Source organism: Mya arenaria, chromosome 8, assembly GCF_026914265.1.
Source record: "Mya arenaria isolate MELC-2E11 chromosome 8, ASM2691426v1".
Lineage (NCBI taxonomy): Eukaryota > Metazoa > Mollusca > Bivalvia > Myida > Myidae > Mya > Mya arenaria.
Genome location: NC_069129.1, coordinates 24,919,253 through 25,063,431, shown reverse-complemented (window position 1 = coordinate 25,063,431; position 144,179 = coordinate 24,919,253). Strand labels below are relative to the sequence as shown.

Sequence of the window (144,179 nt, the reverse complement as noted above, 5' to 3'; positions counted from 1 at the left end):
GCTCACTTTTTCTTTAAAATCACACTTACATTCCGAACCAAAGTTGATCCTTACCTCACTAAATGCACATAATTACTTAATTTTACTGTGATATGACCCCAGTATAAGTGATGTGTCTGTTTCGTGACTCCCGTATGACTATCACTAATAAAGAAGCTGTATACAAAATTTCACTCTCATCTCTCGACATCTTCTTGAATTAATTTCTTAGAAAATACCTGTCCAGTAGATTTCTTTACAATTAGGAAGAACTTCATTGGTAAGCATTTCTTTTTTACATCAATCTCTTACAAGCAAATCATTTTTCAAGTTCTAGGTTATCAAGGTCTTGTATTTCTTTGGGTCAACAGGATTCTCTACTTTCAGAGTCTGATTAAAAGCTGGAACACTTTGTTCCTTGTCACCTAGATTTCCAACTCCATGTGATTGATTTGTGTAATGAATATATATTTTCGTACGTCGGTCATTGACCAACTTAGAAAGTGTAGTGATTATTATGGAACACCGGCGTTGTCTTTTATAGTCATGACAACCTATGATTATGTTTGGGTTTTTTTTACATTATGTACCAATTTGTTACATTTTGTGCCAAGGTAAAATGATATTTGCAAAATCGTCATATAATAGGCCTTTTTAATTATATTTAGACTTTTCCGGTGGGGATTTTTGTAGATACATTTTAATATAATGTAGACATATGCACGCTTTTTTTTGTTGGCTCGAACTGGATGAAAATGAGCGAATTGTTCTATTAAATGTAAGCATGACACCTTGGCTCGAAAATCCCTGAAACTTGAGGTATGTTCACTGGTCCCTTGGAGTGAGACCCGACGGGGTTCGACTGTAGTTTTATAACTGCAAAACGGTACGGTCAGAATATCATCTTAGCCCATTAAACAATTTATCATGTAAAAAAGCATAGTTAATTCACTTAGAAATATTTTCAAAATATACTTGGTAATTGGTAATGCCAAAAAACATCTGCTTATCAGCTTGCTCATCAGCCCTCTTCATTAAATGGGTCAATCCCTTCCGGGAAAATTACACCCATTCGGAAGTTATACTCAGTGCTTTTTCTTCCTCTTTTATAAATACATGACAGTGAATCATAGCATGGTTATACCATATCAGACCATTGGCTAATTTCCATCTTTGTAGGTTTCAAGCTGGTTTGTGGTTTAAAATACAACTCGCTGAACATGCTGGATGTATTTCATCTGGTTTCTTGTGTTTACACTTTGACCACATTGTTGTACTCCTACGCTGGATCGTGCAACTGTATCGATGCAACAGTTGTTACGTTCGATCACTTTTATTTTCTTATAAGAATTTTTTCTTATTTCTATTGTTGTTTAATGTTTAGGACAAAGAAGCATCTTTCATCCTACATAGTGTTTGGGTCGTGAAACACTAGAAATAAGTGTAATTTCACGCGCAAATTATTCAATTCGCTATAGAATTTAAAGGAAATGTGATCTATAACCTTTCTGCAGGCTTGTACAAAAAGTCCCTAGCTTTAAAAATATATATACTGAACTTATATTACGGTAAATAACCGCATCGTTAAAGATCGTTCATGATTTTACATTTTTAGAATCGTATTACCTCATAAATTATGTTGTTTTATTGACTAGTCAATTATTAAAATAAAAAACGTTTTAGAGCACGATATTTACTCGAAAGAGGTGTTTAGTTAAGTGTGTGTGCATATTATATGACCTAGTTATGATAATACAAAGAAAAGTTTGGTTAAAGGGCAGAAATAATTCCCTGTATTTTCACATTATACACAGGATTTAAATAATGTACTCAGTTGAGTTAAAAGATAAAAGTTGTATGGAAACTAAGGCTAGTCTTTTAATTTATGCATACAAAATATCAAAGACTACAAATATTTTATAGCAATGTGTCTACATCCCATTGGGATTGGCCGAGTACGCCCTATGTCTTATCAGTCTAGATATATACACCGGATTCTTCTGCTAATTCCGTGTACATGCCAACTTGGACAGGCTAAAAGAGTTGATAGATCCGGCCTTATCTTTTAACTTGCGATAAAATACATTGATTAGGTCAGGCTTAAACGGTTTTGGCAAAATATATGATAAAACACGCTTAGAGTGAAATTGTGTTTCTTTGTTGTTTTTACCATCCTGTAAACTTCGATCTGGCGGCAGAGCTAAATTCAACACCTGCAGTTCTGTAAAGTAATCTTAACATCTACTAGATCATCTATTTGTCAAAATATCATAATGGGATGGTTTTGTAGAAATAAACGTATTTTGCTTTGCACATTTTTTTATTTATTGATTTTTTAAATTTGAAAACTTAAATATTTAAATAAAGTTTTATTGATCAAATCAAAGACTGTATTAAAAATAATCGTCATATTGATATATTCCTGAGAGCCTTATGACCTACTTTGACGTCATCCTGTCGTTTAAAAACAGATAAATATAACCGACCGGAAAAAAAGAGACTTAAAGCGTTGAAAAATCTTTTTGAGTTGGATCGCGCATTTGAACCACACATTAGGCTTTTTTGTAAGATATTCTTCGAGTCTCAAAGTTGGTATCAGGCGACAATGGTGTTGTTCGCAACAATGTCCAAAAATGATCAGTTTTTGGTTCCGTATGATAAAATGAACCTTGTCCCCATGAGAATAATAGTGCATCTATTCAACCCTCGGCAAACACTGTCGCTCTCGGTCAAATCAATATTTATAAATCATTTTGTAGTTCAAGTTTGTGACGTTTTCTGTTTGTGCCTATATAATGTTAGTGTGTGTTCGAGCGATCACAAACTTATTCAAATCTAGTGTCTCGCGTTTAGAGATTGTTTGACCAGGGTGGTATTCAAAATACAACTTAAGTAAATGTTACGGACAAACATCATTGACGGCATTCACTCTATTGGTATTATTATTAATAACAGGTAATCCGATTAGCTACACCGTTCTTAAGACCGATCTTGAATACCAGTCCTTGACTCGTGTGCCTTTAAACAAGAGTTGTTTTACATTCTAGACTACGAGGTATGTTCCCATAGTTCTTGAAGTTTCCTTTGTTTTATCAACACCAGTATAAAAGGTAATTCCTGCATGCAACAACACAAGTCGTGAACTATAATGTGGTTATTTATAACAGGACACAGCCTAGCTCTTGAATTAAGAAAATCATTAGCAACTCATTTTCCCTTCTCTCTTTCACCTGTATATCTAACGAGTTTTTGTCACACAATCATCCTTCTCATGAATAAAGGAAGAAAAATGAAACCAACCTTAGTAAAAATGTTAGTTACTTTTATTTCTCGAGAGCATTATTTTCGCAACTGTCTGATATCGCCGGAACTCAATTTTCCCCTCTCCGTTATGTGTTAAAACGGTGCATCGTTATAGAAATGCGATCGTATTTTCGCATGCCACTTATATTGCATGGTTATAAGAATGTATCTTCGAGTTCAACTACTATCACATAATTATAACATGTATTTTCGAGTTCCGCTTACATCACATAGTAATAAGGATGCAATCATTGTCTTCGAGTATCGCTTATATCACTATATGGATGTGGTCGAATCATTGAATTCTACTAATTTCGCATTATCATATGAATGCCCTCGTATATTCGCTTTCTGCTTATATCACATAGTTATAAGAATGCGGTCGTATCTTTTAATTCTCCTTATATCTCATAGTGATAATGAGCGCCATTTTCTTTGTGTTCCGCTGCTATGACATAATTATAAGAATGCTCTCGTATCTAAGTGTTCTGTTAATGTTATATAGTTATAAGAACACGGTCGTATCTTCATGTTCCACCACTATCACAACGTGTTTTATCTCTGTTTACTTAGTTTTCTTAAAAGCGATACTTTATCAAATATTCCAAGCTTTACGTACTTTGCAAGTAACCTGGAACATCTTATTAACAAAGTTTCGTTTTGGGAAAATGTGAACCTGGGGTACCAACGATTTATTGTAATATCTTTATGCGTAATGTTGACAAGTCCTAAACGTAGCAAATTTAGAACTCGACTTATTTATCTGTGAATACCCCAACCTTGTTAAAGGCAACATTTCAAATCTTCATTTTACCTTCCCTAAAACCGTTTGTAACATATAAACACTAACAGAAATGCGAAAATATGACCTCGCGAATTGGAAACAATCTCTAATAATTTCTGTAAGCCCTGGCAGATGGGGTGCTGACAGAAGCTGAGAAAGTTAAATGAAATATTGAAAAGGTAATTCATCACTCCATGATAACACTACGACGATGAAAATAATAGAGAAAAGAAAAGGGGTTAATACACTGAAGGTTTTTATAATTGAATGGATGTTCTTAGTAACAATGTGTAGGTGGATTGAAGATGAGAAATAGGCATAGTTCAATTCTTAATCGTATTCATTAGAAAACCCTTCAAACAATTCCGATATCATATCATTACTACTGACATATCACTTTTTTTTTAAAAGGATGGTACTATGAGAAAATTCATATAATATCGTTAAATAGCCACAAGTGATTTCATATTTGCTAGCGTCATCATAGTTCTCCTAATATTCATATTTGTCCGTGTCTTCTCGTCCGTCCGTTTCTCCAAATTCGTCCGTGCGTTCATATTTGTCCGTGTCCTCATGTTTGTCCGTGTCTTGCCGTCTGTCCCGTTTCTTCGTATTTGTTGGTATTCGTTGGTGAGTTCATGTTTTACCGTGTCTTCATATTTGTCCGTGTCTATGCAACTGTCCGTTTCCTCATATGCGTCCGTGTATTCATGTTTGTCCATGTCTTCATGTGTGTCTGTTTCTTCACATTCGTCCGTATATTCGTGGTTTTCCGTGTCTTTATAAGTCCATGTCTTCATATTTGTCCTTGCCTTCATGTTTGCCGATTTCTTCTCGTGCAGATTAGCTAAAGAGGAATTTTTCTCAAATGATAACTGTTCATAACAAAAAGGTAAATTTAAATAACGTTACATATTAATAAATTTATTCCCTATCACATCTGCAAAATAGCTCAGTGCTTATTCCAATGTTTCCATTTATTTACTTGTTTGAAACGCACTAAAGATCTATTTACGGTGTGGTTTTTTTGGACAAATGCCCATAGTAGTACAATCGCTGTTTTTTTCCCCTGAAAGTTATGTCATGGTAACAAAACCCAGGTAGCTCGGGGATTGGAAAAGTCGTCAAAACCTCACAAAAAGTGTGCGTAAATAGCTTTATGAATAAAAACATTGTGGATGATTACCGGTATTTATGACTTAGCGGGATAAGACATAGTTCTGGAATGACATCGTGTTTTCCTTATCCTAAGATCAAAGTCTTCGAGGCCAATGTACCATGTAAGACCCGTCTCAAGATAACAATGTCATAATATCATCAATCAAAACACATAAATAAACACTGTGCCGCGAGAAGCTTGGTTAAACGTTACATTACACATATTTTCCGATTCGTGGTAAAAATCACAGAAAGCAGTCGTTCTATAAGACTGTGTTAGTAAAGAAGTGGTTATGTTCTTAATGGTTTATGTTATTTTTTCACCTTTATTTTAATTCCAATTATTACCATCTTTACTAATAATAAGAGACAGAAAATGGATCTTAAATATTAAAAGTAATGACCTGAAATATGTAAGTTGCATTGCCTCTTAAGCAGCAATTTATTTGGCGCCGATGACCAACTTAGTTGGAAATAAATACCCGATTAATACAGTGGGTGGGGAAGGCGTAAACTAAACATTTTTAACGTAACCTGATTTCATACGTTGCAGTTTGTGTTTCAAAAGGATCGAAACAATTTCGATCAGAGACTTCAATTTTATACTAAGATTGTAATTTGTGTTTCCTAAAGATCTCTCTCTCTCTCTCTCTCTCTCTCTCTCTCTCTCTATTTTTTGCCTACTGAATAGAAGTGTTCAATTATTGTAGCCATACTAACTGTACTAAACTGAGTTGAATTTATTTTATTATCATGATGAAAAATTAGTGCATTAATAAACAGGTATTTGAGTTAAATTATCAGGTCCTTTCATCTTCAAATGTTGGCATCTGTTCACACATGTTTAATATTTTCGTCGGTACATTCATATACATCAACTGACTCTTTACATTCCAATACATGCACAAGATAAATGATTTGAATCCTGTTTTATGCCGAATACAAATGAGTTTTGATAAACATTCAGGCCTGCCCATTTTGGCTTGCAGGCAGTTTTTATATGGTGTGTTAAAATTGCTCTTTTAGTAAAATTATCATGTAAAGCAGATGATTTTTTAGTGTAAAAGTCAATTGTTATATTTTTCAAACAAACACGAACTACCATTTGATTAAAAAAAAATCGAAAGCTTTAGCTGTTTTTCTCCTTTGTCTAAGTTCGAAAGAATATGTCAATGTCTAGGAAAGTATGTAACAAGTTCTAAATTCCCTTTGTTTGGTTTTTACCCATAGGAGGACTATGGTACCAAATAAGTCATTGACATCTAAATTAACGCGCCAGGGGCAAACACAAACAAGCCGAAACATAAGACAACAAGTAATAAAGAAACAAAAAGATTGAAAAAGATTTTCATACACGATAGCACTATAAGTTCACACCAATATAATAAGTAATGAACACATGTTAGGTTCATCATCTTGAAACGGTCTACAGCGAACCAACTTGATATCCGATTTTTTGAAGTGATATGTCTGAAAATACAAAAACAAAAACATTGTCAAATACCTTAAATAATTTCAAGTGGTACGCGGATACGAATGTATTTGGGAGCCAGCGTTTGAACTTAATTCGGCCTAAGACACTGCGCATTGAACCAACTGTGTTAATGTTTTTTGGAGAATAATTTGAGAGTTGTGATTTTTTTTTTCAACGCTCAGTCTATGAGAACAGTATACCATCCTTTCTTCATGATGTAAGGCCTTACCATCATACATTTGAACACACCCATGATATCGGTCACACTTCAAGAATACGATCTCAAGGGCTGCACATGAAAAGAGAATAAAACGTGCGTGTTCTGTTGCAAAAGTGTTCAATTTCGCCCATTTACCTTGATTTAGGAAGCGGACCCAACAGGGTTGTCGGCGGGAAGTTTCCTATCATCCATTCATCTTGTTCGGTGCAGGTGCAATTGCCGTCATGTGAAGAGTCATCGCAAAAGATTAAGCCAGAGTTTCATTCATACTATCTGTTACAGTGTGATTATATTAAACTGGTTGAATGTGGATTTTAAACATTTATAATACAATTTCTTTCTCCTACAAAAAGTGCCGTTGGCAAACACCTGGCTCAAAAATGAAGCCTACGCCGATGTGAGTCAGCTACACTTTATTGATAGCAGTTTATAAAGTTCTAGACCGTAGGACCAAAATCATACGTCATTGTAATTGTACGTGATTAAAAAGGGAAAAAAATAACAATTTTGTTCGCCGCAAAAAAGTATTTTTAATCATATTTTTATCAGCAGTAGTTACTCCGACAATCTTTTAAAATGCCATCACGTACAACAACAACAATAACCACATCAATATAATGTTCTAAACCGACGGACCGAGTACATCGGACACTGCAGTTGACCGCTTTAAGAAGAAAGAAAAATGACAAATTTGTACGCCGCTATTAATGATATCTTCATAATATTTTACCAGCATCAATTACCACGACTACCTTTTTAAACGCCATCTTGAACGACAACAACAGCAACGACAACAACAATTACAACACCGAAATCGCATGCTTCACAGCAATTTTTATAACCTATATTAATTATTTTAAGTCATTTATCGTACCAGTATTTGTTACCACGATCAACTTTTCAAACGTTGTCATGAACAACAACAACATCGGTATTTGCAACACCATTATCGTCAGCATCACATCCATTATATCCGTATCGTATTTTCATCACAAACGCTTTCATCCACAATGCAATTTTGATTGTCATCATCGACATCATCTTTAAATGCACACATTTTCTCTATGTGTCTATAACTCCCAGGTGTTGCTCGTTTTTTTACCATCCCATATCGCATCAAGACCCGGCCCTGACAGTTTTATCTCAATAAAACATTTATGTATACGTATATCTATGTTATGATCTAGCTGCTTAATGCTTAGTGCTTAATGGTTACAAAAAGCTCATTTACTTTTTTTGTGCATTGCGTCCTTTTGTATCTACTGCATCAATTGTGATAACTTCTTCTCTTTTCTATGAGTCAGCCTGATTTATGGTTTTTCAGATCATCGTATAGCCTTGACTTCTTCAAAATTGTCTCAGATCCCCGTTGAACAGTATAGGTTTTAACACTGTCTTGGAAAGAGCTTTATATGTGTTCAGTACAATGCTGACAACATCTATATCATAACACACAAATCAAATAAAATTTGGAAGAAAAATATACAGACCAGATACTGCTAAATTATAAAGGTTGGATTGAAAGGGTAACAAAAAGACGTTCTAGATTACAAGACTAATCGTCTTTTGACCGTTAGTGTTTTGAAAAAAAGAAGTCTCCTGAAATACAAGTTAATAACTGTTTTAAAGCTGCATTCTGAGAATGTGACAGATTTTACTGTCTTTAAATGTTTTGTCTCATAATCAGCTGATTTCGACGCAAATGCCTTAAATTCAGTCATATAAGATTACTCACAGTAGAACGCATCTCAATTTTTAAATATTTCCATGAAACCGCACTTTGCTAAAAATGCTATGAGGGCTTTGAGTCATGAAATATCATTTTTTTCTGACGTATATATGAAAAACTGCGATCTTATTCTGTGTCAGTAGTCTTATATCACTGGTTTCCAGACATTATGCAGCATTGGCTCATTGCAAGTCAAAAATAAAAACAGTTGTCAAAACGGTATATCTGTGAGAGTTTATCTTTAAGCCTTGTAGCAATTGAATATATGCAAAGCTTAAGTGAAAGACCGACCATACCTTTGGAATGGCAGCGATGCCTAAATCCAAGACATTTGGAGCGGATATCATTAAACAGCTAATGCGTATGATATTAATTGATTCACCTTTCAGTTAAACCTAAATTCTAACCGTTATCTCTGGTAAAAAAGGCTGGTGTTGATTTCAAGAGCATATGTTTTACATGTGTATTATTGATAATATGGTCTGTAGTCGCCTTTCAATTCAGATTTTGAGGTGAACCTTTTGGCTTGGACTGAAAGCCAAGGGATAATCTACATTCTTAGTTTAATCAATATTAATATTCACCAGATGACTCCCCTGCGCCCACCTTAATTAGGTACGGACCCAACTAATCTGCGAGTATACTGTGGCAGTATCGATGGGGCAGTTTCAGTTCATCACCCTCTTAATTTTTAAACACATGTACCTACTATGCGAAGAAGTGTTTGAAAGTAAAAATCAAAGACTATGTAACATCTGTAATTAAAGAATGATACAAAGTGAATATCACTTATTATTGATAGGCTCAAATTTTCTGAATTAAGAACCAAATATAAAAAATATAATATTACACGTTGCGAACAATGCGTGAATTGGTCAATCTATTCCCCGAAAATTCGAGAAAGTCTCTAATTACCATGTCAAAGTTTATATACAATGCAAACATCTTAATAATCCAGTTCTTTCCCCTTTTGTATTCGTATGATTGTTTTGCTCTTCTGTTAAAACAATTTGTTGACTAAATTCATGTATTTGCTATGAACATGTATATGCACACATATGTTTAATGCATTTAAAAGTGTTGAGTTGAATTGAGTTGAAAATTACACTGTTACACTGATCCATACTGTGTATCGTCCCGTTTGTTTCTACAATTCAACCTGTATCAAGTGGCCACCTTTGGGAAAAGGCCACAGTGGCTGCTAAAGACAGGTGACCACTTAATTCAGGTGGAAATTTCTAGCCGCTTAAGCTTTCTCTAACTTGTACACTTCTCTAATATTTCGGCTGGATAAAGATTTTTGACTATGCAAAGTTTGTAGGTCATCTCAATTTGCAGAAGAAAACACGAATGCCGGACAGACAACGGCCCGATATTGCAGAGCTTCGTTCAAGTTAACAACATGATTAACGACAAATGTTGTACGTTTAAAAGTTAACAATGATGTCGTTAAAAACGTTGTTAACCATAACAAAGTTCTGAACTCTCGGCCCAATGTAACACTGTTCGATATTATTTATGCTATGTTATCATCCGTCACCAAAAGTATTGCGTTTTATGCCAGCACGTGTTTAACAGTAATCGACAGCTGAAAATTCGTATATAACTTTATAAAAGCTATATATATTCGGATTTAATAACAATTAACGAGCATGCAGGGAGGAGATTCACACGTGCATAATGATTGAAATAAAAAAAGACGGAATGTTTAGAAACCTGATTTCATCAGTACACTTAAAACGCAATAAAATGTAGTTGAGGATAAAAAAAAATATCATACGAATATTTCCGAAGTATTTACATATTTAAAGTATGTATATATTTCATTTAAGGTTCCTGACCACGTTCTCCGAAAAACATGACTATCGGCCGATGTTTATGAAACCTGGTACAATCTATTGGCGATGACTGTTTGTAAACATTTTGTAAAAAATGTTTCAATTATGGCGTTATTTGTCGATTTACGGCGCTCCCTTACGGATATGTGCGTTTTGGGCGAATACTTGATAAAACAACGCTCTCTTTTTCATTTAAAATATTAGCATGCATATTATGAAAATTAGACACAAACAAGTCAAATTTTGTAAGCAATAATAACTTTCTTTTTAAATAAAATATATTTTAAAATCTTTCTAATCGGTAGGTCTTCATTTTATCAATTAAAATGATGTGCCATGTATTTTAAATTTTGTTCAAAATTACTAACTTTCTGCTCTATAAATCAAATGATTAATGATAACATTGAATTATGTGCCGGCATGTTATCATTTGGCTGAGGTGCACATTTTAATGTTTGTATTGGTTCAAAAAGCAGTAGATAAATATTTACCAATAAATAAATATCATCAGTATTAGCAAACTTCATCCATGCCAAGTAATTAAGAAGTTATACAACAGAGAGCAGCGTTCTTGCAACGAATTATGTTTATACGAAACTGGATGTGCAAATATTTACACTTGCAGCCAAGAATGGTTGCTCCACCTCCATTTAAATGCAAGGTTCAATTATTCCGTTTAACCAGTGGACATGGTAACTACTGATTGATCATTCCCATCCTTCGGGTGGTCCATAACGTTTAAATTAAAGGCCGTTTTAGAATGATGCTTTAATGAGCTTGAATGTCTGTTCACCTATTGTTTGGCACATGCATCTCTTCACATTAATTAAACCGGATAGAAATGAGAGACTTAAACTCTCTTTCAAGGCCATGTCTTTGACCTTGGGAACAGATCGCCACTTGTGCACCTCCAGTAATTGACCTTCGCCATACCCTGTATAATAATCACCGACCTTTATTGTTCTTTCCCTGAGGTATTTAAAATCTGTCTTCAAATGGGTAATATATTTTCTAATTATTTCCAATGAGAATGGAGTTTGGGTATCTATATTGTTCTATTTCGTAGATTAGGTTCATTAAACTATCAAATAATCAAATAGTGTCGATAACAACACCTTCCAACTGTGACTTTATGGCTATTGCGAGAAAGAAATATTAAAGTCAGTATTACTCTGCTCAATGTACTTTGGTGCCATAAAATTGATATTTGATTATCTTGTTCGTGTTCATATATCAAACCTCACGTCACAAATACATGACAAAAAGGTATATGAGATTTTTTAAAAGTAAAAGTATGTGTTGCTCTTCGAAACATACACTTTGCTAAAACATTATATTTACAGTGGAACAAATAAGTACTATTTGAGGAATACACATATGACGTTTTTCAATCTAAATAATTTTCTAATACCAATCAACAGTTCTAAATCCTTTTTGATGAGTTTTATTGAACCTGGCCTTGTTTATTTTTGACAATTTTTCGCTGTAGTAAAAAAGGTAAGGCCACCCTCAGCATTTCTATAACGCTAGCGGTCCTTATTTTTATAGGTTCAGACCAGCCAAAATACTATGAACCACTGACGACATATAACTGAATTTATATAAAAATGAATTGATATTCGGACCGATCGACTTTATAAATGCAAAGAAGGGACACATCTATGTAAGGTATAATATTGTTCTATTTGCGTTGTTTATTTTGGACAAATGCTTATAGCAGTATTGTCGTTTGCATTATCTCCTGAATGTTATGCATGGAAACATAACCCAGGTATATTGGGGATAAGAAATGTCGTCAAAACAAAAAAAAGTGTTCGTAAATAGCTTTATGAATAAAACACATTGTGGATGACTACCGATATTTATAATTTATCGGGATAATATATATTTCTGGAATGACATCGTGTTTCCTTTATTGCTAGATCGAAGTCTGCGAAGCCGATGTACCATGTCAGACCCGTCTCAAGATGACAAGGTCAAAATATCATCAATCAAAACATATAAATTAACACTGTGCCGCGAGTAGCTTGGTTAAATGTTACATGGTACATATTTTTAGATTCGTTTATTATTTGGAATTAAAACAAGTTGTAAAACATCAAAAAAATATAAAAAGCAGTCGATTATAATTGATTGTGTTCGTATACAAGTGGTTATGTTTTTAAGGGTTTATGTTATTTTTTCACCTATATTTAAATTCCGATTACTAGCATATTAACAGATGATAAGAGACAGTAAATGGATCTTAATTTGAAAAGGTATTGAACTTTATTATGTAATATGCATAAACTCTTAAGCAGCAGTTCATTCTGCGCAGATGACCAACTTATTTTGAAATAAATACACGATTTATATAGTGGGTTGGGAATTCCGAAATTAAAAACGTTTTCAACATTATCTTTTTCGTTCCCAAGTTTTTGTTTGTGTTTCAAAGGGTTTGAAACAGTTTCGATCAGAGACTACAATTTTATACTAAGATTGCGAAATGTGTTTCATAAAGATCTCTCTCCATTTGATTTGCCTACTGAAAAGAAGTGTTCAATTATTGTAGCCATTCTAACTGCACTAACCTGAGTTGAATTTATTTTATTATCTTATCTTGATGAAAAATATGTGCAATTATAAACAGGTCTTTGAGTTAAATTATCAGGTTCTTTCATCTTCAAATGTTGGCATCTGTTCACACATACTTAATGTTTTCGTTAGTACATATATACATCAACTGTCTCTTAACATTCAAATACAAGTACAAGATACATGATTTGAATCCTGTTTTTGCCGAATACAAATGGGTTTTGATTAAGATTCAGGCCTGCTCATTTAGGCTTTCATGCATTTTCTTTGAAATGGCGTGTTTAAATTGCTATTTTAGTGAAGTAATCAAGTATTTCAAGAAGTTTTAGAGTGTTAAAGTCAATGGCTATATTTTGCAAGCAAACAGGAACTAAAAAGTTAAGTACAAGTTCGGGACAAGAACAGAGCATACCCTGTCATGGATACAGTTGAAGAAAATGTTAGTGTCTAGGAAATAATGTAACTAGTAATCAATGTGGCAAGCCATTGATATCTAATAAACGTTCCAGGGATGAAAAAAAATCCAAAATCATGAGATAACACATAATGCAGAAACTGAATAATTAAGACAGACATACCAACAAAACCACACAAGCTAGCCCTGTTGAACCGTAATATTCAATAAGTAATGAACACATGTTAGGGGTACTATCTTGGGACGGTCTGCAGCGAACTATAATAGTATCCGATTTTTTTTTAAAGTCATATGTCTGAAAATACAAAAATACATATTGCAAATAACTTAAACAATGCTTCCTGTAGACGAATGTACAACATATTTAGCCATATTTGTAATCCATCATTTGATCTTCAATCGGCCTAAGACACTGAACATTGAACAAAAAAATGTGTTTGTTTTTGGAGAAAATATGGGACTTTTTTGTTATTTCAAGGTTGTCTGTGCAAACAATATACTATCCTCTCTTTATAAACTACGACCTTACCATCATAAATTTGAACAAATTCCGTGATTTTGGTCACCCTTGAAGAATACGATCTTAAGAGCTGAACATATAAATGAAATAAAACGTGCGTCTTTAGTTGCAAAAGTGTTTAATATCGCCCATTTACCTTGATTTAGGAAGCGGACCCAACAGGGCTGTCGGCGGGAATTTTCCTCTTTATTATCAATTCATCTGGTTCGGTGCAGGTGCATCCGCCATCAGGTGTAGAGTCATCGCAAAACACGAAACCAGAGTTTCATTCATACTATCAGTAACATGATTGTGATTACATTTCATGTTTGAATGTGGATTTTAAACATTTATAATACAGATTCTTTCTTCTACGAAAAGTGCCGTTGGCAAACACTTGGTACATTAGTGAGGCTTACATTGATGTGAGTCAGCTACTTTATATTCAAATCAGATTATAATGTTCTAAACCGAAGGACCTAGTACATCGGTCATTGCAGTTGACTGCTTTAAGAATAAAGAAAAATAATAAATTTATATGTGGCTAATAATGATATCTTTATCACATTTTACCAGCATTAAATACCACGAACAACTTTTCAAACTCCATCTTAAACGACAACAACAACAACAATTGCAACACCGATATCGCAAGCATCACGGCATTTTTATCACCATTATTAATTATTTTTAATCATATATCGTACCAGTATTAATTGCCACGACCAACTTTTCAAACGTTGTCATGAACAACAACAACAACGACACTAATAACAATTGCACCGCCAGGTGTTGCTTATTTTTACCATCCCATATGGCATCAAGACCCGGCCCTGACAGTTTTATCTCAATAAAACATTTATGTATACGTATATCTATGTTATGATCTAGCTGCTTTATGCTTAGTGCTTATTGGTTACAAAAAAAATCTCATTTACTTTTTCTGCATTGTGTGCATTTGTATCTACTTCATCTACTGTGATAATTTCTTCTCTTTTCCATGAGTCAGCTTGATTCATGGTTTTTCAGATCATCGTATAGCCATGACTTCTTCAAAATTGTCTCAGATCCACGATGAACTGTATAGATTTTAACACTGTCTTGGAAAGAGCTTTACATTTGTTCAGTACAATGCTGACAACATCATCATCGTAACACACAAAACAAATTAAATTTGGAAGAAAAGTATACAGACAAGATACTGATCAATTATAAAGGTTGAATTGGAAGGTAAACAAAAAGAGACGTTCTAGATTACAAGACTAATAGGCTTGTAACCGTTATTGTTTCTTTCAAAACGCCATCTTAAACGACAACAACAACAATTGCAACACCGATATTGCAAGCATCACGGCATTTTTTCACCTATATTAATTATTTTTAATCATATATCGTACCAGTATTAATTACCACGACCAACTTTTCGAACGTTATTATGAACAACAACAACAACAGCAACACTAATATCAATTGCACCATTAGTATCGTCAGCATCACATTGATTTCATCATTATCATATTTTCATCACGAACCCTGTCATCCCCAATTAAATGCAATTATGATTGTCATCATCGCCATCATCTTCAAATGCACACGTTCTTACTACTAAGTGTCTGAATTTCCCAGGTGTTGCTTATTTTTACCATCCCATATGGCATCAAGACCCGGCCCTGACAGTTTTATCTCAATAAAACATTTATGTATACGTATATCTATGTTATGATCTAGCTGATTTATGCTTAGTGCTTATTGGTTACAAAAAAAAATCTCATTTACTTTAACTTTTTACTATATCAACCGTTATTGTTTCTTTCAAAACGAAAAAGAAGCCTTCTGAATTACAAGTTAATAATTGTTTTAAAGCTGCTCTCTCAGAAAGTGACAGATTTTACACTCTTTTAATTTTTGTGTCAGAATCAGCTGATTTCGGCATCAATACTTTCATTTCAGTCACAATAGAACACATCTCAATTATTTGAAATACTGCCAAAAAAACAACACTTTTCTAAAAATGCTATTAGCGGCTTTTAGTCATAAAACATCATTTATCGGACGTAAATATGAAAAACTGCCATCTTATTCTGTGTGAGTAGACTTATATCACTGGTTTTCAGACATTAACGCAACATGGCGTGAGACCACAATTATTTTTACTATATGTTTCATATAGACACTAACCTGGCTTTTGACTTTATACACACCCCAATTGAAAAACAAGGACATGGCATCTCTAGAACAATTCAAGACACAAAATATAATCACAAGAAAACACCATGTTGACCATTGACCCGACTGTCAAAATTGAGTTCAAATACATAACCCTTCCGCCAGGGAGTCAATCGGCTACAAACAACTAATTTTCAGACTTCCACAAGCTATGATTTTTCCAATATTTACATTGAAAACTATCAATTTCTGCAATAGAGTGTCAAATTCAGTCAAGTTCTCTCCAAAAAGAACATTTTTTGCTTCTTTTTCATTCAATTATAATAAAATATTGATACTTGAACACAAGCACTCTTTTTTTCTGTATTCACATCCGGATCTTGGTCAACGGGGGGCAGATAACTGTGGTCTTGAGCCACATTGGCTCATTGCAAGACAAAAAATAAAAACAGTTGTCAAAACGGTTAATCTCTTAGAGTTTATCTTTAAGCCTTGTAGCACTTGAATATATGCAAAGCTGAAGTGAAAGACCGACCATACCTTTGGAATGGCAGCGATGCCTTAATCCAAAACATTTGGAGCGGATATCATTAAACATCTAATGCGTATGATATTAATTGATTCACCTTTCAGTAAAACCTAAATTCTAACCGCAATCTCTGGTAATAACGGCTGGTGTTGATTTCAAGAGCATATGTTTTACATGTGTTTATTGATAATGTAGTCTGAAGTGGCCTTTCAATTAAGATTTTGAGGTAAACCTTTTGGCTTGAACTCGAAATACATTAATGTGTCCTTGAATGACTGTGACTTACTGTTATCTATATTTTAACTCTAATAAATATCAATAATTACCATATGACACCCCTGCGTTTGACCTCACCCAAATCATTACGAGTAGTCTGCGGCAGTACCGGTCGGGCAGTTTCAGTTGATCACTCTTTTTATTTTTAAACACGTGTACATACAATGCAAAGAAGTGATTGAAAGAAAATAAAAGAATATGTAACAACCGTTCAGAATAAAGAACAAAATATAAAAAAGATTATTATAACTTACCTTTAGTTAACATTGAAGTATTTATCCCGTATTCATTCATTCATGGTGTCTGCATTTCTAGACTTGTCTTTGCTGATTTTGACATGCATCCTTAAAGTGACATTGCACATACTTGTGCATAAAGCACTGTACATTGCAAGGAAGCATGTCTTTTCGTCTTAATTTCGTAAATCGTTTGCCAAAACGTCAAATGTTTTACCTTCGTCGTCCATTTTGTCGGTGTAAAGTATCATAATAGCCGTAAAATCCACCAACGGGTTAAATACAACTGTAATATCAAACCGTACAAAGTGGTTCAATCATTCAATAGGTTCAAGTATTCCAAATAGGTTTATACAAAGCACAACATTTTCAAAACAGTCGGAAAAAAGAAAACAAAATGGCTAACTTTAAAAATAATTTCCAGCATATTTCTCATATTAGGCGAGTTTCGACAGACGATAAAAATGGCCCATTTCTCAAATCCTATTTTATGTTAGTTTTGTAGCCAATCAAAACGGAGGAAACTCATAAAAGCCGAGTTTTGTTGATATTGGCCGAGTTTGGTCGATATCAAGCGAGTTCTCGCATATAATTGTCTTCAATTGTTTGGTATTGGTACCGCAATTGTCTATGTATCTCGTCAAATAAATAATAGTTAATTAATAATTGAATATATTAACACATTATAAAATGATCATGTAAACAACGTTGACGTTAATCACGTTGTTAACTTTAACAAAGTTCTAAACAATCGGCCCAACGTTACAAAGTCCAATGCTACTTCTGCTATGCTATCCTGTGTCAGCAAAATCGTTGCTTGTTTTACCAGCACGTGTTCACCAGATCCTAATTGCAAGCTTAATTATACATATAGGCAGAAACACGGTAATTTGCTAAGCGATAATAAATCGACAGCTGAGACTCGTATATAACTTTATAAAAGCTATATATATTCGGATTTAATTACAATAAATGAGCATCAGGGAGGGGATTCACACGTGCATAATGATGAAAATGAAATAAAACGGAATAATCGTCAAGTTACCTGATTTTAGTCCACTTAATACGCATTTAATTGTAGTAGCAGTTAAATATTTTGATCATAGAAGGTATCCGAAGTATTTTTATAATGATATAAGTATCGTTTTTATTTGAGGTACCTGACCACGTCCCTCCGAAAAACATGACTAACGGCCGATGTTCATGAAACTTGGTACAAACAAACGCCAATGATGTGCTATGTATTTCATATGTTTGTTCAAAAGTACTACATTTCTACTCTATAAATCAAACGTTTAATGTAAAACATTGAATTATGTGTCTGCATGTTATCTTTTTGGCTGATGTGCACATTTGAATCATCGGAAAAGTTTAATTGGCTCAACAAGCAGTTAGATAAATATTTAGAAATAAATAAACATCATCAGTTTTAACAAACTTTATCCATGCCAAGTAATTACGAAGTTATACAACATAATGCAGCGTTTTTCAACGAATTATGTTAATGCGAAACTGGATGTGCAAATATTACACTTCCAGCCAAGAATAGTTGATCCACCTCCAATTTAATGTAAGGTTCAGTTATTCCGTTTAACCAGTGGACATGTTAACTACTCATTGAACATTCCCGTCCTTCGGGTGGTCCATAACGTTTAAGGCCTTCTTAGAATAATGTTTTAATGAACCTGTATGTCTGTTCATCTATTGTTTGGCACATGCATCTCTTCACATTAATTAAACCAGATAAAAATGAGAGGCATACACTCGCTATCAAGGCCATGTCTTTGACCCTCAAAACAGATCGTCACTTGTGGACCTCCAGTAACTGACCTTCGAAATAACCTGTATAATAATCACCGACCTTTATTGTTCTTTCACGGGCCTATTTGAAATCTGTCTTCACTTGGGTAATATATTTTCTAATTATTTCCAATGAAAAAGGATTTCGGGTATCTATATTGTTCTATTTCGTAGATTAGGTTCATTAACCAATCAAATAATCGATAGTGTCGATAACAACACCACCCAACGGTGAGTTTATGGCATTTGCGAGAAAGAATCACGAAAGTCAGTATTACCCTGCTCAATGTGCTTTTTTGCTTTTGGTGTCATTAAATGAATATTTGAATATCAGTTTCGTGTTTATAAATCTAAACTCATGTCACAAATACATGACAAAAAGTGAATGGTAAATTTCTATAGTAAAAGAATGTGTTGCTCTCCGATTTTTATATACGACACCTTACTAAAATATAAAATTTACAGTCAACAAATAAGTAATAACAGAGGAATGCAGTTTTTACATTTTTCAACCTAAATAATTTCCTTATACAAATCAGTATTTCTATATCTCTTTTAATGAGTTAAATGGAACCTGGCCATGTTTATTTGTTGCAATTTTTCACATTGTGAAAATCGCAATGCCGCTCTCAGCAGTTTTATGACGCTAGCGGTCCATATGATTTTAGATAGGTCCATCCCAGCCAAAAATACTTTTTGCGCATCTGACGTCATATGACTGGATTTATATTAAAAAAATTCGTACCGATCGACTTTATAAATGCAATGAAAGGACATATCTATGTAAGGTATAATATTGATCTATTTACGGTATTTATTTTGGACATATGCCAATAGCAGTATATTCGCTAGCTTTATCTCCTGAAAGTTATGTAATGGTAACAAAACCCAGGTAGCTCGGGGATTGGAAAAGTCGTCATAAACTCACAAAAAGTGTGCGTAGATAGCTTTATGAATAAAAAGACATTGTGGATGATTACCGGTATTTATGATTTACCGGGATAAGACATATTTCTGGAATGACATCGTGTTTCCTTTATCCCAAGATCAAAGTCTCCGAAGCCAATGTACCATGTAAGACCCGTCTCCGGATAACAATGTCAAAATATCATCAATCAAAAACATATATAAACACTGTGCCGCGAGTAGCTTGGTTAAACTTTACATGATACACGTTTTCCAAATCATTAACTATTTGGAATTGAAACAAGTTGTAAAACAATAAAAAAAATAGAAAGGTGTCGATTCGAATAGATTGTTTTCTTGTTTACAAGCAAAATGCAATGTTCCATATGTCCATTGGTATTTTTATACTATCAAAGTTTTCCCATTTTACAGGTAATAAGAGACATCTTTAACAAAAAAAAGAATTGACCTTTTATATACAAATTGTATTACCTCTGAAGTAGTTGTTCATTTTGCGCCGATGACCAACTTAGTTGGAAAAAACATATCCGATTAATACAGTGGGTGGTCAATGCTGAAAATTAAAACGTTTTAACATTTTTTTTTCATACTCCGGTTGGTGTTTGCGTTTCAAAAGGAATGAAACAGTTTCGATCAGAGACTGCAATTTTATACTAAGATTGTGATTTGTGTTTCCAAAAGATTTCTTTTCATTGTTTTTCCTACTGAATACAGATGTTCAAGTATTCTAGCCATATTAACTGCACTAAACTGAGTTGTATTTATTTTATTATCATGATGAAAAATTAGTGCATTAATGAACAGGTCTTTTGAGTTAAATTATCAGGTTCTTTCATCTTCAAATGTTGGCATCTGTTCACACATGCTTGATGTTTTCGTTAGTACATTCATATACATCAACTGTTTCTTAGCATTCAAATACAAGCAAAGATAAATGATTTGAATCCTGCTTTTTTCCGAATACAAATGAGTTTTGATTAAGATTCAGGCCTGCTCATTTAGGCTTTTATGCAATTTCTGTGAAATGGCGTGTTAAAATTTAGTGAAATTATCAAGTAATTCAAGAATTTTGATGAGTGTTAAAGTCAATTGCTATATTTCTCAAGCAAACAGAAACTAGAAAGTTTCAAAATCATTAAAAGCTATAGCTGTTTGTAATATGAAGTACAAGTTCGGGACAAGAACTGAGCGTACTTTGTGATGGATACAGTTGAAGAAAATGTCAATGTCTAGGAAAGTATGTAACTAATCCTAAATGTTACAAGCCACTGATAATAAACGTTCCAGGAACAAAAAAAAATCCAAATCATGAGATAACACATAATGCAGAAACTGAATAATTAAGACAGACATACAAACAAAACCACACAAGCTAGCAATGTTGAACCGCAATTTTCAATAAGTAATGAGCACATGCTAAGTTCACTTCCTTGGAACGGTCTGCAGTGAACTATATTACTATCCGATTTGTTATGTTATATGTCTGAAAATGCAAAACTACATATTGCAAATAACTTTAACAATGCTTCGTTTAGACGCATGTACAACATATTTAGCCATATTTGTAATCCATCATTTGATCTTCAATCGGCCTAAGGAACTGAACATTGAACAAAAAATGTTTTTGTTTTTTTGAGAATATATGGGATTTTTTTGTTATTTCAAGGTTGTCTGTGCAAACAATATACCATCCTCTCTTTATAAACTACGACCTTACCATCATAAATTTGAACAAATACCGTGATTTCGGTCACCCTTGAAGAATACGATCTCAAGAGCTGCACATATAAATAAAATAAAACGTGCGTGTTTAGTTGCAAAAGAGTTCAATATCGCCCATTTACCTTGATTTAGGAAGTGGAACCAACAGGGCTGTCGGCGGGAAGTTTCCTCTTTATTATCCATTCGGTGCAGGTGCAACCGCCATCAGGTGTAGTGTCATCGCAAAACACGAAACCAGAGTTGCATTCATACTATCAGTAACATGATTGTGATTACATTTAACTGTTTGAATGTGGATTTTAAACATTTATAATACAGTTTCTTTCTTCTACGAAAAGTGCCGTTGGCAAACACCTGGTACATGATTGAGGCTTACATTGATGTGAGTCAGCTACACTTTATATTCAAATCAGATTATAATGTTCTAAACCGAAGGACCTAGTACATCGGTCATTGCAGTTGACTGCTTTAAGAATAAAGAAAAATAATAAATTTATATGTGGCTAATAATGATATCTTTATCACATTTTACCAGCATTAAATACCACGAACAACTTTTCAAACTCCATCTTAAACGACAACAACAACAACAATTGCAACACCGATATCGCAAGCATCACGGCATTTTTTATGACCTATATTAATTATTTTTAATCATATATTGTACCAGTATTAATTACCACGATCAACTTTTCGAACGTTATCATGAACAACAACAACAACACCAACAACAGCAACACTAATATCAATTGCACCACCAGTATCGTCAGCATCACATCGATTTTATCATTATCATATTTTCATCATGAACCCTGTCATCCCTAATTAAATGCAATTATGATTGTCATCATCGCCATCATCTTCAAATGCACACGTTCTTACTACTAAGTGTCTGAATTTCCCAGGTGTTGCTTGTTTTTACCATCCCATATCACATCAAGACCCGTCCCTGACAGTTTTATCTCTATAAAACATGTATGTATACGTATATCTATATTATGATCTAGCTGCTTTATGCTTAGTGCTTAATGGTTACAAAAGATCTCATTTACTTTTTCTGCATTGCGTCCATTTGTATATACTGCATCTATTGTGATATACTGCATCTATTGCATCTATTTCTTCTCTTTTCCATGAGTCAGCTTGATTCATGGTTTTTCAGATCATCTTATAGCCTTGACTTCTTCAAAATTGTCTCAGATCCACGGTGAACTGTATCGATTTTAACACTGTCTTGGAAAGAGCTTTACATTTGTTCAGTATAATGCTGACAACATCATTATCGTAACACACAAATCAATTTAAATTTGGAAGAAAAGTATACAGACCAGATACTGATCAATTATAAAGTTTCAATTGGAAGAGAAACAAAAAGAGGCGTTCTAGATTACAAGACTAATCGTATTTTAACCGTTATTGTTTCTTTCAAAACGAAAAAGATGCCTTCTGAATTACAAGTTGATAACGTTTAAAAGCCGTTTAAGAATGATGCTTTAATGAGCCTTATTGTCTGTTTAGCTATTGTTTGACACATGCATCTCTTCACATTAATTAAACCAGAAGGATATAGATAGGCCTAAACTCTATATCAAGGCCATGTCTTTGACCCTCCAAACAGATCGTCACTTGTGGACCTCCAGTAATTGACTTTTGAAATAACCTGTATAATAATTATCGACCTATATTGTTCTTTCACTGGGCTATTTGAAATCTGTCTTCACTGGAGTAATATATGTTCTAATTATTTCCAATGAGAAAGGAGTTCGGCTGTCTATATCGTTCTATTTTGTAGATAAGGTTCATTAACTAATCAAATAATAAGATAGTGTCGATAACAACACCTTCCAATCAGGGGCGTAGCTGGGCCTATTATGAAGTATGGGCCCACTTGGTAGGGGGGTTTGGGGGACCTCCCCCGAGATTTTTTTAAACTATAGATCCGATATGGTGCGATTTGGCGTGTATCTGGAGCCGTTTTAGTCATCAAAAATAGCATCATAATGCACTTGACTAAAATTTATTTTTGTTTTACGTATGATGTACAGTAACAGAACTGAAATACAAAGCTTTGATACCAATTTGTCAAACAAGCTTCAAAATGAAAATATGTAATGGTTAAACAAGCGTGTCCAGTTAATTTTATTTACGATGATATATCGAGGGTCTTCTAAAGAAATCCAAGTTCCCGCATTTGACTGAAGCAAAAGTGTTTATGATTTTATTTATGTCTATCTCAACATCGCGATGAATATGGAGGGCGCCAAGTGAGAATAGCCTCTCGCCGGTCATTGTAGAACGAAGGTATGTCTCGATACACCTCATGGAACTGAGGGAGCGCTCACATGAGGCGGATGTGGCAGGCATGGTCAGCAGTATCTGCAGTATAATGTATATGCAGGGTTAAGCTGCCTCCGATGTCTTGTTGAGTGTCGCCAGCAGTGTCGAAGGCAACATTCACCTGCTATCGCAGAATCCACCTCCTTCCTTCATCGCTGAACTCTGGTTATGTCTGGTTCTTAGGCCTCGTAGATCCTGTCCACATTGGCCGGCTGGAAACCTTCAAATTTGGTCGATATTAACCATTGAGCCTGGAAGAGCTCTTCATTCTTCAGGACACGGGTATCCATTTCTTGAAGCAGGTGGTCAACAAAAACATAGAAGAAGGAAACCTTCCAATACCGACTCGGGTCCTGTACACCATAGTTCGCCCTGTTCCTCTGTCTGGCTGCTTGTCGTGGCACTGTTGGGTAAATCTAGGTAAAACAAAAATATAACATTCGATCGTATATCGTTAATGGCCGAATCGATTAAACCATTCGGTAAAAGAATGCAAAATACCTAATAGAAGTCTACCGCGTATATCTGAATACGGATCTCATTAAATGTTTATCGAAATATCAAAGCAGCTAGCACATTTTTTTTTAAATTATCAGTCTGCAGTCTGGCAAAACACGATGCATTTCGAACTGTTACAAATACGTTTTTTTTATCATTTGTGTTCCGTTGAATTGTTAATTATTGCGTTAAGAAGCTTTGCTATATGCACCAATGGATCAATACATATATTTATCGGCAACCACATGCAATCAACATGCAAATACAGGTAGTATGTACCTGGTACTCGTCAGCTAAGGTCACAGCTTCCTGATAAAGGGCATGGAAGACAACGCGGTAGGCATTCTTGAATGTACGAAGCGCATCTGCCCTGCTCGTCCACCTTGTTTCACACAAGGTCTTCAACATTTGTCGGCCTTCCATCGCTTGCTTTGTAACAACGTCTTCTGCTAGTTCATCTGCAAATGCTGTGAGGCGTTTTGCAGAATAGTCAAACGCAAATGCACTGCACTGTAGACATCATGGTTCTGACGCATTGAAGTTTGGAGCTATGGGCCAATGACAGGTTTAGGCAATGCGACTTACAATGGGTGTAGTTAGCGAGTGGTTATCCGGATGAGTGCTTGAAGACAATAGCACTTGCCCACCATGTTTCTGCGCCATCATAACAATGGCCCCGAATGTTCAAAATATCTAAGCCAGTGCCTTGCAGTTATTCGAGTATGCATTGTGCCAAATATACTCCCTTTATTGCCAAGTGCAAGTAACAAACCCTTAAAACTGTTCACGAACGACATGCTTCTCTTCTACCTTTGAAACAAAACGAAATCAAACAGAAAGTTGTTTCTTTGTTGAACCGTCAGTTGCCTCATCAGCCAAAATAGAGAAGAAACCAGATAGTTTACAGTCAGATATGATTGTACTGACAACTTGATCGGCGCAGATACCCAACAGTGCGTTTTGAACATCCGACGAAGTGTAATTTGCGTTTGATTGAGCATTTGCAAGATGATTTGCCAGAATTTCGTCATTCCTCCAAGCCTGTTTTAAGTATTTATCCAAAAATACGATATTTATTAAGCGCTCTCTGACGTCACTCCTTTCCCATAATTCTCTGATAGGTGGCACTGTTTTAGCGCTCAAATCATTGTTAAGCGCGCCTCCTGCCGAGCGGTCATTGTTAAGATATTAAATTTGAAGATATAAGATATTAAATTTGAAAAATGGCGTCTGGTGGTGCGAGATTGAAGAACGCGGTGGATGTTGAGGGTTCCATCCGTGACCTAGAGGAAAAGGGTGAGCTATTACCTCGTGAATTGCTTGAACTTACTCCAAGAGCAAAATCGACAAAGAAATCGAACGAATTTGACTTCGACGAACTGCTGAAAGAGAGGGACATTTTACGACGACAAGTTGAAGCAAAAAGGGCCCATGGAGATGAGAAGCGTCTTTATAGCGAGATAGATGCGTTGAAACAGCAGCTGGCTGGATGGAGTAAAGACGGACTGTTGGGTAGATTGGTTTGCGTACGGGTGGATGGAAGAGGGGATGGAGGGAGGAATGAAATCACGACAGGAACGGAGAGATGGGCGGAAGGACAATTGGATGGATATACTAATGGGTCGATGGAAGGATGAACGGGCGGATTGTGTTAGGACGGTCGTTCTTACGAGACGAGACATATATTCTGGGTTCTTGTATTTTTATCTTTTTAATCCCACAATATTTTTAACCCCACTATCCAGTTGTATGGTTTTATCCAACAATGACAGACTGAACAATTAAATGAAACCCTCAAAACCTATCCCTGACCATAGCCCAAACCACAAAATATAGCTTTTTGTATTTACGACTGTACAGACGTATGCATAGATGGATACATGGGTGAACGAACGGACGATCTGGCGGACGAACGGAAGGACAAAGTAACAGTAAAACATAGTACTGAGCAGTATATATTTATACATTTTTCTTGACGGATGAAAAGGTGAATAGGCCATTGTGATTAAAGGAAAGGAGGGATTGATTATTAATGAACTGTAGAACTGTAGTGTAGCGTTATTGTTTACATTAATGGATGTAAATTTATTTAACTAAAAAGTATCTACGAACATAATAATTATTATTATATCCATACAGCATGAAAATGCAAAATATAAAATATTAAGGTTATAATGTAATTCCTTGCTTCCATTTGTTCTATGATAAACTAAGATAATAATAATTTATTTTTGTCCGAAATTTCCGAAACTTTTCCGATTAAACATTTGTCACCCACGCGTACCTCGATGGAAATTTGAAATCACTGACCAACTTCCACTTCTGTGATAAAGGTCTGAGTTTGAAGTCATCATTCCACGATCCATCGGAATCTCCAGGGTCGGAGTAAGGGGAATACATGTTGAATGACATTCAAAATATACTCCCGCTTCGCAACTTATATTCTTAAACAAAACCGAGTTAAACACACGCTCATTGAAATCATGCGATTGCCGGTTGCTGTAAAAATATTATCGAATCGATTTGTTAAACGGTTCGACTGTCTTCAAAAAATAGGCACTTAACTTTTTGCAAAAAACAAACTTAGTCAACCTCGAGTGTAAACTTGAATGTCAAGTAGGCATAAGCTGTCACCCCCTTACCTTTCAGTTTTTATAGCAGATTTGGACGTTTTGTATTTTTCATTTTTGGAAACGATGTGTAGGCCTGGGCCTACCGTGCCTATTGGAGCTACGCCGATGCCAATGGTGAGTTTATGGCATTTGAGGGCAGAGAAAGAAACACGAAAGTCAGTAATACCGTGCTCAATGTACTTTTGTGCTTTTGGTGTCATTAAATGAATATTTGATTATCAGTTTCGTGTTTATAAATCTAAACTCATGTCACAAATACACGACAAAAAGTGTATGGGAAATTTCTACAGTAAAAGAATGTGTTGCTCTTCGATTATTATATACGACACCTTACTAAAATATAAAATTTACAGTCAACAAATAAGTGATAATAGAGGAATGCAGTTTTTACATTTTTCAACCTAAATAAATTCCTAATACCAATCAATATTTCTAAATCCCTTGTAATTACTTTTATTAAAACTGGTCATGTTTATTTGTTGTGAAAATCGCAAAGCCGCTCACAGCAGTTTTTTGACGCTAGCGGTCCATATAAGACAGGTCCATCCCAGCCAAAAATACTTTTTGCGCATCTGACGTCATATGACTTGATTTATAATAAAAAGAAAGTTTGTACCGATCGACTTTATAAATGCAAAGAAAGGACATATCTATGTAAGGTATGATATTGATCAATTTACGGTATTTATTTTCGACAAATGCCAATACTAGTATAATCGCTAGCTTTATCTCCTGAAAGTTATGTAATGATAACAAAACCCAGGTAGCTCGGGGATTGGAAAAGTCGTCATAACCTTAAAAAGAGTGTGCGTAGATAGCTTTATGAATAAAAAACATTGTGGATGGTTACCGGTATTTATGATTTACCGGGATAAGACATATTTCTGGAATGACATCGTGTTTCCTTTATCCCAAGATCAAAGTCTGCGAGGCCAATGTACCATGTAAGACCCGTCTCCGGATAACAATGTCAAAATATCATCAATCAAAACACATAAATGAACACTGTGCCGCGAGTAGCTTGGTTAAACGTTACATAATACACATTTTCCAAATCATTAACTATTTGGAATTGAAACAAGTTGTAAAACAATCAAAAAACATAGAAAGGTGTTGATTCGAATAGACTGTTTTCTTGTTTTACAAGCAAAATGCAATGTTCAATATGTCCATTGGTATTTTTATACTATCAAAGTTTTACCATTTTACATGTAATAAGAGACATCTTTAACAAAAATAAGAATTGACCTATAATATACAAATTGTGTTTCCTCTTAAGCAGTAGTTCATTTTGCGCCGATGACCTACTTAGTTGGAATAAACATAAACATATCGGATTAATACAGTGGGTGGTGAATGCTGAAAATAAAACGTTTTAACATTATCTTTTTTCATACTCAGGTTGGTGTTTGCGTTTCAAAAGGATTGAAACAGTTTTGATCAGAGACTGCAATTTTATACTAAGATTGTGATTTGTGTTTCCAAAAGATCTCTCTCTATTGTTTTGCCTACTGAATACAGATGGTCAAGTATTGTAGCCATACTAACTGCACTAAACTGAGTTGAATTTATTTTATTATCATGATGTAAATTTAGTGCATTAATAAACAGGTCTTTGAGTTAAATTATCAGGTTCTCTCATCTTCAAATGTTGGCATCTGTTCACACATGTTTAATGTTTTCGTTAGTACATTCATATACATCAACTGACTCTTAACATTCAAATACAAGCACAAGATAAATGATTTGAATCCTGTTTTTTGCCTAATACAAATGAGTTTCGCTTTAGATTCAGGCCTGCTCATTTAGGCTTTTATGCAATTTCCTTGAAATGGCGTGTTAAAATTGCCCTTTGAGTGGAATTATCAAGTAATTCAAGAATTTTGATGAGTGTTAAAGTCAATTGCTATATTTTTCAAGCAAACAGAAACTAAAAAGTTTCAAAATCATTGAAAGCTATAGCCGTTTGTAATATGAAGTACAAGTTCGGGACAAAAACTGGGCGTACTTTGTGATGGATACAGTTGAAGAAAATGTCAATGTCTAGGAAATAATGTAACTAATCCTAAATGTTATAAGCCACTGATAATAAACTTTCCAGGGACAAAAAAATCCAAATCATGAGATAACACATAATGCAGAAACTGAATAATTAAGACAGACATACAAACAAAACCACACAAGCTAGCAATGTTGAACCGCAATTTTCAATAAGTAATGAGCACATGCTAGGTTCAATACCTTGGAACGGTCTGCAGTGAACTATATTACTATCCGAATTGTTATGTTATATGTCTGAAAATGCAAAACTACATATTGCAAATAACTTTAACAATGCTTCGTTTAGACGCATGTACAACATATTTAGCCATATTTGTAATCCATCATTTGATCTTCAATCGGCCTAAGAAACTGAACATTGAACAAAAAATGTTTGTTTTTTTGAGAATATATGGGATTTTTTTGTTATTTCAAGGTTGTCTGTGCAAACAATATACCATCCTCTCTTTATAAACTACGACCTTATCATCATAAATTTGAACAAATACCGTGATTTCGGTCACCCTTGAAGAATACGATCTCAAGAGCTGCACATATAAATAAAATAAAACGTGCGTGTTTAGTTGCAAAAGAGTTCAATATCGCCCATTTACCTTGATTTAGGAAGTGGAACCAACAGGGCTGTCGGCGGGAAGTTTCCTCTTTATTATCCATTCGGTGCAGGTGCAACCGCCATCAGGTGTAGTGTCATCGCAAAACACGAAACCAGAGTTGCATTCATACTATCAGTAACATGATTGTGATTACATTTAACTGTTTGAATGTGGATTTTAAACATTTATAATACAGTTTCTTTCTTCTACGAAAAGTGCCGTTGGCAAACACCTGGTACATGAGTGAGGCTTACATTGATGTGAGTCAGCTACACTTTATATTCAAATCAGATTATAATGTTCTAAACCGAAGGACCTAGTACATCGGTCATTGCAGTTGACTGCTTTAAGAATAAAGAAAAATAATAAATTTATATGTGGCTAATAATGATATCTTTATCACATTTTACCAGCATTAAATACCACGAACAACTTTTCAAACTCCATCTTAAACGACAACAACAACAACAATTGCAACACCGATATCGCAAGCATCACGGCATTTTTATGACCTATATTAATTATTTTTAATCATATATCGTACCAGTATTAATTACCACGATCAACTTTTCAAACTGTATCATGAACAACAACACCAACAACAACGACACTAATAACAATTGCACCACCAGTATCGTCAGCATCACATCGATTTTATCATTATCATATTTCCATCACAAACGCTTTCATCCCCAATTAAATGCAATGATTGTCATCATCGCCATCATCTAAGTGTCTGAATTTTCCAAGTGTCGCTTATTTTTACCATCCCATATCGCATCAAGACTCGGCCCTGACAGTTTACTTTTTTTACTTTTTACTCTATCAACCGTTATTGTTTCTTTCAAAACGAAAAAGAAGCCATCTGAATTACAAGTTAATAATTGTTTTAAAGCTCTCTCTCAGAAAGTGACAGATTTTACTCTCTTTTAATTTTTGTGTCAGAATCAGCTGATTTCGGCATCAATACTTTCATTTCAGTCACAATAGAACACATCTCAATTATTTGAAATACTGCCAAAAAAACAACACTTTTCTAAAAATGCTATTAGCGGCTTTTAGTCATAAAACATCATTTATCGGACGTAAATATGAAAAACTGCCATCTTATTCTGTGTGAGTAGTCTTATATCACTGGTTTACAGACATTAACGCAACATGGCGTGAGACCACAGTTATTTTTACTATATGTTTCATATAGACACTAACCTGGCTTTTGACTTTATACACACCCCAATTGAAAAACAAGGACATGGCATCTCTAGAACGATTCAAGACACAAAATATAATCACAAGAAAACACCATGTTGACCATTGACCCGACTGTCAAAATTGAGTTCAAATACATAACCCTTCAGCCAGGGAGTAAATCGGCTACAAACAACTAATTTTTAGACTTCCACAAGCTATGATTTTTCCAATATTTACATTGAAAACTATCAAGTTCTGCAATAGAGTGTCAAATTCAGTCAAGTTCTCTCCAAAAAGAACATTTTTTGCTTCTTTTTCATTCAATTATAATAAAATATTGATACTTTAACACAAGCACTCTTTTTTCTGTATTCACATCCGGATCTTGGTCAACGGGGGGCAGATAACTGTGGTCTTGAGCCACATTGGCTCATTGCAAGACAAAAAATAAAAACAGTTGTCAAAACGGTTAATCTCTTAGAGTTTATCTTTAAGCCTTGTAGCACTTGAATATATGCAAAGCTGATGTGAAAGACCGACCATACCTTTGGAATGGCAGCGATGCCTTAATCCAAGACATTTGGAGCGGATATCATTAAACAGCTAATGCATCTGATATTAATTGATTCACCTTTCAGTAAAACCTAAATTCTAACCGCAATCTCTGGTAATAATGGCTGGTGTTGATTTCATGAGCATATGTTTTACATGTGTTTTATTGATTATGTAGTCTGAAGTGGCCTTTCAATTAAGATTTTGAGGTAAACCTTTTGGCTTGAACTCGAAGTACATTAATGTGTCCTTGAATGACTGTGACTTAGTAGTTATCTATATTTTAACTCTAATAAATATCAATAATTACCAAATGACACCCTTGCGTTTGACCTAACCCAAATCATTACGAGTAGTCTGCGGCAGTTCCGGTCGGGCAGTTTCAGTTGATCACTCTTTTTATTTTTAAACACGTGTACATACAATGCAAAGAAGTGATTGAAAGAAAATAAAAGAATATGTAACAACTGTTCAGAATAAAGAACAAAATATAAAAAAGATTATTATAACTTACCTTTAGTTAACATTGAAGTATTTATCCCGTATTCATTCATTCATGGTGTCTGCATTTCTAGACTTGTCTTTGCTGATTTTGACATGCATCCTTAAAGTGACATTGCACATACTTGTGCATAAAGCACTGTACATTGCAAGGAAGCATGTCTTTTCGTCTTAATTTCGTAAATCGTTTGCCAAAACGTCAAATGTTTTACCTTCGTCGTCCATTTTGTCGGTGTAAAGTATCATAATAGCCGTAAAATCCACCAACGGGTTAAATACAACTGTAATATCAAACCGTACAAAGTGATTCAATCATTCAATAGGTTCAAGTATTACAAATAGGTTTATACAAAGCACAACATTTTCAAAACAGTCGGAAAAAAGAAAAACAAATGGCTAACTTAAAAAATAATTTCCAGCATATTTCTCATATTAGGCGAGTTTCGACAGACGATAAAAATGGCCCATTTCTCAAATCCTATTTTAGGTTAGTTTTGTAGCCAATCAAAACGGAGGAAACTCATAAAAGCCGAGTTTTGTTGATATTGGCCGAGTTTGGTCGATATCAAGCGAGTTCTCGCATATAATTGTCTTCAATTGTTTGGTATTGGTACCGCAATTTTCTATGTATCTCGTCAAATAAATAATAGTTAATTAATAATTGAATATATTAACACATTATAAAATGATCATGTTAACAACGTTGACGTTAATCACGTTGTTAACTTTAACAAAGTTCTAAACAATCGGCCCAACGTTACAAAGTCCAATGCTACTTCTGCTATGCTATCCTGTGTCAGCAAAATCGTTGCTTGTTTTACCAGCACGTGTTCACCAGATCCTAATTGCAAGCTTAATTATACATATAGGCAGAAACACGGTAATTTGCTAAGCGATAATAAATCGACAGCTGAGACTCGTATATAACTTTATAAAAGCTATATATATTCGGATTTAATTACAATAAATGAGCATCAGGGAGGGGATTCACACGTGCATAATGATGAAAATGAAATAAGACGGAATAATCGTCAAGTTACCTGATTTTAGTCCACTTAATACGCATTTAATTGTAGTAGCAGTTAAATATTTTGATCATAGAAGGTATCCGAAGTATTTTTATAATGATATAAGTATCGTTTTTATTTGAGGTAGCTGACCACGTCCCTCCGAAAAACATGACTAACGGCCGATGTTCATGACACTTGGTACAAACAAACGCCAATGATGTGCTATGTATTTCATATGTTTGTTCAAAAGTACTACATTTCTACTCTATAAATTAAACGTTTAATGTAAAACATTGAATTATGTGTCTGCATGTTATCTTTTTGGCTGATGTGCACATTTGAATCATCGGAAAAGTTTAATTGGCTCAACAAGCAGTTAGATAAATATTTAGAAATAAATAAACATCATCAGTTTTAGCAAACTTTATCCATGCCAAGTAATTACGAAGTTATACAACATAATGCAGCGTTTTTCAACGAATTATGTTTATGCGAAACTGGATGTGAAAATATTACACTTCCAGCCAAGAATAGTTGATCCACCTCCAATTTAATGTAAGGTTCAGTTATTCCGTTTAACCAGTGGACATGTTAACTACTCATTGAACATTCCCGTCCTTCGGGTGGTCCATAACGTTTAGGGCCTTCTTAGAATAATGTTTTAATGAACCTGTATGTCTGTTCATCTATTGTTTGGCACATGCATCTCTTCACATTAATTAAACCGGATAAAAATGAGAGGCATACACTCGCTATCAAGGTCATGTCTTTGACCCTCAAAACAGATCGTCACTTGTGGACCTCCAGTAACTGACCTTCGAAATAACCTGTATAATAATCACCGACCTTTATTGTTGTTTCACGGGCCTATTTGAAATCTGTCTTCACTTGGGTAATATATTTTCTAATTATTTCCAATGAAAAAGGATTTCGGGTATCTATATTGTTCTATTTCGTAGATTAGGTTCATTAACCAATCAAATAATCGATAGTGTCGATAACAACACCACCCAACGGTGAGTTTATGGCATTTGCGAGAAAGAATCACGAAAGTCAGTATTACCCTGCTCAATGTGCTTTTTTGCTTTTGGTGTCATTAAATGAATATTTGATTATCAGTTTCGTGTTTATAAATCTAAACTCATGTCACAAATACATGACAAAAAGTGAATGGAAAATTTCTACAGTAAAAGAATGTGTTGCTCTTCGATTATTATATACGACACCTTACTAAAATATAAAATGTACAGTCCACTATTAAGTAATAATAGAGGAATGCAGTTTTTTACATTTTTCAACCTTAATAATTTCCTTATACCAATCAGTATTTCTATATCTCTTTTAATGAGTTAAATGGAACCTGGCCATGTTTTTTTCATTGTAATTTTTCACGTTGTGAAAATCACAATGCCGCTCTCAGCAGTTTTATGACGCTAGCGGTCCATATGATTTTAGATAGGTCCATCCCAGCCAAAAATACTTTTTGCGCATCTGACGTCATATGACTGGATTTATATTAAAAAAAATTCGTACCGATCGACTTTATAAATGCAAAGAAAGGACATATCTATGTAAGGTATAATATTGATCTATTTACGGTATTTATTTTGGACATATGCCAATAGCAGTATATTCGCTAGCTTTATCTCCTGAAAGTTATATAATGGTAACAAAACCCAGGTAGCTCGGGGATTGGAAAAGTCGTCATAAAGTCACAAAAAGTGTGCGTAGATAGCTTTATGAATAAAAAAAAACTTTGTGGATGATTACCGGTATTTATGATTTACCGGGATAAGACATATTTCTGGAATGACATCGTGTTTCCTTTATCCCAAGATCAAAGTCTCCGAAGCCAATGTACCATGTAAGACCCGTCTCCGGATAACAATGTCAAAATATCATCAATCAAAACACATATATAAACACTGTGCCGCGAGTAGCTTGGTTAAACGTTACATGATACACATTTTCCAAATCATTAACTATTTGGAATTGAAACAAGTTGTAAAACAATAAAAAACATATAAGGTGTCGATTCGAATAGATTGTTTTCTTGTTTACAAGCAAAGTGCAATGTTCCATATGTCCATTGGTATTTTTATACTATCAAAGTTTTACCATTTTACAGGTAATAAGAGACATCTTTAACAAAAAAAGAATTGACCTTTTATATACAAATTGTATTACCTCTAAAGTAGTTGTTCATTTTGCGCCGATGACCTACTTAGTTGGAAAAAACATATCCGATTAATACAGTGGGTGGTGAATGCTGAAATTAAAACGTTTTAACATTATCTTTTTTCATACTCCGGTTGGTGTTTGCGTTTCAAAAGGATTGAAACAGTTTCGATCAGAGACTGCAATTTTATACTAAGATTGTGATTTGTGTTTCCAAAAGATCTCTTTCAATTGTTTTGCCTACTGAATACAGATGTTTAAGTATGGTAGTCATACTAACTGCACTGAACTGAGTTGAATTTATTTTATTATCATGATGAAAAATTAGTGCATTAATAAACAGGTCTTTGAGTTAAATTATCAGGTTCTTTCATCTTCAAATGTTGGTATCTGATCACACATGTTTAATGTTTTCGTTAGTACATTCATATACATCAACTGTTTCTTAGCATTCAAATACAAGCACAAGATAAATGATTTGAATCCTGTTTTTTTCCGAATACAAATGAGTTTTGATTAAGATTCAGGCCCGCTCATTTAGGCTTTTATGCAATTTCTTTGAAATGGCGTGTTAAAATTGCCCTTTGAGTGAAATTATCAAGTAATTCAAGAATTTTGATGAGTGTTAAAGTAAATTGCTATATTTTTCAAGCAAACAGAAACTAAAAGTTTCAAAATCATTGAAAGCTATAGCTGTTTATAATATGAAGTACAAGTTCGGGACAAGAACTGAGCGTACTTTGTGATGGATACAGTTGAAGAAAATGTCAATGTCTAGGAAAGTATGTAACTAATCCTAAATGTTACAAGCCACTGATAATAAACTTTCCAGGAACAAAAAAAAATCCAAATCATGAGATAACACATAATGCAGAAACTGAATAATTAAGACAGACATACAAACAAAACCACACAAGCTAGCAATGTTGAACCGCAATTTTCAATAAGAAATGAACACATGCTAGGGTCACTTTCTTGGATTGGTCCGCAGGGAACTATATTACTATCCGATCTGTTATGTTATATGTCTGAAAATGCAAAATTACATATTGCAAATAACTTTAACAATGCTTCCTGTAGACGAATGTACAATATCTTTAGCCATATTTGTAATCCATCATTTGATCATCAATCGGCCTAAGACACTGAACATTGAACAAAAAATGTGTTTGTTTTTGGAGAATATATGGGATTTTATTTGTTACTTCAAGGTTGTCTGTGCAAACAATATACCATACTCTCTTTATAAACTACGACCTTACTATCATAAATTTGAACACACCCCGTGATTACGGTCTCACTTGAAGAATACGATCTCAAGATCTGCACATGAAAAGAGAATAAAACGTGCGTGTTTAGTTGCAAAAGTGTTCAATATTGCCCGTTTACCTTGATTTAGGACGCGGACCCAACAGGACTGTCGGTGGGAAGTTTTCTCTTTATTATCCATTTATCTCGTTCGGTGCAGGTGCAATCGCCTTCAGGTGTAGAGTCATCGCAAAAAGATTAAACCAGAGTTTCATTCATACTATCTGTTACAATATGTGTATATTATACTGGTTGAATGTGGATTTTAAACATTTATAATACATTTCTTTCTTCTACGGAAAGTGCCGTTGGCAAACCCCTGCTTTTCGAATAAAGCTTACATTGATGTGAGTCAGCTACTTAGTACTAAAATCAGATTATAATGTTCTAGACCAAAATACCGAGTACATCGGTCATTGCAGTTGATTGCTTTAAGAATAAAGAAAAATAACAAATTTGAACGCCGCTATTTATCATATCCTCATCATATTATACCAGCATTAATTACCACGACCAACTTTTCAAACGCCATCATGAACGACAAGAACAACATCAACAACGTCAACATTAACAGCAATTGCAACACCGATAGCGTCAGCATTACCGCAATTTGTATGACCTATATTAATTTTTTTTTAATCATATTTCGTACCAGTATTAATTACCATGACCAACTTTTCAAACGTTATCATGAACAACAACAACAACAACAACACTAACTGCAATACCGATGCACTCAGCATCGCAGTCATTTTCTCATATTTTCATCTCGAAATCATCTTCAAATACGCACCTTCTTTCTAAGTTTCTGCATTTCCCAGGTGTAGCTTGTTTTTGCCATCCCATACCACATCAAGACCCGGCCCTGACAGTTTTATCTCAATAAAACATTTATGTATACGTTTATCTATGTTATGATCTAGCTGCTTAATGCTTAGTGCTTAATGGTTACAAAAAGCTCATTTAATTTTTCTGCAAAATGTCCTTTTGTATCTACTGCATCTTTTTTGATGATTTCTTCTCCTTTCCATGGGTCAGCCTGATTTATGGTTTTTCAGATCATCGTTTAGTCTTGACCTCTTCAAAATTGTCTCAGATCCCCGTTGAATTGTATAGATATTAACACTGTCTTGGAAAGAGCTTTACATTTGTTCATTACAATGCTGACAACATCTATATCATAACACACAAATCAAATTAAATTTGGAAGAAAAATATACAGACCAGATACTGATAAATTATAAAGGTTGAATTGGAAGGGAAACAAAAAGAGACGTTCTAGATTACAAGACTAATCGTCTTTTAACCGTTAGTGTATCTTTCAAAACGACAAAGAGGCCTTCTGAATTACGAGTTAATTATTGTTTTAAAGCTGCACTCTCAGACAGTGACAGATTTTACTCTCTTTTATTTTTTGTCTCGGAACCAGCTGATTTCGGCGTAAACGTCAATTCAGTCATATATGATTTCTCACAATATAACACATATCAATTGTTTGAACTACTGCCAAAAAACCTCACTTTTCTAAAAATGCTATAAGCGACCTTTAGCCATACAACATCATTTTTCGGACGTAAATATGAAAAACTGTGATCTTATTCTGTGTGAGTAGACTTATATCACTGGGTTTCAGACATTAACGCAACATTGGCTCATTGCAAGACAAAAAATAAAAACAGTTGTCAAAACGGTTAATCTGTGAGAGTTTATCTTTAAGCCTTGTAGCAATTGAATATATGCAAAGCTGAGGCGAAACACCGAACATGCCTTTGGAATGGCAGCGATGCCTTAATCCAAAACATTTGGAGCGGATATCATTAAACAGGTTATTCGTCTGATATTAATTGATTCACCTTTCAGTAAAACCTAAATTCTAACCGCAATCTCTGGTAATAACAGCTGGTGTTGATTTCATGAGCATATGTTTTACATGTGTTTTATTGATAATGTGGTCTGAAGTGGCCTTTCAATTAAGACTATGAGGTGAACCTTTTGGCTTGGACTAGAAGAACGTTAAGGTGTTATTGAATGACTGCTTAGTGATAATCTATATTCTAAGTTCAATAAATATTAATAAAAACTAGATGACACCATTGTGTTCAGCTAAACCAAAATATTTGCAAGTATACTATGGCAATATCAGTCGGGCAGTTTTATTTGTTAACCATATTTATTTTTAAACACGTGTACATACTATGAAAAGAAGTGATTGAAAGTAAATCAAAGATTATGTAACAACTGTAGTCAAAGAATGATTGAAAATATATATATATATATATATATTAATTGCTTTTCTAATATATCCTCCGGATATTTTTTGACAATATAAAGTTTATATGTCATTTCAACATGGAAAACAAACACAATGGCCAGACAGACAATGGCCCGATAGTTCAGGGCTTTGTTCAAGTTAAGAACGTAATTAACGACACCAATTGTTAACTAGCAAAGTTCTTAACAAAAGACCCTAAGTTAGAAAGTCCGATGTTACTTGTGCTATGTTTTCCTGTGTCAGCAAAATCGTTGCTTTTTTCTGTTTTATACCAGCACATGTTCACCAGTTCCTAATTGCAAGCTTAATTATACATAGGCAGAAACACGGTTATTTGCTTAGCGATAATAAATCGAAAGCTGATAACTCGTATATAACTTTATAAGAGCTATAATTATTCGGTTTTAATAACAATAAATGAACATCAGGGAGGGGATTCACACGTGCATAATGATGGAAATGAAACAAGACGTAATAATCGTTTAGAAAGAAATCTGATTTCAGTACACTTAATACGCACTTAAATATAGTAGTGGTTTAACTTTTCTTATCATAGAAGGTATCCGAAATATCTTTATAGTCATATAAGTATTTATATTTAAGGTACTTAACCACATTCCTCCGAAAACATGACTATCGGCCGATGTCTATGAAACTTCGTACAAATAATCGCCAATGATTGTTTGTAAACATTTTTTTTAAATGTTCCAATGATGGCGTTATTTTTCCAGGTACGGCGCTCCCTAGCGGATATGTGCGTTTTGGCGCAAACTTTGATAAAACCACTCTGTTTTGTTTTTAAAAATGATCATATATTGACCATTTAACACAAACACGCTCCAAATTAGTGTAAGCAATACATTTTTTTAAATTAATTATATTTCAAAACTTTTTTAATTGGTAGGTCTGCATTTTACAAATTTAAATGATGTTACATGTATTTTATATTTTTGTTCAAAAGTACTACATTTCTTCTCTTTAAATAAAATGATTAATGTATAACATTGAATTGTGTGTCTGCATGTTATCTTTTGGCTGATGTGCACATTTTAATGGTTTTATTGGTTCAACAAGCAGTTAGATAAATATTTAGAAATAAAATAAACATCATCAGTTAGAGCATACTTTATCCATGCCAAGTAATTAACAATTTATACAACATAGTGCAGCGATCTCAATAAATAATGTTTATGCAAAACTGGCTATGGAAATATTTACACTTCCAGCCAAAAATTGTTGCTCCATCTCTATTTTAATGTAAGGTTCAATTATTCCGTTTAACCGGTGGACATGTTTATTACTAATTGAACATTGCCGTCCTTAGGGTGGACCATAACGTTTAAATACCTTCTTAGAATGATGTTTTAATGAACCTATATGTCTGTTCATCTATTGTTTGGCACATGCATCTCTTCACATTAATTAAACCGGATGGAAATGGGAGGCATAAACTCTCATCAAGGCCATGTCTTTGACCCTCCAAACAGATCGCCACTTGTGGACCTGTAGTAATTGACCTTCGAAATACCCTGTATAATAATCAACGACCTTTATTGTTCTTTCACGGGGCTATTTGAAATCTGTCTTTACCTAGGTAATATATATTTTCTAATTATTCCCAATGAGAAAGGATTTCGGCTATCTATATTGTTCTATTTCGTAGATTAGGTTCATTAACCAATCAAGTAATCGATAGTGTCGATAACATCACCTTTCAACGGTGAGTTTATGACGTATGAAAGCAGAGAAAGAAACAAGAAAGTCTTTATTACCCTGCTCCATGTGCCTTGGTGCTTTTGATGCCATTAAATATTTGATCAACGGTTTCATGTTTATAAACCTAAACTCATATCACAAATACATGACAAAATGTGTATGAGAAATTTCTAAAGTAATAGTATATGTTGCTCTTCGATTATACCATACAACACCTTATTAAAATATAATATTTACAGTCAACAATTAAGTCATAATAGAGGAATACAGTTATTACATTGTTCAATCTAAATAGTTTTCTAATACTAATCAATACTTCTAAATCCCTTTTGATGAGTTTAATTGAACCTGGCCTTGTTTATTTGTGACCGTTTTTCGCTGTTGTGAAAATTGCAAAGCACTCAGCAGTTTTATGACACTAGCGATCCATATGATTTTAGACAGGACCAGCTAAAAATACTTTATGCGCGCTGACGTTATATGACTGGATTTATATTAAAATGAACTGATATTCGGACCGATCGACTTTATAAATGCAAAGAAAGGAGATATCTATGTAAGGTAAAATATTGATCAATTTACGATATTTATTTTGGACAAATGGCCATAGTAGTATAATCGCTGGCTTTATCTCCTAAAAGTTATGCCATGGTAACAAAACCCAGGTAGCTCAAAACCTCAAAAAAGTGTGCGTATATAGCTTTATGAATAAACAACATTGTGGATGATTACCGGTATTTATGATTTACAGGGATAAGACATAGTTCTGAAATGACATCGTGTTTCCTTTATTGCAAGATCAAAGTCTGCGAGGCCAATGTACCATGTAAGACCCGTCTCAAGATAACAATGTCAAAATATCATCAATCAAAACACATAAATAAACACTGTGCCGCGAGTAGCTTGGTTAAACGCCACATTATACATATTTTCCGATTCGTTCATTATTTGGATTTAAAACCAGTGGTAAAATATCAAAGAACATAGAAAGCAGTCAATTCTTATAAATTGTGTTCGTATACAAGTGCTCATGCTCTTAATGCTTAATGTTCATTTTTTCCACCTATTTTTTAATTAATATTATTACCATACTTACAGATAATAAGACACAGAAAGTGGATCTTTAATATTGAAAGTGTTGACCTTAAATATGTAAGTTGGGTTACCTCTTAAGCAGCAGTTCACTTTGCGCCGAAGACTTACTTAGTTGGAAATAAATACATGATTAATACAGTGGGTAGGGAATGCTGAAATTAAAACGTTTTTAACATTTTTTTTTTCATTCTCAGGTTGTTTCTGTTTCAAAAACAGATTCGATCAAGGACTGCAATTTTATACTAAGATTGTGATTTGTGTTTCCTAAAGATCTCTCTCCATTTGTTTTGCCTACTGAAAAGAAGTGTTCAATTATTGTATCCATTCTAACTGCACTAAACTGATTAGAATTTATTTTATTATCATGCTGAAAAATTAGTGCAATTTTAAACAGGTCTTTGAGTTAAATTATCAGGTTCTTTCATCTTCAAATGTTGGCATCTGTTCACACATGCTTAATGTTTTGTTGGTACATATACATCAACTGACTCTTAACATTCAAATACAAGTACAAGATACATGATTTGAATCCTGTTTATTGCCGAATACAGATGAGTTTTGATTAAGATTCAGGCCTGCTCATTTAGGCGTTCATATATTTTCTTTGAAATGGCGTGTTAAAATTGCTCTTTTAGTGAAGTAATCAAGAATTTCAAGAATTTTGTTGAGTGGTTAAGTTAATTGCTATATTTTTCAAGCAAACAGGAACTAAAAAGTTTAGTACAAGTTCTGGACAAGAACAGAGCATACCCTGTCATGGATACAGTTGAAGACAAAGTCAATTTCTAGGAAATAATGTAACTAGTCATCAATGTGGCAAGCCATTGATATCTAAATAAACGTTCCAGGGATAAAAAAAATCCAAAATCATGAGATAACACATTATGCAGAAACGGAATAATTAAGACAGACTTACAAACAAAACCACACAAGCTAACCCTGCTGAACCGTAATTTTCAATAACTAATGAACACATGTTAGGTTCATTATCTTGAGACGGTCTACAGCGAACTATAATACTATCCGATTTTTTTAAAGTTATATGTCTGAAAATACAAAAATACATATTGCAAATAACTTTAACAATGCTTCCTGTAGACGAATGTACAACATATTTAGCCATATTTGTAATACATCATTTGATCTTCAATGGGCCTAAGACACTGAACATTGAACAAAAAATGTGTTTGTTTTTTGGAGAAAATATGGGATTTTTTTGTTATTTCAAGGTTGTCTGTGCAAACAATATACCTTCCTTTCTTTATAAACTACGACCTTACCATCATAAATTTGAACACACCCCGTGATTTCGGTCACACTTAAAGAATACGATCTCAAGAGCTGCAAATATAAATAGAATAAAACGTGCGTCTTGAGTCGCAAAAGTGTTCAATATCGCCCATTTACCTTAATTTAGGAAGCGGACCCAACAGGGCTGTCGGCGGGAAGTTTTCCAATTCATCTCGTTCGCTGCAGGTGCAACCGCCATCAGGTGTAGAGTCAAAACATGAAACCAGAGTTTCATTCATACTATCAGTAACATGATTGTGATTACATTAAACTGTTTGAATGTGGATTTTAAACATTTATAATACAGATTCTTTCTTCTACGAAAAGTGCCGTCAGCAAACACCTGGATCACGAATGAAGCTTACATTGGTGTGAGTCAGCTACTTTATATTCAAATTAGATTATACTATTCTAAACCGAAGGACCGAGTACATCGGACATTGCAGTTGACTGCTTTACGAAGAAAGAAAAATAACAAATTTATACGCCGCTATTAATGATATCTTCATAATTTTTTACCAGCATTCATTACAACGACCAACTTTTCAAACACCATCATGAACGACGACGACAACAACAATAACAACAACACCAACAGCAAGAACAACACCGATATCGCAAGCATCACAGCAATTTTTATAACCTATATTAATTATTTTAAATCATATATCGCACCAGTATTAATTACAACGACCAACGTTTCAAACGTTGTCATGAACAACAACAACAACAGTAATTTGCAACACCATTATAGTCAGCATCACATCCATAATATCATTATCGTTTTTCATCACGAACGCTTTCATCCACAATACAATTATGATTCCAGACATTAACGCAACATTGGCTCATTGCAAGACAAAAAATAAAAATAAACAGTTGTAAAAACGGTTAATCTGTGAGAGTTTATCTTTAAGCCTTGTAGCACTTGAATATATGCAAAGCTGTAGCGAAACACCGAACATGCATTTGGAATGGCAGCGATGCCTTAATCCAAGACATTTTGAGCGGATATCATTAAACATCTAATGCGTATAATATTAATTGATTCACCTTTCAGTAAAACCTAAATTCTAACCGCAATCTCTGGTAATAACGGCTGGTGTTGATTTCATGAGCATATGTTTTACATGTGTTTTATTGAGTATGTGGTCTGAAGTGGCCTTTCAATTGAGATTTTGAGGTGAACCTTGGCTTGGACTAGAAGTACATTAAGGTGTACTTGAATGATTGCTAAGTGATAATCTACAATCTTAATTTAATAAAAATTAATAATTTCCATGACACCCCTTCATCCAACTTAATTAGGTACGAGCCCAACTAATTTGCGAGTATACTCTGGCGGTATCACTCGGGCAGTTTCAGTTGATCACCCCTTTATTTTTAAAAAACGTGTACATACTATGCGAAGAAGTGTTTGAAAGTAAAAATCAAAGATTATGTAACATCAGTAATTAGAGAATGATCGAAAGTGAAAAATACTTTTTATTGTTAGCCTCAAATTTTCAGAATTAAGAACCAAATATATAAATAATATATTATTAGACGTGGCGAACAAAGCGTGAATTTGTCTATTATCTGAAAATTCGAGAAAACCTCTAATTACCATGGCAATGCTTATATATAATGCAAACGTCTTAACAAACTGTTTTTTTCCCCTTTTTGATCTGTATGATTGTTTTGCTCTTCTGTAAAAGCAATGTGTTGCCTAAATTCATGTCTTTGCATGTGTTGTAATTGCTATGAACATGTATATATGTTTAACGCTATAAACAATGTTAAGTTGAATTGACTTGAGAATTACACTGTTACACTTCTACCATACTGCGTACCGTTCCATTTGTTACTACAGTTAAACCTGTATTAAGCGGCCACCTTTTGGAAAAGGTCAAAGTGGCTGCTTTAGACAGGTGACCACTTAATCCAGGTGGGGATATTCCAACGCATAAGCTTTCTTCAACTTGTACTAACTACGCTTCTCAAATATATCTGCTGGATACAGATGTTTGACAATGCAGTGTATGTATGTCATTTCAACTTCCAAAAAGCCACTAAGGCCAAACAAACAATAGCCCGATTGTTCAAACTTAAAAACTTGAGAAATTTTGTGATCAATAATATGATCTAGTCTATATAGAAATATATCACATTAGCCTCCCAAATCCATATTATCCTGGTATTGCATATTTTTTTAACATTTAATTTAGATGTTTACCATTTGTATAAAAAAACAATATTATGTTTTATCTGTGTTTATTTTTTCTCTCTTTTCCTTCTTATATTGCCATGTATCATTGTGACCATCATAATTATTATTCGACATATCATGTTTTGTCAAGAAACTGTTATTTACATGTTTACGACAATAAACAACTCTGTCTGTCTGTTTTAAAACTGTAAACTTTAAAAATGTGATCAACGACATGTTAAGTTTTAAAGCGTAACTGTTTACAGCTCTGAAAGTTTATTGGATACACTTATGATTTGCAGTGTTCCTAAGAAGTTTTAATTCGAATGTATTAACATATCATAAAAATATTTCACGTTTAAAATGACCGATGTCGTTAATCACGTTTTTAACTTAAAAAGTTCTGAACATTCGGCCCAATGTAACACAGTTCGATATTACTTTTACAATGCTACCCTTTGTCAGCAAAATCGTAGCTTTTTCTGTTTTATATAGCACGTGTTCACCAGCTTCTAACTGCAAGCTTAACTATAAATATAGGCAGAAACACGGCAATTTGCTGAGCGATAATAAATCGACAGCTGAGAACTCGTATTTAACTTTATAAAAGCCATATATATTCGGTTTTAATTTCAATAATGAGCATCAGGGAGGGGATTCACACGTGCATAATGATGGAAATGAAATAAGACGGAATAATCGTTAAGAAACCTGATTTCAGTACGCTTAATACGCAATATAATGTAGTTGAGGTTATACTTTTTATCATACGAAAATTCCCGAATTATTACATATATAAGGTTTATATATATTTATTTAAGGAATCTGACCAGTTTGCTCCAAAAACATGGCGGCCGATGTTTATAAAACTTGGTACAAACAATTGCCTCTGACTGTTTGTAAACGTTTTGTAAAAAGTGTCCCGTTATTTGTCGAGTTACGGCGCTCCTTAGCGGGTATGTGCGTTTTGGCGCATACTTTGATAAAACCACTGTTTGTTTTATTTAAAAAAAAAATAACATACGTATCATGAAAATTAGAGATAAACATGTTCCAAATTATTGAAATCATTACAAACTTTTGTTAAATTGAATATATTTCAAAACCTTTTTTAATCGGTTGGTCTGCATTTTACATATTAAAATGATGTGACATGCTTTTTTTATTTTTGTTCAAAAGTACTACATTTCTTCTCTTTAAATCAAATGATTAATGTATAACATTGAATTGTGTGTCTGCATGCTATCTTTTGGCTGATGTGCACATTTTCATGTTTGTATTGGTTCAACAAGCAGTAGATAAATATTTACCAATAAATAAATATCATCAGTATAAGCAAACTTTATCCATGCCAAGTAATTAAGAAGTTATATAACAGAGTGCAGCGTTCTTCAACGAATTATCTTTATGCAAAACTGGCTGTGCAAATATTTACACTTGCAGCCAAGAATAACTGCTCCACCTCCATTTTAATGTAAGGTTCAATTCCGTTTAACCGGTGGACATGTTAACTACTCATTGAACATTCCCATCCTTCGGGTGGTCCATAACGTTTAAAAGCCGTTTTAGAGTGATGCTTTAATGAGCTTGAATGTCTGTTCACCTATTGTTTGGCACATGCATCTCTTCACATTAATTTAACCGGATGGAAATGGGAGACGTAAACTCTCTATCAAGGCCATGTCTTTGACCTTCCGAACAGATCACCATTTGTGGACCTCCAGTAATCGACCTTCGACATACCCTGTATAATAATCACCGACCTTTATTGTTGTTTCACTGGGCTATTTGAAATCTGTCTTCACTTGGGTAATATATTTTCTAATTATTTCCAATAAGAATGGAGTTCGGGTATCTCTATTGTTCTTTTTGTAGATTGGATTCATTAACCAATCAAATTATCAGATATTGACGATAACAACACCTTCCAACGGTGAGTTAATGACATTTGAAGGCAGAGATAGAAACAAGAAAGTCAGTATTACTCTGCTCAATGTACTTTGGTGCTTTTAGTGTCATAAAATGAATATTTGATTATCAGTTTCGTGTTTATAAATCTAAACTCACGTCACAAATACATGACAAAAAAGTGTATGAGATTTGTTTTTAAAGTAAAAGTATGTGTTGCTCTTCGAGACATACAACACCTTACTAAAGCATTATATTTACAGTGAAACAATTAAGTACTATTTGAGGAATACAGATAATTTCTAAATACCAATATCAATATTTCTAAGACCTTTTTGATGAGCTTAATTGAACCTGGCCTTGTTTTTTAGTTACAGTTTCTCGCTGTAGTGAAATTCGCAAAACCACGCTCATCAGTTCTATAACGCTAGCGGTCCATATGTTTTAAGATAGGTCCAGACCCGCTAAAATACTATGGACCGCTAGCGTCATTTAACTGGATTTTTGTGAAAATATATTGATATTCGGACCGATCGACTTTATAAATGCAAAGGATGGACACATCTATGTAAGGTATAATATTGTTCTATTTGCGTTGTTTATTTTGGACAAATGGTATAGTAGTGGTGTCGTTAGCATTACCTCCTGAACGTTATGCATGGTAACAAAACCCAGGTAGGTATTGGATAAGAAAAGTCGTCAAAACCTCACAAAAAGTGTGCGTAAATAGCTTTATGAATAAAAACATTGTGGATGATTACCGGTATTTATGACTTAGCGGGATAAGACATAGTTCTGGAATGACATCGTGTTTTCCTTATCCTAAGATCAAAGTCTTCGAGGCCAATGTACCATGTAAGACCCGTCTCAAGATAACAATGTCATAATATCATCAATCAAAACACATAAATAAACACTGTGCCGCGAGAAGCTTGGTTAAACGCTACATTATACATATTTTCCGATTCGCTAATTATTTGAATTTGAAACAAGTGGTAAATAATCAAAGAACATAGAAAGCAGTCAATTCCAATAGATTGTGTTCGTATACAAGTGTTCATGCTCTTAATGCTTAATGTTCATTTTTTCCACTTATATTTTAATTCATATTATTACCATACTTACAGATAATAAGAGACAGAAAGTGGATCTTTAATATAGAAAGTATTGACCTTAATTATGTAAGTTGGGTTACCTCTTAAGCAGCAGTTCATTTTGCGCAGATGGCCAACTTAGTTTGAAATAAATACACGATTAATACAGTGGGTGGGGAATGCTGAAATTAAAACGTTTTCAACATTATCTTTTTCATTCTCAGGTTGTTTGTGTTTCAAAAACAGTTTCGATCAGTGACTGCAATTTTATACTAAGATTGGGATTTGTGTTTCCTAAAGATATCTCTCCATTTGTTTTGCCTACTGAAAAGAAGTGTTCAATTATTGTAGCCATTGTAACTGCACTAAACTGAGTAGAATTTATTTTATTATCATGCTGAAAAATTAGTGCAATTATAAACAGGTCTTTGAGTTAAATTATCAGGTTCTTTCATCTTCAAATGTTGGCATCTGTTCACACATGCTTAATGTTTTCGTTGGTACATATACATCAACTGACTCTTAACATTCAAAGTCAATTGCTATATTTTTCAAGCAAACAGGAACTAAAAAGTTAAGTACAAGTTCGGGACAAGAACAGAGCATACCCTGTCATGGATACAGTTGAAGAAAATGTCAATTTCTAGGAAAAAATGTAACTAGTCATCATTGTGACAAGCCATTGATAACACATAATGCAGAAACTGAATAATTAAGACGGACATACAAACAAAACCATGCAAGCTAGCCCTGTTGAACCGTAAATTTCAATAAGTAACATGATTGTTAGGTTCACTATCTTGGAACGGTCTGCAGTGAAATATATTACTATCCGATTTGTTATGTTATATGTCTGAAAATACACAAATACATATTGCAAATAACTTTAACAATGCTTCCTGCAGACGAATGTACAACATTTTTAGCCATATTTGTAATCCATCATTTGATCTTCAATCGGCCCAAGACACTGAACATTGAACAAAAAATGTGTTTGTTTTTTTAGAATATATGTTTTTTTTTGTAATTTCAAGGTTGTCAGTGCAAACAATATACCATCCTCTCTTTATAAACTACGAGCTTACCATCATAAATTTGAACACACCCATGATTTCGGTCACACTTGAAGAATACGATCTCAAGAGCTGCATATATAAATAAATTAAAACGTGCGTGTTTAGTTGCAAAAGTGTTCAATATCGCACATTTACCTTGATTAAGGAAGCGGACCCAACAGGGCTGTCGGCGGGAAGTTTCTTCTTTATTATCCATTCATCTGGTTCGGTGCAGGTGCAACCGCCATCAGGTGTAGAGTAATCGCAAAACACGAATCTAGAGTGTCATTCATACTGTCAGTTACATGATTGTAATTACATTAATCTGTTTGAATGTGGATTTTAAACATTTATAATACAATTTCTTCTACGAAAAGTGCCGTTGGCAAACACCAGGTACACGAACGAATCTTACATTGGTGTGAGTCAGCTACTTTATATTCAAATCAGATTATAATGTTCTAAACCGAAGGACCGAGTACATCGGTCATTGCAGTTGACTGCTTTAAGAATAAAGAAAAATAATAAATTTATATGCCGCTATTAATGATATCTTCATCATATTGTACCAGCATTAAATACTACGAACACCTTTTCAAAAGCCATCTTAAACGACAACAACAACAGCAATTGCAACACCGATATCGCAAGCATCACGGAATTTTTTATGGCCTATATTAATCATTTTTAATCATATATCGTACCAGTATTAATTACCACGACCAACTTTTCGAACGTTAACATGAACAACAACAACAACAACAACAATACTAATAACAATTGCACCACCAGTATCGTCAGCATCACATCGATTTTATCATTATCATATTTTCATCATGAACCCTGTCATCCCTAATTAAATGCAATTATGATTGTCATCATCGCCATCATCTTCAAATGCACACGTTCTTACTACTAAGTGTCTGAATTTCCCAGGTGTTGCTTATTTTTACCATCCCATATCGCATCAAGACTCGGCCCTGACAGTTTTATCTCAATAAAACATTTATGTATACGTATATCTATGTTATGATCTAGCTGCTTAATGCTTAGTGCTTAATGGTTACAAAAAGCTCATTTACTTTTTCTGCATTGCGTTCTGTTGTATCTTTTGTGATTATTTCCTTTCTTATCCATGAGTCAGCTTGATTCATGGTTTTTCAGATCATCGTTTAGCCTTGACCTCTTCAAAATTGTGTCAGATCCCCGTTCAACTGTATAGATTGTAACACTGTCTTGGAAAGAGCTTTATATTTGTTCAGTACAATGCTGACAACATCTATATCATAACACACAAATCAAATAAAATTTGGAAGAAAAATATACAGACCAGATACTGATAAATTATAAAGGTTGAATTGGAAGGGAAACAAAAAGAGACGTTCTAGATTACAAGACTAATCGTCTTTTAACCGTTAGTGTATCTTTCAGAACGAAAAAGAGGCCTTCTGAATTACAAGTTAATTATTGTTTTAAAGCTGCACTCTCAGAAAGTGACAGATTTTACTCTCTTTTATTTTTTCTCTCGTAAACGTCAATTCAGTCATATATGATTTTTCACAATAGAACACATATCAATTGTTTGAACTACTGCCAAAAAACTTCACTTTTCTAAAAATGCTATAAGCGACTTTTAGCCATACAACATCATTTTTCGGACGTATATATGAAAAAACTGTGTTCTTATTCTGTGTCAGCAGTCTTATATCATAGGTTCCCAGACATGAACGCAACATTGGCTCATTACAAGACAAAAAATAAAAACAGTTGTCAAAACGGTTAATCTGTGAGAGTTTATCTTTAAGCCTTGTAGCACTTGAATATATGCAAAGCTGTAGCGAAACACCGAACATGCATTTGGAATGGCAGCGATGCCTTAATCCAAGACATTTGGAGCGGATATCATTAAACATCTAATGCGTATGATATTAATTGATTCACCTTTCAGTAAAACCTAAATTCTAACCGCAATCTCTGGTAATAACGGCTGGTGTTGATTTCATGAGCATATGTTTTACATGTGTTTTATTGAGTATGTGGTCTCAAGTGGCCTTTCAATTAAGACTATGAGGTGAACCTTTTGGCTTGGACTAAAAGTATACTGTGCCAGTTTGGTCCGGCAGTTTCAGATGATCACCCTTTTTATTTTTAAACACGTATACATCTTATGCAAAGAGGTGTCTGAATGGAAATTCAAAAATATGTAACAGCTGTAATCAAAGAATGATTGAAAGTGAATATAACTTTTAAATAATAGACCCAAAATATTTAGAATTAAGAACCAAATATACAAAAGACATAATTATACGTGGCGAACAAAGAATGTATTAGTCAAAAGATTGTATACATTGAAGAAAATAGTTTTTCTCTTTTCTATCCTTTTTAGTCATTTGATCTTCTGTTTAAACAGTCTCTTGCCTAAATTTTTGTCTGTGCATATGTTGTAATTATATATATATATCAAATGCAATAAAAAATGTTGAGTTGAGTGGAGTTGAGAATTACTCTGATACACTGATCCTGTGTACCGTTTCATTTGGTATAGCTTACTAACGCTTCTCCTTTATATCTGCTGGAAAAAGATTTTTAACAATGTAAATATTGTATGTCATTTCAACATTTAAAACACACAAGGCCAGACAGACAATAGCCCGATAGTTCAGAGTTTCGTTAAAGTGAACAACGTGATTATCGTCAAATATCTCACGTTTAAAAGTTAACAATGGTGTCGATAAAAATGTTGTGAACTTTATCGAAGTTCCGAACAATCGGCCCAAAGTTAGAGGTCCAATATTACTTCTGCTATGTTATCCTGTGTCAGCAAACGCGTAGCTTTTTTCTGTTTTATATAGCACGTGTTCACCAGCTCCTAATTGTAAGCTTAATTATAATATAGGCAGAAACACGGTTACAAATTTGCTAAGCGATAAAAAATCGACAGCTGAGAACTCGTTTATAACTTTATAAAAGCTAAATATTTTCGGTTATAATTACCATAAATGGGGATCGAGTGGGGGATTCAAACGTGCATAATGATGGAAATGAAATAAGACGGAATCATGAAATCATAGAAGGTATCCGTAATATTTTCATAGTCATATGAGTATTTTTTATGAGGTACCTGACCACGTACCTCCGAAAAACGTGACTATCGGCCAATGTCTATGAAACTTGGTACAAACAATCGCCAATGACTGTTTATAAACATTTTATAAAAGAAATGTTCCAATGATTGCGTTATTTGTCGAGTTACGGCGCTCCCTAGCGGATATGTGCGTTTTGGCGCATACTTTGATAAAACCACTCTGTTTTGTTTCTAAAAATTATCACATATTGAAAATTTAATACAAACACGCTCCAAATTAGTTTTAGCAATATTTTTTTTTAAATGAAATATATTTCAAAACTTTTTTAATCGGTAGGTCTGCATTTTACAAATATAAATGATGTTACATGTATTTTATACTTTTGTTCAAAAGTACTACATTTCTTCTTTTTAAATCAAATGATTAATGTATAACATTGAATTGTGTGTCTGCATGTTATCTTTTTGCTGATGTGCACATTTTAATGGTTTTATTGGTTCAACAAGCAGTTAGATAAATATTTAGAAATAAAATAAACATCATCAGTTAGAGCAAACTTGCTCCATGCCAAGTAATTAACAATTTATACAACATAGTGCAGCGATCTCAATAAATTATGTTTTATGCAAAACTGGCTATAGACATATTTACACTTCCAGCCAAGAATTGTTGCTCCACCTCCATTTTAATGTAAGGTTCAATTATTCCGTTTAACAAGCGGACATATTTACTACTAATTGAACATTCCCGTCCTTAGGGTGGTCCATAACGTTTAAATACCTTCTTAGAATGATGTTTTAATGAACCTGTATGTCTGTTCATCCATTGTTTGGCACATGCATCTCTTCACATTAATTAAACCGGATGGAAATGGGAGGCATAAACTCTCTATCAAGGCCATGTCTTTGACCTTCCAAACAGATCGCCATTTGTGGACCTCCAGTAATTGACCTTCGAAATAAGCTGTAAAATAATCACCGACCTTTATTGTTCTTTCACGGGGCTATTTGAAATCTGTCTTCACTTGGGTAATATATTTTCTAATTATTTCCAATGAGAAAGGATTTTGGGTATGTATAGTGTTCTATTTCGTAGATTAGGTTCATTAACCAATCAAATTATCAGATAGTGTCGATACCAACACCTTCCAACGGTGTGTTTATGGCATTTGAGGGCAAAGAAAGAAACAAGAACGTCAGTAATACTCTACCGATTGTGTGTTGGTGCTTTAAGTGGATTATTTGATAATCAGGGCCCAAAATCACAAATATAATGAATTTTACTCTCAATCTCAGTCTCAACTCAATTAACCACATGTCACCAAAGTAATTTAATAATGGATATGTTTCTACTGTTTTTAAAAGCTCATTTTAACATAGAATATATTGATACACGCCTTTGGTCGAAATTTCTTGTGAAAAATATTTTACAGCAAAAAATGTTTTTGTGTTCATTTTTTTTCTTAAACTGTTCATTTTTTTTCTAAAACAATTACCCAAGTATATTTTTTTCTAGAATAAGTTTTCTTTGAAAGTTTGAAATATTGACAAAACAACATGATATTGAATCATACTATGCTTTTATAAGATAAATTTATTTGACTCATCTCACAATAGATGACAGAACGTGTAGGAGAACAATAATGTGTACATATTGAGGCAACTTTACACATACTAAGATAAACATAATTAAGTTCACATTTGAGGGTGGTATGTAAGCGCCCAACCAAACATGCATCAAGTAAACACATTAACAAAACTAAATTAAACATATATAAAATTATGCAGGTACAAAATATGTTTCAAAAAAGATGAAAGTCACATATCTAAACTGAAGTCACGATATGTCACAAGAATGTTCACAATGAGTCAACTTTGGCTTTTTTTAAGTAATTGAAAAATGTTCATCTGTTTAACTAATAATCTAACACAGTATTATGAAGTGGGGAACAAATATAAAATATAAAAGTACACTATTTCATATGAAAGTTGAGTGGAATGAGGGTTTGTTTGAAACTGTATGAATCTGGGTCACTAAATTCAATGAAGAAAGTTACAAAACAAACAGTAATTTATAAGTATGTACAAAAAGCGATGAATATCATCAGCTCGCAGGACGATGGCTGACGGTCCAAGCTGTCAGGCCTTTCTCGTACAACCCTCAACCTGAACGCAGGAAAAACACACAATGGCACACGAGCAACCACGGTATAGAATGATTGTGTCCATTTACAATACTAGAAGATGAGCCATCGTTATATAAAACACCCACTAAAAGATATTTTATCAAATCCGAGGGATTCTAAAACTGAAAACATATATGGCCATGATACTGTATCAAAATCCTTTTCTTGATCTAAATTTATAAAACAAGCAGTATTGTCTTTTTATTAGAGCGACCTTAAATCGAACATGTCTGGCTTATTCTGTTTATACAAGGAAAGTAACTTCTGTTTGTAATAATTTTTGACAATAGTTTCCTAACTATATTCAATAAAGAAATAGGCCTATAATTTGTCATTGCTGATGCCTTTTTTATCTTTACATAATAATTTTATATACGACTACTTTGAGATTCTGATATAGAACCAAGTTCTTTTTTAAAGTTTCTCGAAAATTGGACTTAATATATCAATAAATTTAGAATAAAACAAAGACGCTAAACCATCGCTACCTGGCGAGTTGTTATGGTCCATTTGTTTGAGAGCGTATACGATTTCATAAATTGTGATTAGCTTTGTCAAATCTCTATTTTCATCCGTAGAAACATCAAGAAGAACATCTAAAAACATATTGTTTAAAGGGCTATCAACATTTTCAGCTGTGTACAAAGTTTTATAAAAAAATCCTTAAGGAGTCCAATATTTCTAAAAATGATTTTATCACTATTTTATTATTATCTATTTCATATACAATTCTATCTTTACATTTAGAAGACTCAACATCATGAAAACAACTCGAAATATTTTTATTCTGGTTAATTAGATTAGCTTTACTTCGAATAAAGGCACCCCTTTCCTTCTCCTTATAAAGCTCATTTATTTTAGATTCAATACAAATCTTCTCCGCAACAGAAGGTGTGTTTTGGTATTGTTTAATTAAATTCCTCGGCTCTTTATGATACTCAGTACCTTTGCATTTACTATAATCTATACAACATTCCTTAATTAATAGTTTCATATTATCCCACCACTCAAGGGTAATTTTGTCTAGTTTACTTTTTTTAATTTTCCAATAAAACCTTAACACACGACACCTAACTAAAACATAATACATATATTATATGCAGTCAAACAATTAAATAATAATGGAGGAATACACCTTATTACATTTCCCAACCTAGACCTGCATCCTCTCTTTTGCCTGGTTGGGCCTTCTTCCCATTTTCGAACTATACCCTACACACTGTTGGGTATCTTTATTTCCATAAACGTGTACATAAATTGAGAAAAAATAGCTACCGTTTGTATACTAGTATAATGTATCGAATAACAACAGCATAAGAAACCCACAATAAATGGTTATCGAACGTGATAAAGTGACAGTGATATAAATATGCATTCTGATAAATAATTTGTAATTAATTATGTTACCAACGGTTCTTTAGATGACTGAGTATTACTCGGCAATCACAATGTACATAACATAAAATGTATTATTTGAGAAACCAAAATTAAAGTTTGAATTAAAATTTACAAAATTTACCCTATTGCATATACAAATGTATTATATTATAAGTATCTATCAAGTGTTTCCGGTACGGAGAGAAAAATCCGACCAAAGGCACGCGCGTAAACCGGTAACAAGGGTTGCCTAGTTACCGGTCACGCAGCGTGCCCGAGGGTCGAATTTGTCGATCCGGACCGGAAAAACATGATTGATATTTTTTCTTCCATACCTAAAATTATGAATTTGTGTAAAACTTGACGTAGAAAACGCACTTTTGTACATTTCACCAAAAAGCGCGTGCGACGTTGTGTACTGACGTCATAAAGCGCAGTAATTTTAAATATTTATCGACGTCAAATTGTCCCTTTAAAAATCGCGCTTTTGGGATTATTTATTTTCAATTTTAATTAAAAGTATTGTATACTTATATTTTTGATTGCGCTTTATTGAAATTGCATAATATACTTTTCATAAACCATACATAAAATAATTAGAAATGGCGCGTTGTTGCGCGTGACTCATCTTACATGGGGGGGTGTAAGATGAGTTTTTCCAGCACCGGTCATATGACCGGAAACACACGTCCGGTATGCAAGAAAAAAAAGTTGTTCAAAAATAGTTCATGAAAATGTTTCATTGATAAATCCAAAAAATATAAACATATCAGGGTTCAAATTTGTTGTACTAGTTTTCCCATGACAATCTTTTGCCAAACTCTCATATTTCGGCATATTTGGCAGCGGTGGTAAAACTGTACAATTTTAAAGTTTTTCAGTATCTTTATGTTGTAATTCTGAAACATAATCTATGAACGAACATTCGCTCAAGTAGTATTGATAACATCGAAATGCAAAAATGAGCAGAACAAGGCCTTAACAACGGGATCCAATAAATAAAATCACTGGAATTACTTGTCTTCCCTCTATCTCACATCAAACACATTATCTAGACCTCAAAATTGGGAAGTTGTTATCCAAAACATAAGCTAATCAAACATTTACGAAAACAAACACAAGTTATGAAAGAAATGATAAGATATTGGCACCAATTTCCTGACACGGCAAGAGGTTATGATAACGAGATCCTCTTTTAATTTGTGAAGCCGACCAAGAGGATATCGAAATTGAATTGCAACGTCTTTCGCGTCAAAGACGAATAGCAACTGTCAGCGTTTTGACCCGTTATAACGATAAAGAAAATAGTAACATAGTTTAAAGTTCCAAATGCTATTGGCTAAAACGGCATGAATAGGACTTTGAAATGCATGTACAGCTAATATAAATAATGAAGATTACTTCTAGAGAAAATAACAACAACAACAACAACAACACAAAAAACAGGTCTATAATAGAAACACACGAGTTCACTGTTTTATATGGTTTCTTTTATTGCCGTGCCAAATCCTATTGGCAAAGGGGCATGAATACGACTTTGGAATGCATTTACAAATATTATAAATAAACATGATTTTTTAGTAAAAAAACAAGTACACAAAAAGACAGATTGTGTATGGTTCCTTTTATTGCCTTTAAACTGCATGAACAAGTTCACACAATAAACTACATTGTTTTTTTGGAAAAAACAGCACAAAAAAGACATTTATGATAGAAGCATACGAATTAACTTGATGTGTAATGGTTATAGCGTTTACAATAAAACAATGAAATAAATAGGGCCACGCCCAGCAGCTGAACCATCAACTGTCTTGTTTCAAGGAACTCGTTAATAAACATACTCGATTTGTGGGAATTTTGTGAAATATGGTCTTGAAATGATGGTAAAGTACAATTACAAATGTTCAAATTATAGCTCCATTGTTAACAGAAATTAAAAAGAAAATGCGACATAAAATTCTCTTTTTGCCGGAAAGCGTTAGTAACATTATAGAGAATTAAAATTTATAAGCCCTAAAATTCACATAATTCTGTTTAAACGAATAACTCTTAGATGCTGGTTTGTATTTTTCAATAAATGTAGGTACAATCTTCTTTTACCTGTTTTAGCCTTGTACTTGTATAACAATAATTTTAACTCATTGTTGGTTGCCATTGTTGACATTCTAAAAACAAATACTTTGCTCGGATCAGTCATATCTTAGTGTAAACGTAATCGTTTGTTGTTGTTTTTGTTGCTGCTGTTGTTGTTGTTCTCCTCGCACTTTTGTTAATGTTGTCAACAGAATCCGCAACTATTAAATACGCAGACGTTCGACGGAAAACCAAATTAGTATTGATTTTCAGAAAAAAGTGTTACGAACAGCAAGCATGGTTCACTTGACGACTTTAAAGATATAGCTATAACAGAACATTTGGCATTGCCTTGGACTTGAGTTTCCCTCACAGCGCATGCGCAAATCCTCAACATAAACTTAGCATCGGTTTGGCTCTTCAGAATTAAGGCAGTTGAGTAATTTTCACGTTTTACTCTCAATAGCTGGAAACGCTTGTTTGAAGTGGACCCACTTTGTTTAATTACTGCATTTAGTGGCGTGTTGCTGGAGATGGTCGAAAGTAATGTATAGTTCTATAAGACATATGGACCTTTCTTCGAATAATGTGTTTTATGAACGTATTAATTTGTTGTGTTCGGCTGTTAATAGCCGTTTTATAACCACACTTGAATAATTTGTAATCACTGATAATTATCTGATGTTTATGACATCCTTGACATAATGAATTCCGGAGTTGTCTTTGATGCCAGGAAAAGTGTTGACGAGGCGATTTTATAAAGATGTGAATGTTAAGAGACTTGCTTTCTTCTTTGATGATCATAACGCGAGGCGTTTTATTCCTCATTTATTCATAATACAATTGAGTTACTCATCTCCATACAGCATTTTTCTGGCAAAAAGAATCTCAAGTAGCATAGAGCACATTTTGTGCACATTTTGTTTGAGTTTTTATTTTGTTAATTTCGTGCTTTATCATCAACTGTAAATGATATAGTTCGTCACCTTAATGTACGAACTCAATATATGTTTTTTTATAGATGCAATTGTTCAGTTTTTGAACAAGTGTACTAGTGTGACGTATAATGTTTTTTTCATGCTGTCGCTGTTGTTTGTTGCTGTTGTTGTTAGTGTTGTCGTCGTCGCCGTCGTCGTCGGCGTCGGCCATTTATCAACATGATAATGATGATGGTGATTATGGTGATGATGATGATGATGATGATGATGATGATGTTGCTGCTCTTGTTGAAATTGTTGTTTAATATTTCTGTTGTTGTTGTTGTAAAGTAAACACTGTCCATGAAGCTTTTCTTACAGTCTTTTAATACCCAACCCGGAAAATCAACCCGGTAAAGTAGGCGATTTTTTCCGATCACGTTGCCTTTGTTGGATATTGGGTCTATTATTCAGGACATCTTTAAAGTTAACTACGTTGTTGGCGTTTTTGTCAACTTTCAAATCTGTTTTGCTCTTGAATATTCATGGACTCATTTTATTAGCGGAGTATTGTCAACTGTTACAGCTGTATGTGTTTATTCAAATATACATCATATAATTATTCACCTTTTAAAGTTAACACCGATGCTGTTAACAACTTTGTTAACTTTAACGAAGTCTTAACAACCGGCTCATTGTTTGAAAAAACACACGAGATACAAGGAGGGAGGTAATCACAATAACGCCAAACGAGATCTTCACTGCACGCACCAAATGGCATTGTAGGGTTTTAGCCAGGATTTAAAAAGGACAGACTGCTGCAGAAAAGGGACATGGTGCTGCAGAAAAGGGACAGGGTGCTGCAGAAAAGGGACATGGTGCTGCAGAAAAGGGACAGGGTGCTGCAGAAAAGGGACATGGTGCTGCAGAAAAGGGACAGGGTGCTGCAGAAAAGGGACAGGGTGCTGCAGAAAAGGGACAGGGTGCTGCAGAAAAGGGACAGACTGCTGCAGAAAAGGGACAGGGTGCTGCAGAAAAGGGACAGGGTGCTGCAGAAAAGGGACAGGGTGCTAAGGTTAAAAAGGGCACATTGCATCGGACTATATAATATCTGATTTTAACTGCCAGATATGTAACGTATGTATGTATTTATATTTTAATTATAAGTTTGAAGCAATACAAAAAAACTATTTGTCCATCTTGAGCAATTAATTCTATGAGGGCAGAAGGGTACCCATGCTGGTCTCCGTGAGGGCTGAAGGGTGCCCATGCTGGTCTCCGTGAGGGCTGAAGGGTGCCCATGCTGGTCTCCGTGAGGGCTGAAGGGTGCCCATGCTGGTCTCCGTGAGGGCTGAAGGGTGCCCATGCTGGTCTCCGTGAGGGCTGAAGGGTGCTCATGCTGGTCTCCGTGAGGGATAAAGGGTGCTACTAAAAAGGATAGGGTGCAGCACCCTTTCATAACCCTTCAGCTTAACCCTAGATTGAATGCCACATCTATACGAATCATGTTTTCTCATTTATTTTGAACAGAGATATTTTAATAATTCAATAATAACCAATATCAATCACAGCATAACTTAGAGCATAATATCTATGTTGTTTCATATGTTCAGAAATTCAACAACAAAAAAAGGCAAGAAATAAAGACAGACGTTTTTGCATAAACACGATTGATTACATAATCTTGATTCTAATCTTGATTCTACGAATTAAGAGCTATTTAGAATCGGTAGGATAAGTGGGAACCACTTGAACGTGTTCAGCTTCGGTTTAAAACATCTTCACACCTGTCAAATCCATATCGCCCATTTTATCACTCTTCGACTGGGTTTAGTGCTAGTATGCAAACGCATTAAACTATTTCGACATGTCGGATTAATAGAAACCTCTTGCAAAGCGTTAATCACACCACATAAAAGCTCAAAAAAGATATTTGCTCAGCTACTACTACTCTAAACATATATAATGTTTGAAAAAACGCTTGAAAAGCAAAAAAAAATATATATAAAAATAGTGTGGTTCCTGTTAACTTCTAACAATAAATAGGTCGGATTTTGTTTTAAATTAGAAAATAACATATCTGTATTAAGTATGAATTCCGTTGAAATGTTTATACATACGTACACTGACATTATTGTCAAAAAAGTAGCACACTACGAGTAATCTGTATCACTTTGTACAAATAAAAGGCTCACGTGGTTTATTTAAAAAAAAATAAAAAAAAATAACGATAATAATAGTTATAATGATAATAATTATGATGATTACAATAATAATAATAATAATAATAATAATAATAATAATAATAATAATAGTAATAATAATACAAATAAAATAATAATAAAATAATAATAATAATAATAATAATAATAATAATAATAATAATAATAATAACAATAATAATAATAATAATAATAAAAATAATAATAATAATAATAATTATAATAATAATAATAATGCAACTACTACTACTACTACTGCTACTGCTACTGCTGCTGCTGCTGCTGCTGCTGCTGCTGCTGCTGCTACTGCTACTGCCACTGCTACTACTACTACTACTACTACTACTTCAACTACTACTACTACTACTACTACTACTACTACTACTACTACTACTACTACTACTACTACTACTACTACTACTACTACTACTAATAATAATAATAATAATAATAATAATAGTAAATAGTAAATAATAATAATTAAAATTAGGGTAGGGACTTAAATATTGGGTCGATCAGGTGACCGGATGCACAACATTATTTTTGTTTGGCCTAAGAAACATTTATCAAGAGTCTGTTCATACAAAAAAAATATAGTGACATTTGAGAAAGAAAGGGGAATACCGCGCTTCCATGAATAGTATGTTTATTAATTGGGCACATTTTAATTAGCCAAAATACGTTGTGGTAATGCTTGAGTATTAAATTGCCTGGTAGAACATCTGCTTATACTCACCTTTTTGCATACCCGGCTAACATGTAATAGAGGAGGAGTATAATACTATGTTTGCTGAAGAAACATGTTAACATTGTTATAGCTTTTGCATCTTCCATTTAATCAAACAAGCAAATAGTTAAAAACCTTAAAGGGACTAGACACCAGATGGTCCCAAAATCGGCAAATACAGTATTTCATCAAAACAAGTCAAGAAATGTCAATTAGAGCAAGTATAAGGCCGATAATACATCAATTTGCATGATTAAACGAATATTTCTTAGCTGTCTCAGCTTAGAAAACCCGTTCAAAAATAGCGCATATTGGTTTCCCAGTTTATAGTGTGTATCTTTAGCATGTGAAAGTCACGTGATTCGTACAATTACATATTCCGATGCTATGTTTAGATTTACTGGTATTTACGTGGTAGACTAAACCAATAAACTCAGAATTAGAAAAAATACGCAAACAATGCGAAAGGTACATGTTTTTACGCGATGTGATACACTTATAAGTAATATTAAATGTGTTGTGTACAACGATATCAATTTATGTAAGTTTTTGACATTTTTTTCTGGTAATTGTATCATCTGGTGTCTAGTCCCTTTAACTGAACCTTAAAATGAACATCTGCTTAGTGCTTACTAGGTAACTATGACATTCCAAATGTCAAATTCTTTATGGTCCTTTTTTCTAAATGTTAAGACCGGGTAATAAAATGCGACACACGGAACACCAACACTTTCATAAAAACAGCATGCCCCCCATTAGGTTTAAACGCATACGTCTCAGCGAAAAAACAACATTGAAATATTAAACGCAATTTGAGGGTCATAAACATTGCAAAACGCTTTGCATAAGATTTTTTACGACACATACAATAGAGTAACTGCGGAGTATAATGTTTTGCAGACCGACAATAAAATAAAACCATAGTATATAAACATAATAGCCACATGCCATCTGCTCGTGATATCACTCGGTACACGTGCAATCGCAATAGGTGGCGTATTGTGACACATGGTTTAATCCAAACATGCATTAGACATATGATTGTTTACGAGTTTTCTGTGGTAAACAACACACGCTTTTAATAAGTTCATGGAATTGGTGTGAAAATAGTTTGTATCAAACAGTCACCAGAGGTCGTATATCACATATCTCTGTATTTGACAATTTGATTATTGTACGTTTCAAATAAGTAACGCGATATTTATTTCAGTGAGAACATAGCTAAACAAAACAAAACGTAGCAATTACTTACGGATCCGGGGGTCGTACCCGGTGCATGACCCCCATCTTAAATCGTCCAAGTTTACCTTTTATTTCATTATAAGAATAATATACGCCCCAAATGCACCATTTTGAAATAGAAATTGTTTAAAAATATCAGTGGAAATCCCCCTTGCCAACATATTAAACCAAATCGAACTCGCTTCTGAGGGAGGGGCGCAAGTCAAAAGGTTACGCCCCTAGGTGCTGTCCCTCTAACGTAACTTGCTGTATCCGCTCCTGGCAATGCCCTTGGTTCTTAAATGATTCACATTAAAAATGAATAAGACTGGATGAAATGTACGTTTGCTATCTAGTGGCTGTTCTGTTTATTAAAATCATAAAGTTGGATCGATGTTTTGACAATTTAATCTACGTTACAAACTTCAGATGTGGTCATGTTGTTTGACATTAAACCAAAACGTTTAGTCCTGAATCATGACCTTTGTGTGGGCATGTTCATATCATCGCCATACAACCTAAATGTATGTGTACGTATGTGTGTTCCCTCGTGATATCACGGATTGTCTACTCCTTGTCCAATTGTTTAGAACTTTGTTAAAGTTAACAACGTGTGTTAACAGCATCGTTGTTAAATCTAAAATTATATATATTTTTATTTGTTCATATATTTCATAAGAACAAGTAGCAATACAGCAGAATACAAGTGTAACCATTAACCTTTCCAGTGACGATTTGAAAGGTAACAACGATAATGTTTAGAACACGGTTAACTTTTACAAGTTTCTGAACAATCGACCCATTGTATCTGTTTATAACATGTATTGCTATTTATTATGTTGGTATATCTTTTAGAGGTTTCCTTCAGGGTGACATTGTAGAGTTGTTACCACGACTTGTTTGTTATACTAATTGGGCCAATAATTAAAAAGGTTAACAAAGTTAATAGTGTTATAATCGTCATCATTGATTACTTTCAAATCTATACTTCTCCGTGCGTTTCATGGATACTACTTCATATTACATGCATAATTAATTTAAATACATCAGTACATTTACTGGCGAATTTAAAGGGGTCGCACTCCGCGCGCGTTCCCTCTAAAATCGCCAAAATTTACTTTTTATTTTAATATGGGAGAATAAACGTAATAAAATACGCTAAAATGCACCAATTTGTGTAAAAACGTTGCGCCTTTAAGTTACGCCCCCTCTAACGTCTATTACTGGATCTGCCCCTGACATTTGAAAAAAAGTTCACCTGTACAAGCGCACACTATAGGTTGATGCTGAAAATAGTGTTTCTTTTTTATTTTAAAGCATGCATTTAACTCATTCGACTTGTTTGATTTAGATACAGCTAAAACAAAGATAAACGATATTTTTGCGCTTTTTAACTGGTGATTTTGTGGCCACGTAGCTATCATATCGAAAAAAATAAAGGCTTGTGCTTTTTATCTGTTTTATCCTAAATCATACGCCTCTTTGTTTCAAACACTTAAGTCAAATGAGTTAAACATGAAACTGCATTAAATTAAAAAAATAAAATTTTCACATCAACCTATAATGTTCCGTCTTTAAAGGGGCTTCACTCCGTATGACAAAAACGCGGGGAAAAGAAAATTGTCGAAAACTGACATAAACTTGAAATCGATGTTTACAATGCATTGAAACTTACTAACTGAAGTACCACATAGTTTACAATTATTTTTTTTTCGCAGTTTTTTTCCATAAAAAAGATTACTAAGTATGTTTACCTAGTAGAATTCTTTCCTTATGCGTGAATGGCTGCAATTTTTCTTTTTACATTTTGGTATTTTTTTACAATTATGATACCAAAGAGTAAAACATTTTATTGAATAATTGTCCTGAGATTCGTTACAGAAAAAAACTTTTTTGGGTGCCAATCTGGTGTATAATCCTTTTAAAGTTCAAAACAATTCCGCTAACAACGATAACAAAGTGCTAAACAATCAAACATGACCTACGTTACTTTTGAACAGTTTTTGCACGTGTTTATTTTCTTCAACTCACACAGTTTTGCATGGGCAATAAAAAGTACATTTATGTACAAGACCACATTTATTGCAACATTTATTAATTTATCGCAAACCGCATTGAAGCAGCTTGTACTTCAACGATTGGTCACAGATAAAAATAAGTCTACACGGTTATTTTTTTGAAATCTATACGTTTATAGATGTATCATATACGTATGAAATTCCAGACAATTTGTGAATTTCAATAAATAAGAAGATATGTTCAGCACAGAAGATAACATACATCAAAACGATTCAGCGGCAAGTTTAAGAGATATAATTGTGTATTAAGTTAAAAACAGTTTTGTTTGCTTTTTATACTGTTGCAAAACGGTATTTCATTACAATGTGGTATGCTTTCGGCTCAACGGCTTGAACATGTCTTAAAGGTGCACTCTCACAGATTTACCGTTTCGACAGCTTTTTATTTTTTTTTGTCTTGGAATGAGCAAATTTTTGCTTAAATATCTGCAAACCAGTGACAAAAGACTGCTGACAAAAGATCAGATCGCAGATTTTCATATCTCCATTCCAAAATTATTTTTTTATGGCTTAACGGTTTAAGAAAAATGCATAAACATCAATTTTCTAACTTTAATATAAGAATCTGCAATCTCATGTTTTGTCAACAGTCTTATATGACTAATTTACATGATTTATCGCATAAATTGGCTCGTTCCAAGACAAAAAAAAATAAAAAAAGTTTTCAAAACAGTAAATATGTGAGAATGCAGCTTTAAAAACACAGTTTCGATATATTTATCCGTATATTGTAAAACATACAGGCTTAAATACATCGCTAGTTTCCTATTTGCATATTGATATTTTGATAGGGGAAAAGTTCTACAATTGTTATCACATTTGCTCTTACACAATAAATCTTATCTATGTATTTTATCTCTAGTATCAGTATCTAGTTTAGATTCAAGATCAAAGCGGTACTCATCTTCGAGGACATTTCATAAATGTTAATCATCATTAACGTTCACCAACACTTTAGCTTTCTATAACTCTGGTGAAAAAATAGCTTTTGGTTATCTAATCTGTGTATTTCTTTTTCTATCATCAGTATAAAATGTATGTTCAAGATCAAAATGATACTCATCTTTGAACACATTTCACAACTGGCATGTTCATTCTGTAAATGCGTTCACCTGCAGGCCTGTTTTCAATACTGATATTATCCTTATTCTTAGACATGCCTCAGTGATTCTTTGATTTAAGATCAATCTAAGTTGGTTATTATTATTATTATTATTATTATTATTATAACAGATTTGTTGAGCGCCCTTTTCATAAAAAATACGTTCAAGGGCGCTTTACAATTAAACATGTGACATATTGCAGATATGTGTAAATCACCAGAAGTGACATATTTTATTTTAGCATATTAAACCAATTCAAGTGAAACTCATATGTTGTAAAAAACACACACACATAAAGTGTCTTAAAATGCTATATGCAATAAAATAAGCATAAAAAGTAAAATGAGAATTAGAAATCAACAACATGAAACCATATATATAATATAGTTATTGTAGTTCTGTATCGTAAAAAAGTAGGGATAAAAACAGTCACAGTTGTTATCTATACGTTGTAGGAAGTTTTGAAAAGTTGTGTTTTGAGAGCCCTTTTGAATGAATTAAGTGATGATTCTTTTCTGAGAGTGTCCGGGAGAGAATTCCATAGTACGACCCCTGGCCCCAATATCACGAAAATACTTAAGTCAAATATCAAACTCAATCTCAACTCATTTTACCATAAAACATCAAAATTTATTGAAAAATATATATATTATTTTACACATTTTAACACCGCATTCTATTGAATATGTTGATTCAAATCTATGGTTTAGATTCCAACGGAAAATACCCTACACCCAAAATGTACTTGATTACGATTCATTGCTTTAAACAATAACTCCAGTATATTTTTTTCTCTAGAGTAAGTTTTCTTTGAAATATAGTCAAAATCGTTAAATAACTTAATTTCTATGAGAAAATACATTTTCAAGAAGTATAAAAACATACGAGATTTCAAATAATAATATGATTGTAGATTTATATCTTTATTTGAGTCTCGTCCATATACATACTAAAAGTTACATGTAACACATAAAACAAATAATTATATGGCCATTCTATACAGAATTACAGGAAACTATTTGACAAATACACAGAACATATTAATACAAAATAAAATACAGACTTGTTATAAAATATGTGACTGATATTGACTGGTAAAAAAACAACAACTGTACTTACAAATTAAACACTAATATGCCACACAAACAATTTTCTTCCATCAATGAGCATAAGATTTGCTTTAAGAGCCCATAGAAAAAAGTGAAACAACCGACTTAATAATGACAGAAACTCTCAGAAACACTAAAACAAGCAGGTGAAATTGGATTTACCGACCATTATATAGGAGGTTCATTTAATAACAAGGAACCAATATCATTTGTGTGACCTATTAGAATATCACAAAGTACAATAAGTAAATATGTGGTCAATTGAGTTGAGTTGAGATTAAGACTTAACTTGAGTACTTTCGTGATTTTGGGGCCTGGCATCAAAAATTCACACTAAAGTATATCGGATACCTTAGATTATTACATGTTTATGATATGTTTTCCTGTGGTTTAAAATTATTGAAATACTTCACTGTTTTGAAATTTAAGCCCTTTTTCAATTCCAAATCAAACGTCTGTGCGCACAGGGCTGGAACAAAATGTCAACAAACATTTCTGAAATGACGTTACGTTCGCATACAATTCGGTGTGCTTGAAAAAGACAACAACAATGATTAAATGTCATTTTATAGTATTTTAGGCATATTATTAAAAGAAGAATTGTTTTTTTTAGTTTTAGGTTGCAATAAATAACACCTCGTGAACACCAAAAGTGAATATTTTACACTTAAGCAAACAATTATCCTAGACATATAGTTTTATAGTTAAGATTGCCTTATACTTACAACGTAATGAAATTAGCAAGTAAAGATTGCACGTACATGTAATATAAGATTTACCTTCACAGGCCTACTGCAACGCTTACTGCCTTTACTCATCCAGTAGCGCATTTGTATTAAAACAGAGCGCAGGAGTGAATCCCGCACAGCCAGAATTGGCTTATCAGTCAGGAGAGTTAGTACCAGCTTGGGACGGCTGTACCGACCCTCGCGGTTTATTAGAAACGGGTGTTACTTGAAGTATGGTAGTAGGTGTATATGCAACGTCAGATAGTACTTCATTTATGTGTTGCCTTTGAGGTGGCCAGTGTGAATATTCTGTTGTGGACATTAAGTGTTGGCTAATTTTCTGTTTTATTATTATTATTTTTTAAGTTTATTCATTAAGATTTTTGCTTGATAATCGTACACATTATTACAAGAACTACATTTTGTGATGTTCCTGGAGACATGAATTATGAGTTACAAATGGTGTGGTAGTTATTTCTATATTATTTCGTAACGAGTATTTTATTATACAAGCAAAAAAGAGGAAAGAAGAGAAAAGTGTGTTCCACATTTCTGAACTCAGAGTTATAATTAAGAATGTTGGATTTTATTGCGTGTCTTCGAGTGGAAGTTTGTAGCTGAATATTAAAATATTAAAACAACATTCTATGATAATTACTGGAGTAACATATTTACTTACAAAACTTCATAAAGATATGGATTTACTTCTGTCAAAACTTGGTAAGTAACCTTTGATAGTACTTTTTGAACATGCAAGAAACATTAACGCAAATATCGACAAAAAAACGTCTTATGGTTTTAAAACTGTAAATACGTTCTAACTGAAGTAAGAAATTTATAGCGCAGAAAATATGACTCATGTTGCCAATAAAATTTTATTTCAGCAAATTTCCTAAGGATTTTACAGATGTGCGTTAAATTGATATTCAGACAGTAACATTGCAGCACAATGCCAAAACATTAACAATAACAACAGAAACAACAACAACAACAACTGCAACAACTGCAACAACATCTAATATTACTGCTGCTATCAAAGCAGCATCAACAATACCATAATAAATACTTATCTGCTATTAATGAGACATAATCATTGATTAATATGTATTAATGAGGTCCGCTTAAGTTACGAACCTGAAGCTAAAATACTAAAATATTTATTCTGTTTGAATTTTAGTCGTAGTAACAAACAATTAACAACTTGGATATCAGAAAATGATAAAGCATGAACTTCAAGCGGTTTGGTGCGATAGAAATGCCAGTTTGCAAAACAAAGAAGTGCAGTGCAGTTATTAATTAATTTTAGCATGTTAATCCAATGGACCAGAGCGTTAGTGCAAGGCAATAACATGATGTTGCAATAAATAATTGTTGAATCCGTTCTCGGGATTTTATGGAGTCTTCGTGTTTCAATCAAATAAAACTATACCAAATAACTAAAATAAACCAGGATTGTAGTGCAAGGCCATCAGAAATAAGCATAACTGTTTTGAGAATGGATAAAGATAATTCAATGGAACCCATAACATATGGACACTCTCAGTGGCGATCAGCTTAACGCGGGCCCTGTTTAAAACATAAGGCTAAATATTTAACGGTGTTTATTGGGCATTAACTGCTACCTTACTCATAACATTAACTGCTACCTTACTCATAACATTAACTGCTACCTTACTCATAACATTAACTGCTACCTTACTCATAACATTAACTGCTACCTTACTCATAACATTAACTGCTACCTTACTCATAACATTAACTGCTACCTTACTCATAACATTAACTGCTACCTTACACATAACATTAGCTGCTACCTTACTCATAACATTAGCTGCTACCTTACTCATAACATTAGCTGCTACCTTACTCATAACATTAACTGCTACCTTACTCATAACATTAACTGCTACCTTACTCATAACATTAACTGCTACCTTACTCATAACATTAGCTGCTACCTTACTCATAACATTAACTGCTACCTTACACATAACATATACAACTCGATGTCGTAAATATGGTCCACGGAAAAGCATTGATATAATTACATGTATATAAGTTCACATATATGTATATATCTGATGAAATCTGTGTTATCAACCTTTAGTTTTGTAAGCGTGTGGCCAAAATAAGATTTTACCGTATTTCTTTTCTTGAATTATTTTATTCAGGACAAACAAGAAGGAAATAATATTTGTTTTCAATGACATTCATATTGTAATAAGTACAAATTCTATCCGTTTGTGTGATGTCATGGTGTCTTAGTGTTTTAAACAAATTGACCTTTACAAAAGAAAAACTACATAGACACGCCCATAAGTAGACAACCATCTATCGTAGACCTCGGTTTAAAGGCTAAATAAAACATTGAATCGTTTGAGTTAAATGAAATGTCCATGGTCATCGAATTACAAATGAATACAATACAGTTAATTATCACTAATGACCCGTGTGGGTGAACAATTAATTGTTCAATAACACAATCGGTAATTGATCTACCTATAGTGATGTTCATGTATAAGATTGTATCAAAAACTTTTCACACTATCCCGAACACCCCCTGTGATAAGATTACGTAATTCACCGATTAAATGCGTTATGAGTCGAACCAGACATCCGGACAGAAACGAATACTGCCGTAATTAACCGAGCAGATATCTTTGATGACCAATCAGGCGGACGCTTTTGTTACACCGAGACGTATGGTAATAATTAGCAGCATTATAATTATGCTAATAAAAGATCGAGGCGATGTGGTTCTGAATCAGAGAATATGTCATACTGTGGCATTACAAGCTTTGGCACATTTCTATTCTTTACCATATTGCCCAATCGTTGTTTAAAGCTGCACTCTCACAGATAGAACGTTTTGACAACTTTTTTTTTTATTTTTTTATTTGGAATGAACCAATTTTTGCGAAAATCCATGGAAACCAGATATATAAGACTCTTGACAAAAAAATAGATCGCAGATTTTTATATTTAAGTTCAAAAATTGATGTTTTATGCATTTTTCTTAAACCGTTAGTAAGCCATAAAACATTAATTTTTGAGCAGAAATATGAAATTCTACAATCTGAGTTTTTGTCAGCAATCTTATATTATTGATTCGTAGATAATAACACAAAAAATGTCATTTCCAAGACAAAAAATAAAAAAGTTGTAAAAATGGTGAAACTGAAAGAATGCAGCTTTCACAGATTGATTGTGTCGACAACTTTTCTTTTTTTGTCTTGGGATGAGCCAATATTTGCGTTTATGTCTGGACACCATTGACTTCTGACAAAAGAGCAGATCGTGCAGCTTGAAGTTTAACATTATTTTTAAGTGATATCATTGCCCTTGTTTTCAACATTTAATAGTAACGTCTGAACCTTGGTGTTGATGTTATCATACACAGAAACGAACGAATAATGACTTTTTCTGAGCAAGATGCTCAACGTGCATGCATCTATTTTCCAACATGCCAATATACAAATTAAAAACGTGCGTATGGCTGAGGTTAGTTAAAATGAACATACCGTGCATACAGTAAAAACACTTTTAAAAATGATTATCGTTTGTATGTCACATCGATACATGAAACCATGGTAAACATACGATTGCAAATCCCAATTTATCCCTGGTTAGTGCATTATTCAAGAAGACATTGATTGTAAACTTCAGAAAAAAATATTTGGTTCTGTATAGTGTTGAACAAAGAACAAAAAACACAAGCATCATGTTATCAGCTGACCGTCCAATAGTCCAGAAATAATCTTTTCCCAAGGCACAAAAAGCCCTTCACGCAGAGATGCTGATAAGCCCATTTAGACTGAATGACAAACATGAGCGATACACCTGTATGCATCCCCTCGTGCTTATAAATATATCAATGCAAATGCTGGTCTGAGATTTTACTCCATTTTTGCCGATAAGGTGAACTGATTTGAACAGCTGGGCACATCGTATTTTTGTGCATATCTATTTTGAAAAGAGAACGGATTGCAGTTGTATCAAAATGCTTAAAAAACACCATTATCAATTTACAATACTAGACTATAAAACGATCAACATGATTTGCAAACACTTCTATATCACTTAGTGCATAATGCACTTATGTACTAGTATTTACGTTTTCGTTCAGTTAATTTGTTACAGAAGTGGTGCCAGTTAATCACACGTGCAAAAAAATAACATTATGATGATTTATGTAACTCTTTTATTATTCGTGAAGTAACGGATGAAATGGAGCAAATAACGCATCAGCAACATTTCAGTTAACAGTCAGCACAATACAGTTGCAAGCATACTGTTAAGAGCGCTAACAGACATATGTCCAATAAACCACAATTAAAGCACCGAAGGCCAGGTTTATTTCAGCTCTTTATGACTGTATGTACCTCATAAATGCACCCTGAGTTCATAAACATATCAAAACATTGACCCGCTGCCTCCTCATTTATCATCTATTATCTTGAGTTCAACTCATCTTCCATTACTTTAACGCGGCAAAATTGACATTTCGCTCTGGCCACACAATGGAACTTAATGCATTGTAAAAAGTATCAGATGCTTTAATATTAACGTGAATAAAATTCATTAATATTAATAAATATCTTAAATGTAGTACATCACCCTGAAATTACTGTTGTACTTCACAAAAAAAACTGACAATCAAATAGATAGACTACAATAGTTGAAGATAAAACTGTTTGAGTTTTAGTCGGAAATTTATTTGCAATGTTTACTGCCAAATACTTGACGAGCGCATATTCTAAAATAGATACAAACTTATTTTGAGACGAAACAATGTCCTAAACTCATAAAATAAACTTCACTTTATGGACAAACCAATAAGAAACTGCAGTGTATGGCAGGTTAACAAATCATTAAACAAGCGCAGCCTGACCGCTGACAAAACAAAATAACTTTTTTTAACATAAATTTCAAGAAAACTAAAACTCTTTACCCTCCAAGATGTATGAGGAGTAGCAGACCTCTTCATTGTGAAAGGTACTAAATCATCCCTGTCCTTATCTGTCCATCAGCACCATGATAACGGTAGCTATGATATTTATACTGCCACTTTTATACTCTTCCGCCTTTTACCAGATGCACCGCTGCATTGATTCGGAGATGGCTGCGAGTATTCGTCCATTTTGATCTTTAGTAGCTCAGTATTTCTTAGCTTTAGTCTTGAGGTTCCCGTATTTTCTTTATTTTCGCGTCGTTTTCATCAATTATTTTGCCGGAATCCTTGTCAGAGACTCAGAGCCATCCCATTTATCGCGTATCATCATGAGCTCCGAACTCGTCTTCAATTACTTTGGCGTGGCAAAATTGACATTTATCTTTAAACTTTAGTCGAACAATGGAACTTGATATATATTATTGTAGATTGGTACCAAAAAGTTATGATACTGTAAATAGAATAGGTAATTAAAAGTTGTATACTCATATGCGATCGACAGCTTCACGTTCTAAGACTCTTTTATAGTTGTCATAAACTGTATTTTGAAGAACAAGTTCCAGTTTTTTGGCATTCGTTTTGCTTATAAACGGGTCAATATTTTAAGTTTAAATTTAGAAAGTGATTAGATCAGCGTGTTCAAGACATGGGGTCAATATTTTTTTCTGGCACGTTTTGGCATCTCATTGATAGAAAAGGCTGGAAATGGTCCATGCTCCATTTGACCTGATAAGCGTGTGGCTAGGGCAATTATTCCGTAATTGTTTTATTAGTAGACGGTCAGTTTCGGAGAGGAAACCTGGACTTTGATCTCTCTCACCTGTTGTCCGTTAGGGCATCGGATTGCATGGCAATTTGGGGAAAACTGACCGGTTCGTAAATAAATAGTGACCGGGCCGGAAGTTTTATGTAATGCTGATGAATTATGGCTGTTTGTAGGCTACAATCATTGCTAGGTTCATGTTTGTGTATGTTTTTCCTTGGTCATAATTATTGTATTTTAGAAGGACAGTGTTTCATAATGAAATCTCAATTCCAAGTAATTGATTTTCCAGACTGTTTTATTAAAACCATGTTCCAAAATGATCTTTATTAAATTTAAGACTGCTGAGTTTTACCCTGTAGATTCCATTGTTAAAAATATGAGTATGAATATTTTCATTGTAAAAAGTATACACATATACATCATAATATGTATAATTATGGTCTTGAAGGCTTACGTCAATTATGTGCTCTCAGGTATATGTCGTTGAATAAACTTTCCTCTTCTTTCTTCATTTAAGGAACCAATATTAATGTTAAACTGGTATGATTATGGTCATGATAATAATAATAAAAATGTATAAATTATTATCATCAAGTAACTATAATACAAAAAGAAACTCGGTGTATAAATAATTCATCTTATGCATCAAGGAATAAAAACATGCATTTTAACAGTACACTTTTTTGCAATATCAAGAATAGATGTTATAGGGCACGACTACAAACGCCATGTATGTTGTATAGTACTTTTCCACTGGCACCGGATTTTCAAACTCAAACATTTTTTTTTTTAAATAAAAAAAATCTTATAATTCCTCACTAAAAAATATAATACCGAATATGTAAAAAAAAATATTAAAAAAATATTTATTTTTTAAATATGCACCTTGTACTGTATAAGATGTTAGTATGTTGTACAGTATATTGTACAAAGTGCATATTTAAAAAAAAAAATATTTTTTAATATTTTTTTACATATTCGGTATTATAATTTTTAGTGAGGAATTATAAGATTTTTTTTATTTTTTTAAAAAAATGTTTGAGTTTGAAAATCCGGTGCCAGTGTACTTTTCAATGTATTTGGATAGTCGGCCTTCATTTACCATATAAGTTCTTGACTTGATTTCACTACAGGTATATTGGCACTTAAGAATATACTTTTGATACAATTACAGGTACTTTGTCTTTGTGCATAAATCAGCAATCATTAATTCTGCTGATGGAACTGTTCCGCAGCTAAGACTTAAAGTAATGATTAGACGCACTTGATTTGTGTTCCCACACTTTGTATAAAATCCTACCTGCATCGACCAAAAAGATTTACATAATTTACTTTCAATTTCATTAGACAAAAACATTCCTTGGTCAACATTTTTTCTGGAACAATTTGAGTGTGTCTTTCTACGTAATGAATGCTTACAAATATTAGTAAGAGAGGAAATGCTGAAAACACGCATAACGCCGTAGGATGACTTGGGTATTTTCGTTGGCACTGGGTTTTATTGTATCCTGAGGCAAGTTACAATAAAAATACTGTACTTCCATACTAATTTACTTATCATTCATCAATCGTATTGTAAAGATTGGGAAGTCGGATTGAATAAGAAGACCGGAATATTTCAAGTTCCATGTACATAGAACCACCGCCTGATGTGGCAACCACCCATTCAAACTGAAATACAGCCTCTGATATGTTTTACAGATACCCATGGTATGCAATCAAATAAAGAAATAAAATTAAAACTACAGTGACATTAAGCCCAGAAAACACAAAAAACTTGGTAGGAGTTCCAATGTTAAATGGAGGCACAGCGTTAAATGCCTACTAAACACATGTTGCGAAAGGTTGAAATGTGACATTTTGTTTATGTATACATTTTTAACGTTTAAGTGACACTCTTATTCAAAATCAATATATACACATGTGTATGTTTAAACATACACATGTGTATGTTTAACAAACATAAATTTTGAGTAATAAACCTTTAACTATACTTAGTAAATAATGCACTTATGGAAAATATTGATTACTGATAACAAGATAGTAACCATGTATTTGAATGGTGAATGCTAAAAGATTTACTGTGATCTACTATCGTCGGATAAGGTAGAAATGCCGTGTTTTCTGTCGCTTTATTTCAAATTAAACTCGGTATCCTTCATAAGAACCATTGTATTTCACATTTATTTATCCTTTTTTGTATATTTAAACAATTATATTAATTGTGGTAAATCTTATTTGGGAGTAAGAGTGTATCTTTAAGATATAAACATATCAATTAAACACTGAAAGAGTAGCGATCCCGTATGGTGTTAAACCAACGCCATGTACTATGTTCTATAGAACAGAGCTTAAAACCACAGTGACAGATGGATGAGCTTATTACTTAGCACGACCCAAGACAAATAAGTTCCAGCGTTTATTGTACCCTCTGCACATATAAAACATATGATACGGGGTATTCAACAATAATATCAATACATAAGTAAAACTGTATAACTACAAAGAATCAGACAAATATCATCGTACTCCAGGTATAAGCTAACTATATAACTATAAATTCAAGATTCATAGTAAAAAAAACTAACTACGGCTAAAAAACAATTTACCAAGATCCAAGAACGGCAAAACATGATTTACACAACAGCATTGTATGTTCCGTCATCTTAACAAATTGAAACCACACACAGGTGCGGATCCAGGATTTGGCGTTAGAGAGGGCGTACCTTAGGGGCGTAATCTCTTGACTTGCGCCCTCCATCATAAACGAAATTTATTTAGGTCAAACTGTTGGCAGTGTTCTTTTTAACAATTTCCAGTCCGAAATGGTGCATTTTGGGCGTATTTTATTACCTTTTTCTCAAGTATTGAAATAAAATGTACACTAAGACGATTTAAGGTGTTGGGGGGAGGGGGGGGGGGGGGGCTCCCCCTGGATCCGCTAGTGACACACACAGGGGACGAAAAAAATAGGCATCAATGCAATAACATGTCTATCAAGAAATACTTGTGTCACTGTAAAATGACTAAAGAAAACAACAACAACATTGGCTCTAACTTAGGTAGGACATGTTAAATCAAGATTCGAGTTTTTCATAGTCAAACTTGTTAAAACACGTATTTTTCTAAGGAATATTACAAGAGTAGGTCTTGGTACTATATCCTACCAACGTTCTTTGAAATAATTACTTGCCTGACTCTGCGGAAATCGGCTGACAGCAAGCCAAGTCCTTAAAACAACTAACAACCAGTTTAATTAACCCGTGGTTCTAAAATCTGTAATGAAAAGTATGAGATAATGAGCAGTTAAACACGCTGTTATGTGCTTGTCATAAAGAATTGCTTGTCAAATGTGGCAATGCACTAAATTGCTTCATTTATTTGCTCGTATGATAAAAGGATTATTAATTGTTACAAGATGTTCGTTCTAATTCTAAAATAAGTGGTTGATTAAATGAGACAAAGAAAAGACGAGTGCGTAAACAACTTTTGTGATAAGTAGCTATTATCACTATTATTTTCTAACAGCTGGATGGCACGTGGGCTCCGTATGTGTTAAGAAAAAGAATGTCAAATGCCACAAACCTCTTTCAAGTTGCGTCGAAAGAAACCTGTTTTTCAATGATTCATTGACGATAATATCTTGCCAGTTATCATTCAGAACTGTGAAATAGTTCCATTGTTTTCCCCTAGAGGCATATTAAGACCAGGCGGAAGTAAAACTTATCAGGACCACAATCAAGGTATTTAACCGCAAGAAAATTAAATAGACTAAAAGTTATTTGAAACTGAGGACAGGTAACCGTTTTTTTTTTTCTTTTTCCTAGCTATCTTATCGTGAGCAAGAAAGTCCTCGAAAATACGTTTAACCCCCAGCATATTACGAGAACACATATAAACAATACATAACTCATTTGATCTGAGATGACAGTTTGTTTACCGTAGTCTGACAACAAGTTAACTTTCCCCGTAATTACTATAAACCACGAAAAAAAAATTCTGATACCAGTACATTTCTTGAAGGTATAATATCCACTGAGTAGTCTTTATATGCATTTAGTTTGATGGAAAAATGGAGGGACCATTATTAGAATATACAATACAATAACCCGCCAGGCGCGTAGCTGCCTTTACGCGAGTACAAGGCTGAATCCACATGATTCTGACCAAAAATAAAAATAAAAAACAGCCATAGTTGCAGTATGTTTATAGTTGACTGCATGATCCTAAAACTGGCAATTTTACAGTACTGAATAAAGCCCAGAATGCACCAGATCAGATTGCACCATGGTTTTCAAACTTTTCTGAGGGGCATGCCCCCGACCCCCCCAAGCACAATTATTGATCCACATGAATAGAGGGCTAGCCTGCCGATCAGAAATTCCAAGATAGTCGAATAAATACCAGAAAAGGCTTCAACGATGCTTTCCGTGTTCATACCAAAATACAAAATTATCATATTTTATCAGTTTCTGTGATTTACACAAAAAGAAAAATTCGCTAAAATCAAGATGAATCGCGAAGGACATAAAATAATTACTGCGACTAATTTAACAGTCAAGATAAAAGGTCCCCCGCGGGGAAAGGGGAAAGGCGTAGCATTCCAGGGCGCTATTTCATGTGCAAATCCCCGCGGGGAACCCTGAAACAGCTGTTGATGATGACTATCTTTGGGATGGTGAGAATTTATTCATTTTTTGCATTTAAAAGTCTTTTAGTGATAAGTAAATTATGATTTATCGCGCTATTTTGATGCCCAGATGCACATATCTATCTGGTTAGTGCCAAAAACTATTACCGGATTTATTTTTTGAAAATGTAAGACCATAAATACATTTTGCCAATAATAATATTTATGTAAACACGTGCTACTTTTATTTTGTTATCTGTATACTAAAAATTGACTGGAATATAGATGGAAATGTTGAAAAACGTTCCCCCAAAGATTTTTTTAGAAAAAAAATGTGTGATGATATAATCGATGTATAAATGATTGTTAGACAAATTCTACATTTATAGTACAATTGTGATAAGCCAGTCACATCAGCAATCAAATAGTATAACGTAACCGCAATCAATGGATGTAATTGAGTATGGCCATTCGTTTTCACCATCGTCCAAGTTGGTCGATCATTGGTTCAAAATTAAATGGCCTGTTGCCATTTTAATACTGGCCTTAACATTTGTCACGTCTTCATAATAAACTATGCTTTTGTTCGAGTAAACCTATTTTGTTAATCATGGCAACATCCGCTCAATTATCACAAAACGCGCAATTTCACTGTTATGCACCAGTCAATTGTACCCACGTCCATTCACTCCCCCCACCGCCCCCAGGTCCGGGGGTATACCGGGGATAGCCGGGGAAATGGGCCGAAGGGCGGGGATTTTACCCGGGCTTGGCTGGACCGAAAGTCAAATTCCCCGCTATTCCCCGAACCTGAGAAGGGGCCGTGGTTACAAATATTGACTGGTGTGGGTTAAAAGAGCAAACCATTATTTCAAATTATCTCAGCATTTTACGACTCATATAATCGTCGCGTCTTGTAAGTCATCAGCAGAATTCCGATCCTTAACCCTTTGTTCCAAGCTACTTCTACCAATCCAAGAAAACCACAAACCGAACTGTACACCAAGAAACCAGTCTGGCCACACATGTAGAACAAAACCATTTCCTTGTCACTGTACATTCATGATTCATTAAATGTTCAGTTTTATCTACCATCAACAAGCCGTGTTTTTCCTGTGCTCTCATTAACCTGAACGTTCGTTTTTTGTCTGCCATCCCGCTCTTCTCTTAATCTAATATTATAAGGAGGCCCCATGTGTACATAGGGCTGCACACTCACAGATTGACCTTTTTGACTTTTTTTGTCTTAGAATGAACCAATTGGTTTAAACATATTTATAACATGAAAACATACAAGTGATAGCATATATTACATTCTAAATATTTAAGAATTTGATCGAAAGCTAAACGCTTATAAAGATCATTTTCTTATGTAGAAAGCAGTTTAATATACTAATATGGATGTCTTTCAAGATAAGTGCGTTTATAAATGATACATCAAAATACATCATAAATGCTTATATCGCAATGGAACCTAACAAATGTTTTATATGTTAATGGACAAAAACATATATAGAGATCCATGAAATTTATAATACATAGAATAATCATTGAGTGATAAAAAATGATAAAAATTTTTTTGTGTCTTTCAGTAAACAGATGAATTTTGAGTCACATGTAAATCAGCAAATACAATAGAACTTAGCGAAACCTTTAAGTAGAGTCCATATAGGAGTATACGGAAGAAAATATGAAATGAGCCAATATTGCATAAATGTCTGAAAAACAGTGATTTAAGACTGTTGACTAAAGACAAGATCGCAGTTCGTCATATTTACGTTCGATAATTGATGATATATGGCTAAGAGCTTTACTAAAGCTTTAAAAACATCGAATTAGACGGCATTAAACATCAATGAGATTCTGCAACTTTATTTTTTGCTGTATGATATCAATCATTAAATGAGTCATTATTTTTTTATAATGATAATGCAATATACCCCCCGTAGGTAATGTGCAAGTTTTTTTCAGATAAGAAGGAAACCTCTTTGGTTGAAATTTCAAGAAAAAACAGCAGGCTTAATTTTTCTGTACCGTTCACGGCTTTGAATGAACGCATGTTTGAAGTGACATGCTTCATACAAAAACATGGTATTCTGTATTACATCACCGAACACCTTGTTAATGTCAGGCTCGGCTGGTTTGGTTCGATCCGAATTCTTCAAAATAAGTCTATTGAACACCTTTAATATTACATGATGATGATGATGATTATGATGATGATGATTATGATGATGAGATGATGATGATGATGATGATGATGATGATGATGATGATGATGATGATGATGATGATGATGATGAAACATCTTTTGATGATGATGATGATGATGATGATGATGATGACGACACACCTTGAATATTAAATTGTGACGATGGTAGTGATGATGACGACGACGACGACGATGACGATGATGATGATGATTATGATGATGAACAAAGCAAGCGTTAGAAATAATGAAGTATAAAATGATACTTATGCGTCGTATGAGTAAGTGTATAATGGCGTAAGTGGCTGTGGGTTTTGGCTCATGTAGTTGCAATGTAGCGGAGAAGATAAATTGTAAGTGGCAGATGGCAGCAGGTATTAGAAGCACAGACGCCTTGTCATGACTGTGGATTCTCCAAGCTCCACGAAGACGTAGAATGTGAAGTGTGTCGCCAAAATGGTGGTATTTTGGTATTTCGGGATTACTAATACAGTTTTTTTGAATTTACTGTTTCACTTTGGCGTCGTCTGCAGGTATATATCAATGAGATTGTCACGGTCACCAAATTGTTGGTGCTTAAACATCTGTTTGGATTACAATTACAGTTTTAGTTATGTACTGTATCTCCAAGGCTAAGTTTTGCCATGGTAAACAACCCCCAACCATGCCAACGTTCCAAGTAGATGATCAATATGTACTGTTTTATCGTTATGGGGGTAGATCCCCCAAAGTTGCAAGTACATGATGAGATTCCCCAAAGTTCCAAGTACATGATGAGATTCCCCAAAGTTGCAAGTACATGATGAGATTCCCCAAAGTTGCAAGTACATGATGAGATTCCCCAAAGTTCCAAGTACATGATGAGATTCCCCAAAGTTGCAAGTACATGATGAGATTCCCCAAAGTTGCAAGAACATGATGAGATTCCCCAAAGTTGCAAGTACATGATGAGATTCCCCAAAGTTCCAAGTACATGATGAGATTCCCCAAAGTTGCAAGTACATGATGAGGTTCTCCAAAGTTCCAAGTACATGATGAGATTCCCCAAAGTTTCAAGTACATGATGAGATTCCCCAAAGTTGCAAGTACATGATGAGATTCCCCAAAGTTCCAAGTACATGATGAGATTCCCCAAAGTTGCAAGTACATGATGAGATTCCCCAATGTTCCAAGTACATGATGAGATACCCCAAAGTTGCAAGTACATGATGAGATTCCCCAAAGTTGCAAGAACATGATGAGATTCCCCAAAGTTCCAAGTACATGATGAGATTCCCCAAAGTTCCAAGTACATGATGAGATTCCCCAAAGTTCCAAGTACATGATGAGATTCCCCAAAGTTGCAAGTACATGATGAGATTCCCCAAAGTTCCAAGAACATGATGAGATTCCCCAAAGTTCCAAGTACATGATGAGATTCCCCAAAGTTCCAAGTACATGATGAGATTCCCCAAAGTTCCAAGTACATGATGAGATTCCCCAAAGTTCCAAGTACATGATGAGATTCCCCAAAGTTGCAAGTACATGATGAGATCCCCCATGCAAGTAGATGATGAGATTCCCCAAAGTTCCAAGAACATGATGAGATTCCCCAAAGTTCCAAGTACATGATGAGATTCCCCAAAGTTCCAAGTACATGATGAGATTCCCCAAAGTTCCAAGAACATGATGAGATTCCCCAAAGTTCCAAGTAGATGATGCACATGTACACTTTTATCGTCAGGGGATGGATTCCCCCAAAGTTCCTAATAATTATTTTTGCGATTATTAAGGGCGTTTTTGTTGGTTATAAACTGGTTTCGGTTTTATATCGGTTTCACGAACTGTGCATTTGTTGTTACAGTTTCAAATAAAACCAATCGAAACTATCGAAACCTCTACCGGAGGCGGTTTCATTGGTTCGTTCCATCCGAAAACTAGTTTACTTTGAAACCAACATGGCGGAAAGTGATCAACCAGGTTTGTTGAAACTCAATCCTTTTGATAACAATGCCTTACAATGTGCAAATGAGCTAAATTATAAAGGTTACATTTATAATTAGAAATAATGGCTACATGCAGTAGCTCCGCCATGTTGTTTAAACTGTACACAAAGCCATGCATTTATTACTTCAAGCCAAACTGTCAAAACCTAGTTCGAAACTGCTGAAACCATTGACACCAAAACTGAAACTGGTTTGTTATCAACAAAAACGCCCTAAGAAGGCTAATGAGATGTACTAATTTACAACGGTATGGCTGTTATAAGGTTGATTCCCTCCATAGTCATTCACATGTTAAACATGAGTCTAGGTAGGTTTGGATTTTTCCCGAAGGTCTTTAGTTTGCCTCGAATAACTGATATGGTGGATTTTGTCTAAGTTCGTCAATGAAGAGCGGTGTGTCTTTTGTTGCTAAAATGTTGGTTATTGGAAACATGATGTTTTCCGGATTAGTGTCGCTTCAAAAAGACATGTATAGCGCCGCCAAAATGTTGATGTCTTTGTTAGCGAATAATCATTGTTGTCTCCTAATTCTAGATATAGAACCGGTATTGTGTCGTCGATATGCTTGAACATTAGGTACGTGTGGATCGTGCAAGTTTTTCTTTCTGGAATACTAACAGAGCTCATGCCTTATGTACACTTGCAATCTGAGCAAGGATGGATTGCCTTCTTCCATGTAGCTGACTGGTGGTTGTCGCTAAATATTCGGTATGAGTATGTTAATTGTAGCAAGAATTATTTGTCGATGAATTTATGGTATCTTTAAAGGTATCCATCGGTTGCTTAGAATGGTCTTGTGCATATGGCGTGTCTTCAATCTTGTGATATTACTCGTTGATGAATATCTTGTTTACCGTACCAAAATGGTGAAGGGAACTTGTAAGAACTAACTTTATATGCAAGACATGCTGTGCCAACTTAGTATCCTTATACTAAGTAGAATTGACTATTGTGGCTGGCACTGTATATACCAGTTGAGGAACAACTGTACTGGTTTTGTCAGTACTGTTCATCATTTAACATAAGTGCGCTGTATGTTATGTTTATAGTTTGTAATTATACGACCTCGAGTGGTTTGAAAACAAAAAAATTAAACACTGTTATATGTCACCCATTGCATTTGAAAATAATGCCCCTTTACTGCTTAAGTACACCTATGTGCATTTTATGATATAGCTCGTGTTTCAATTTATTTTAGAGAGAAAAAACACCTTAGAATTGCAAGATAAAAAAAAGTATTTAAAAATGATTCGCTTTGTCAGCTGTTTTGATGGCACATTTTAAATGTCTTCAGTTTAATACTCATTACAACAACACTTATACTACAATCGAGTATAATTACAACTCTCTTCAAAGCATAATTTCGATCAAGTATGCAATTACGCATACAATAATTCTGCGAGTACAATAAAATAATTCAAGAAATATTGCCAAGTAATTTTCTCCAAATAGCAGTATTAATGCATGCCAAGAACGCTTCATTAACTCGTATTCCAAGACGTGTCAAACCCCTTGAATCTCTATAATACCAAAGCAAAACTTCCCCAAATCTTATGAACACGCACTTAAATCCAAACAGATCAAAACAAAGCCCTAACTACCTCCGAAATTTGTTCATCAGCGCCCGAGTTTATTTGTTTGGTAAGACGAGACGTGTTTTAATACAGGAAGATGAAAACAGAAGTTGTGTTAGCCGCTAATGAAGAGATCAGAGTTCAACACAACACCTGTTGTCTGCTTTGCAGATCTCGTTGTTATATGATTCTTTTTACGTGTTTACCAATTTCAATCAAACATTGGCGTAGATCCGAACTGTGGATATTGGGCACGCTCAAAACATGTTTGGGCATCTGAAAGTCCGACCGCGGATTTATATTGAGCTCCATCCATCGTTGCCTAATATTTACCCTACCATAGTAATTTCATTTAATGTACTTGCAAAATGGATCGTATGGGGGAGGGGATATGAGCGGTTTTGCTGTACACATTGTAAATTGTCTCGCAACGCACACCAAAATAATCAATGAACTGCCTTTTCAACAAATGTACTTGTTAGTTAAGTGCAGTTTCTTTGTAGGTTGTATATATTGGTATAACACACCCCTAGCCGATCCAGGGGAGAGGGAGGCGCTCTCGGCATCCCAACCCCTTCCTTAAATCGTCCAAGTTACTTTATTTTTAAATATAGAGAACAAAAGTAATAACATGCCCCAAATGCAGATTGTCAGAATAGAAATTGTTATTAGGGGAGTACTACCCCTCCCCCCTTGCCATCACTTGAAACTAAATAATTGGTTCAGAGGGAGGGTTGCAAGTAAAAAGGTTACGCCCCTGCGTTTCGCTCCCTCATACGTTTTTGATCCGCCTCTGTTATCCCTATTGCTATAACGTCAGTCATTCTTTGCTCTCAAACTCATAATCCTGCTGTCCAGTACGAGTGTCTGATCTTGATGCTACGTCCCTGTGTATAATTATGTTGACGTATTTCGTCTTCGTAATGAAAACATGCGTGGTGTTTTATTAAGAAGAAACGCCAGGTACCATGTTACGCCATGGCTGGTGGTATTTTTGTATGATTGGTAGATAAATCAGATCAGATTCAACTCGCAATCAGCAGCAAAGTTGCTTGTTTTGTTATTATATACCATAACGGTACGTCAATCACTAACATTTTGTTGCTGTTGTCGGCTCTTTGATCTCAGATATCCAAATTAAACACGAAATAATATCTGTAAACATTGACTCATCCTCTTTGAGTCGAAAACCGTCAACCGAATAAAGCAAAACATACGAATCAAACAGGTATTAATTACAGAACAGAACAGAACATTATTAATTACAAACCTTGAATGTTTCGAAGTAATGACTCACCGGTCGTCATTTATATATATGTACACCTCAACTTCCATGCCTTAAATGAACTGCCTTTCGGCAATTGCGGTTATCATCCGATGAACGCAACACCTTCGGACATGTTCGGATGGCAATTCATCGCATAACAATATACATGAAAATTGTTCATCCTGTTTTTGGTTGTAATATCTCAGCAAGTCCCGTAAAATATAAATCAACCTTTTATAAATTGTTATTTTATGATATGTTAAATGTACTGGTGTCATAAGTGTTTCAATTTTGCTTTTAAAAGTGATTTCAAGTGGTTGATCTTTTTCCGCGTTATTGTGGCGTCATTTGACAAAATGTTTCCGGTTATAGTCGGGGCGTTTTATTTACAGAATGTGTAAGAAAGGATTACTGTAAGGTTTCTTAAATGGTGAAGAATTGTTTTAACAATTATTGGATGGAATAATGAACTATTGGTGTAAATATAAGTAATGAGTTGCGAGTTTGATGTAATTATTGGAGATATGAACGCAATTGGGCTGGACTCCACACACTTTGACCAGCCCAATTGCGTTCATACCCCGATAATGACATCAACCCCGCAATTCATTCCTTAAATTAATAACAGAACAGAGCAGAACATAATTAATTACAAACCTTGAATGTTTTCAAGTAATGACTCATATATAACATCGTCAAGTGCTCGTGTTGTCAATCAGCATGAGATTATGATTCTGTCTACAAATGAAAAAGGCATGTTTTAAAACACTCATTCATGATTGTGAGTCGATATTAAATATGAAACTAACTTCAAACTATCCTTTACAATATCTCGTTATACATTTTTATATATCACTCAGATTACGAAATCGAAAATTTGATCGAAATTACCCCTTAGAATTTTGCTGATACTCGTTCATTTTTTGTCCAATTTTCAATCACTATTATAACGTGTCCTGTTTGTTTATTTCAGCATTCCAGACAGTTGCTGTGGCTGTGATATTACTGGATGTTGTTTTCACTTCATCAAGTAAGTATATTTGTAATGCTTATTAGTGTTAGAAGTACATTTAAAAGGGACATCTCTACTGTGACACGACTTAGTAACTTGAGGCCACAACTTATTAACTTGAGGCCACAACTTAGTAACTTGAGGCCACAACTTAGTAACTTGAGGTCACAACTTAGTAACTTGAGGCCACAACTTAGTAACTTGAGGCCACAACTTAGTAACTTGAGGTCACAACTTAGTAACTTGAGGCCACAACTTAGTAACTTGAGGTCAGAGGTCACAACTTAGTAACTTGAGGCCACAACTTAGTAACTTGAGGCCACGACTTAGTAACTTGAGGCCACAACTTAGTAACTTGAGGCCACAACTTATTAACTTGAGGCCACGACTTAGTAACTTGAGGTCACAACTTAGTAACTTGTGGCCACGACTTAGTAAATATTCAATCAAAACACTCTTTTCATCTTTCCCGCTTTATTGTAATAATACAGTTACTGAACCCAATTAAGAATCTTAATCGATTTTAGTCGTTTATTGGAGTACATCTAAGTGTCATAGTTTCACTTTTCTGCTACATATTTGTGTACGTTGAACTTTTGCCAACATTAAAAAGAACAGACATGAGAAAACGAAAAATCGATGTTTTGTCATTTATGACGTTTATACACGTTTGGAGACATGACTAAAATATTTTATTGCATCGCGCCAAGGGGCGTATCCACGATTTGGCATTAGAGGGGACGTAATTTACGGGGGGCAATTTTTCACATGCGCCCACTCACTTAGAACCAAAATTTATAAAATAGATGGTTTAATTGTGGGTTTCCTCCCCTAGAAATTTAACAGTTAATTTGGACAATTTGGAAGGGTTGTGGGAGGGGGGGGCAGATGCATCTCCATTCCCCAGCTACCGCTAGCTCATTTTATAAATACTCATATGATTAAATGTTATATATTAATGTACTTTTGTACAAATGAGATGATTCACAGTGTTGTTTGTAATCGTCTATGTGCAGGCGATGTCTTGAAAAGAGGTGAAATATTCGCCAATTAAAGCTGTATTTTGTGAGCATTAAACGATAAAACAATGGAATAGTAGTTAAGGACCCAATTTTTCTTGATATTGTTTGCATAATAGAGTTTCAATGCAATACATGATGTATTTGCTGAGATATTGACTTAACGTGGTAACATGCAAAACCTTACCCGAAATTTTCTAGTCAAATGATAAAGGTCTATCATTATCATAATATGCAAAATAGAGTAATCTAACTTGGTTTGTCAAGTAGGTCGGAGGGTTGAATATCGTTGTATAAAGTATACAAAACAAAACCATAAACCGTATTACATTTCTAGATATGAACTTATTCATTCGGAACTCCTCGGCCATTTTTTATCGAAAACAACCTCGGATGTATGCAGGTACATCAGTAGAAGTAGTTCGTAAAATTTTGAATTATATCATTCATTAAATGTAGCGTTTTAGCTTGTATTCATTGATCTAAGTTTAAATTGATTGCCAGTGAAGTATATTATTGCAAACGTAATTTAGATTCCCAGGAGTTAAGTCATTAAGTTTAACAGCTAAATTAAATTACTACGCGATCTACTTGCAGTGGACTTCAACATACCGATTTCAGTGTTTGTAAACCGTTCATATACATATTAGATTGTTTTCGATAAAAATGGCCGAGGAGCTCCGAATGGAACTTATTATGACAGTATGGGGCAAACCCATTGACTACCTTTAGAAATGTTCCCCTATTAATATTTAATACATAAGGAACGGTGCGTAAAAATAAACAGACCACTTGAAAAATTATGAATGAAAACACAAAATTGCATACAACTTTTCAAACGTTTAGGATCTAATGATCGCATTAAGGTATATATATATGTTTATAAAGCAAACAATTCAACACAATGCCAAAAAGTATGAATATTTGCTTTATAGAAAGGCAACTTCAACCGCATTCAAATATATTGAAGATTAACTCGATTTATTGTCTATCAAAATTACATAAGAACCTGTACGTATAATAAAATATTTTATTAATCCAGTATCAAGCTGGGAAGAGGGTATAATTTTTCCTCTTCTCATCGCTGTAAAACGCATAAAACAAGCAAAACCGAGTCTGCATTAACCGTTATAGCTTGCATTTGGAGTCGTAAAACTGATAAGGGGGATATTCTAACTATTAGGCAACAGAAATTCCAAATTCAATGGGAATCGCAGGCGATTAAGTTACAGAAACATTTCAGTTTTATGATGTTTTCGTAACATTTCAACACAATTTATCTACATTATATTAAAATATATCTTAGTCAAATGAGTTTCAAAGATTTTTAATGTTTATAATTTTATGCACGTTCATCAATTAATTGATAAAAATGAGTTTTCAAGATGGTTTACTAGAAGTTAAGAAATTGACAAAGATTTTCAGTATAATTCCGAAAAAGTTTCATGGCAAAGGCGTTGTCGTAATAAATGTTTAAAAATGTAAAACATTGGCTATACATTTCCGAAAAGGATTCATGGCAAAGGCGTTGTCGTAATAAATGTTCAAAAATGTTGAACATTGGCTATACATTTCCGAAAAGGATTCATGGCAAAGGCGTTGTCGTAATAAATGTTAAAAAATGTTGAACATTGGCTATACATTTCCGAAAAGGATTCTTGGCAAAGGCGTTGTCGTAATAAATGTTAAAAAATGTTGAACATTGGCTAGATTTTTCCGAAAAGGATTCTTGGCAAAGGCGTTGTCGTAATTAATATTAGCTATTACAACGAAATCGTCACCCTTCATGCATTTACTCTTGCCTTTATCTGAATAGTAAACATGCCTTTCATTTAAAAGGCTGACATTTGTCTTTGAAAAGAGGTACAAACTATTTAAATAAAATCTCTGTTTGCCAGATGGGCAAATACTCATGACTCGAGTTATTCAACCTCACGGAGTACGTTTGAACGACTGCATACCAAACGTTGTTTTATTGTCTTATAGCACCTGTTATCTTCAACATTAATTACATAATGGCACAAAAACCTCGTGCATAATCTGTTTCTTTTGCATTTTTGTGCATGAATCATGCAACTAAGCGAATTAGTTATAGCTTTGTACTAATTGTTGCATTTTTATATATATTGTCTTTATGTCTTTTCAAGAAAGTAAGACTGTCTGAACATAGAGATTTGAGTATATATATAAAGTAAGCAGGTATATAAATATTTTGCCTGAATGAGCATTTTGTAAATTAGTAGGAGGCACATTTGGCAGAAAACCGAAATAAAAATTAAGTGTACAACAAAGGTTAATAATAATTATAGTTATGTATTAGTTGTTGCATACTGTCTTTATGTCATCACAAAAACTTAGACTGTCGGAACATATTGATTTGTGTATATTTCATGGAAGCAAACATATAAATTAATTGCTAAAAAAATCATCCGGTTAATAAGTGTAGGAGTCTCAGTTGGCAGAAAAACCGAAAATAATCAAATATTTAGCCTCATATCAAAAGGACCACAGTATAAGGCAGGTGCATTATATTCTGCTGAAATAAAACACACCCTTCATGTAAATTGGCATTTGGCTAGTAACGTTTTGGCTTTACCAATGGTGTTATGTACAACGCAATATATATGTCTGAGTATTCAACCCGGGCTGCTTTCAGATTCATAGTGTAATTTAACAGCTCATGAAAGTTTTCATATTTTGAGTTTAACTCCAGATGAAATAATTCAAAACAACGGTGAAACGCAGTAGAAAATGTAAACATGTTTTCCATAACTTAAACAACCGGTCCTGTGTCACATCAGTTTAAAGCAATTGTCATGTTTACTGACTGCTCCAGGCATCTGGAACGCATTGTAGACTTTATTTTAATATAAAAATTGAAAACTTAAAAGAATGCCGGAATGGAGATTAACTCAAATTGTCTATCAAAAGTACATAAGAACCTGTGCGATTAATGCAACATTTCATTCAAAGTTGTAAGCTGGGAAGTGGTTTCAATTTTCTCTTCCTCATCACTTATAGAACATAAACTTACAAAACCGAATGTGCATTATTAGTTTTCATTTATGGTCGTAAAATTGATATAGAAAGATCAACTCCTACTGGAATTATTACTATAAGGCAACAGGGATTCGAAATTCAATGGGAAACGCAGACTTCAAACCTACAGAGTTATTTTCATTATATATTTCACATGAAATATATTTATATTCAACTGTAAAAAGGAGGTTATAAGACAATTAGTATTGACATATTAAATCTGCCTTTCACTTAACATCATTGCTACTGTTTCGCTCAAAAAAGCTTGCATCACATTTATTTTATATACATGTGAAATTTCATTTGAAACTTTTCAGTATTTCTCTAGTAAGTTATCCAGTCTAATTCGGCAATTGCTCATACACTGTTTGTAGCTATGCTTAGCCCAGCTGTCTACCTTTTAAGCATATAGTGAGTCAGTGGTCGAGTTAGGGAGTTCGTTGGTATTTCCCATACATTTCTTTTTAACGAAGCATCGTGTGGACCTTAGAATTTCATGAGACTGTATCTGAGACTCTATCATAGTTATATACTTACTTTTATTTTTTCTCTAATTATCTAATTCTAAGTGGCACGGTACCTTTAAAGTGTACCATTAAACAGTCGCTATGAATACGCTCGCGTCAATGAATGACGTTGAAAAAGATTACCAGTACATTTCCGAAAAGGATTCTTGGCAAAGGCGTTGTCGTAATAAATGTTCAAAAATGTTGAACATTGGCTATTACACCGAAATCATCCCACTTCATGCATTGACTATTGCCTTTATCTGAATGGTAAACATGCCTTTCATTTAAAAGCTGACATTTGTCTTCGAAAAGAGGTACGAACACATAAAAATAAAAACCATATTTGCCAAATGGGCAAATACTCATGACTCGAGTTATTCAACGTCACTGAGTACGTTTGAACGACTGCATACCAAACGTTGTTTTATTGTCTTATAGCACCTGTTATCTTCAACAATAATTACATAATGACACAAAAACCTCGTGCATACTGCGTTTCCTTTGCATTTTTGTGCATGAATCATGCAACTAAACGAATTAGTTATAGCTTTGTACTAATTGTAGCATATTGTCTTTATGTCTTCGCAAGAAAGTAAGACTGTCGAAACATATAGATTTGAGTATATATATATATATATATAAATGAAGTAAGCAAGACTTCGTATATAAATATTTTGCCTGAATAAGCATCTTGTAAATTAGTAGGAGGCACACTTGGCAGAAAACCGAAAAATATCAAGTGTAAACTCAGGTTAAGAATAATTATAGTTGTGTACTTGTTTTTGCATATTGACTTTATGTCATCACAAATAAGTAAGACTGTCGGAACATATTGAAAATTAATTGCAAAAATAAGCATCCGGTTAATGAGTGTAGTAGGAAAAGTTGGCAGAAAAACCGCAAATAATCAAATGTACAGCCTCATATTAAAAGGACCACAATATAAGGCAGGTGCATTATATTCTGCTGAAATAAAACACACCCTTCATGTAAATTGGCATTTGGCTAGTAACGTTTTGGCTATACCAAGGGTGTTATGTACAACGCAATATATATGTCTGAGTTTTTAATCCAGACCACTTTCAGTTTTAAAGTGTAATACAACAGCTCATGAAAGTTTTCATTTTTTGAGATTAATTCCAGATGAAAGTATTCAAAAGTATTCAAAACAATGGTGAAACGCAGTAGAAAATGTAAACATGTCTGTTTCCATTATGCATAAATAAACGTATAAACAATCGGTCCAGTGTCACATCAGTTAAAAGCAATAGTATGTTAACTGACTGCTCAAGGAATCTGGAACGCGTTGTAGACTTTATTTTAGAACACAATTTGGAAACTTAAAAAAAAAACAGAAAGGGCTGAAACTTTTCAGGCGCGTATGCATCCATTATTTATGTCTTTATATCTACATGTGTATTTGTATATCCAGACATCAGGAACGAGTTGTAGGCTATATTTTAGTAGAAAAAATCGAAAACTTAAAAAAAAAAAATACTGAAAAAGGCTGAACTTTTCAAGCGTTTAAGCATCCTTCATTTATATCTTTTTATCAACATGTGTATTTGTATATCAAATTTAATAAACTCAAATAAGAAACATGAGGTACGGAAAAAGTTTTATTTGAAGACAACCGTTTAACATATATAGGAAATTAACTCAAATTGTCTATCAAAAGTACATCAGAAATTATGCGATTAATGCAATATTTCCTTCAATGTTGTAAGCTGGGAAGTGGTTTTAATTTTCTCCTCCACATCACATATAGAACATAAACTTACAAAACCGATTGTGCATTATAAGTTTGCATTTGGGGTCGTAAAATTGATAAAGAAAGATCAACTCCTACTGGAATTATTACTATTAGGCAACATGGATTCGAAATTCAATGGAAAACGCAGACTTCAAAAGATAGAAAATGAAATCATGGTTTGAGTTACAGAAATATTTCAATTTTATGATGTTTTCGGAATATATGAACATAATAGCATGCCAAAAACATTGGCAAATGGGCAAATAATATACATGACACAAATTGTTCAATCTGACCTAGTACATACCATACTGCATACCAAACGTTGTTTTATTGTCTTATAGCACCTGTTATATTCAATATTAATTACATAATGGCACAAAAACCTCGTGCATAATGCGTTTCATTTGCATTTTTGTGCGTGAATCATGCAACTAAGCGAATTAATTATAGCTTTGTACTAATTGTTGCATATTGTCTTTATGTCTTCGCAAGGAAGTAAGACTGTCAGAACAAATAGATTTGAGTATATACATAAATTAAGCAAGTATATAAGTATTTTGCCAGAATGAGCATCTTGTTTATTAGTAGGAGGCACACTTGGCAGAAAACCGAAAAATATCAAGTGTAAACTCAGGTTAAGAATAATTATAGTTATGTACCAGTTTTTGCATATTGTCTTTATGTCATCACAAAAACTAAGACTGTCGGAACATATTGATTTGTGTATAAATAATTGAAGCAAACATATAAATTGATTGCCAAAATAAGCATCCGGTTAATTAATGTGGGAGGCACAGTTGGCAGAAAAAAAACACGAAAATAATCAAGTGTACAGCCTCATATCAAAAGGACCACAGTATAAGGCAGGTGCATTATGTTTCTGCTGAAATAAAACACATACACCCTTCACGTAAATTGGCATTCGGCTAGTAACGTTTTGGCTTTACCAAGGGTGTTATGTACAGCGCAATTTATATGTCTGAATTTTCAACCCAGGCCGATTTATAGTGTAATAAATTAGCTCATGAAAGTTTGCATATTTTGAGATTAATTATACCTGACAAACTCCAGATGAAAATATTCAAAATCAATGTTGAAACGCAGTAGAGATTATAAACATGTTTTCCATACATGTAAGCATAATTTATGAAAACAAGGGATATAATCGATATAAATTTAGATATATTTTTATAAAATGTTAAAGATGTGCCTAAAGGCTCTTGTGAATGTATTGTTAGACTTATAGTATAGAGTTTCGTACAGGACATGCAATGATATATATTGATTATCTCTTACCTAGCAAATCTGCGTTCACTAGTGATGAAAATCTCTAAATCAATGTAGGAAAAAGCGAAACTTACAGCCGCAGTCAAAACTTACTATAAATGATTCGTTTGGACATCGGGAAATACTTCTCTTTAACGAAAATTCATTTGTTATGACCGAAACACAAAACCTGTCTAACAAAACCGAACTATTCGTAAAAAGGTTTGAGATAACCAAATAATCAAAAACACAGAGTTCGAAATAGCAAGTTTTGACTGTATATGCATTTTTAAATATCCCTATATGGCCACGCATTCATGCTCTATTCCATTTCCTTATTTCCTAAAATATCGTTGTTGCATAGCTCAACAATAAAAATAACATTGCGAATGAGAGAACATTGAACTTATTTAAACGACGTCATTGTCACGTGATATGCGTAAGTGCTGCTTCAATTGTGAAGCACGTCTAAGTTTTTGTCAATGTCTGCTTTTTGATCACCGAAATGATGTATGAATAATGAAATGATTCATTTTATGCTTGATTTTTCAAGCCCTAAACCGAGCCTTTACGTGATAACATTATGGAACAGTAGCCTGGACATATCTGTGACAATAATTAGGACAACAATGCCAAACCAATTAACAGCAACGGTATATTACCTGACTACTCCAGTCTGTTCGTTATGAAGGCATCAGGAATGCGTTGTAGACTTTATTTTAGTAGACAAATAAAAAACTTATTACTAAAATGAAACAGAGAAGGCTGCAACTTTCAATGCGTTTAAGCATTCTTCAATTGTATATCAAACTTTATCGATTCAATCAAGAACCATGAGGTACAAAAACAAACTTTATTGAAAGACAACTGCAAGCAAATTACAGATATTGAAGATTAACTCGAAATTGTCTATCACAATTACATGAGAACCTGTGCGATTAATGAAAGATTTTATTGCTCTCTGGTAATCTGGGAAGTGGTTTTCTTTTTGCTTTGTCATCGCTTATAGAACCTTATAAAACCGAGTGTGCATTTACCTTCAAAGATTGCTTTTTGGGTCGTAAATTTGATAAAGGAATATAAACTCTTACTATTAGGCAATTGGGATTCAAAGTGGATGGGAAACGCAGACTTAAAGAAATGAAAAGTGAATAAAATATTGGATTAAATTACAGATACACTTTAATTTTATGACGTTTTTCGTAGCATATCAACATTATTACAACGCAAAAAAGTTTTAAATTATATTGAAAAATGAACCAGTCTATTAAAGATAAAGGTATACACTGAGAAATAATACACCAACATTATTGAATCTATGTAATTATTATCAACAGGGCTCTTTTATTTTCGATTATACTTGGAAGAAGTGCCTAAGTCGAATGAGTTTCAAGGAAATTCAAAAACTAGTATTACACCGTCGCTATGGATATTTAACGGCATTGACGCTCTCAGACAAAAACATTAATAAAACCCGGGTCAATCTCTTAGAAATACTTATACTTTGAGTGTATAAGATTATTACAGCACTGGCAAACATCTTCCTGTTACTAAAAGCTTTCAGGTTAATAACTTAATAGAGATCGATCAGTGCAATCAAACGTCAGGCGTATGGATCCACTTTCAACGACGTCCCGTTATAGTTACGTTTGCATACAATGTGTCGCTGTCATTTAGTATTCCTTTAACGCATATAATAAAAAAACGATGAAAAATGTTTGATGAATGTAAGATCGCTATTTTTTCACTACAACTAAATATGTTACTTTTTGGCTGAGTTACTTGTGAAATATAACTTTTGGTGCTCACTGGGTAAAATATGTTGCGAACTAACAATTGTCCTATAATAATATATTAACTTGTTTTATTGCAAAGGCGTTGTCGTAATTGATGTATATCTATTGCACGAACGTATAAACGAATTATGTATGAACTCTCCTTTGATGCAATGCCTCAATATGTATATGATATATTATGTTCTCTTGATCTTTTTGTCATTTATTTGTGACATGAGTTTAGATTAATTAATAAACCAGTGAACTTGAAACTTGTTAAGCTTTTTGGAGTTGTCTACGTTTCTTAAATATGCACAATTTGAAAAGCAAATAATATTATTATAGGAAAATGCACATGACAGTTGCATTTATCAATCTTATTGAAGCCGTTTGTTAAAGCTGCATGGAAACGTGTATTTTACTTTCTTCTAGAACCTGTTATGAGTAGTTCAACGTTAATTACATGATAGCACAATTATATCGTGCATAATAATAAATTTATGTTTGACGTTTTGCAAATGAGTCAGACAAAAGAATGTATGGTTATAGTGTTGTACTAACTGTGGCACATTATCTTAATGTCAGAAGGAAGCAAGTCTATCTGAGCAAAGCTATGTGAGTATAAACACTAAACGCAAACATATCAATGATTTGCCAAAATAAGCATCTTGCAAATTGTTGTAGGAGGCACAGTTGGCAGAAACACGGACTAAAACCAATTGCAAATCATCATAAAAGGTCGGCAATATGGCGTTAAACAGGTGCATTATATTTCTTCCGAAATAAAATACATAAACTTTTTAACATTGACATGTGGCTTATTAAGTGTTGGCTCTGCCACTGGTGTTATGCACAATGTAATTTATAGATCTGGATTGGTCTGGATGCTTAAACCAGACAGATTACAGATTTATAGATTCATAAAACAAGTCCGTGAAGATGTGCATGTTTTGGGGATTAAATATATTAGATAGTTTTGTATCCAAAACCAACTGCGAAAATAGAAAAAAATCTGACTTATTCAATTAAAAAAAAAAGCAAATCGATTTTTAATTTCGTAAACTGACTGCGTCGGTAACATGGGTAAGCAAATGAATATATCATGTGTAAAACTAAGTCCCATGTCAAGTCATTAATCCAAATGTTGAACTGTCAGAACTTTTGTAAGGAAATTGGTATAGATAGGCAAGAGTCAGACCATTCCGTGCATTGAGAAGCGTGTTGGCTTATCAGCGTATGATATAATACACATCATAAGGCGATATGTCACTAACATCATGAGCATTAAGTGATAACACCATGACACATAAGCCGTACGGCTGCTGTTGAAATATAACGGGTATGAATGGGCATCCTTGCCTAACGCCTCATTGGTAATACGCTTAACCATGTGGAGGCAATTTGTAGACATGAAAACGCCAGGTGGGTAGATTAATAATCCTAGACATGATGGTCATTATTTATACCTTGACCAGGATGGAACACGTGTTAGTGCTTAATATTTATGTTGTAAATAAATGTTTTATACTCTGAAGATAGCCGTTGATTTTTACACACTCCCCTGTAGGTAGGAAAGTTAGGTTGATAATGGATTTACTGTATATATAGTGTGAAACATTCGTGTATGCTTGTATGATTTCTCCGAGACTAAAGTAGACCACAGTAAACCATTGAACTTTCCGCGGTTATTCAATATTTTTGCGCACTCTGCTATTAAACAGGCGGTTACAATTGTGTTATCAGTAAATAATATTTTTTATAAATGCATTATTTAGTAAGTAGTTAAAGATTTATTAGTCAAAATTTATGTTTGTTGTACATCTGTATGTATTGATTTTGAATAAGAGTGTCACTTTAACATTAAGATGAAAAATAATAACAATATGAATTAGTGCCTTGAAATGGACATACATGGCTTTGAAAACAATTTCAACAGGAGTCTAAAGTCGAACTTTTTTCAGAATTTTCAATATTTTGATGTTTGATCTTTTATTATTCCTGAGAATAAATCTTGAAAAGGCTGATAATTTTTAGTACTACCAATGCCTTTCCCACTTGAAACGGCGTGAAACAATGCTTTGGCTGATTATTATGAGATTATGATAAACGAGATTAGTTATGCGTGCTTTGATGATAATTAAGATTAGAATACAAACTAATAGAGAACGAATACTGTTTTTTCTCGAATTGTGATGATAGAAGTTGTTTTTCCTTGATTCATTTACATGTATCGGAATACAGATAAACCCGGTTGGCTCGAACTTCCAGAAACCGGCAAAAATATATCGAGCCTCGGGAAATTCGAGCCAGGCGGGAATGATTATCTTCGGTTTAGAGAAATCGGTCCTTTAAATCTAGTTCGAGCCAATGATGATTTCGAGCCAAGCGAGTTCGAGCCAACGGAGTTCGACTGTATAGGGATTGCATTGCCTTCTCTTTGTATTATTTTAAAGGGAGTATGTCGTACTCTGGGGTAAAAGTATGGAATAACATTCCAAATGAAATAAGACAGAGCGAAAGTATTAAAAGTTTTACAGTAAATTATACTAAGTGGATAAATTCGAATCAACAGTCATAAAGCTAAAATTGTAAATATGGCCATATGTAAGTCTGTAAGTTAAACCTCTGCCGCCATATGTATGTATTATGTTGTTGTGTAACATTGTTATCATGTTGATCATGTTTATGAATAATGCTAACTTTGAATTTGTTATGCTGATTGTTATATTGCTATATAATTATGTATTTGTATGTATGTAAATATTGCTTTAGAGGGCCCCAAGGAAGATTAGTTTACACTAATTGGGTTACCCTCTGTAAATAAAGACTTTCATTCATTCATTTATTCATTCATTGTAGACATACTTATAAATAAATATATTATGAAATCGCTATATACTAATGTTTCTTTATATTTTATTCATCAGCATCATAACACACATATAGTATTACTTGTTTAACACATAGTATTACTTGTTTAACACATAGTATTACTTGTTTAACACATAGTATTACTTGTTTAACACATAGTATTACTTGTTTAACACATAGTATTACTTGTTTAACACATAGTATTACGTGTATAAATTGAGTTTGCATTCGAAGCCTTCACTATCAATGTGTCTATAGTTTCAGTTCTCAAAATAAACATGTTACAGCAAATTTGTTCCATTTTACAGATTACAATGTTGTTAAGCAATCAATAATCAACAACAGTTATCTTGCAAAATGCCATGAAAATGCTAATTCTGATGTCACAAGAGATTCATGCGTCTGTAAATTATTTTTGTCTGGAAATTATGATTCAGAAATCGGTAATTACAGAGATAGGTAAGCCTAAAGTCACCTGATGATTTTGTTTGTATTGGAACAGGCTTCGTGTATCAAGTGTTATTAGCAATTAGCGAGAAGATTTGCTATGAGATACATTTTCTGTGAATTCCTGAAACTAATTTAAATAGGCAGAAGCCCGATTATTGCTTTACACATGATACGGCTTGATCTTTATTTTCTTTTTCCGATGCAAAAACTATTTTGGCAATCACTGCTACTTGTTCCATACAATTACATCTGAACGATTTATGTTGTCAAGATGTTACATCTGTGTGTTTATTACGTTTCGTAGAAAGACAGTATTTAATTAGGCAAAAAGACCGAAGAAAGTATTATTTTGTTGGCAGTTTCATTTTTATTTCAGACACGCTCATGCACGAAACATCAAACGGAACAAAAACTATCACAATTTATTACCAATCATTGTCATCGTCGTAAAATGTAGCCGTTTTCAAAATGTGTAATTGGTAAACAACTTTGATAACATTCAATTATGGTCATTTGTAAGACTGCATCTAAAATCTGTTCAACAGAAACTGTGACATGATTAAACATCGCTGAACAAATATCAATTGCTCGGGAGTTTGGCGATTTTACCCGGGTCTACGCTCTTTTGCGCTTACCTTAACTTATTTTATCTTTCAGTCGGCCCTCAGTCTCTGAAGGTCGGTCCCCCACCGATGATTTTTGATGACTTCAGCCCGGCCTGCTTCAACTTCACCCATGGCAACTATCAAGAGATGGAGTTCTATAGTCCAGGATACCCCCAACAGTATCCGAACGAGATTGACTGTGTCATGTACTTACAAGGTAAGGATAAAGTTGCATATAACCTTGTCCCTTGAACCGTCAATAACCGTAGGCAATCGGAACACCTCAACCATTTTCCACCGAACACAGGAAAGAGAGAAAACAGATAGAGAGATAAAGATAGTTGGAAAAACGTTTGTAAACGTTAAGTTATTATATTGATGAGCAGGTGCATATATATAGTACCGAGGTCCATTCCTATTAATGTCTCAGGAATCTCAAATGAGATATTTACACACACACAAAAACAAAACAAAAAGAATGTTAGCTTAATTCTGTTAAAATTAGGACCTGGTTTACAATTGTTGTTATAACTTGAAAAATGAAAGGTCAACGACACAATATGCCAACGCATTAATGACTTAAATGACTTTGCTACCTATCATGTTGAGAGTCGAAAGCCACAAGTTATTATCATTCGACTCAATCTACATTAAAGAGTACCAGCCATGTAGGTCAATAAAGATTCTTGTATATTTTTTATTGCGAGTGGATTACTTACATTTATTGTCCCACAAAAACAAGAAGGAATCCCAAATGCTCCTCCCAAACTCTTTGTCGAGATTAGCTCTTATAACATTCTGACTACTCCAGTCTTTGAGTTGATCATTTCTTAAAACTCTTTGACTATTCAAGACGGCTGGTAAATGCTGTCTTTCAGTGGCAATAAAACTCTCCCTCTTTGAAGTGGTAATTCTGCTTGGTATCAATCGTTGCCGAAAATTAGAGCGGCCTTCTGGTTGCGGGGTAGATGAAGCAATCAGTGTCATTAATAGAAATTAGGACCCATTTCTTAGCAACTTTGCGTAAATTGAGATAAAACGTGGATTAAAGGGCAGCATGAATTCCACTGGCAAGCTATTGAAATGCATTCATATAAATATTTCTGTTTTCTCTTACATTGTCAGACTTTTTGTCGTCGTTTTGTTTGCTTTCTGTGCTCTGTGTTTGTGTTCTGTGTTTTGCCTTTCTCTTCCAATTCCTGTACGGTATTGTATTAAGCAAATGCATTTTTTTGCATAAACAGACCCCGGGTAATTCGCTGAACTCCTTTGTACATGTCGTTATTGATGTTACTCTATAATAAATAAAGATCAGAGAAAAATGCTGGAATGGAGTGCGGCTAATGCATATTACATATGATAATCCATCTTCGTTCCTCGACCTCCAACAATGAAGGTGTAATGTGGTGAACATAATATTCGCAGTATTCATAAAACATCGTAAGTAATTTACAAAATTAAGTCATGTTCCCAAGTTGAGTAAGTTAACAAACATGTCATTTGATATGATAGCTCAATACTTTATAAAATAATAAAAAAAATCATTGATGTTATCGAATATACATACTTTAATTACTTATTCTTTTTTTAAAAATGACTACGAAGGTTTTAAGAAATGACTTCAGATGATTTATAGATACCGGCCATGCTCATTATCAATACTGGTAAAATTAAGTATTGCTAGATCACACATCATCTATTTGTGAAAAGGGTTAAAGGCCGGGTTGCCTGACCCCAAATATCCTACCGGGCAGCCATTAAGCCTATTTTGAAAAAGGAGGTGTGGTTAATCGGATTTATGAGGCGAAGCAAGAGGGCACATGTTCGATCTCTAGCAATTACACGTATAATAGGATTTTAGCTAAAGAAATATCGAAGGGTAACCTCTCCGTTTTATGTTGCACCCTTTTGCACTTAAGGAGACCGGCATGGGCACCAGTTTGCCTTCATAGAATTAAATACTTCAGACCGTCAAAAGTTACTACGCGATCCACACGCAGCGTAGTTAAGTGTACAGATTTCTGACATTGTAAACCATCCATACACATCCGAGGATGTTTTCGTTGGAAACTGGCCGAGAAGTTCCGAATGCCGCCCCGTCCTTTGCAGCACCCTGTCCATTTCAAAATCATGCTCAAACTCAACGTTTTGTCCCTGTATAGTGGATTCTTTGCATTCGTGGTAATTCCACGGTCCGGGACTGTTAACAATTTCAGATATCATTGCAAAGTCGAACCCCGTTGGCTCGAACTCCCAGGGACCGTCAAAAATACATCGAGCCTCAGAAAATTCGAGCCAAGCGGGAATGGTCACCTTCAGTATATAAAACTCAGTCCTTGACATCCAGCTCGAGCCAACGAGGAATTCGAGCCAAGCGAGTTCGAGCCAACGGGGTTTGATAAAGGATACACATTATACATTCAACAATTTGATTTTACCTTTCACAGCGCCCCCTGGGTTCTATGTAGATCTGTATTTCACGGACGAGTTTTCCATCGAGGAGTCGGAAGGATGCAAGTACGATTTTATAGGTAAACACATTAATCTAAATTGTTTAAGTTTGTAGTAGAGAAATGGAACATCAGAAAAATTAAAATGTCATTTACGCTTTGCTTTCAATTTATTGAAAAGGAGCATCATGTAAAAATGTGGCTGCTTGAGAATATCTATTGCTCATGGGAAATGCCAAGTGCTTTCCACTTGGTTCCTGGGGCTGTAAAATTCAACCTATTAACTTTACATCTCGATCATGCATATATTTAGTTGTCTATATTGTATTTTGTCCAATTGGAAGGCAGTAAGTTTTTTTAATCAATTTTGGTTTTAATAATGTGAAGCGGTAGATATAAACAATGGCTGGCTCAGTTTGTGTTTAGTAAAATAAAGTAGACCACCAAAATAATTCTAGATTGTTAATATGTTCTTACACAAAAGCAGTCGTTATGAAACTGTGTCACCTCAAGCAATCTATTTATGTAAGACCATACTTACAATCTTTTACCGATTCGTAGTATAGCTTCTTATTAAACATGGAAAACAGAAATTATTGGCGAGTAACCTAATTTCACAGAGCTTCGGGACGGACCATTCGGTTACTCCAAATTTCTGGCGCGCTTTTGTGGGGAGGAGTATCCGGTGACCGTGCAGACAAAGTCTCGTTTCCTGTGGACGCGATTCTCGTCTGATGGCCTCGTGCAGTATAACGGCTTCCGGGCGGTGTATGAGTACAAAATATCCTCGGGTAAGGGGTCTTTCTAGATTGCGTTCCTTAAGTCATATTAAAGTAAATACACCGTTTTTCCTTTCAATTTTCTGCAACTTAATGCTCTTGAAAAAAACAACAACATCGAATAGGCGATGTCTATTAAAGGGGCACACTAGAGGTTGATATAAAACAGTTTTTAATGCATTATTAGAGATTACTTAACTCGTTTTCAGTAATGATAAAAACAAATATCATATGATATGCGTACAGATAAATTAAAGTTATTGATATTTTGCCGTTTTTTTTTCAACTGGGGAATATGTGATTATGTGACCACGCAGCTATTAATTTAAAAAAACCGACATATAAAAGTAAATCGTTTTTTAAACAATTAATACGGTTATTTTTGCTTTAGTCACTGAATTCAAGTGAGTTCAACAAAATAATGCATTAAAATAAAAAAAAATAAAAAATTGTTTCAACTTGTATTGTGTCCCTTTAAGTTTCGAGGCGAAAATGAAAGCATCACTTGTTCACACAAGTCACGTGATACGGAACACAAATCAGATGCATCACTGTGCGGAAAATTACTTATCAGGGTGTCTATTTACAGGAATTACCATAAATTAAGTGTTATACTGCGAAAATACTGATATGCATGGTCGTAAAATTAAGAGTTAAAGATAAACACTTTCGTGCTCTTGAAACAAATCAAGGTTTTCCAGTTTTCGTGCTGTTTAAAACGCGGTTTTATGGGGTGAAAATTTGAAAAGTAATGTGATTTTGTAAAAAACAATATGTAAAAGCAAAGTTTTTTCTATAATCATCATCTAACTTCAAATAAATGCTCACGATTAGTTATATGAAATTATAATTATAATGTTTGTAAATGATTTAATTAAATTGCCCCGCCTTTAAACCTTTATAATTCTTCTTTCAAAGTTAATGATAAATTTTCCATTTTCCATTAACAGTCTAAAAACAGAAAACATGCGCAGATAATTGTAAAGGATAATGTTTTGTTATACTGCAATATATTTATGATTGGTTGGTAGCACATTCACGAAGTTCGATTGGTCCACATTAAATTATTAAATAGATATTGACCGATCTTTAGGCATTTGGCACTTTAACTAAATCAACGAATTTTATAGTAATGTCTATCTACTGTAGTGCAGGTGCAACCAAAAATATTTTGATCAAATGTACTTTTTTCGTCAGGTCGGTTGGTTTCTGTTTCCTAAAAAAAATATTTCTAAATAGTTGTTCTCTTAGACTATCTTTACGTATACTTATGCAAGCCTCATATACACCAAGAACGTAATTTTGGACACATTTGTTCGACGGATTTATCGAACTCTTTTTCTTTAAAAATACAAGAATGATTTCCTTTTGTCTTTTAAGCGACCGCTCCTATCATTCGCCCAAAAACTTCGAAATGAATGGCTGTAAAAAATTGTGAAATGTTTGCTCACTGTTGTTTTTAAACGAAATTGATTTGTTTTTAATTTTTACCGCTCGATTCCTTTTGTTTTTAAGTGAAATCAGCAAATCCACACAGTGTTACTTCCCTTACAGTACAGTCATCAGTGCCTCCATGCAAATCCCGTGACCATACCTAAAATATAATATCGGTACAGATTGTAAATTATCTGTAATTTTATTTTTTTATTTTTTTATCTCAACCTCAATGCATTTTGAATAATTTTAAAAAAACATATCGAAAAAGGAGAGGATAAAAGCATATAAAGCTGCACTCTCACAGATTGAACGTTTTGACAACTTTTTTTATTTTTTTTGTCTTGGAACAAGCCAATTTTTGCGAAAATCCATAGAAACCAATTATACAAGACTGCTGACAAAATCAGATCGCAGATTTTTATATTAAAGTACAAAAAATTATGTTGTATGCATTTTTTTCTTAAACGGTTAGTAACGGTTTAAGCCATAAAACATTTATTTTCGAACGGGAATATGAATATCTACGATCTGATTTTTTGCAAAAATTGGCCCTTTCTAAGACAAGAAATAAAAAAAAGTTGTAAAAATGGTAAATCTGTGAGAGTGCAGCTTTAAAAGAAAGGTGTTAATAAAATCCCGCTTTACTCGCTAATGTTAGCAGAGATCTGTTTTGATCGCCAGGGGAGACCACTGCGTAGGATATTGCGAAATCAGTAGAATATAGAATATAAAACATGTTGGTATGGCCTAATTTTCCTTTATATTTTGTATTTTCAGAATACGATTCAGTTAACGATCCAAACCAAGGTGAGTTTTTTTTTATTTGTACCAACAGTAAATAATAAATATATTAACTATTCAGGATGCACTAGTTAATGTTTATGTTATTATCTATTTGCGTTTTCTCAAGGCAAAATATACACTTAATCACTTTCATACTACCGAATTAGCATATGGCAGTTATATGATTAGCGTAAAATGGCTCAAAATATTGTTGGATTCTATATCCTGCATTTTCGTTTCCCATAATAATTAGAAAATAAGTGATAAGCTGTGGCTTCCCGCCATTTCCTTCCTCAAGAACAGAATACTCTCAGTTTTAACAAGAACTCTGCATAGTTGTCTCTATTGAATACGAACCAGGAAATGAGAAATGCCGAATTTTTTGTATAATTAAGTATTTTCATCATTATTCTAGGTAATACTTACCGGCATCTCCTTCCTCAAAAACATCTTACAAGAGTTCTGCATTTTTGTTCAAATTCTATGCGAACTTGGTATTGAGAAATGTCGTCAGTTTTTTGTTTATTTTTTGGCATCAAGTATTTTCATTATTACTCTTGTAGTAAATACGGTAATGAAAACAGAGTGCTTAACAGGAGAATGATTAAGTCAATGACAAATTACGGCAGTATCATTAACCATCACACAAGAAAAGAGATTTATGAATCGGCTTTTACCTTGACAATTTTACAAAATCAAATTGAAAAAAAAAAATTAAAATAAGGAATACTAGATTTTTCGACATCTTTTTTTTTCGATGTGAGAAGAAGGTTGATTTTCTACTTTTTGACATTTTTATTACGTTTGCCTTATTTAATTTAAATGATAATTAAGAGATGAAATTTAGTTATTTAAAAAAACTCTAATTGACCATTTTGACCGTTCTTATCCTTTTCTTACCTTGTTATATTAATAGATGACAGGGGCGTAGCTTCCTATAGGCCGTGTAGGCCGCGGCCTAGACAATTTTCAGAAAAAAAGCCAAATCTGCAATAAAAACTTAATTAATATATCGCAAACCAGGTATTTCAAATCTATCGTTTTCCTTTTCACTAAAATACACATTCATACGACATTAATGTTACGTATATAATTTGTCGAAATTTGCATACCAGTAGTCTGCGCTTTGACGCTGTTCATTACATAAAACATTTATTTAAGGTAAAACATATTGATATCGTTACTCTCATTAATGTTTTTACAACAAAGAAATATACGCTAAAACGCACCCAGGACCACATAGCTGATACGAAATCCCGGGGATGCATGCCCTCGTGACCCCCCCCCCCCCTCCTCAGAAAGTGGCCTACACATAAACTTTCGTCAAGCTACGCCCCTGGATGAAACACTTAATTAAACCAAAAAAGGAAGAGGACTACCTTCTGTTTACATAGGTACAGGTGACCATCTTATTGAAGGCTGCGGTCTATTTTTATTTTCAGTTTGTCGTATATACATGGACAACCTCGGTTTGGACGGGGAGATCAACTCTAAGGTGTTTCCCCTGGCAGATACGTCACGCAGGGAATTCCCCATCGACGATCCGGTTGACTGCACTTGGGAGATGCTGGCAGAGAAGGGTCAACGAGTACGACAAACTTCAGAATATTTTATTTTCTATAACAAATCAATTAAGACAAGTCATCGGCTTTTGAATATCATATTTATTTCAAACCTAAAGATATGGAAACTATGGCTACTTGCTTTTATTACCGGTATCCATTCTAAAAGCATTCAGCAACTCCATATTCAACTAGTATGAATGTTGTCAAAATATTCGCTTTTGTGAACGCTGGCAACATTTCGAGAACAACTTTCAAGCACATCCATGTTGTTAAGGAAAATTGCTTCGTAAAGTTTAAATTTCAATTTTTATGACTTTCACAGATTCTACTAAGCGACATCAAACTTCACATGCTACGGGACGGCCAATGTACACGGAACCGGATTGAAATGTACGATCGGACCACCTCGGAGGATGACCGGACGGGCGTTTATTGTGCGGGCCCGGTACCGAACTACATGTCTGAGAGTAACCGCGTTTATTTACGGATTCTCGGAAGCCGCCTCTCTGAAAAACCGGTCCTCCATGGCAGATATACGGTGTACCGCCCGGCTAATACAAGAACGGACCAGGGTAAGTAACTCTTACTTTCAAGCATTTTTCTTTCACCATGCGTTATGGTTTTGAATCTAATAATTCCAAACTAAAAATTGCGATGCTATAAAATTGAAAAAAAATGTTGCTGCTTTTATATATATATATATATATAATTTTTGCTGTGTATTAATTCTCGTGAGAATTTATAGGCATATTTATAAAAAAAATCCGGTGCCAGTGTGTTTAACCACTGCCTCGTGCATTTAAATTTTGCGGCACAGCCATTTTGGGTATATGGCTAAAATACTTGTCGTTGTAAGCCCCATGTAACGCCTAAAAGCTTGAGATGATATAATTTCATTACAAATGATGTTTCTTTTGCTTTTGTTAAGAAAGTGTTTGAGATCTAATTTTCGAAAAAAATGCAACAAAGCTCATTGGAAAAGACACGTTTTATTGCATAAAAGTTCAGCGTCTTAATTAAATTACGTTCGTTTTAGATCCATGTGATCCAGATGAATTCCACTGTGACGGGATCTGTCTTAACCAGGCGCTTGTCTGTAACGGCCACCAGAACTGTCCGACTTCCGGTGCAGACGAGAAGAACTGCGCAGGCGCAGGTAAACCATTGTTGTGCTTTATCTAATACTGGTGATATTTTGAACAGCAATTAGCAAAAAAAAACGCGGAACATGAATGATAGCATACAGGGCTGTACTCAGATCTAAAACTCCATCATATATAGTAATCATTTTTCTTGGTTTATTTAAAAGTTTAGTTTCCATGATTCCAATCTTAGCTATTGATTGCTTTTCCGAATTCGATTAATGTTATTCCACTGGCGAATGCTTTAATATAGCTACATAGGTAAGGCGACGATATAATAATTGCTAGATTTTCATACCCGCCCAACCTCTCTTTTTACCGCCGCCACTTAAATTTTATTGACTCAAATAAAACAATTGAACTGGGTGTCGATAAAAACATTCACATGTGTATGGTCTTCTTTGCAATTAGAAATAGCATAAACACATATTCAACGGTGAAACAGTCATCTAAAAAAGTAAAAGAAATGTAACCCCCGCCAACATTTCAAAAAAATGATAAAAATCTAGCAATTGATTTATATTGGCTGTACTTTGTTTACTGTACATGTCATATTCCCAGTAATGCAAAGTACAAAAAACAAACAAATAAAAATATACGTGTATGTTTTTGTTAATCTATAACATATACACTTTCAGCAGCTTCTTCGGGTGACTCCGGTGGCTTCCCCCTGATGGCAATCATCTTGGCAGGCGTCGGCGGACTGATCTTAGTCCTCGTGGTGATCGGCGTGTGCGTTATGTGTCGGCACCGGAAGGGCGGCCGCAAGCCCAAAGGCGTCCAGAAACAAGACAGTCAGAAGAGAAACGCATTGGAGCTCGCGGTAAGCGACAGCCTGAATACGGCCTATCAGTTGTCCAAGCAGAACAATCCACAGGGGAACTATTACAGCCTCCCGCGGACGGCCGGCCAAACCACAATGATGCAACACCGCGGGAGTTTTTCTAAAGTGCCGTCCGAGGGCGACTATGGTGACCATATGTCCGATTCAAGCACCTATAAAAAGTTTATACAGCTAGAACAGAATTTCGACGACGACTCTAGCCGATGTCCATCTCCATACAGCCCCGGGTTCACCACCATCATAGAGCAGCATCCAGCTCCGCCCGGGATGACCCCTGATCTTGGCTGGAACTATCAACCCCATGAGAACACGACCTCCGTGCCCAGCCTAGCGGAAAATCTTTCAAAACTTCAGCTGTATACCAACTTTAGTGGCATGGTACCTAAAACTATTCCGACGACGACAGCATCGGAAACCCCAATGACGATGGACTTCCGGTATGACCCGAGTTCACCAGTATACCCTGCTACTAAATTTAGAATCAAATCCCCGGATGTAAATAACGCCTGGGAATCACAAGACAACGGCAATAAGATGGTTGGCAGCCCGCCAACCAGCCCAACTAAATCTCTAACATTTAAAAACAAAGATGCAGACGTGGCGCCTGATCTCACGCGAGAAATTGAGGCGACGTGAAATGGTGCAATTACACTATATAAGGACAGCTTATCCGTTTATAATAATAACAACTTAGTGAATTAATGGAACCAAAGACATAGCAGTCATAATCGCCAGGACTATGGCATTGGCTATTGCATGAAATGAAACGTGGAAAGGAATCTAAGAAGTCATAACTTAAATGACGAAATCAATCTCCCGACTCTTAAGGTCTCTTGTTAGTATACTAATATCGTTACTACATGTTATATATAACTTGGATTCTGACGTTGAGCTTGGGTTCTGACGGTGAACGGGGATTCCGGAAATGAACGCGGATTCCGAAGATGAAGACAGTTGAACATTGAAACCTACGTGTTTGTCACGTGGGATCCATACGAATCGAAATAAAGATACAGTCGAACCCGGTTGGCTCGAACTCCAAGGGACCGCCGAAAATACCTCGAGCCTCGGAAATTTCGAGCCAAGCGAAATAGCTTAGCTTTAGTATAAAGAAAGCGGTCCCTTACATTCAATTCGAGGAATTCGAACCAAGAGAGTTCGAGCCAACGAGGGCCGACTGTATAAACTGTGGATTTTTCATCACCATATATAGTGGGAACAAGACTTATTATAGGTGCCATATCGTTTACATACAGATCCATAATGAAGTATCATCGAGTTGTAATGTATGTCGCGTTTATATGACATGTTTTCCCCACGGGGGCAAATTATTGGCTTTTTATTCAAAGTGCTCATTTTTCTCAACTGTCATGTTAACGCTTACAAAAATACACCAAAGACAAATTTTCCATCGTGGGTATGTCCGCCCTCGGGGGCGGGGAGAGTGGGAATTTACCCCAGGGGCAAATGTTTGGCATATTAACGCAGCAGGAGATGACTAACTCCAATAAATAGCTCATTATAATAATATGGTATTATCAGACAAGGATGAAATCACACCTTTGTAGAAGGTTATCTTTTTATATGTCTCACTATATAATATTCCATTGAATAATTTCTTATTTTTTATATTTCTATTTCACTTTTAGGTCACAAAATGCAAATATATTCCATAAACTAGAAGCAAACGCCGTAACGCTACAATACAATGGGCTGATTGCTCAGAACTTCGTTAAAGTTAACATCGTTATTAACGCCATCGTTGTTAACTTTCAAATCTTTATTCTTCCAGAACTCAAATGGAAACACTTGTCTTGTGATTAGATTTCGTAATTTTAAAAAAGATTATACACACTTATTTAAGGTGAATGGGTTTTATCTAACTATTTGAGCATGTTACATTATAGTTCACCTTTTAAAGTAAACAGCGATGCTGTTAACAACTTCTCAACAATCGGCCCATTGTTGGATTGTCCCCGGCATTTATGCAGCTGTACCTTTTCCAAATATTGTAGCATTTTGTCGTTTAAAAGTAAATTCCTTTGAACAAAATTCTGGTAATATAACTTTCCATAAAGTTTATTTAGCACGGAGAAAATCCTATACTTGTATAAAAGGCATATGTAATATGCTTGCTAAATATTGAACCTTTAAAAGACAAACAATTTTTCCCAAAGTTTTGTGTTTGACCCTTCAAGTCCATTCTGCATTGTGACGATTATTTCATTGATGTATCAATTTTGTGTTTGACGTTGATAAGTTTCATTTTTTTCATTATAGATATTGTTACGCGCATTTTTCATGTACATATAGCAATTGTAGGTGCTTGAATAAGCCTTTTCTGTCTCAGTGTCATGTATATATCGCTGTTTATCTACAAATATATTTTCTAACAATTATCTTTGTTTTGTTTGTGTTTTTTCTGTCCGCCACCCCCACCCCCCCGACCGGCCACTTCCAGGGGCGGTTCCAGGATATGATGTAAGAGGGGGCGTAACCTAGGGGCGAAACATTTCGACTTGTGCCCCTCCCTCAAAACCAAAATAAATTGGGGTTTAAGTGTTGATACGGGGAGAGGGTAATCCCTCATGAAAATCTTAACAATTTCTTGTCCGAAACGGTGAATTCTTGGCGTATTTCTTTACTCTTTTTCTCCTATATTGAAATTAAAAGCAAACTTGGGTGGTTTAAGGGAGGGCGCTCGCCGACGCCCCCCCCCCCCCCCTGGATCCGCAAGTGACTACTATCATCTTGTTTTTGTTTTCGCAAAAATAGCTAACTTTTAGCACAAGATATTTTTTTAAGAAATTTTAAAGAAATCTGGGAATCAATCTATGACCATGAAAGAGTTTTGTTCTGTGCAGGAACCTTAACTCGTAGCGCTCTCGTGTATATATTCAATTCCATGTATCTAGTGTTATAAACATATTTAAGCGTAATTGTTACACGCGTATGGCCAGTTTCTTTCATGCTTTTCGGTGAAATATGGTGTTTTATCAGTGAAATATTAACAGTGAAAATATCAATGTAAACTAAGGGGGAACATATCAATGTTATGTCTCCAAAAGCCGGCATAGGAACGACAGTCTACGTCATCAGCGATCAATATTGAACGTGAGGGGCGCCCCACGGGTAGCCGGTTAACAAAGGGGTATTCCAAAAAGAGGGTATTAAGAACACATTTTATGATGTCAGCCTTCAAGATGTACCATGTTTAATAGTTGAGATAAATACGTAGATTTATAACTTAACAAATATGACGTCATACGTTGGTTCCCTGCCTGTTGAACACAGGTTACAATCTAAAACATTTAGAACATATTGCGTAAAAGCTCAATGACGGGAGTACCCTGCTTTATCATTAAGATTTCTCCTAATATGTTCTTGATTACATTATTACACATCAGTGTACTTCGACAAGAAAGACAAGAAAACGGGCCATGCGCATGGAGAACAAGCATCTGAATAACTTATTTATTCATTTTTTTCTGATTAACAAACAAAAATAGCAATATACAAGTATATACATACATGTATATGTAACAAAATATCAAGCATGTGATACAGATCATGGTTTCACTAAGACAAACGTAATACAATATACAAACATATGTAGCTTTATGGGTGATTTTAACAAGGAAACTAACATCACCAATGAAATTGCTATTCGATTATTTCTTGAAGGAATATAATCCGTGTGCTTATTCTTCACCATTTTAAATGAAACAAGGGAAAGTATATGCCGCTTAAAGAGCCCACCTTAGTTTTATAACCAGTGTTTGGTTAGGTAACAAGTTTCCTCAACCTCTCTGACAAACCTGTTAATCCAAAATAATCTTTTGACAGTGCTCCATCAGGCGGCGGTTTGTAGAAGAGTTTTAACAAACTTATCTCTGGACCGAAGGCGGAGTTCTGTAAGCAGCGAAGACTGTGCTGTGTTTCATTTAAAATGGGGAAGAAATATTATAAAGAAGTTATCCTTTTTAAAGTCTTTATTCGAAACATAATATTGCCTTCCGACGCAGCATTTATGACGCAATTTATCACATGGCATAAACACACACTGATAATTCTAGCATATTAACAAGTCAAGAGCGACAGAGCAAATGCCAATGCTCAACGATTGTTTTTACGATGAAAAATGGGCACAACTCGCTAATCATTTAAGTCGGGATTTCAAACCTTGCTAATGATTGGCGTAATGATGATAACATAATAGCCATTTTCGTCTGAAAATCTTAAATGTTTCAGTTATAGCCAAAGTTAAAGGAATTGCACTCCGTCGCCAACGGTAACGACGAAATCGAGGCTACGACAATACCTTGTAAAACAAATCTGGAAAATCAGAGGTCAATGATCGTCAAAATAATATTTTGTTAAAGAACATTGAGTAGGTAACTTGAGTAGGTAAAAACAATCTGAACTATTGATAAACAAAGTCATACTACACTCATTGTATTTGAGAGTTTTCGTTTCTAACAGACTCAAAACGTTCAGCATGTTTAAAAGTGAAATAAGTTTAGTTACCTACATAAATCATGCTTTTAAGTATTTTTTTTAAAACTGGGGCCAGGGTATTCGACAAGAGTTACCAGGAGGTTAAGGAATGCCAGCGTAGCCGACCAACAAGCCACAAGCACCCAAAACAATGTTGCAAATAATTCCTTGTTCGAAGTTTTCCTTGTTCGACGATGTATTCATTGTTAGGTGATTTCCTTGTCCCTTTTGCGGTGTATTCCTTGTTCGTTAACTAGACTAGCTTTCTGGAGCTCTATGGCTCGGCGAAACTTCCATAAACAGCTGGAAGTATGTAGTGATAGCATCTGGAAAAAAAACATGGAAGAGTTGAAAACATGTTTAACTTTCTGAACATGCAAAGTTCTTTATTAGCTTTAACAGTTTGTCGTATTGTTTTTGACATGCATTATCTACGTTTTAGTGTGAACAGAACAGAAGATAATAAACATGTTTTCAGTTTAAACATTCAACAATAGTTATAATATACAGTGAAATAGTGTACATTACAATTTAAAGTTCGCATTTCTGAGTCTTAGTATCAAAGTCAGACTCAAGAAATAAGTTATGGGGTTAGTATGTGACCCGATATGGGGTATTCGGGGCAAAGGAAATATATCGGATGAGAGCAAAACTCGAACCCGAATATGGTTTCCTGCGCCCCATATATCCCATATCGGGTCACTTATTAACCCCGTAACGTATACGTCGTCAACCTGTTGACATGTTCAAATGTTTCATTTATTCATTGCAATATTCGGAATCGGAAAATAGACGCCATTTTGGTACGATATGAATTTGGTGACCCAATATGGAAATATATGGGGTCGCCGCGTGACCAGTCCTGGACCAATGGCGTTGCGTCAATTATGTTTCAGGCGTGATATAAGTTAATATGGACCCGTGCAGTCTTTAACTCCTTGACGATTTTACCAACAGTTATAAGCATTATCACATTAGGAAAAATAAACCATGTAAAGGTTTAAATCAATGTGCAAGGAAATGCTGTTTAAAAATACCCGAAAAAAAACGCTAAAAATATTTCCCATTGTCAAAAAAGCAATTTAAAAAGCTTACCTATTTTGATGAGTTTGAAGTGCACCAGCGGGAAGTAGAAAATGAGGCCACCGACGACAAATATGGCGGCATAAAGGAACTGAATCTGCGGGTCCTCCACAATAGGGGCCACCACAAGGTAAATGGCACACAGCAGGAATATGATAGGGATCACTATAGGTATCTGTATAGGTAAAAAGAGTTGGATTAGGATCACTTCTCCTTCTTGCTACAAATGAAAAACATGGTAGCATACAAGAATAATGAGATTATAAGTATCTCCCATGGCCGAGAGTGTAAGATAGGTTCATCCCGACCCGAGCGTAGGGTGTTTTGCGGAAACGAGGTTTACCGAGTTTCCACAAAACACCATGCGCGAGGGTCGGGATGAACCTACCTTACACGAGCGGCTATGGTAGATGCTTGTCTCCCACCTCAGTTAAACAAAATTTGGTAAACAATGTATTTTTGCTGAAACTCATCTGGGTGTAGTGAAAATAAATGAGTATGGATATGTGATAATTCGTGGTTGTCATGAATATGTGCGCAGTGATTCAGATTATGTTATTAGTCAAATCGGTCTTTAAATAGTTCTGAGGAGAGTGAAGAATTATTTCTTGAGAGGTGCATGAAAACTTTTTATTGTGACATTTAAGGCGAGAAATAATTAATTAGCATTCTAAATATTGCCACAAGACAAGATTTCCTTGATGCTACAGCCGACAGTCTTCAACAAGGGAGGTAATTGAAATGTGGTGACCATGAAAAAAAGGAGTTTCGTACGGGTACGTACTTGTTTTATCTATGCCCGTGGGCAAGAAAAGACTTTCTAGCATGGTTAAATTTTGTTATCTACTTATCTGAGGTGGGAGAAATTTGGGTCTTCCTTTATAGGGGGCACCACGAGATAAATGGCGCTCATCAGAAAAAGGACGGGTAAAAGTAGGGAAGTTGGGAACAATTCTCCATTTTGCTTAATGCCACCGAAGACATTGATTGATGCGTACAGGAATTGCATCTGCAGTTCGTACACGCTAGGGGCCACCTCGAGACATATTTGCCTTCCAGGAAAAGGATATGGGGCGCTTTATTGGATCTGTTGGGGACATTTTTTTCTATTTCCTTCTGTTTATATTCCAATCATATCCCGAGCTTGCCGGAGATAGCCGAACATTTACGATTGCAATTGAGACTTTTGGGTTTATTTGGACATGAACGAATTGGTACATGTGAATAAATGTATGAGATAAAAGTACCTTAATAATTCGTTTCACGTCCCTCTTCGTGTAACGCATATAGAGAAGAGCGCCGGCGGTGGAGCCATAGAATAACCACGCGGTGAAGCTGAAGAAATCAACGAGCGTCCCGATGTTGCTGATGCCGATCATGATCAAGGCGATGCAACACTGTAAGAAAAAAGAAAGAATCCAAAATAAGTAATACTTATCCGTGGCCTGATAATGTGAATATTTGAAATTAATACACTCTACGCCTTTCAATTAATTAATTACAGTCGAAACTCGATATGTCGAACTCTGGTATCTCGATGATCCGGTTATGTCGAACCTTTTCCGAATAGTTTGGGTATAATTGGACAAATTTCGTATTTCGGTTATATCAAAAATTCGTTATCTCGAAGTTCTTCCCGGGGTCCAACGACCTTGACAAAGCGACTGTAATTAACACAATAATAATTTAAGTATGTAGACTCTATCTTATATACAATTGCCTCGCTGTGCTATTTATAAAATATAAGGAGTGGGCATATTAATTTCCTTTTTAATTTACGCTCCAAATAATTCATAATTTAGTTAAAAGTTCAACAAAGCACCGGTATTGGAACCTAATGGTGGTTGAACCATTTAATATCGTCTGTATAATGCACCATTTAATTGTAACCCCCCCCCCCCCCCCGGGTCCGGGGATATCGGGGACTTTGACTTTCGGTCAAGCCAAGCCCGGGCAAAATCCCAGCAAAATGGTTCCTCACCAAAGGGCCTCTAGGTCAGGCCAATTCCCCGCTATATTTGACGCGAAGACAAAGCCACCGCATTCACCCGGCACTGAGGGGGCAACTTGGAAGATAAAAACACGGCCCATTTCCCCGGCTATCCCCGGTATATCCCCGGACCTGGGGTGCTGTGGTTACAACTGACTGATGCATAAGGAATACCAGCAATGCAAACAACTTACAGTAAATATTATAGAAGGCATTGGAGTTAGACGTCTGACGTGAACATAGGACAGCAACTCTGGGAGGTGACCCGCTCGTCCGGCCACGTATACCACTCTGTAATTGGAATGAAAGGGTAAATAATCTTTAAACCCTCGATGGATCTGAGATATAGTGGTAACACACTTGACTGTCAATCCAGGGATCGCAGGTTCGATTCCCCTCCGCACAAATTTAAAAAATACTAATCGTCTTCCGGGAGGGATGTTAAAAGGGGGTCCCGTATGACAGTGCTATACACTGATGCACATTAAAGAACGTTTTAGAAACAGGGTAGCTCTAACCAGGGTTACATTCTCTCTGTGTAATATGTCCAAAAGCATAAAATTACTAACAATCATGTCGGAACACTCGCCGAATGGACAAGGCCCGAGTGCAAATCTATATACGTCTACCAACACACACTAAACCATCAAGAACGATAGTGTGTATTCGTTTCAAACGGTTATTACAGTGTTATCTATCAGGCATGAACAAAGGACAGTAACTCGGACAGAAGACCAGCTCGTCGGGCGACATATGCCTATTGTTAACGTGTAGCACAATAAAAATACCCTTGAAATTACAAGAAGATGTATCAGATACAAAATAAAACGGTTCTTAAAGTGTTATCCGTTATACATGAAAAAGTACGGTAACTCTGGCAGTAAACTGTTCGTCCTTCCCCACATATCACTCTGTTCATGGATTTTAAATCGAACTACATGTACGTTTGTTATTTCTAAAGGTTATCATTAAAGATGAACATGCTTTTTACGAACAGCAGTTTGACATTGACAAACGACCATTGCCAGTGAAATTTGTTACATAACCGTGCAGAAATACTAATAGTAATATAACGCTTGAGGGTGCGTACCTGCCGCCACTAAAGACGGTGCCGTTAGCTGACCCGTAGGTGGAAAAGAGAACCGCAATAGGCAAGATGACGGCGGCGCTCTTCAACACTCGGTCACCCCATAACTGTAATACAGGTTGGTACATGATAGCTTATCATCTAATGGTTATCTGCCCTTGTGAGTTAAATACCCAAGAACTGCTACACGCTACTAGCTCTAGTTAAGATATCATATCGTATATATCCCAATACATAGTTGGAGCCAGAGGCGGATCCAGGATTCGACGTTAGAGGGGGCGTAACTTAGGGGCGTACCCTTTTTACTTGCGTCCCTTCCTTAAAAACGAAAATTATTTGGTCTAAATTGTTGGCAGAGCGGTTTGGGGGTCCTCATCCTAGAAAATTTTAACAATTTCTAGTCCGAAATGGTGCATTTTTGTCGTATTTTATTACTTTTCTTCTTCTATATTGAGATAAAAAGTAAACTAGGACGGTTTTAGGGGTGGGGGGGCGTCGGGTGTCCCCCCCCCCCCCGAATCCGCTAGTGGGAGCACACTCATTATATTTCTTTGTTAACATCATCGTTGGCTCGAACTCCCAGGTACCGGCGTGAATACCTCGAGTCGGGCAAAACTCGAGCCAAGCGCTAATCTTAACATTTATTAGAACTAATTTGGTCCTTTTCATTGAGTTCGAGCCAACGAGGAAATCGAACCAAGCGAGTTCGAGCCAACGGGGTTAGACTGTATTCATATATTATGAAATATAAATACAGTTGAACTCAAATCCTTTAAGAAATACTTCAAATCCCAAGTTCGTCTTTGTGACTTTTGGAGTAGTAACGTTTTAAACTTAAACAAAAATGATGTTACTAACTTAGTTAACCTTAACATAATTCTGAATAATCGGCTCAGTTTGGGCGATCTACAGTTTTGCAATAATTTATAATGGTAACGAGAAAGGTAGTTGGGACCGTTTTGAATTGTACGACTTTACACTTAAGGGAGGTGACGACATGTTAAAGTATTTCACTTGCTTGTTCTAGAGTTGGGAGCGGCAATGCAGTGCCAACCCTTACTAACATTTTAAATACACTAATTAAAGAACCGTTTGCAAGCATTCTGTAGATTCTGAACGCAAACCTTTCGTAAAATTACGACAAACATTAATCAGATACCCGTTAGACTTCGACTGTTATTCCAGATTTCGAGATTTTTGCACTTGCCATTTCAGGGTCAACATAAATTATTTGTACGCCCGGGTGTACTGGAGTAGGCAGAGGTACGTCCCTGAGAAGATTTCAGTACTAATGACTAACAACCAATATTGTCATCGAAGAGATTTCGCATCTTGGATAAAAAATATGAAGTTTCTTAAAGTGTAAGTAAAACTTCACACCGTTGTCGAATTGAACGGTGATTCATCGTGTCACAACAATAAAGCCCACTGTGTTTTGTAAAAATGAGAGTTTACAGTGAAATGGCCTCCAAGCAAACATCATTTTATGTAGCTCGATCCAATTGCAATTACAATAAACTCTTCGAGTGCCAAACGCTATAGTAGAACCCCAAATACAATGCGGTGTTATAACAATATCTGTCAATCCATCAATATGTGTTGACGTTCCGGATAGAAAAATCCGACTCGATGGCACCTGCGTTGCCAGGTAACGAGGCTTGCCGAGTTACCGGCAACGCAGCGTGCCCGAGGGTCGGATTTTTCTATCCGAAACGGACACACATGATAGATATTTTTTTCTAGCATACATTAAATAACATATTTTGTGAAGAAATTATATAAAAAAAAGGCGCATTTTTGTACATATCACCAAAAAGCGCGTGCGATGATGTTTACTGACGTCATGACGCGTAGTAATTTGTATTCACTGCATCGAGTGACGTCATTCATTTTATTTGGAATAATAAAAAAAACTTGATAGAACGTTATTTTACTTGAACTCTAATAACATATTGCATATATATGTGCATATAAATCATTAGTTAAAACACCTCTATTGTTAAAATCCGACTATTTTTCACCAATCGGAACTCCTCGGACACTTTCATTCGAAAACAAGTTTGGGTGTATGCCGGTGCAATTAATAATAATAATAATAATAATAATAATAATAATAATAATAATAATAATAATAATAATAATAATAATAATAATAATAGTAATTAGTTGTAGCGTTTAAACTTGTTTAAATTAATTTGTTTTTCAAAATTCAAATAAGTTCATTAATAAATATTATTCCTAAAGTGAAGTCTTTAGATTTAACTGCTAAATTGAAATAACTACGCGATCTACTTGCAGCGTAGTTAAATGTAAAGGATTCTGACATTGCAATCCGAGGAAGTTTTCGATGAAAAATAACCGAGGAGTTGCGATTGCTTTCGAATGGGGCGGCAAGGATCTTTTCTGTCCGCCAAGGGAGGTCTCTGCGTTTTGTATGTGTATAAACCTATATATAGAGTATACGTAACTGGCTTCTTGCCATTCGGAAAACACCGTACCTACCACAGCGACAGCGTTGGAGTCCAATAGTTCCTGTGACGTCATAGCCGTCAGGTACCCGATGTTTGTGAGCACGTACACCACCGTTACCAAGACAACGCCCAGAATGTTGGCACGAGGCAAATTTCTGGTAAAGTAAAAGGAAAAACTTACGTTCTGCATTTATACAAACACAATCTTGCGTATGTCACTAGGCAAATTTCTGGTAAAGTGAAAAGAAAATCAAATTCTGCATTTATACAAACACAATCCACCTTATGACACGGGGCAAATTTGTGGTTTATATTAAATTAGTAAAAGAAAAAGGTTAGGTCTGCATTAATGCAAATATAAAAATACGAAAACCTAGACTTTCAAATTAACGTGGTTTTTGTGTCATTTTGTTCCTGCAGACAACTGAACAATAAAATGTGCAAAGTTCTTGTGAAACTAGTTGAACTTACGCTTAAAATATAAATGTTTATTTCCAAAGTCACTGCCAAAACATAAAGAGTTTAAGGATATTTTTTCTTCTTCTTTTTCACTTAACTGACCGATAAAGCTCTTTGTTTTGAAACAGTAGTTCGACTATTCAGAAATGATATACAGTCGAACCCCATTGACTCGAACTCTCTTAGCTCGAATTCCTCGTTTGCTAGAACTGGATGTAAACGACCGATCTTGATGTACTGAAGGTAAGTATTCCCGCTTGGCTCGAAATTTCCGAGACTCGAGGTTATTTCGCCGGTCCCTATGACTTCGAGCCAACAGGGTTTGACTGTGTCCAAGAAAGCGATCATACGAGATGTACATAAGTTGCGCTTACTTTTCGGGTTTCTCGATTTCCTCGGTAACGTAGTTAAGGTTATTCCTGGAAAAGAAGCAAGCCATGTGTTCATTATAAAAACACCATCTTATACCAACGTCTGATTTACAAATTATAAAAAGTGAAACTATTCGAAAGGTTTAAATCGATGGTCGAGTTTTGTCGAAAATCGATCGTTGACGATTGAGGTCGCCAACAATCTATTTCATAATATTGGAATTGATTATTAATGTGTAGCTGTTTTCTTTCAAAGTACAAACATAAGGTTGAAAAAAGCCCCAAACTTCATTGAATAAGTACTTCCAAATTATGCTGTCGTCACAAATCACTAAATGAAGTTGTAAATGCCAGTTTTCACTAAATATCGGCCGGTGGCAGGACTGCGACAGTTACGATCGGCCGGCGGCAGTCGGCATTTTAGACGTTGCCAGCAAGCAGCTGAGATTTTAAGAAAAAGTTAAATTTCTGGCGACGTCGTGGCGATTTTTTCTATTTTTGCAAATCTATTTGGGTGCGGTCATGGTTGCAGCGAAGAGTGTTTCTCGACCAAGGTATGATTTATATATCAACCGAAAATCGGCCTGCCACCGTCAGATTATCGGGCGGGCGATGAGCGGTGGCAGCTAGATCGCTCAATCGCCGGCCGGTGGCAGTTGTAAATGGGATGTCCCCCGCCAGGTCGCAGGGCGGTGGCAGTTTAATTCTAGCTGCCGCCGCCCTGCCACCTAACTGCCACTTGCCGGATATTTTGGGGTGTCACGTTTCCAGCGAGCCTTTGAAACCAACTGCCGCCGACAGGCGGCATTTTGTTGGCAGTTGTGACTGCTCTCAGCGATGTGTAAAATATCGACCGGCGGCAGCCAACATCACGACTCTGCCGATGTCTAAAATCGGCCGGTGGAATTTAGCAATTGTGACGCTAGCATAACAGAAGTACAACGTAAGAATGTGCATGTATATTCATTCATTGTCAAGTTATGCGATTCGGAGAAATGTTCTTTCCGGATCAAATATAGGCCTTGCAATCGCGCAAATCTTTAGTAGAAATTGTTAGAAAATCTCTTGAAATACTTAAAATATGAGCTTTTAACGCGATTGAAAACGGGTATCCGATATTTTGTAGGATAAGTGTTATATGTTGAACAAGTTCATCAATATTGTAAAAGAAAACATATCTATATATGCATAATGGTTTGCGTCATTGTTGAATTAGGTGATAACACATGTTTGTGCCAATCTTTGAGAATGTCCTTTTAAAAGCAGTTCTTACCATCCATCATACGCCCACAGAGCTTGGTAGAAGGCGAGCGCTATGGTTGAAGGGGACTTAGTGGAGCCAGCAAAACTGTCTTCGAATTGGGACGTGTGACCTTAGAAAAAGACAACATTTCGAATATTCGTTATCGATTCTTTCCCGAGATCCCAATGATTTCGACATAGCAGATTTGACTGTATATGTAACGAAATATGATTTTACCAGACAATCAATGAACCATGTGATGATGTTTGGTACTGATTTGTAAGCAACAATTGGCTTCCAATTAAACGACCATGATGTTATTTAGAGGGACCCATTCTGCCAACGTTCACAATGCCACATAGCCGGTTAGCTCAGCGAACTCGCTTCTCACCTAGGCGACCGGGGTCCGATTCCCGGCCTGGGCACACATAGGTAATGTTCGTGGTCGCCTACTCAGACAAGTGAGTTTCAACCGGGTACTCCGGATTCCCCCACAACACTATACCACACTTTCGCGTTAAATCGTTCCTCTGGTTAATATAATGTTTCAATAACTTGATCACACTCGTCGGAAAATAAACTAATGTCAGTTTTTACTAATGACACATATGCTACCAGGGATCTGCCAATCGGATGATTTTTTCCAACAATAGAAATGCCCAAAGCAGTTTCGCGAAAGGGGGTAGCACCATCGCCCATGATTTTGCTCAGATTCAAGACTCAAAACTAAATATATCTTAATTTCATTATATATTTCCTTCTTAATTTCATTATATATTGCTGTTTATATTACTACTAATATGTCCCATCATCATATCGCTCATATTTTGTAAAAAGAATGCTATATGAATAAAATATAATGTTTTATTGCTTTCAGTGTCTGAGTCTAGACACAGACCGTTTGAAGAAATGAGCCATGCAATAGCAACCATTACGAAGAGTCTCAAAACCGAAATCAGACTCAGGAAAGTAGAAATAGTAAGGGACAAAACATCGTTCAAATTCGCTTAAAATAACCTCTGTGAATCCGTACAAATATTGAATGTTGTAATAAATTCAGCAGTTTTTCCATCAAATACCTGCTCGAAAGAAATAATGTTAATTTTTATTTGTGTTAACAAATAAAAATAAAGAGTATTCATTGAAATATAATAAAAGTGTCTTTCTGAGTCAGAGTCTTGGTCTGAGTCTAACTCCAGACTTGAAACTATTCGTTATCATGGGCCCTGCGCCCTTGCTATTTGCCTGTGATTCTCTTTAAGCACGATATTAGAAGGATTGCGATATACAACATGAACATGTACTTGGATGTGTAGCTACACGTAGACATTCAAAGTTGTAAATGTGTTAAAAAACGTTTAAGGAATTGCTCTTGTAACTTGTATTCGTAAACTCGCTGGCACTCACATAAAACACTTACCGTGAGATATTTCACATACCTACCCTGTGCTAAGCGGACAATGCCCCCGACCATGAATTTGCCTAGAACAGACCAGTAAACGAACCTGGATGTCCTAGTACACAAAACAAAGTCCACACGTACTCGTCCCCTTACAAGTAGTACTTTGCACCTCTCTTTTCATTACATGAATACTTCACTAAGTTACTTACCCTGTGCTAAGCGGACAATGCCCCCGACCATGAATTTGCCTAGAACAGACCAGTAAACGAACCTGGATGTCGTAGTGCACAAAACGAAGTGAACACGTACACGTCCCCTTACAAGTAGTACTTCGCACCTCTCTTTTCATTACATGAATACTTCACTAAGTTACTTACCCTGTGCTAAGCGGACAATGCCCCCGACCATGAATTTGCCTAGAACAGACCAGTAAACGAACCTGGATGTCGTAGTGCACAAAACGAAGTGACCACGTACACGTCCCCTTACAAGTAGTACTTCGCACATCTCTTTTCATTGCATGAATACTTCACTAAGTTACTTACCCTGTGCTAAGCGCACAACGCCCCCGACCATGAATTTGCCTAGAGCAGACCAGTACACGAACCTGGATGTCGTAGTGCACAAAACAAAGTGAACACGTAGACGTCCCCTTACAAGTAGTACTTCGCACCTCTCTTTTCATTACATGAATACTTTACTAAGTTACTTACCCTGTGCTAAGCGGACAATGCCACCGACCATAATAATGCCCAGAGCAGACAATTTCGCGAATGTGAAAATCACCTGAACCCGCGCTGCTGCCTTGACGCTTAGACTGTTAACAATCATCAGGGTCACTGAAATACATGAACATGAATATAACAATGTTTTTATATTCTTTCACGTCGATAAATAAAATCCCTAAGTGGAACGGCAACTAGTAGGCACTAGGCAGTATAACCGTGCAATAAGTGCCTTGCGGATACATAACAACGCTATTTACTGATACGCACGATAGTTATTGAACGTTGCTCTTGGCAACATGATTCGTAACAGACGAACCTTCAACCCTCATGATTAGAATTATAAAACTCGCGATACGCGCTCGTGTATAATTTTAATGACTCTAGTAACGGGTACAATAGCAATTAGAAAGACTTTGACTTATTTTAAAGGGATGTTCTAATGATTAAACTACAATGCCTGTCCTTGGAAAAAATGTTACATGCTATAATAACAATTGTCTGCAGTGTTGGCGAGTCGTCAGGAACCTGGTACCATTTACTTATATGATTTTCAAATGACGAAAACTGGCTATGAATCAGCAAATACAGAAGTAGTTGTTGAACTTCTGCAAGATAGTTCGTAAACAAGTTATATGTTTGATGTAATTTATGAGACACGCTTGTCACAATTTTATTGTCAGTAAATACATGCTAAGCGTTAGTGTTATCTTTAACACAGAAAGTAAACTGTATTAAGAAAACAATTCATTACACGGTTGTTATATCGAATTTACAAGTCCTACGTTTTATTCAAACTGTTCAAGTTATACAGGGAAACAAAACGTTCCAATTCCATCATGAACTAGTAGTCACAGCAATGATATAGAGGGTCGGTGTAGGACACCTGAACACAGACAGCCACGAGTTAAACATATATAATTTTCTGTGATCACGAGTGAAATAAATTATGATCATACACCAAAATTCAACAAGCTTTCTGTTTCTTCCATGAAATTGGCGTTTATTGTGAAATCGATTGACATGGATCTTGCCCATGGTGTGTGTATAACATTAAATTATGGAAAGACTGGTTTAGGTTATAGATTTCTGCCTCACAGCCAACAGAATGTGGGTCCAGTTCCAATAAAAAGATCTTGCCCATGGTCCGTGTATAACATTAAACAGTGATGAGAGTGATCTAGGGAAAAAGATTCCGCCACTCACCCAAAATATTGTGAGTTCATTCACTACCAGCGGACCTTGCCCATGGCCTGGGTATAACATAAACAGTGATGAAAGTGATCTAAGGATAAATATGTCCGCTTCTCATTCAAAAAAGTCTTGGTTCGTTCCCTACCAGACCTGTCCATAGCTTGTGAAAAACATTAAATAGTAGTGAGAGTAGTCTAGTGGTATAGGTGCCCGCCTTTCAGCCAAGAGGTTGTAGGCTCGATCCAAACAAGGGTGACTTTAAAATGGACACCCATCCTGATTTCTACCCAGGAATCGGACTCAAGCGTATTTTTATAAGCTATGAACTTTCGTCCCAATCGAGATATTGATATAACTTTGAAAACGTGCCTCTTATTAGTAGTCAAGGGAAAACATACCTGTTTGATCTCGAAACGAAAACGATCTCTTGGGTGAGAGGTGGAAGCCTACATGTGAACCGCATAAATAATAATTAGGCGAATTATATATTCCTGTGATAAATTATATCGTGAAAACAGCAAACAATTCAAACCTATGGCTGCCGCGGCGATGATTTTCGGCGGTATATCCGGCTTTCCACAGTAAGGGAAAAATGACGTCACGTACTCAGCAAACGTCAGGCATATTATGGCGATTGAAGAAGGCCTACAAATGTAATTAAAATATCATTAAAGGAATGGTTTACTCTTGCGTATATGCTGTATGAACGCAGTAGGGCAAGCGAGCAAATTCCATGAAGAAATATACGATCAATAATTATATTTACATTTTAGATAATTCTCATGACAAATAAAAATTAGCAATATATTCTGCAATTGAGTATTTGACCTTAAAGAAATGTAATTTGCAATGCGAGTTTGTATATAAGAAAGCAGATATTTATAGTGTCGTATATCATCGACTCCACACACTTTAACCAGCCCAACTGCGTTTATTGCCCGATAATGACATCAATCCCGCAATTCATTCCATAATTATTTTTTTACGAAGTCGTGCTTATCCAATTGGACCGCAAAATTGAAATAAACAATGACGATATAATCCCTTGCGGGTTCTATAATATAAACGGCATGCTCTATATATACAAAAAAGACAAGGTGAATGTAAATATACGTATACTACATTACTTGATTATGGTATCCCATGTACAATTGTGTGAATATTTGATGGCCCATATTTTGGCATCATTTGAAAGGGTCTAATGAGTAGAACAAGTTATATTAGAACTTTTGCCGAACAAATTATTTGTTTAGCCCTGAAAGTTTGCATTAAATTAATACCGAACAAAATGGCCTTGGAAGATTGCAAAATTATCAGTAGAAATAAAGTGCAACACTTGAAACCTGTGTCGGTGATTCATTTTACATATTAGTCAATTTGCAAGCAATACCATTGAAAAACGATACCATATGGACTTACCAAGCATCAAACTTATTGCGAATGACTCGATAAAATGAGAAGCAGATGTGGACATCCGAATAAGTTAATTTTGAACGGCAACTTTTCCTGACCTTACGTCTATATATTCTACAGGAATGAAGTAATTGTGCATTCAAGCATCTTTAAACCATTTTTTTTCGCGGTGGGAAGATTTTTTCGTGAACATCTTAAACGGACATAATACATTATATTATACCTTTCATAAATGTGTCCCTTCATTTTATATATAAAGTCGCTCGGTCCGTATATCACTGTATTTTGATAAAAATCCAGTTTTATGACGTCACCGGTCCATATCATATTTTTGGTCGGTCCTTACCTCGCCAAAAATGTAATATGGACCGCTGACGTCATACAACGGGTAAGTGCGGCTTGCTATTTTCACAACGGCGTAAATTTGCCGCAAGTCAACATTATTAGCTTTGTTCAATGAAACACATCTTAAGCGCTTTAAAAATATTAAATGTTAATATAAAATGTTCGGTATAATATAAGAAATATAGTCAGCCCCCGAAGGTGAATATACACTTTCGGTGGCTGACTGGCCGGTCCTTATAATGCCATATGACCATCAGTGGTGTGTAATATTTCTTAAATATGAGCACGTGTACCTTATAACAATGACGGACACCCAAGCGTACAGGAACGCTGGTATGGGCCCAAACGCTTCCATCAGGTACGCCCACTCTCCACCGGACTTTTGGATCAGCGTTCCCAGCTCCGACCAACACAATGAACCTGTTAAAGAAACGCTTCGGGTTAGATCCTACGTAAACTAGCGGATATCGGGGGTCAGGGGACTGAAATTGCCCAAGTGGACTAATTACAACTTATGAGTAGAAAAAAATATGCATAAAATACACAAACATACACTTCTTTTGTTTAATATTAATCCCAATGTGTCTTGGGGGAAGATCACAATTATAGCCAGCATTGAAAATATCGGGAGTCCCGCCTTCGTTTTATTACCGGTTTTGATAAGGCGATTAGTTTAATCAAACACTTCGACAAACCTGTTTCCAAATTAATGTTTTAATAGTGCTCCATCAGACTGCTGTTTTGTAAATAGGTTTGTCGAAGTGTTTTAAGAAATTAAACTCTCAACCAAACTCTGGTAAAGGACCGAAGGCGGAGCTCCGTAAGCGTCGTAGACTGCACTATGTTTCATTTTAAATGGTAAAGAAATAGTGAAGTTATCTTTGTTTCGAGTCCTCTTCGAAGCAAAATGTTACCCTCCGACGTAGCATATATTACGCAATTTATCACGTAGTATACACACACACTGTCAACGGTGGTATTGGACATTCAATTTCAACTCTTCAAAGAGTTTCGTATGTAATGCACCAGTCAATTGTAACCACGGCTCCCCAAGGTCCGGGGAATAGCGGGGACTTTGACATTCGGTCCAGCCAAGCCCGGGTAAAACCCCTGCCCTGCGGGTACGAACTGCTGGTTAAATTCCAGCCAAATTCCCCTGCACCTTAGGGACCATAGGAAAGGACCATTCCCCGCTATTTTTGGTGCGAAGACAAAACCACCGCATTCACCCGGCACTGCGGGGCCACTTGGAAGGTAAAAACACGGCCCATTTCCCCGGCTATTCCCGGTATACCCCCCGGAACTGGGGCGGGGGGGAGGTCGTGGTTACAATTGACTGGTGCATAACCCCGTCGTTATTGCGAATTTAGCTGGCTTTTGAAGTAAAAGCAATATAAACTTTACATGTATGGATGCTTTATGGGGTCATACGCCCGCTTCTTCAGTAGATAGCTCCACGAGATACGAACATACTAGTACACCGAACAGCTGACGGCGGCATACCGATTTTCTTTGGTGTGTGAAGTCGATTTACTTAATGGTTTTAGGCGTAAAAGACACACGATCATTCATTGCTTTAAACCCTTGAAAATGCTAAGATCATTGCAAAGAGTACTAGCAATACCGTATTAGCTTACCGAGCTCAAATCACCATAGCGAACATACAATACACATAAGTAAGGTTAAACCTTACGTCCGAAAAATAGAAATCCAAGTGTAACAGAAATCCTGCCCATACGTTCAGAAACCCCGATTGTCCCTTTCTTAAAATACCAAGGTTTAGGTAACCGGAAGTCTTACATAGTAATGGTGGCCACTTCCGGTATAGACAACGATGACAACAAATAGCTCATATTATTGAAAAGTAAAAGCCTTAGGTGACAGAAAGTTTCAGTATTTTCTGTTTAGACGACCAGGGACAAGTTGAGGTGTTTCTGAAACTATCAATGCTAAAGGTAAATTAAAATCTTACCTAGCAAAGCAAGAACGCCACTTCCGGCCCACACAACCAGTGATAGACCCACGGAGCCTGTCATGTCAAGGACGCCCTTCGGTGAAATGAAAATACCCGACCCTGGAATGGAATGGAGCTTGTTTAGTTTCTATACATCATATCCCATCTCATCCCATCCACCCAATCCGTCCGTCCGTCCGTCCGTCCGTCCGTCCGTCTGTCCGTCCGTCCAATGAATGAATGAATGAATGAGAATGAGTCAATGAATGAATGAATGAATGAATGAATGAATGAATGAATGAATGAATGAATGAATGAATGAATGAATGAATGAATGAATGAATGAATGAATGAATGAATGAATGAATGAATGAATGAATGAATGAATCAATCAATCAATCAATCAATCAATCAATCAATCAAACAATATATCAATCAATCAATCAATCAATCAATCAATCAATCTATCTATCCATATATATATATATGTATCAATCAATCAATTATTCAATTAATTTAACAAACAATCAAGAAACCAATCAAGAAACCAATCAATCAATCAATCAATCAATCAATTAATTAATTAAACAATAAAGTATACAATGAATGAATCAATCAATCAGAGTAATACATCAGACAATCAATAAATCAAGTGATAAATCAATCAATTAATGATTATCATTCAGCTATATATTGTAACATGACAAGAAAGAAGGTAGGTTGTTTTTTGTGTAGAAGAAGCATCATCTTTAACTGTTGATGTTTGAAGTAAGCACGCATTTGAACTAAGTTTTATTTATGTATACATAAAGTAAGCAAACATGTACCAACCACGCCAGTATTCGGCTTGACACATATACACACGGCCTTATATTTATATGCCCTCGGAAGCCGGGGCGTTAGACAGTATTTGATGCCAGACAACGCAGCTATGTGTGCCCGGTTTTGGGGCTGTCATTGTCATTGACTCATTTGTCATTGTTTATCCAATGTTTGTAACTACCATAAATTAATCCAACAAGAGAAAAATGTTATCTCGTTGTTTAAGGTTGTCTCCGATATCTTACGTAAGTCTTAACAGCGGGCTTTTTACCACATACCAAAAACATTAATTTGTGACGAAAAGTGTCGATGTACATGTATTGCTATCTATAGACGTAATGTTTTCGTCGGTAAACTTTAATATTGGAAACAACTCGTTTACTACTTAAGTATTAACACGAAATACTGTTCACATCGCAACACGGTACATCGCTCTGATGTAAATACTTATTGAATAACACTACTTGATCTGCTTATAAAATGGCATTCGGAACTCCTCGGCCACTTTCCATCGAAAACAACTTAGAAGTAGTTCGTACAATTTTGAATGATAGTATTAATTAAGTATAGTCTTTACTGATTGCCATTGAAAAGTATTATTGCACTAATATTCATGATTTCCAAGAGTAAGGTCATTAAGTTTAACTGCTAAATTGAAATTACTACGCGATCTACTTGCTTTACGTAGTTAAATGTAAAGATTTCTGACATCGTTAACCGTCCATATACATCAGAGGTTGTTTTCGTTGGAAAATGGCCAAGGTGTTCCGACTGAAAAAAACACGAAGGGACATTGGCATTTGCTTCCGGAACTCTTTTCCTTAGTTCTTAAAGTACTAAAACAAGGAAGAGGGAAACTACTGATGCAAACCGGACATATGTTGTGCAAATACTCCGATAACCACTTGGTGATTAAGCTATACCAACGGTTTCAACGGTGAAGTTCTTTAGAGGATTATAAGTACGTTTCATGGCCAAGAGTGTAAGATAGGTTGATCCCAACCCTAATTTAGGTTGTTTTGTACGGTTTAACCAAGAGTTTTGCACCCCACTTCAGTATTAACCTCGTTTCCGAAAAACACCCTACGCTCGGGTTGGGATTAACCAATCTTAAACTCTCGGCCATGAAATATACGTGTAATCTTAATTAGTGGCTGCGATGGGTAAATGTGACAGTATATATTACACAAATGTACAAGCGAAGTAAGACATTCTTACCGATAATAGTGCCGACGATGAGAGAAACCCCGCTCAGCAGGCCAACGGCCTTTTTGAGATGAACTTCCGTCTCAACGACCACCGACGACGCCGTCTCCGAGCCTTGAAACGACACATTGTCCAGCCGACGCTGCTTCAGACCGTCTGAAATATTTGAGTAACGCATATTAGTGTATGGGTGCACGGTTCATACATTAATGGATACATCGATAGCACCGAACGTACGTTTATTGGCGTACCATACATATCGTACCGATACGATATGGGCTCAATGTGTCATCGATAAAATGTCGGTGCACTATGTAAGTATGTATAGAAACACAGTGGTAAATTATGGATCTACATAAAAAACGGTTATGGGCTTAAAATTATATACGAACCGATGCGTCATGGGCGCACCAACAATTTGGTGCACTGTACATGAGTTTATTGTTACACCTATTAATATAGGCGCGTCGTACATAGCCTAATGAACGCACCGATTAGGCCGATTCTAAACTATGGACTCATGGAACATAAGGTGATGGTCGATATATTAATAACATAAATCGTAAACACATTTATAATCGCACTGGTAAAAATATAGATGCACCGTTCATAAGATTATGGATGAACTAATGTATAATAGATGCACCGTTAATAAGATTATGGATGAACCAATGCATAATGGATGCACCGTTCATAAGATTATGGATGAACAAATGCATAATGGATGCACCGTCCATAAGATAATGGATGAACCAATAAATAATGGATGCACCTTCCATAAGATTATGGATGAACCAATAAAAAAATGGATGCAGCTTTGCTCAGATTACAGATGAACCAATACATAATGGATGCACCGTCCATAAGATTATGGATGAACCAATGCATAATGGATGCACCGTCGATAGGATTATGGATGTACCAATAAATAATGGATGCACCGTCCATAAGATTATGGATGAACCAATAAATAATGGATGCACCTTCCACAAGATGATGGATGAACCAGTGAATAATGGATGCACCGTTTATAAGAGTATGAATGAACCAATGCATAACGGATGCCACATTAATAAGATTATGGATGAACCAATGCATAATGGATGCACCTTTAATAAGATTATGGATGAACCAGTGCATAATGGATGCACCGTTAATAAGATTATGGATGAACCAATGCATAATGGATGCACCGTCCATAAGATAATGGATGAACCAGTAAATAATGAATGCACCTTCCATTAGATTATAGATGAACCAATACATAATGGATGCACCTTATATAAGATTACAGATGAACCAATACATAATGGATGCACCTTATATAAGATTATAGATTAACCAATACATAATCGATTCAACGTCCATAAGAGTATAGATGAACCAATACATTATGGATGAACCTTATATAAGATTATAGATGGACCAATACATTATGGATGGACCTTATATAAGATTATAGATGAACCAATACATAATGGATGCACCTTATATAAGATTATAGATGGACCAATACATAATGGATGCACCTTATATTAGATTATAGATGAACCAATACATAATGGATGCACCTTATATAAGATTACAGATGAACCAATACATAATGGATGCACCTTATATAAGATTATAGATGGACCAATACATAATGGATGCACCTTATATAAGATTATAGATTAACCAATACATAATCGATTCAACGTCCATAAGAGTATAGATGAACCAATACATTATGGATGAACCTTATATAAGATTATAGATGGACCAATACATTATGGATGAACCTTATATAAGATTATAGATGAACCAATACATAATGGATTCATCGTTCATCAGAGTATAGATGGACCAATACATAATGGATTCGTCGTCCATAAGATCATAGATGGACCAATGAATAATGGATGTACCTTATATAAGATTATAGATTATTATTATTATTATTATTATTCTTATTTACCAAACTTATATAGCGCCCTTTTCATATACACGTTCAAAGGCGTTTTACAACGATATAATAAATGGACCAATACATAATGGATTCATCGCCCATAAGAGTAAAGATGGACCAATACATAATGGATGCACCTTATATAAGATTATAGATGAACCAATACATAATGGATGTACCTTATATAAGATTATAGATGAACCAATACATAATGGTTGCACCTTATATAAGATTATAGATGGACCAATACATAATGGATGCACCTTATATAAGATTATAGATGAACCAATACATAATGGATTCATCGTCCATAAGAGTATATATGGACCAATACATAGTGGATGCACCTCATATAAGATTATAGATGAACCAATACATAATGGATGCACCTTATATAAGATTATAGATGAACCAATACATAATGGATTCATCGTCCATAAGAGTATAGATGGACCAATACATAATGGATTCATCGTCCATAAGAGTATAGATGGACCAATACATAATGGATTCACCGTCCATAAGAGTATAGATGTACCAATACATAATGGATTCATCGTCCATAAGAGTATAGGTGGACCAATACATAATGGATTCGTCGTCCATAAGATTATAGATGGACCAATGAATAATGGATGCACCTTATATAAGATAATATATGGACCAATACATAATGGATTCATCGTCCATAAGAGTATAGATGTACCAATACATAATGGATTCATCGTCCATAAGAGTATAGATGGACCAATACATAATGGATTCATCGTCCATAAGAGTATAGATGGACCAATACATAATGGATTCGTCATACATAAGAGTATAGATGAACCAATACATAATGGATGCACCTTATATAAGAATATAGATGAACCAATACATAATGGATTCATCGTCCATAAGATTATGGATGAACCAATTCATAATGGATGCACCGTCCATAAGAGTATAGATGAACCAATGCATAATGGATGCACCTTATATAAGATTATAGATAAACAAATACATAATGGATGCACCTTTTGTAAGATGAACTAATAAGGTTTACTATTTATATGGGTATGGATGAACCAAAGAAAAGTCTGGATGCATCTTACATGCGATTATGGAAGAAAAATATAGTATGGAAGAACCAATCTAGTATTGGAGCACTGAACAAAATATTATTAACGAACTAACTCATTGTGGTTCACATGCTTTTACTTAAATGTAAACTGTGATATAATAAAAGAATACTGAGTTGAGTTGAGTTGACTCATTATGGCTGAATCGTGAATAAAACCAGAAGAAAAAGCAAAAAAGAAAAGCTGATGTTAAAAACATTTTTTCTTGTTTAACTTGTATAACAAAACTAAAATAAAAATCATTGGCATTTTGGGGTCATACCACAAAGTTAATCAACCACCCCACTTTAAAATTTCTCAATATATAACTTAGGGCAAAACAAACCCTGTAAACATTGGCATTGCTCAAACCTTCTGTTTATCATTATTTATAAATCGATCCCGATATAAATATATCAAATGTTCACAATAACGAAATATATGATGTATGTTCGAGTTCGGCTATATAAAGCATAAGATTAGTCAAGTAAATATGATAATTCATTTTCAAGTAGAATGCTAACAATCTTTCAATATTCAAGTTAACTTAAAGTACTACTATGGCAATAAATACGCCTGCATATGTTACATATCTTTCATTTGAATGTACAGGATTTATCAGCAAAGCCCCCATACAGTTCGATACCAAACAAACAAACTATATAGGTTATAGCAATCAAACCATAAAACAAAAGTTAACCAAATACTCAAAATACAGAATGAATCAAAATTTAATCCCGGTCGTCACTCGTTGTTATATATGTAGAAAATAATCTTTTTTGTAGCACGACAAAACAACGTGGTTCATTTTGTTATATCATGATGGTGTCGTGCATTGGGCTTTACCATATCACGATCGTGCCCCTTACGAGTACAAACAACTTTTGGTTATGTCATTTTATGCACCAGTCATTTGTAACCACGGCCCCCATGATAAAATCCCCGCCAAATGCCCCGCACCCCAGGGACCCTAGGTAAGGTCCATTCCCCGCTATATTTAAAGCGAAGACAAAACCACCGCATTCACCCGGCACTGCGGAGCAACCTGAAACGTAAAAACACGGCCCATTTCCCCAGCTATCCCCGGTATACCCCCGACCTGGGGGGGGGGGGGGGGGGCGTGGTTACAATGAACTGGTGCATTCGTTATGCATAATCCGTTGAGTAGTTTAAAAATATTCAATATACGTCTTCAGTTTTTCAACTGAGTTAAATTTGTTTTTTTTGATCGCAGATCACTTAGTGTGCATTTATTTTGTTTTGTTTTATAAAAAAAATGTGTATAAATGCATCGATTCAGATAATCAATATTTTGTTCAAGAAATTAAATACTATATTCAACAATGTGTGACTAAACTAAATACACTTGAACATGCTCAGGAGATATGTTATCCATATCATTAATGATTAATCACATAACCTTGATATTTATTTCATGTGATATGCATTAAGGTGTCCGACCCACAAACAAGATAGTTCTCTGATATCTCCGAAAACAATTATGTTTTATTTTGAGTAACCCCATATAATTTCGGTATCGATTGATTACCAAAATGTTAATTGAATGACGAAAATGCACAATACGAAAGGCACATTTTCTAACAATAAGTATACTTCCTCTATATTGCAAATTAATTCGGATGGGAAATGACCGATTTTTCTCATGGCCAAATACTGCTTGTTCGTTTTATCATTTGTGTATAGTTATTTTATACAGTCGAACCCCGTTGGCTCGAACTCCCAGGGACCGGCAAATATACTTCGAGTCTCGTAAAATTTAAGCCAAGCGGTAATACTAACATTTCATAGAATAAAGTCGGTCCCTTTCATACAGTTCGAGCTAACGAGGAAATCGAGCCAAGCGAGTTCGAGCCAACGCGGGTCGACTGTATATATATTATTTGTCTGCACACAAAACCTTTTCAACTGATACGAAAGTAACAGGGGGTCACCAGGCATTCAAAATTTGAATGATTTTGAGTATCGAATACCTTAAAAAAATAAACACACGAATCTATTCTATTTGTAAATGCATCCGTTTCTTCAAACGTTTGCAAATATAACGGATGACAGCGTTGTAAGTAAGTGTGAAGATATATATCTCACTTATATTTGTTAATGATAGAAAAGTTCTGTTCTGATAATAATATATTTCTCTAACTTGGCCAATGCCGGTCCTTTAATAATCACACTTCACATAACTTGACCAAGGCCGGCACTTTAGTTCTCACACCTCACATAAATTGACCGAGGCTGGCGCTTCTATTCTCACACTTCACATAAACTGACCGAGGCCGACCTCTCTGTTCTCACACTTTGCCCTGAATTTACCTGCCCTTAAGTTTAACACTTCATTTAATTTACCGAGGCCGGCCCCTCGGTTCTCACACTTCTCATGAATTGATCGAGGACGGCCACTCAGTTCTCACACTTCACATAAATTGACCGAGACCGGAACTTAAGTCCTCACACTTCACATAAATAAACCGAGACCGGCCATTCAGTTCTCACACTTCACATAAATTGACTAAGGCCGGCCCTTCAGTTCTAACACTTCACATAAATCGACCGAAGCCGGTCCCTCCGTTCTCACATTTCACATCAATTGACCAAAGCCGACCCTTCTGTTCTCACACTTCACATAAAATGTCCGAGACCGGCCCTTAAGTTCTCACACTTCACATAAATTGACCGAGGCCGGCCCCTCTCTTCTCACACTTAACATTAATTGACCAAGGCCGGCCCCTCCGTTCTCAAACTTAACATTAATTGACCGAGGCAGGTCCTTAAGTTCTCACACTTCACATAAAATGTCCGAGACCGGCCCTTAAGTTCTCACACTTCAACATAAATTGACCGAGGCCGGCACTTTAGTTCTCACACTTCACTTAGACTGACCAAGGCCGGTCCTTAAGTTCTCACACTTAACATTAATTGACCGAGGCCGGTCCTTAAGTTCTCACACTCCACATAAATTGACCAAGGCTGGTCCTTAAGTACTCACACTTAACATTAATTGACCGAGGCCGGCCCTTAAGTTCTCACACTTAACATTAATTGACCGAGGCCGGTCCTTAAGTTCTCACACTTAACATTTATTGACCGATGCCGGTCCTTAAGTTCTCACACTTCACATAAATAAACCGAGACCGGCCATTCAGTTCTGACACTTCACATAAATCGACCGAAGCCGGTCCCTCCGTTCTCACATTTCACATCAACTGACCAAAGCCGACCCTTCTGTTCTCACACTACACATAAATTGACCGAGGCTGGTCCTTAAGTTCTCACACTTAGCATTAATTGACCAAGGCTGGTCCTTAAGTTCTCACACTTAGCATTAATTGACCGAGGCCGGTCCTTAAGTTCTGACACATCCACTAAATTAACCGAGGCCGGCCCTTAATTTCTTACACTTCACCTAAATTGACCGAGGCCGGTCCTTAAGTTCTCACACTCCACATAAATTGACCAAGGCTGGTCCTTAAGTTCTCACACTTAGCATTAATTGACCGAGGCCGGCCCTTAAGTTCTCATACTTAACATTAATTGACCGAGGCCAGCCCTTAAGTTCTCACACTTAACATTAATTGACCGAGGCCGGTCCTTAAGTTCTCACACTTAACATTTATTGACCGAGGCCGGCACTTCAGTTCTCACACTTCCCCTAAATTGACCAAGGCCGGTCCTTAAGTTCTCACACTTAACATTAATTGACCGAGACCGGTCCTTAAGTTCTCACACTTAACATTAATTGACCGAGGCAGGTCCTTAAGTTCTCACACTCCACATAAATTGACCAAGGCCGGTCCTTAAGTTCTCACACTTAACATTAATTGACCGAGGCCGGTCCTTAAGTTCTCACACTTAACATTAATTGACCGAGGCCGGCCCTTAAGTTCTCACATCTCAGCATAAATTTACCGAGGCTGGTCCTTAAGTTCTCACACTTCACATAAATTGACCGAGGCCGGCCCTTAAGTTCTCACACTTAACATTAATTGACCGAGGCCGGCCCTTAAGTTCTCACATCTCAGCATAAATTGACCGAGGCCGGCACTTTAGTTCTCACACTACACTTAAATTGACCGAGGCCGGCCCCTCGGTTCTCACACTTCACATAAAGTGGCCAAGGCCGGCCCTTAAGTTCTCACACTTAACATTAATTGACCGAGGCCGGTCCTTAAGTTCTCACACTCCACATAAATTGACCGAGGCCGGTCCTTAAGTTCTCACACATCCACTAAATTGACCGAGGCCGGCCCTTAATTTCTTACACTTCACCTAAATTGAGCGAGGCCGGCCCTTAAGTTCTCAAACTTAACATTAATTGACCGAGGCCGGTCCTTAAGTTTTCACAATTAACATTAATTGACCGAGGCCGGCCCTTCAGTTCTCACACTTCACATTAATTGACCGAGGCCGGCCCTTAAGTTCTCACACTTAACATTAATTGACCGAGGCCGGCCCTTAAGTTCTCACACTTCACTTAGATTGACCGAGGCCGGCCACTCTGGTCACACATTTGTTTTAATTGATTTATAGAACATGATTTTATTAGACGTGAACCATGGAAGTACATAGTCAAATATAATTTACCACATTTACAAATTTGAACTCAACAAGTCTCATAATACAGAACTGATGTTCGTTGAATACAAATAGAAATAAATAAGTTGGCATAAGAAAATGCATAGAAATGCACATACATACATAAATAATAAAAGGATGAGCATATTATGCTAATTGTCATAATTAATTATATTTATAATATAATTCATATGTAACATTGCAAGCTTTAATTAATCTTATAATGAACATTGATTATAATATCATCCATAGTTTGAATAAAAATGCGCTGCACTTTTTCAAACTTTGTTTTAGGTTCAAGCCTATAATAACTGTTAAACAAAAAAAAATGAAATGTTGCAATTTACATGTCCAAATGTACATGTACAATACATTTATAGTAAAATAACTTTACCTGTGTCACTTCCATCCATCACCAAGTTTTAATGTTATGTCCGTCAGATCAAATTCACAAAACTTAGGCGAATAGTACGAACGAGTCTTTCATTATTTTATATTTTATTTTATTTTGAAAATCTGAATTGTTCTTATACTTTTTTTCTTATCTTTTCTTTAAAGTATATGTATAATAAATATCTGTAGCTTTTTTTTATTTTTAAATTCTTGACTTCAATGTTTGTTTTTAAAATTTAGTATGCGAATGATTAAGATTCCATAATCCACAGTTACACTGTGGGTAGGTTTATAGGTAGTCTCGAAGCTGTTATCAGACCTAGTTTCTCCTAAATCTTGCATCTAATGAATGAAGCTTTCATTTAAGGTACTCGAACAACAAAAGGTGAAAAATACATGCCTGATAAAATTATATTATTCTGATATGTTTTGTAAGCGCATTTTTAAGGTAAAAAAAGAACATGTAAACTGTTTGATCTGATAGATTTTGAAACATGAGAGTTTTGGGCCTTGCGATCTTTAAAAACAGGTTATAATGCTAAAAAAAGATATTAAAAAATTTATAAACTATTAAAATAAAGACCTATCTGCAAGCCAATGTACTTTGGTAACGTTATGTACGTTTTCTATATTATCAAGGTAGAAAAGAGCAAGTAAACAGTATGATCAGATGGATATTGAAACATGAGAGCTGGGAAAAAAAACTGATCCAAATTTACAAGCCATATAATAAAATAATCTGCATGCCAACGTGATGTTTTTTTGTTTTCTTTTGGCCATGCTATATCTAAAAAACACACACTTGTTTCTGTTAAGAAAAGAAATGATCAAAATTTACAAGCCATCAAATAAAAATAATATTGCCTTCCGACGTAGCATTTATTACGCAATTTATCACGTGGTTAACACACACTGAGTACGAACGATCTAAAGCCTGAGTTTAAACTCACACTCAGTATAAAAGTACAACAAATCCAAGACAAATGCACGTGCCATTGATTTTCCTTCTTAAGCTTTCCTTCTTCAGGGACCTAAATTCGGCTACTTCCTAAATAATTATATTTTGTAGACCCCCCCCCCCCCCTTCCTAAAAACTTACACTTTCTTCTTCTTTTTTTATCTCATTGTAAGGCAAACTGTCATTAATTTGAATGAATGAGCTTTGAGCGTTTGCGCGAAGCACTGTTAAACTGTCCCCATTTAAAGCATTTACGAGTTAAATTTTCCAAAAATGAAAAAGCAAGGCTTCTTTCTAATTTTAGGTAAAAAAAGCCGTGGTAAAAAACAAGGGGAGATGTTGGTCCAACCAAGTGGTGATAACTTCTGCTAGTTTTAACGTCAATGCTCTTCTACAAACGGTAAAAAATACGCTTTGCGTAAGAACTTATTACAAACCGTAAACGTTCTTTATTATAAAGGGACTAGCTCATGTTTTTGGATAAATTTTATCACGATAGTGCATCTGAAAACATTTAATAATTATTCGACTCTTTGATACCGAAATTACAAAAAAAATACAATTAAAAATTAAAAAAATGCTTGAAGTTGGGAGCGAACCCACGCCGATAGTCAAGAAAAAATAGAAAAATGACAACAAAACCGCTCGCCCACAAGGATTCTTACATAAAGTATGGGATAATTTAACCTGTAAACCTTTAGTAGAAAAGCGTGACCAACGCTATTGAAAATCATGGGCTTCAAAGCCAATCTTTGAGCATATATAAAATTTGTTGAAGAAGTCCAGTGGTCAGTGTTTTAGGTTTATTTTTTATAATTTTCCACACCTTATTTTGTCATAAAAAGTGCATTTTACAAAACATGAGCAAGTCCCTTTAAAACACTACTAGAAAATGTTTACACGCAGATATAAGCAAGTTTAACCATTTCGGTCATGACAGGATGTCAGCCTTTAACCATGACACCGTTCTCCGATTTAGCATATATATCTATGTCCTTGACTGGAGGCTAAACTATTCGAAGTGCTTCTACTCTGGTTTCGGCTTAGAGCGTTTTCGCGTTCATATTTTGATTTTCACGGAGGAGGAACATTTCCACTGATAACGATAAAACCGTCTTAAACCAGTTGAATTAACCTGTGCTTTCATGGACATTTCTCAATTAGCAGTAGATCGAATCCTGACCAGAATACAACTACTCGAATTATTAATGATTGAAGGTAGATTGGGGGCTGCTTATAATTAATCAATTTGAAAATGCGTCTTGATTATAGAAGAAAAGAGTAATTAAATACACTAAACTTCGCCATTTTGGACTAGAAATTATTAAAATGTGCATGGGGTCCTCACCCCAGCCTCCACCCACCCATGCCAACACTTTAAACCAAATAAAGTTCGGTTCGTAGGGAGTGGGGCAAGTAAGAAACTATTACGCTAATAAACTACGCCCCCTCTAACATGAAATCCTGGAACCGCCCTAATAACATTATGCAAAAAGCAAACCATTCTGTATGCATAAGTAGTTCTCCTATCTTTAGTAAATTATTTGTTTTTGTTAATATTGATATATTATATTATGAAGTAAAATGGTCACAACATCGAACTAAATGATGTTTATTTTAGTTCGGATAATAAAAAACCGCATACGAATAATCCTTGGCTAATTCATTTTCTAGTTTAAGTTTACTTAATTAAAGTACTAGAACAGCAATAAATATGCCTGCATATGTTATACACTTTTATTGTTATGTGCGGGTTTATCAGCAGGGCCATCCAACAGGTCGATATCAAACAAACAAACTATAAAATCATAGCAATGTAGCTATAAAACAAAGTAAACCAAATACTCAAGAAACAAAAAAACAACAAAAAACAATCAAAATGTAATCCCGGTTGTCACTCCGGTAGCACGACAGAAAAGCGTGGTTCATTTTGTTATCACAGTTAAGTGTCTTGCATTAAACCAATATACATAAATTGCTAGATTTTGATTCATTTTTTTAAATGGGGGCAGGGATTACTTTTATTTCTTAAATATTAACTGTTTCACCGTTGAACAGTTGTCTATGCTCTTTCTTATTGCATCAGGCACCATAAACATGTGATTTTATACGAACTACGAACACAATCGGAACAATTCTCCTTTTTAAATGTGGATGTTTACATCGACCTCGGTTGGAATAAACGCCGTTCCCAGACAAAACCGGACTGACTGGCAAACATACAGCCTAGTTCAACATTTTTCTTTGAGTCAATAAAATCTTAGGGGTAGCGGGAAAACGAGGGGGCGGGTGGGGATGAAAATCTAGTGAATAATTTACAGATGCCTTAAGCGCTACGATACCACTTTCCATCAAAAGTACAAAAACTTTCGGTAATATTATTCAAGTTAAGCATGTTTCGTTTGGTAGTTTTAAAGATTGAATGCGTCACCTGTCTTACAACTTAATGAATTCACTCAGCATTTGCACATATCTAAATGCGTTTTCGTTATTTGTTTTATAAAAAAAAATGCATTTGCATGTGAAGATAATTCAATGTGTCACATTAAACAAACTACATTTCGCTTGAGAATGTCAGTAGAATGTTCCCCGATGTATTGCAGTCTCAGTGTACTTGAGTGTGTTCAGAAGATATCTTATCCATTTTATTAATGATAATCACATAACCTTGATATTGATATTCAATGTGATGTGCATTAAGGTGTCCGACCCACAAACAAGATAGTTCTCCGATATCTCCGAGATCAATTATGTTATATTAAATGAGAAAATGATATGTTGGTATCAGCTGATATGTAAATTAAATGCAGAAAATGCATAATACCAAATGGTACACTTTTTTACAATTAGTATACTTTCTTTTTATTTCAACTGAACTCGGATAAAATGACCGCTTTTTCTTATGACCAAAACAGCTCGTTGGTAACATATTATTTGTGTATACATGTAGCTATTTCATAATTTATTTGTCTACACACAAAACCCTTTCAAATGAAACCGACCGAAATAACTTAGGGTCATTATGCAATATCGGATCCAGGCGCGTCCGCTCCCCCCCCCTCCCCCCCCCCCCCCCCCCAAAAAAAAATAATGAATAAAATCGTCGTAAGTTTACTGTTTATTTCTACATAGAAGTATTCGGACAAGATATTGTTAAAATGTTTGTAGGTGAATACCCAAACACCCCATCCCATTACTTTAAACCAAAACATTTCGATTTTGAGGGAGGGGCGCAGGTCAAAAGTTTACGCCCCTAACTTACACCCCCTCTTACGACAAATCCATGATCCACTCCTGATTTTAATGCAATATTCGCATTGTTTTGCTTATTAAATACCTTTAATAGATAAACAAATATATGATTTAATAAACGCTCTAATTGTTGATGCGTTAGCTTCTTAAAGTTTGATTAATTATATGGTTAAAATGTTATATAGCAAGCTTTAATTAATCAGACCTTATGATACACATTATTATGAGAATAATGATTATAATACAAACTATAAATAGTAGTTCTCTACACGTTATCAAACTTTTTTGCAAGGGTCCAGCCTTTAATAACTAATAAACAACAATTGTTTTGTTGCAATAAGTGTGTCTAAGGACAATACATTTTTAGTAAAATAGCTTTACCTGAGTCACGTCCATCCATCACCAAGTGATTATGATGTCAGTGTCCGTCTGATCAAATCCACAACACTTAGCCGAATAGAAGAAACGATTCTTGCATCGTTCTTCTTTGTATCCGATTTTTTTAAAAGAATAAAAAAAAACCTGCAATGTTCTTATACTCTTTTTTCATTTAAGAATATGCATGATATTTCTGTAACTATATTTTGTTTTTAAATTCTTGACCTTAATGTTTGTTTTTAAATTTTAGTATGCGAATGATTAAGATTCCATAATCCACCCTAGTACTGTGGGTACGTTTATAGGTAGCATCGAAGCTGTTATCAGCCCTAGTTTCTCCTAAAGCTTGCATCTAATGAATAAAGCTTTCATTTAAGGTACTTGACCAACAAAAGGTGTAAAATACACGCCTGATAAAATTGTAGTATTCTGATATGTTTTGAAAGTGCATTTTAAGGCAGAAAAAGAAAAAAAGTAAACTGTTTAATCAGAAGGAATATTATGTTAAATTATATTGCCTTCCTTCGATATGTAACAGGAGAGCTAGCTTGAAAGTGGGCCGACTATTCAATACAATTAAATTCGATTCAATTGTAGTGTACTATATATGTACATGTACATGTATATTGTTAAGTGTAGATGTATGGCGCATGTTTAAGCATAAAGTGGCTTAAAT

The 144,179-nt window shown here is 34.9% G+C and overlaps 2 protein-coding genes across 6 annotated transcripts; one reads left to right on the top strand and one right to left on the bottom strand.

The window, feature by feature from the left end:
* Positions 1-68,067: 68,067 nt before the first annotated feature.
* LOC128245148 (neuropilin and tolloid-like protein 1) lies at positions 68,068-111,018 on the top strand. Of its 3 annotated transcripts, none has more exons than XM_052963393.1 (10): positions 68,068-68,655; positions 86,291-86,347; positions 99,672-99,836; positions 102,067-102,150; positions 102,690-102,860; positions 105,063-105,092; positions 106,511-106,656; positions 106,956-107,205; positions 107,670-107,789; positions 108,417-111,018. In XM_052963393.1, exons 1-10 carry the CDS (start codon positions 68,583-68,585, stop codon positions 109,253-109,255), a joined length of 1,935 nt encoding a protein of 644 aa, XP_052819353.1. In that variant the 5' UTR covers positions 68,068-68,582; the 3' UTR covers positions 109,256-111,018. The 3 variants fall into 3 exon arrangements, with proteins under 3 accessions (XP_052819353.1, XP_052819352.1, XP_052819354.1); XM_052963392.1 differs by having other exon boundaries at positions 68,069-68,655; positions 108,414-111,018; XM_052963394.1 differs by lacking the exon at positions 68,068-68,655 and adding an exon at positions 83,164-83,184 and having other exon boundaries at positions 108,414-111,018.
* Positions 111,019-112,089: 1,071 nt separating this feature from the next.
* Positions 112,090-143,761, bottom strand: LOC128243525 (b(0,+)-type amino acid transporter 1-like). 3 transcript variants are annotated; one of them, XM_052961348.1, is made up of 14 exons: positions 143,507-143,761; positions 130,894-131,037; positions 128,872-128,973; positions 127,193-127,319; positions 125,674-125,786; positions 123,936-124,061; positions 121,851-121,950; positions 120,581-120,625; positions 119,779-119,902; positions 117,280-117,383; positions 116,384-116,480; positions 115,447-115,596; positions 114,212-114,374; positions 112,090-113,442 (listed from the first exon to the last, which is right to left on the bottom strand). In XM_052961348.1, exons 1-14 carry the CDS (start codon positions 143,523-143,525, stop codon positions 113,375-113,377), a joined length of 1,482 nt encoding a protein of 493 aa, XP_052817308.1. In that variant the 5' UTR covers positions 143,526-143,761; the 3' UTR covers positions 112,090-113,374. The 3 variants fall into 3 exon arrangements, with proteins under 3 accessions (XP_052817308.1, XP_052817307.1, XP_052817309.1); XM_052961347.1 differs by lacking the exon at positions 143,507-143,761 and adding an exon at positions 138,917-139,200; XM_052961349.1 differs by lacking the exon at positions 143,507-143,761 and adding an exon at positions 138,532-138,583.
* Positions 143,762-144,179: the final 418 nt, after the last annotated feature.

What these genes read in the sequence shown, in the direction of transcription:
- LOC128245148 (XM_052963392.1), top strand. Translation starts at nt 68,583, where the DNA reads ATGATAATTACTGGAGTAACATATTTACTTACAAAACTTCATAAAGAT. An exon ending in TGTTGTTTTCACTTCATCAA is followed by an intron (nt 86,348 to 99,671) that starts GTAAGTATATTT and finishes TTTATCTTTCAG; the next exon opens with TCGGCCCTCAGTCTCTGAAG. An exon ending in CTGTGTCATGTACTTACAAG is followed by an intron (nt 99,837 to 102,066) that starts GTAAGGATAAAG and finishes TACCTTTCACAG; the next exon opens with CGCCCCCTGGGTTCTATGTA.
- LOC128243525 (XM_052961348.1), bottom strand. An exon ending in GAAATCGAGAAACCCGAAAA is followed by an intron (nt 119,903 to 120,580) that starts GTAAGCGCAACT and finishes TTACTTTACCAG; the next exon opens with AAATTTGCCTCGTGCCAACA. An exon ending in TGCCTTCTATAATATTTACT is followed by an intron (nt 115,597 to 116,383) that starts GTAAGTTGTTTG and finishes TTTTTCTTACAG; the next exon opens with TGTTGCATCGCCTTGATCAT.